Source organism: Lycium barbarum, chromosome 6, assembly GCF_019175385.1.
Source record: "Lycium barbarum isolate Lr01 chromosome 6, ASM1917538v2, whole genome shotgun sequence".
NCBI classification, from domain to species: domain Eukaryota; kingdom Viridiplantae; phylum Streptophyta; class Magnoliopsida; order Solanales; family Solanaceae; genus Lycium; species Lycium barbarum.
The window spans coordinates 114,427,296-114,557,874 of NC_083342.1; the positions used below are offsets into that span (position 1 = coordinate 114,427,296).

Consider the following 130,579-nt stretch of genomic DNA (forward strand, 5'->3'; position numbering starts at 1 on the left):
CTTTTCCATTATTTATAAATTTTTTATAGAAGTAATATATATGAAAATTGAAATTTGGGGGGGGGGGGGGGGGGGTCGTGGAGGGGGTGGGGCGGGGGTAAGAATATTTTTTTCCATTTTTTATAAAATTTTATAAAGGTAAAATATATGAAATTGAATTTTGCGGGGGTGGGGGTAGGGATCGGAGTGGGAGGTAAGAAAAAAATTTCTCCTTTTTTTATAAGTTTTTTATAAAAGAAAAATAAAGTATATGAAATAAAAAAAAATGTGTGGGGATGGGGGGCATGGCGGGGTGGGTGGTGGGGTTAGGGTTGGGGTGGGAGGTAAGAAAGAAATTTCTCATTTTCAAAATGAGTTGTTATTGGGTCTAGTGTGTTCATATATGAATACCCATATTTGCCCATATTTTTATTGGTTAAAGTGAGACTTGAATCTCATATTTACCCACCTGAAATATGAGTGACCAACTCACTAACATGTGGGTAAAATGGGCTAATTTTCTAAATATGGGCTCAAATTGCCACCTTTACGCCCAAGCCATACGACCAAATTTTTTCTCTGTGCATTAATTTAGTTATATGATCTCATTTCTGCCTGTAACAAATTAACAAAAAAATCAATAAGCATTTACGTAGTCTCTGGAACTTAATTTCAAAATTGACTTCTAAAGATTCGATTTTGAATAATAACATGGGTATTGCATGCATTTGGATGTATGTTTTGGTTATAATATATTAGTTGACGAGTTGAATTTTGAAATGAAAATATAGCATTACGTTAATATAAGTGATGACTCTTTTCCCTGTTGACTTTTTTGTTGGCCTATTCGTGCGTGAAAGGTCAAATTTTTATTTTTGCAGTTTGGTTCTTTCACGTACTAAATAAGTGCGTGAAATTTACTTATGTTTTTTTTTCTGTGTTAATTTGGTTCAACTTTTTTTTTTTTGTCCTACAAAAATCGCGAATTCTTTTGAATTATAGCATTTGTTACTTTTCTCCACCTTAACAAACATAGTACTACTAGTTTTTAGTCATTGCCCAAATAAATGACATATGTAATTTAAGAGTCATGTCAGCAAACACAAATTGAGATATTTTTCTAAAAAATCTCTTGTATATGAAGTAGGTCTAATATAATATAGTTTCTTAAATATACTTCAGAGCAATTTTTGTTCTTTTAAGTTTGTCAATACGCTGTTGTCACTTAATCATGGTTAATTTTTGAATTTTTAACCTCATTAAATCGCTTTATAATCATAAGTTAATATAGTTCAATGGAGTTCTTATTGAAATTTAACTTGTTAACTTCTTGAAAGGACTGAAGACATAGTCAAGGGAAGTAATCATTTGTTATTATAAGACCAAAACCTCCTTTTCTGCTAGTTTTGGTAATCCTATTAACTTACCCCAAATAGGAAAATGGGATGTAAAAAGAAATTTAAAGAGTGCAATGATAAAACCCTATTTGGATAGCTAATATTCTATCGTTAAGGATTGCGGTAAGATTGATATGGAGCGCTATGTATTTTAATAGGTCTTGTGCCACGCAATTTCAAATTAATGGGGACTCAAAATTGATATGGGTGAAAACCCCCAAAAAGAAAGGGACAAAAGTCAGTGTCAAGAGGAGTACGTTCCAATGAGATATAGCAAACGCATTGGTTCTCTAATGATCGTTTAGTACTATATGGAGTAGCTGTTTTTGTGATGTGAAGACTCTCTGAGTTTTCTTTTTACGGTATTTATTGTGTCTTGTGGAGGTAAGAAGATCGTACTATGTTCAGTATCCATGGCAGACATTTCTTCACTTTATGAACGTCTGCACATATTGCTTTCTTTGCTCGAATATCCTCTATATGAACTACTATTTTTTTCCTGAAATAGTAACACAAAGGTTTCTGATGGAGATTACTTTTATTTGAGGAAGAAAGAACTTACCCCAAAATAGGGAAATGGGATGTATAAAAGGAAATTAAAGAGTGCAATGATAAAACCCTGTTCGGATAGCTAATATTCTATCGTTAAGGATTGCAATGAGATAAATATGAAGCGTCATGTCTTTTAATAGGTCTTACGTTACGCAATTCCAAATTAATCAGGCTCAAAATTGATACGTGAAAGCCCCAAAAAAGAAAGGGTCAAAAATCAATATCAAGAGGAGTACGTTCCAATGACATATAGCAAACGCATTGGTTCTCTAATGACCATTTAGTACTATATGGAGCAGCTGTTTTTGTGATGTGAAAACTCTCGGAGCTTTCTTTTTATTTATTGTGGCTTGTGGAGGTAAGAAAATTGTACGATGTTCAGTATCCATGGCAGACATTTCTTCACCTAATGAACATCTGCACATATTGCTTTTTCTTCACCTAATGAACATCTGCACATATTGCTTTCTTTTCTTGAATTCTATATGAAATAGTACTATTTTTTTTTCCTGAAATAGTAACACAATGGTTTCTGATGGAGATACTTCTATTTCCGGAAGAAAGACTTTCTTAAATTTAGATCCGAAATAGGTCACTACTTATACTAGTGGTTACTACCTATATAAGAAGTACTCCTATAATTTTCTAGATATATTATAATTTTCAGACAAAGGATATTCAACTGACCACCGTTCAATTTATGCGGATCTGGCATTACTTGTACCCTTTGTTTAATTTTTCCTTCCTTTCTTGTTTGGCACAAGGACAGGATAGATTGCACTCAGTGATGTTATTAAAGTTAAAATAGTTGCAGCCAAGCATTTTTTGAGAATTTTTTCTGCTATTCCGAAACACATCGGATTTTCTAAATAAAAAAGAGAAATGTAGATACAGGGAAAAGATTCAATTCTAGATCGTTCTTGATCTTTAATTTTTGTATGGATGCACATTGACATATATATATAAAATATCATATTTTCAACGAAAAAAACCAAAAAGATTACACTGTTTTAAGTATTAAAAATATATTAGAAAGGAATTACGCATGCTATAGGGATCATTGGATTAATTCAAACATAATCCTATCACGACGTGGGATATGGTAAAAGTAAATATCCTCTTGTAAGTTCCTCAAATATAATACTATACTATTTTTCTTAAAAAAGTTAAACTAATAACTTTGTGAACATGTCAAGACTAAAAGTTGATTGCTCTAGATTCAGGTAAGCGAAATATCCGTCGGTAATTTCGTCACCTGGCCAACCCTAATATTACTGCCCTAGATTCTTGACGTAAAAAAGGAGAAGCAGAGGGGCGAAAGAAAAAAGTTGCAGCTCTCTTTTTCTCAAAAAATGAAAAAAAAAAAAGTTTATCTTTTTATTCTTTTGTCCATACTGTTGAGAAAAGTTATTCATAGTAGTATTCAAATTTTTATTTCAGAAGGTGGACTAGTTTCTCCTCAATTTTTTTTCGAAAGTTAATCAATTAAACCTTGAAAATTGAGGGGAAAAACAAATTAAGAAGAATATGAATGTACTCTTTATGTTTCATTTAATGTATATCATTCTATCTGCTAAAAGATTGACATGTTTATGTATTCGCAAATTCTTTATTTTTAAAATTTTCAATTTATCATATTCACATGCTCTTATAATAGAAGTTGATATGACATGTTGAAAATTATGAGATATTAAGAATACTTTTTATATATGTAATAGGTGTTGAAATAGTTTTTCCTGAAACACTACGTTGTCTCAAATGTGATGATGATGATGTAAATTTAGACGATATAGAGTTGTAGATAACAAAACTTTTTGAAGAAAAGAATGGCTGACTTCAAAATACATTCAAGCAATTTTCTATCTCCTACTCCCTGCTCCGCTATGACTAAATCATAAATTTGCTAAATATATTCAAAACTATATATATAAAAATACTATTTAATTTATATACAGAGGGCTTGCAGTTGAAATAGAATTATGCAAAGTTTGTGTTGTGCGGAAACTAAAACTGAAAAGCTGAAGTCATGCTCAAAAGTGGTCCCAAAATCATACAACCAATAAAACTCCTTACGAATATAAAATAAAAAACATGCCCACAATACGTGGGTTCCCAAACAGGCCGTAACTACATGTTGGGTGCGCTGTGGTGACAGATGTCGGTATTACAACTTTACTTAAAAAATGAGCTCATTTAGTGTAAAATAATAGTGTGATTAGTACTATTAATTACTTTGTACTTCATACACTAATCCTAAAAGGCTATATGTAAATCTCGAGAGGTCCATTTATCTGGCCAATTGCTTCAGGATTCCAATACCTGCTAGCCAGTGCTTTTATTGTGTATTTTAATTAAGTATCATTCTCTCTCCGGGACCAGTTAATCACTTAATTTTGTTGATTGATCAAAATTAGGTGAATATTTAGGTACTATAATTGATTTAGAGAGGGTATGAAAATATTCGTTGATGCGTACTCTTTTTGAAAACTTATCATGTTCAATAGTTTTGATGCACAAATTGACCCCCATATTTTTTTCTATACATGTATAATTGACTAGAGAAAACTTCTGAAACACAATTTCACCCTCAATTTCTTTTACCCCTATATATATATATATATATATATATATATATATATATATATATATGTCCTTCTTTGTCAAATGAAATTTAATTCTTTTAGGAATAAGACTACACGTTAATTATCAATTTTTTTTTTTTACCTCTTGCTTTTTGTTTCAATGGGAATCCTAGAATGAATTAATTCTTATTGCATCCCCTTCTTTCTAGCAAAACTAAATATGAACTATCACTTAGTTTTCCTTGACTAGTAAGAACTTGTGAACAGACAACTAAACAATATATATATATATATTTTCCAAAGTTTACATCTTGTTTTTGGATATAAAGTTCGCAAGTCGTACTCACTAAAACTGATTTTCTCTTATAAGCAGCTATTGTGATGGCAGTCTGATTACAATTTGAGTCTTGAGATCTCATAATATCGAGTCCTTCAAAGGCCCTGCAGTATTAGATTTGCATAAATATCACTTATCCCAACTAATTTTTTTTTATGACATGGAAACCTACAGCCGCTACCCTTTTGGGTGAGCACAGGGTAAACCCAGCTTCTGTGCAATAGCTCGCAAATCACACAGGAGAGGTAACCCGCACTAGGCAAGCCGGTGCGACGAGCTCGACCCAGAAGGCAAATCCCCCGCTGTCATAAGCAGGAGGTTTCGAACTTGAGACCTCCATTATGAAAGCCCCATGCTCAATCAACTGAGCCACCTTGCAGGTTTTATCCCAACTAATTTTAGTAGAGAAATAATGTTCATTCACATTTTAAATGGAAGAGATAACCTGCCTTGACCTTAATGCCAAGACGAATAGATCAGGTTCATGGATTAACGAAAATGTTCAAAAGTTTTATTTGCCACTGGTTGATTTCTTTCTTTTTGCATATGCTATTGACACTCTATTATGCCTCGTATATTTTTTTTGCTAAGTTTCACTTGATTATATGTTCTACGCTGTCCAAATAAACCATATTATATGATGGAAAGTGAGAAATATGTAGTGTAATGTGTTCAAACGATTTGTCATTTGGAGTTTCTAGACAACAAGTTACGACATTTTTATTGAAGGGATGCAAGGTGCGTTAGGCTCGCTATACCAACAATGCAAATATAGGGCTATACCAACAATGCAAATATAGGGTATAAGTAACGAGTTCAATTGAATTCAGTACTTCAAACACAGTATAAATATATAAGAAAAAAGCATTAAATTTTAAGAGACATTCCATTTTGAACCCATAACTTTAAAAGAGTAATAATAGATTAGTAATAAGAAATTTAAATGTTGAATCTGCCTCTAACCACCAGTAATCCATGGCCCACTGTCCTAGTGTCCTTGAAACTCGTCAGCTTTCTCAATTGAAAGCTCTCAGATACCATCGTCTTATACTAAATATTACGAACGTGAATAATATAGTACACAATTTCATTTGCTTTTGCAGTGTAGTTTACAAATTAATACAAGTCATGAACCTAGATTTTTACTTTCACCTCCCTCGAGCAACTGAAGCGAAACTTAAAAATAAAAGAAAAAATAAAGGCACTGCATCCATTGGCCAAAGAACTCTACTATTCAAATGGGATATAAATAACACCCAAGTCATGTTTGTAAGGATAAACACACTATCTAAGCAACAAAAATTTCTTAGACATCTGTGGTAGAGGATTCTCCACCAATTGATGGTGCCTCTGCCCATCAACCTAGTTCACTTCTCCATACTGGTGACCTTGCTATGGGCAACTTTGTTGCAATACACATGGTGAGAAAAGGGCAATCAACAAAGGATATCTTCTTAAGCAGGCGATAAAATCGTCCTTGCTGATCTTCCCATCGCGATCTGCGTCAAATAAGGTGAAGATTCCACGTATCTGCAACAGTCAGATAAAGAAGCTTAAATAAGATGTATAGCAATGAGAAAACGTAAATTAATTTACAATCTTTGCGCCTAAATTCTAGAGAAGTGTTAGCTAGCTATAGTATTTAAGCAGGGTAATTCACTCAGTCATTTGGCCAATTGAATCTCCACTTAAGTTCATTCATTAAACATTTCGTACAGGTTAAACAAACCCCTCGATTTTACATGCAAAAGATAGTACAGTTACATATCCAGTTCAAACAAGGTTTGGGTGACTTTAGAGTTTTCCAAGACCAGCCAAAAACAACACAACTCACCTCATTGTTACTCAAGCCAGGAATCAATAGCATAAGAGAATTCCCAAACTGCAAAAGCATATGGAAATTATAGGGACAAGTCATATATGTAGTAAGCTGATAACAAGAGCTATCAAACAAAACGAATGAAAGTGATACTACCTCTTGCTCCAGAATGTAGTTCTTCCCATCAACATCACATGAAGTAAAGGCTGATTCACAGGCTTGATGAAATAATGGCTGCTTCAAGATATGAGCTGACCCAACCAAAAACTGGAGACGACAGACAGATCAATCAAGATTTCTAGGTCTACAGCTCCATTCATAAGACAAAATCAGCTCCCGACCCCCATCCCACCCCCTTTTTGTACATTTTATGAGAGTGAATAGCTTAATTTCATTCAATATACAATGGGAGCCGAAGCCATAGTGGCACCTGCTTGAATCTAGTTCCTAAAACTAGTATGAAGATAACAGAAGCAATTGGTGGAGGAAGAGCACCTGCTTGAATGTTATTTTACCGTTTTTCTCCACGTCAATGAAGCCAAATATCTGCAATACAAGAAGAATAGCTCAGGGAGATGAAGCGTTATTATACTCTCTTATAAGCAATTTCTTTCAACAAAAATAGACTTCTTTTAAAGCAAATTGTTGTACTTCACCAATAAAATTGACCTCACTGACATATCTTAAGCTTCCTATTATTTGACATTAACTGATATGAATTTCAGAAACAATAATCTCCACTCTTATGTGTCGTTTAGTAGAAAGCTGGATATCCTGAGAATCTTTAGACTATAGGACTGTAATGAAGTGATCATTGGTAGAATCGCAATCAGATTCTCATATTTGATATGTCAAGTTGATCATGATTTAGAAACAGCCTCTCTACCCCACAAAGGTAGGGGTAAGGTCTGCGTACATCCTACTCTCCCCATACCCCACTTGTGGGACTATACTGGGTATGTTGTTGTTGTTGTTAAGTTGATCATGATTGTTGAAGTATGTGAGCCTCATAATCTAAAAGTTTAAGCTACTAGCGAGGAGACACTTTTATTTACTTAATTATGTCGTCAGTCGTCACTACGGCCCCTCATGTGCCCAGTTAATCATGATTGTTGAAGTATGTGAGCCTCATAATCTAAAAGTTTAAGCTACTAGCGAGGAGACACTTTTATTTACTTAATTATGTCGCCAGTCGTCACTACGGCCCCGCATGTGCCCCGCCTAATCTTTTATGTGGACCAAGCATGTGGACATTAATCTAATGAAGGGCGGATGTCAAACTCGCAGCTACTCTACTTTGTCTACCTATTAGTTTTCAATTTCTTTCAATCTAATGCGGACCCCTCTCTAGCTACTTAATCTCAGCTTAATTTTTTACAATGGGCAGTTCACACAACATGGTATCTAGTAGGCAAAGATCCTGGTCCTTGAGCTTGAGTCTCACGCGACCTATTAGCTGGCCACACACTTTGAAGAAAAAGAGTTAGACCTGCACGTGAGAAGGTGTGTTGCATACCTAAGATACAAAAAGAAGTGATCCCTCTCTAACAATTAAGCTTTTTAATGAGGCGGCTCACATAATTGTTATGGTGAAAATTGACCCTTCTCTTCTTATGTTTGAGGATCAAAGTGGTCTATCAGGATATAACCCCGTGAGATTGTAATTAAGGATAACCCCAACCTGCAACTTGATGATATAATCCCACATTGGCTTAACTTGGCATCCAAAGTTTAGTCCAGTCCTTAGCATTCTATTTACCACCTACCACCTGTTTATATAGTTGAGAGACATTGAAAACGAAAAAAGATACCGAGTAGAGTAGTCTTTTCAAAAGCTGATAAGAAATGACAGCAAACACACTGATGCAGTCAGAACAGACATTTACAAGCCCAAGAAAGTAACTCCTAAAGCGTATAGAACTGTGTAACCAATGAAAAACATAGCCATAATTGTCAGGGAAACAGCTGGCATGAGCATGAATGATGAAAGCAGCAATAAGAGAAAAAAATGTCAGAGTCCCAAACTACGAAATCAGAATCAATATATTCCTTACTTTTTCAGAAAGAGTACACGGTTTCAGTCTTAAAACCTTGAGGAAGTCATGAATCTCGACCTGTCCCCTGCAGACACAATGGATATTACAGCAAATACAATTTACAATTATAAAAATTGCATCAAAGCAGAACAAATCCCAATAACCTAGTTACGCGAGGAGAAAAAACATGATATATTGTGATACTATGAAAGCCACAAATTTCATATTTTCTCTTTGAGACCAGATAAACTTGGAAGGAGTAAGGACGATCGCATGGAACACCTGTACAGCATAAGAATGCGAAAAACTCACACAATGTATAGAGATTGTGAGTGAGAGGATTACGTTTAAACATAGTCACCTAACAAGAGAAACCAGTGAAATTGAGCAAAGAGATGCAGACTTAATCTAATTTAAATTAATTTACTAACAAAGAAAACACTTGACCACACAAAGAGCATGAGGAGCACAAATAAATCAGGACATGTTATAACTTATCTTTTACAGAGTCAGGAAAAGTAATAACCAAAATTGATGGTTCTTTTCATTATGTATATGAATAGAAATACAGAAAGAATTAAAGACAGCCATCTAAATTTTACCACGTTTGTACCAGCGAACATCTAAAGTTATTAGTCAACAAAATACATGCATTATACATACAGCCACCCCCTTGCTACCAGGCCAGTACCCAGAAATTTGTCCAGTTCGCAGTCCCTTGTGTGATATGAAGACATGTATGTTGTTCATAGCTAATGAGGTTTGATATCCCGCCAAAATAAAATCCAATATTTTCAATAGCTTTAATTTTATCAGAGCCATCAGCCCCGTCAATCTTTGCATTTGAAATTGCTGAATATTCCGCGTAATAATGTATTAAAGTGTTAAAATGTCAAAAACTAGATCTCAAAAATTGAACAAGTTGTGTTGTTTAGCATCGTCACTTCAAGTGCTCCCCTGGAAAAATGCCTAATAAAGCCTTGTGAAGAATGAACTGGAGTGACCCACCAATAGCACTCTTAATTGAAAGCCACAATGCTTAAGGACAAGTTCAATCCCTCATTAACTTTTATTATTATTGTTTTGCTTCACTTAATTACCAGAAGTCCACAACCCCAACTGGTGTTAACTTCCTTGACAATAATTCACAATACCAGATCAGTATCAGACAGAAAGGGGACACTCTTTGAGACAGAAAATTCCATGCTCTACCCACAAACCAAAACACCAAACCTGGAATCTGGTTCATAGAAAGGAAAACCTCCAGAAAACCTACAGCCACCAAAGAGCTCAAACGAAATGTTTAAAAACAAGAAAAATGACATACCTGGAGTCTGGGTTCATTGAAAGGAAAACATCCAGAAAATCTAAAGCCTCCAAAGTGCTCAAATGAAATTCCTAAAAACAAGATATGAAAAGGATCATATATCCTTCACCATGTTGAGTCCACATTTTGAAAAATAACATCGCCGCAAAGGCACAAAAGTCTAATAAAAATAGGTTGTAATACTGATTCAAATATCTTAATAATCTACTGAAGAATTCTGTTACTCAGCGCAAGTTTGGACTGCTTATTCAGAAAATGGCAGTTCATTCATGGGAGGAATACCTTTTTAATTACAACAGGTAAGATTAGCTTGACAACAATGAATATCTGTGGTGCTATGATGTTCTCTGTTTGTAATTCACTCAAAGGTCAACTCCATTTTGTCCAGGTTCTACGTCACTCAGATTCCTTGTTCTACCCTTTCCCAACATAAATCTCTATCAACATTAAATCACACCACAATGAAAATGCAATTATCCTCAAGAAATAAAGAAAATATCAATGCAAATATATCTCTTAGGTAAAGGAACCAAAGAACTTCAACAGGCAAATGCTAAAATAGCAGGCCTAAATGTCTTCATCAAAAAATAATAATAATAATAATAATACCAGGTCACCAAATGTCCTAAAACTAAATACAGAAACTAGCTCCGCATCAAACCCAAAGCAAAAATATTATGGTAAGTAAATAATTTCATTAGTAGCAAAAAGGGAAAAATCCCAGTATTCAAAACGTACATAACAAAGTGGAGCTACACAATGTATTGTTCTCCATAAAAGTCATCAAATACCTATATTAATCTATCTGTACCAAAAAGTAGATTAAACTAGTAGTGGAGTATTCTCAATCTGAGCTACTGTATGCTCAACCTCCTTGTAGTGTCTGAAGCGACTACATAAAAGTACCAACTCAGTTTACTCTAAACTTATGGCGCAAAGTAAAGGTTGCATTTGACCATTAAACCAAATACAAGGGGCAATGAGGCTAAAGGTTTTGCATTTCTAGAGATGTCATTGTACTTGTCCATGCCCAGTTTTGTCACACATAACTTATAAACACACCAAGTCTCAAAATTATAATACTCGAGAAATAGCTAAAAAAAAAAAAGGTGAACTTGCTTTTTTCAGGAGATAAAGTAATTAAAGTCAACTCACCGCTTCGAGAGCTGCCATCTCAACCATATAGAGCGAGGGATTTTCCTGGAAACCGATAAAAAGACATTACTCCAGAGTGATACATTCAACTGAAATCCCTTGTACAAGCATACTACGAATCAAATATGATTAACAAGTGGAAAGTATTCATCATATCCTCATCAAGCAATTCACTGACTAAAACACAGAAAAAACTCCAACGGATTGCACCTGTGCTGAATGATCCAACATTGAATATCAGCAAGAGAAAGAAGTAGCCTTTTTCATGAGACTGAACTTAAAACTCTTTCTCCACCGTCAAATATGAACTTTCCTTGTTAAAATGGCATTAAAATTAAGGCAGATCACAGGTATTTCCAAATGCAGGGAAAATTTGGCACGCTTCAGGGCCATAAATCCCATACTGCTATCAGTAACCCAGATAATAAAAATGATATTACAATATCAAGAGGGCACTCTTGGAGGCAAGCATACATCACTTGGGACTAGACATGTAGCAGATTGGCAACAGGAGGAGTACTATAAGCAGCGCTGCAGGCATCAACATCTATTTGCTGAAATTCTAACAGCATATGAGGTTCATATTAGTCTCAAATATCTCTTGAGGAAGAAACACTCCCAGAAATATTGCTAAGAAGTCAGATTCCAACATGAGTTTCTCTAAGATACCCACAGAGGAAGAAAAGAAAATCGATACATCAACATAAACAATTTAAATGATATTTAGTTAGCAGGCTCCTGGAAAGAACCATATACCTGATTGGCCTCCAATGCTTTACCAAGAAGCAGTACATCGCCATAAGAATGAGATGTTTGTACAACATTAAGCGCACTTGCAATAGCATTTCCAGTCTGTATTAATCATAGGTTTAAATTTAAGGATCAAGCTTTCGTAAATAGGATCTATAAAGGATGATAGCTGACTGGACAAGCCCATACGTATAGTAACATTTAACCACACATTATCAACAAAAATGACATTTAACTGCATAAGCACACAAAATCTATTCTTTTATTTGTGTGCGAGTGTTGGGTCAATATAAGAGACTTTCAAACATAACCTATTCGTCGGATGTGAACCACAATATACCTATAAAAAAGATGTGAACCACACTACAGAAGCAGCAAGAGAAAATTTAGATGAATAAGGCCTTAAAACTGTAAAAGAAGTCCACAGCTTCAACAATTATTAGTTCTGCCCTCTTGTCCCTTTACAGTGACCTCATGATGCAGCTATACCAACTATATAAAAAACCATTTGAAGAGTACCCCCAAAGGAGAGAGGCCATAAACGAGACAAGTGGACATCAACCTTTTTTTTTTTTTTGATAAGTATAAATGGACATTAACTTTATGGACAGACAAACAAGTTAATTGGGTGAAGAGCTGCAAAAAAAAAAAAACTCTAAAAGTGTCACATTAATGGATAATCACTGATTTCACGTTTCCTACATGGATGTGTTTACAAGCATGTAATATCTGGTACGGGTATGTGAAGTTGCTAAATCTAGTGTATTTAAAGAACGGAAAAGGGTCAAATATACCCCTGAACTTTGAGAAATAGTTTATTCATACCCTTCGTTATACTATTGGGCCAATTATGCCCTTACAGTTATACTTTAAGTTCAAATATACCCTTCTTTTATACTTTGAGTCCAAATATACCCTTCCTCCATTAAAATTGTCCACATTGGACATGAGCTATGATGTGGCACTAACAATTCGGTGAGGTGGACACCACATGGCATGCCACCTCACCACCCCAACCTATTTACCCCTCTCTTCCCCTTCTTCTTCTACCACTACCATTTACTCCCCTCCACAACCTTTGGAGAGATCACAAGTTCTAGCATGCCAAGATTTTTTCTAAAATTTTAGATCGACAAAATATATATATATATATATATATATATATATATATATATATTTCACTTTTCAATTGCATCCAAAATGATGGCTTGATTGGTTGGTTCTTAATCTTATCCTCTCGTTTTCGTGGGAAAACCAAACAGATAATTGAAATGATGGTTCATTATAATGTGGGATCTACAGATTCCTAAATATTGACAAAGCATATGCATACAAAATATATAAATGAGATTTAACAAAGGAGGAACTCAAGAAATTTGCCTCAATTTTACACTTTAAAGCCTTTAACTATTTGAAATCTAGACAAGGAGTAATCGATAAAGTACCATAATACAGTGAAATAATTATGAATAACACCTAAATAAGATTCACTGAATTCTTAATAGGTCGTACTGTATTAGAGTACTTTTTATTTCTTTCATCGTAATATGAATTAACTTCGGATGAAAAGGACGTATTTAAGATTCAAGATTTGATTTTCATCAGTACTTAATGAATATAGGATTAATTTCTTGAAGAATCAAGTGCTAGGGTAAAAATTCGAAACAAAATGGATGTAAAGCATTATAATAAGATTACCAAGGTAAAATGAGTAAATTTTAAGAGTTTTGCTTGAGAACAGTTTCGAGAGTGACGGCAATATAGATTGCTATGGAGGAGATAAGAAAAGAATTAATGGATGAATCTAATGATTATTATGTATTTATTAATGTTCCTCTTTTTTCATACCATCAAATTAAGATGACCTACAACATTATATGTGTAACTATTTATTGTAATAATCTTATTTAAGTAGTAATGGTGGTGTGGTAGTGGTGGAAGAAGAAGGGAGGAGAGGAGTAAATAGGTTGGGGTGGTGAGGTGGCATGCCATGTGGTGTCCACCTCACCAAGTTGTTAGTGCCACGTCATATCTCATGTCCAATGTGGACAATTTTAACGGAGGAAGGATATATTTGGACTCAAAGTATAAAAGAAGGGTATATTTGAACTCAAAGTATAATTGTAAGGGCATAATTAGCCCAATAGTATAACGAAGGGTATGCATGAACTATTTCCCAAAGTTCAGGGGTATATTTGACCCTTTTCCGTTTAAAGAATCCTGCATCAAATACTCATCCATGTCACACCCCAACTCCGCAAGAACAATGCCATTGCGTTTTTTTTCGGTGTGGGAGGAAAGAAACAGAAGACTACTCCAGACTAGTGAGAGAAACATGAACAGCTTGTAAAGAGATCTTTTTTTTTTTTTTTGTGAAGTGGAAATATTTGGTGTAAAGAGAAAATTCTATTTGTATAAATGATTGGGACAATTTGTTGGCTACCTGTGTTAATCCATTCCTTATTCATTGTACATTTTTTCACCACCATCCAAGTGTAGCATTTGTTGGCTAATGGAGGATACACGTAACACAACATAAGCATAAATCTACGTCTGACCATGAAAGCACAAGCACATCCATTAAAACATGAATTCTGCATATTTTTTCATTCAAGAAGTTTTAATACACCAACAGACACAACACATGAAAAATAAAATCTTGTCCAGTTAGCAGAAGAATAAATTCTGTTACCAGAGTCGACTCACCCTTTGAGCAAACCGTACAGCATTTTCTTTCCGATTCTCATGAGGTGATATAACAGGAAGGTACTCAACCTGCACATTACTAAACAAAGTGAGACAATTGTTTCAACAGTGATATCCTTACCAGTAAAAAAGAATGCTAGGTATTTCCAAGGATAAAAATTCACAAGTCACTAAATCCATTCCCCAGCCCAATTTTGATCACTACACAGAGGAAGCAAGGAAGGAGAGGGAAATTGGAAGGTAAATGAGAAAAGCCATGAGCAATTTTTGGGTGCAAATGAATTTTACTACTAGATTATGTAATTATGCTTTAAAGAAGAGAATAAAACATGAATTTACCAGTGGTTGCCAAAATAGACTAAGCATATCAAACCAGAAAAGTAATTGAAGCAAAATTCAAAAAAGTTTTAAGGGAGAAAGTTTTATGGAATCCCAAAGCTCTTTTCTATTTTACCAAACACCCAAATAAGTTAAAAAATGGCTTATAAGCTGGTTTGACCAACTTATAAGCCAATCTAAACAGGCTTATAGTTTCTAATGAACAGCTAATTCTTTCTTTTGTTTTGATAAGGTCATGAACAGCTAAATATTGGCAGTCAGATACACCATCATATTGATAAGTCAATCTGCTAAAATACTGATCCCTAAGAGATGTATATGCATGTACAGAAGTAGACTTTCAGCAGGGAAAGGAGCAGAGTTCTGGACATATGACTAGTGGCAGAAAAGCGTATAATAGATTTGAAACTTGACACACTGGAGGAAATCACCACATCGAGCAGTGCACACACGTCTATGAACACAATCTTTCCTTACTGCGAGTAATACATACCTCCATGAAATTGTGGAACTGTGTGAACATTCTAAACATCAGCATTGCTAGGGAAACATTCCCCCTGCACGACAATGAAACCCCACATGAGAGCATAATAAATAAAACAAACATATCAGCCCCAAAGTACTTGATGAAAAAGGACTACTGTACCATGATTGATCAAAGTGTACGTGGGGATAGCGCACAATAACAGGCTGGATAGGATATCCTGGGATAAATGCACCAAGTTGAAATGAAATAATCGCTCTTCCATTGGTTGTAGTCCCTTCAGGAAATAAAAGCACTCGGGGAAATTGATCGCAAGAAGCCTTTCTCTGTTTTCAGATCCTTGAAAGCATATTTCTGTATCAAATAGCTATATATTGCAAAACACTGTATCTTCATATTTATACATTCAGGAAAGATTCTACTTACAAATTGTGGACCAGGCTGTTCATTAATTCTATTTCTTATGCACTAGTGGAATACATAGTGAAACTTCTGTAGTTATGCATATACATATGCATCAAGTACTCCTCGTGAAGTGAGCTAAATAGATGGTTGTGAAATTACTTCTACAGACCTTTTTATTGAAGTAAATACGAGAGTACATGGACTTCATAAAATTTTGGAGATAATATAAAATTTTCTGACATTTCTTTTGTCTAAGTGGCACCTTCTCATGTGTCAGTTTAATTCTAAATAAAAGTTCACCTCAGATCAAATGAATAATAGTAAGATAAGTAATTACCATGATGGCAGTCAGATATACTAGTTGGAAGTTTAAGGCTTTAGTAATGGAAAAATGCTTGTTGATGAAAAGGATCAAGAGTTTCTTAAGGACGAGAGATTTTAATTTGCTGACTTCTACAATTCTTTGCCCTTGTTCGCAAGCGGTTGAACAAGTAAAATTTGTTCAAAAAGACAAACACTACCCAGACTTCAACTGATCCGCATAGTATAGAGCCCAAACTTAGATCTCCAGACATGGAATTAAAGGAGCAGGCTTTGCCTGGGATGGAACATAACATTTCATGTCTCCGGGGAAAACCTCAACAACGCATTCTGAAAACACTTATACGACAAGGGACGATGGACCATACCACTTGTAAAGTGGATTTAATGTAACCTTAGAGTGAAATGCTCTAACATGATAGCCAAGAAAAAGTTTATCATCTGATAGTATCAATAGAGAAAACAAGAGACTGCCTTATAAAAATGAAAAAACAAGAGACCAAAGACACAGATACTATTTACCTTTATTTCATCAACAGCATGCTTCCTTGAAGTGGGAGAAAATCTATTAACATATATCACCTGCAAAAATGGGAAAAGGGATAAAAAAGTTTAGTGTCTTAATTAAAGATATATATCCCAGGCATGCTGAGGCAGAATAAACTGGATCCAGAATTGAAGCTAGAATTAAATGAAGAAGATCTGCCCAGATAGGAAAAAACATAAGTTATACATAATAGCACCAATAAACTAACAAGTAGGAAAAAAAAAATTGAGATAGTGTTGTTGTGCCCATCCATTACCTGCATAGCTCTAATGATGGTCCCGACGAAAGGCATGGAATCATGGGACTCAGAAGCAACAATGGTAGGAAACAACTCATAGAAAAAGAAGATAGGATCTATGTATGATACATGATTAGATACAACAACGGGAGCTATCTCCCTTGGTGCGGGTTTTCCTTTTCGTCTTATCCAATGGTACCTGGAACAGTAAACAGGAAAGGAGAGAGGAACAAAAAAAACAAAAGAAACTTCATCAGACACAATGCTTGGAAAGAGAATCTAATAAAACAAATCCCTTTAACTTGACAGCAGCTTACGTACTAATAGGACATTACATGACCTCTTTTAACATGCTACTAAATGTTTCGCTTGGACAGCACAAAATGCCTGACTTTTCAATTAACAAGCTACTATTCCACAGGAAATATTCGAACCCACATCACACCTGTCCCCAACCGGTTGTGTCGAGGACTCGAGGCATATGAGAAGGATCGATGTTATAAATGAAGGTTCAATGTAACATAGGTGCTATCAAAATGATACAAATAGAGAGATGAAGTCAACTTAGCACCTCTATTTGAGAAAAAAGCAGATAACTGACTCCCTTTCACCTTTCACAAGTAACCAAAAAATAGATAAATTATTCTTTCACACTTTTTCAAGACTGTTCTGAAAAATGATTTTTTTTTTTAACTTGAGCAGAGGGTATAACAGAAACAGCAAAGGCAGGGGGTAAAGTCTGCGTTCACCCCCACCCTCCCCAGGCCCCACTTTTCGGATCTCACTGGGTATGTTGTTGTTGTTGAAGTATTCTTCCACCCTTTTCACTAGAAAATCAAGGCTCTGTTGCTCAAGAAAGGATCTTTATCAACACAAATCAAGAAATCTTATTCTATCAAGCAAATTAAACAAAGTAGCATTCTTTGACTGACCAATTTTACAAGTAAAAGTTTGAAAGCTAAAGGTGGTTGTTGAATGACACAAACAGAGAGATGAAGTTAACATCTCTATTTGAGAAAAAGGTGGATAAGATACACCAAGAAATAAACAATTATTCTTTCACCCTTTTCACAAGAAAACCACGTCTATCTACTCAAGAAAGGACCTTTATCAACACAAATCAAGCAAAACTAGAACAAAGTAGTATTCTTTGAATAAACAATTTTACAAGCAAATGGCAGTTACCTGAAAGAGAAAAAGGTGGATAAGTTACTGCCCTTTCACCTTTTCACAAGTAACCAATAAATAAATATATCCATTCTTTCACCCTTTTGCACAAGAAAATCACGTCTATCTTGGTCAAGAAAGGATTTTTAACAACACAATTCTAACCAAGGAAATAGTTGTTTACCCGAAAGAGAAGAGGATAGTACGCGTGGCAAATCGAGTAACACACATCAATCTTGATCTCCATTTAGGCATAGGATTATGTCTATCTTTCCAACGATACAAAGCAGCCTTAGTAGCAACATAACCAACACACAAAGACAATCCAAAAAGCAACAACCTGACCAAAGCAATAGGGACACACACGACAATCTTCAACCATTCATATAACCCTTCAACTCTAGGCGTATTATTCCTAAAAGGGTCAACAGTACTACTGGATCCAGGCATATCGAACCAATCCGCTCCAAGAAACACATATGGGTTGTTATTATCATCCACGTCAGAAATATGGGTATCTCCGTTTGATAATTGTTGATCGTCGTCCACGGTGAGGATCACGTGAGGCTCAGGCGCGTGGTGTAACAGAGGAGCGGATACACTGTCGTCCGACATTGCCGGAAAAAAGATTGCCGGTTGCCGGAAAGTTGGGACTATTTTTTTTCTATTTTTTTTAGAGAGAAGAATGGGAGGGAAAAAGACACGATGAAAAGGTCAAGCAAAAAGGCGACAAAATTACGAGATTTATGTGGCTATTAATGTTTCTTTTATTCGATAGATTAAAAAAAAAAAAAGTTACCGACAAGGCCGGACAGATGGGTAATTTTATTTGTTTTGGGTGGATAATATATAGGTGGGCCGTGAATAGTGAGAGATAGGGGTAAATAGTTTTCTGAATTGATTATGTATGTTAAATTAAATAATTTAATTTAATTTTCACTTAATTATAAATAAGTTTAATTTGTGTTATGCACTTTTAAGAAACATCTATAAAATTATTTTCGAAGACAACTTCTTTTTTACCAGAAAAGTTCTCAGAGAAAACAATTTACCTTGTATAAATAATAATATATACTCTGCAATAAGACGGCTTCTATGAAGTTTCGTTTTTAATGGAGTTATACTATGCGAACAGATCGGGTACTTTGTTCTTTCCTAATGGGTAATGTACAGACAAGCTGCATAGATCACCAAAACATATGGTAATGGGGCTGCTCCTCCCTCACAGTAATAATTATGCTAATTCTGTCTAAAAATCTCTTCAGGTGATCAAGGGGCTTCCTTTATCAGTAGATGAGGTTAGAATTCAAGGTATATTATCTCAAACACTTCTTTTCTATGGCTTGTTCTTTCAAATCCAATTTTAGCCGTAATGTAATTGGAATGAAATCTCTTAAATTCTTTTTTCTATGAGAGCAAGAGGTCGAAAGTAAAAGTTCAAGCCTTGGTATGAAACAATCCTCGGTAGGGACCGCTTACCTCTTTGGACTTACGCGGCGCGAGTCTAGATTAGTTGAGTTCCAATTTGAGTACCGGATGGGAAACCAAAAACTGAAAGGAAAAAAAAATGCATAGAACACCACAAATTTGATTATCATTTAAGTTTTCTTTTAACTCTTAAATCTTTTGGACATTTTAATGCGTGAAGATCACGTTTTCCCTCCGGTTTAATTTTAAAAAATCAAACTTTCCTAGCAACTTCAGACATGGTATAAGCTGGGATATCCAACACTAATTTTGTATCATGTTAATAAATTTATACTTTCTACCAAACATAGTATAAAATAAAGCACAATCTTAAGGATGGATATGTCACCTTATCCCATTAACCATGAAATTATTTTATCCCATCTCCTAAATGAGATAAATTAGTCCCAGAATAATTTAGTTCGCATACCAAGCGACCCCTAAAACTTACTATATCTTCTAGATCATCAATTTTCATCTTTCTTTTTTTACTTTTTAAATTATCATGACCTAGAATAAATCAATTCTTATTTTTGACGTAAAAAGAAATGTAAAGGTAATCAAGTATATACGTTAATAACATTAGACAATGAAAAAATAAGCAAAATTAAAAAATTAAAATAATTAATAGCAATTACTGTTAAAAATCATTTTGCTCGATTGAGAATTAAAAAGAGGGACCATGTGACCTAGAAGATCAGGCTATCGACTAATTACTACTTGTGTCCTTTTGACCAAATAAAAAGGCGAAAACACATCTTATAACATGTTAATAAAACATTTTTTTAGATCAGGGCGAATCTATAGTGATGATTATGAGTTTACGTGAATTCGTTAATTTTATATATTTTAAAAATTACTATCTATAGATATTTGCTTTTGAATTTAATTATTGTAATATTCACTTGAGATTGTTGTAACAATTCATGAATTTCAAATTCTAAATTAACCTTTGCTTCGAGTCATTAGTTTTAGAAATATTTATTTTATAAATAAATATGAATTATTAATGATATTGTTCTTTCTCGTTAATCAGGGTAGCTAATTCAGAAAAATGCCTAAACCCTTATACCCCTGGAGAAGTTTAGTACCTGGATAAAGTTCAATTAATTATATGGTTATTAGCAGTGAATAGCCTAGTACTGTAATAGGATAACACGAGGGAATCAAGTTTGGACTTAAAATTGAAAAATAATCAGCACTAATTAGTTTTGCTCTTGTTGATTGTCAAGAATCTGAGCAAGATCTTAAACTTTTTAACAAACTTATATAATCATGCTGGACCAATCAAAACTGACAAAAATAGAAAAATACTTAGCCCACGCTACGGAAGTACACCAAAAGCTGTCCTACTTTAATAAGCCACATGCGCATTGACGGGCTTGTTAGAGAAATTTTGAAGAGAGCATCTGATAGGAAAATATTTATATTTCAGCTCTGTATCAAATTAATAAAAACGATCTTGGCTTTACATAGAGAAAATCACCCAAAAAGATTATTAAATGAAGGGTACTTTTATCCTATTCAAAAGATTATTTAGTATTGCTCAACTTTTAAATTGAGAAAATTAATTAGCATCTTTAGAGGAAAGATTAATCAACTGTTAGTCTTTTTAATCAAACCACCAATTCCAAAATACATTATTTACTATGATTAGCAATATAATATGTTAAATTTATAATAAGAACATGTTAACCATTTTAAACATCAAATTTTGTTATGTCACCATCTAGCAATATCTGATTAAAACGTTGAAATAACACAACAGAGGCCAAAAATAAGGTGGTCGTGTTCATTCAGTATGAATTTGATTAATGTTAAAGCGTTCAACTAAAAATTCATTTAAAAGGGACGTTATAATTGATGATACTGTACAATTTTTGTATGTTGGCATCAGCAAACCTCAAACAGAAATTCAAAGTCGTATCAATATGTCACTGTTAGACTACCAGCTCATATCATTTTTTGACCCTTGGACTTACACATTTGTCACGTTGCTCACACGTAGCAATTGTCTTTTCTCTCTTTTTTTTTTTTAAAAAAAAAAACCTTTTTCCGGTGTCTGATACGTACTTGGGGTTTGATCCATCTGAATTCACCACGCGTAAAAAGCAATAAAGAGGGAAGCACTCCCTGCTAAAATTTGTTCCATTCTAAGTAGGATACACATGGATCGATTTAGTTTAATTTTTTTAAACATCAAACCAAATCAATTGCATCGAGTTTTTTAATTTATACACCAAATCAAACCAAACTAATAAAATTCGAATTTTTTAACCTCGGATTTTCTCGGGTTATTCGATTTTCTCGGATTTTTCGAGTTTTTTTTGGGAATAGTTTTGATACAAAATATATAACTTTTACTTCAAATATTTTATTAGTCCTAGTAAGATACAACTATATAATTAAGGTGTTTCATAAGAAAATAACACAAAAGGCGAAAAGAGTGATGACATTGTAATAAAATATTCAACAAAAGATAATAAAATTAGTTAAAATAAATATTGCTAATTAATAATCCATAAAGAAAATGACCATAATCTAAAAATACTAAGTCATGCTAAAATAAGTACGGCTAATAAGTATTAATTACATGACAAGAAAAAAAAACTTAAGTTATGTATTTTCACTCTCTAAACCAATTAAATTATACAAAACTAAAGAATAGATATCCAACATTATTTTCATTCCTAGTGATAAATTAAATTTCTTTTGTTAGTATTAGTGTTGAGTTGATTTTGGTGGACTTTATATGAGTTACTAACATCCATAAGATATAAAACTTATTGACATTCAAAATTTTAAGTTCAAGTTGAATAATATGATAATAAATAAAAAATTACGAAAAAATTTAAAAATATTTATAAATTACATTACAAATAAATATTTTTATATATAAAATATTTTAAAAATTGAATACATGTAATGTCGGATTGATTTGATTCGGGTTGACTTTTTTAGCTAAAACCAAACCAAACCAAACCAATTATGATCGGATTTTTTTTTCAACACCAAACCACTAATCGAATTTTTTTCTCGATTTGACTCAATTTATCAATTTGATGCGATTTATCGATTTACTTTGTACACCCCTAATTCTAAGAGCTCAAACACGTATTCCTGTTTTAAAAAATAAACCTATCCATCTCACCTCAAATTTTGATAGTACCAATCAATTTTGTCGGCAAAAAGAAACTTAATGAGAAAACCACGCGCTTAAAGCAAATAAGTGTACTCGACTTGTTAAAAGAAATAGACAAATCTACTTGTATTTTAGAAGTTTTAACTTATACATATCAATATTGTAATATTTGATCGTCCAAAAACGACAGGATAGGTAAATTTCTAGAGTCAAAGGATATAAGAACTTCCACATATGTTGTTTGTCAATTAACTTTTCAAATCAAAAATCACCTATTCCACTAACACTTAAAACGTCAATATTTAGTTATACCAAGAACTAAACGTGTTGACTTTCATACTCCAATCCTCTCATTCTTGTTGGATCAGTGAAAAGCTTATCGATGCCTTTTCACATTCGTATTACGTCGACATCTTACTATTATGTTACAAATTGAAGGAAAAATGAGCTCGCTAAGCAAGCACCATAAGCTAGTAGCACGTCCAAAACATCCAACCTAAATACAAGCACAGGAGAGATTCATTCAGAAGTGTAGGACATTAACACAGATTCACAATACTAAGGTGGAGGCAAGCAAATAACCACGATAAATCTTGGTAAATGAATTTTTCGGCAAAAAGAGCAAGACATGTTTTCCCCAAGGAGTTATGGTAAATTCATTACATGTACCCAATATCTACACCAAATCAAATATGCATGACATGTGATTGCAAATAAACTTTTAACACAACCATGGTCGGTTCATTACATTCTCACCTCATTTATTTACTGAAACATGATAAGTTGATATGATTTAGTGTAAACATCATAAGCGAATTAAGTATTATCCAGACGAACGTTCATGGAAGGCACGGGGACATTGGGAAGCGTGCAAAATAAACTAGTGATTCTGGGATCTGGTGCATTGAGATCCACCAACAACATTTGTCAGGCTAGTATAATACTGCTGCAGAAATTCCCAGCTAAGTTAGTAAGAGAGATTGGCACTTAAATAATCAACATAAGTAGCAAGCACGTGTTACATTCTGAATTCCTGGCAAACCATGTGCGAATCAATATAATTACAGCTATGCCAACCCCTGCCTTTTGATGGATGCAGGGGCTGGTAATTTTCCAAGTTTTGGAAGAGCCAATAGTTAAGACATGAGGGTCTCACCCAACAAAAAATACATGCTATCTATATACAGTGAATGACAGCGCAGTGAAATTCTTTTAATCAAATATTTCTTGATTTTTTCCCAAGCTGTGCAAGTGGTCTCTGTAAATAATACTCCCTCCGGATCAAAAAGAGTGTCCACTTAGCCTTTTGCACACCCCTTAAGAAAATACTAACTTCTAGATAAAAATAAGTAATTTGACTAAACTATCCCTAATTAAATAGGTATGGGGATTTGATCACACAACACTTAATAGGGACAAATCTGAAAAAATAAGGCTAATTCTTTCTTGATTTGATAAGTGGACACTTTTTTTACCCAAGAAAAAAAAGCTAAGTGGACACACTATTTGATCCGGAGAGAGTACAAATAAGTATAGTATAGTCAAATACACCTTGAGACAAGAATATGAAGGTAGAATGTACACCCAACCATTACCTCGTATTTGCTCAGTGTATTGTATATTATTAACCCTCGGCTTGACTTGCGGCAACTATAACTGCTTGAAGCCCAACAAGAATTCTAGCTAATTCATTGATAGATGATCTATTCACTGCCGCCAGAATCATAATCACTGTCAACCGTAATTCCTTCTGCGCTTTCGTTTTCATCCTCGTGATTATCCGAATCATTACTGGAATGATCAAATTGTTCTCTTTCTGTAAGGAAGAACCCGTCCTCAGAAGGTTTGTAGTTTTTACCCCTCCATACCACAATCCGCTCTTTATCGAATGTCACGAGTATACAAGGAACCAAATCCTGCCATTGACACAAGTTAACAAGCATAGTATTTTTTTTATTTTTTTTACATTGGTAACATTTAACAAGCACAGTATTTAGCAGCATGACAATCACTATATTGCCTACATGGATATCAGAAAAATCTCTAAACATCAATTAAATCTTAGTCTTTGTAGCATACTAATCACTATATCGTCCAAATGGATTATTCCAGACATTTATTAGCTTTTCTAATTTGAGGTCTTCATTTCAAACAGCAAATGTAAGCTGAAGGAGGTAGGCAACCAAACTAATACTCCCTCCGGATAAAAAAAAAAGAGTCTGCTTAGCAAATCAAGAAAGAATTAACCTTGTTTTTCCATATTTGCCCTTATTAAGTGTTACATAATCAAATCCCAATGCCTATTTAATTAGAGGTAGTTTAGTCAAATTACCTATTTTTGTCTAGGAGTTAGTATTTTCTTAAGGGGTGTGCAACTGGCTAAGTGGTTCAACGGTTCACTTCTCAGGGGAAGTCTTATTTCGAGGCTGCTTGCGAGCTGAGTTGGTCGGATCTGGCAGATCAAGCCAAACTGGTATCGGCAAATTTGTTTTTTTCCTGTTGTCTTGTGGGCACCTTCAACGATCCCTACAACTCGAGCCCAAATCCGGAGGTTATTCAAAAATGGTTTCTGAGCTGGAAGATAACAGCTGGGTTGAGGGTCACTCCTATTTCTCACAACCAATTTCTTTTCGAATTCCCGTCGAGGCAGGAGGCGGAGAGGGTAAAAATGGATGATTGGTTTTGGAATGGAAGAAGCCTTGCTCTAGAATGGTGGTCTCCGGTGGCCGGAACTCAACTTGCAACACCAAAGTCTGCTTCCCGATGGGTGAGAGCTTTCGGAGTTCCATTGCATGTCTGGTTGGAGAAAACCATGAAATTCATCGGTGATTGTTGCGGTGGTTATGTGGATACTGATGAGGACATGAAGAAGAGGAATCATCTCTACTGGGCTCGTATTTGCATCACTGATTCTACCCAGGAGATTCCCAGAAAGATCGATCTGAAATATGAGGATTGGACCTTTGAGATCTCCATTGTTGCCGATGCTGTTGCAAAAATCACAGCCTCAAGGAATGGGCCACAGGGGCAGGTTATTGACCAGCGGTCCAAGACTATAGAGCCAGCATATGTCATGCCTGCAAAGTCAGAGTTTTTAAATTTTGAATCTCCTAGGGTTCTCTATTTCAGCCCAACAGCAGGGTCAGGCCCAAACTTCAGTCCAGCCCAGAGTGGACCACTTATATTATTCCAGAAGGAAGAAAAGGAATAAAGCTCCCCTTATTAAGAAGAGGCCACAATTACATGAATGGAAATCAAAAGGGCCGGCCCAAACCCTTTATCAGGAAACCCCTACTCTTTTTACAAAAGGGAAGGGCCCAGCTGAAATTTTCTATGCGGATTCAGTAGTGACGACTAGTCAATCTCTTGTCAAAACTGATCATGATGGTTCTATGGCAGATAATGACGATACAGATGATGAAGCGGAATACTTGCAATCCTTCTCTCTTCTCACTCTCCCTTCTTTACACCCTGAATCTCACTTGCCCAATCCTCAGGGTTCTGATTTTTCCCCTTCCTCTGGAAGTGATACTTTGCAATTAACATGGGATGGGTATAATCACGATATACATCAGGATATTCATACTCCAACAGTAATTGAGATGTCGCACTGGACTAAAATAACCATGACTAAAGCATGCAAGGCTTTTGGGGTGAATTCTTTAGGTTTCGAGCCTGAAATCTTCGATATGATCCTTAGAGAGCGGTGACTATCTAATGAACTTTCTTATTTTAAATTTGAAAATATGTGGCTCCAGCAGGAAGGTTTTACTGACTTGGTAAAGCAGTGGTGGCAAGGCTACGTGGTTAATGGTTACAAACTCAAGCTGAAAAGAACAAATTATTGCATTTGAAAATGGAGATACAACAGTTAGCTAAGGCTGAAGAAACATCTTGGAGACAGAAATCAAGATGCCTGTGGTTGAAAGAAGGGGACAGAAATACTAAATACTTCCAAAGAGCTGCCAACTCTCATAGAAGTTACAACTGTATTGATAGGTTGAAGGTGGGGGACAACATCATTGATGACAAAGTGCAAGTAAAAGATGCTATTCTTGACTTCTATCAGCAGTTGTATGCTGAGGATGAAGCTATAACCCAGAATCTTTTTTGGATTTTATTAGCTCCTTAGTCTTATGATGGATTCTTGGATTTGTCAGCTCTCTAGACTTATGATAGGTTTTTTGTTATCTTTGTATGAGCTGATATTTCCTCCTCTTTTGTAACTATGCATCCCCTTGATGCCTTTGTGATTATAAAACACTTACATCATCAAAAAAAAAAAACACCCAAAGCCATCTCTAAGTTTAGAACTTCACACAAAGTAGTCTTTAATATAGAAGGTCTACTAAGTCCAGACAAATGTATCTCAAGAGATGTTTGGCTGGGAGTTCCCCTACCACAGCCGCACCCTCTTTAGATGAAATTCGATCACGGAAAGTTTCTCTTCATATCTGATCGGAAAGTTTCTTTCACGAGGTTGAGGAACTTCTCAGGGGACTCACAGCTATCGACCACTACACCAGTGACTGAAGTATATTGAATGGGCCAGGATCCAAGTCATATCTCTCCCTCACAAAATCCTCAAATTTGTTGAGATCGAATTTGGAAGATCTATATGGCCATCCCTGTTCTGGTAGAATCACGCCCCATACACTCGAAAATTCCTTCTGGGTCAGCTTCACATATTGCAGCCAACAACGCCATCGAAGTTACCAAAAGCAAAGGTTTCGCTCAATTCAAGAAGCACGGGGAAGGCCTATTTCCATGAATTTTCAATAAACGGGACCCGCATGATCAGGCAATCTCTGACTGGAGATTTAAAATTCAAATTTCAGCATTCAAACCCCAATGGATACTAACCCAGGTCTTCTCTTACTGCAACCATAAATGAGCCCCATACCCCACCACATAAAAGTATAAAACCTAAATCACATGCCCATCCTCTTCTAAATAATTGGGCCAAAAAGGTTTGGAGCTTTGGCAAAACAGGGTGCCTAGAATTCAACAAACATATTATCACTGCAAGTAATTCATTGTATTTAAAGAGAGACAGAAATTGCATCTCTTCTCGTAAATCATAGTATTCACAAGAAATATACAAGAAAAACTATCGCCATTAGTAGCAAAAAGTTAATCCACATGAACAAGTATAAGTCCAACACAATATAGAAGGAGAAAATTCTTACCCTCAGCTTGCAGCCTATTTTCTTGTAATCACTCTTTGGAAGGCCTTTACAATCTATCCGAACTAGCTCCTCAGTGAGAAAAGCATCTCGTACCATCGGTACAAGACTGCCATAGTAACCATTTTTGGCTGCATAGTAGCATAAACGTCAATATCAAATCTAGATGGCCTCACCAAGCACAGTTGACGAGAAAGAATACCTAGTTTTGTTAATGCAGGAACAGCTAATCCTCTTTTTCTCATTTCCTTGGTTTCCTCGATACTCAAGCCATCAATAGTAGTTTTTATAAGCCTGGGATATACAGGCTCGTGAGGTTTCCATAGCATTAAGGGGATAACAGGCCTCTTCTTGGGATGATAATTCCTTCCTCTGTAGAGCACAAGTAAACCACCATGTCTGTGGATGATTTTACCAAATGTCTTATCCTAGAAGACATACAAGAACCCATATTACTGATCAAAGACACAGTAAAACATAAAAAAGAAATTCAAAATTGAGCAAAGCCTATTTTAGAGGATAAAGCCCCTGAATGAAGTAAATAGATGCCACTTCAAGCAACTTAATTCTGAAGAATGACAATAATAAGATGGGATTAAGAAGCAAATGAAGTGGATGTGATTGAATTTGAAGGATGGAGATACCTCCAACTGAGTGCAAACATTCTTCATATCAACTGTAGGCACACCCATGCATTTTATTCTTACAGCTTCAGCATGTTTCCAGTTGTTATGAATATCATTCAACATGTTATGCGTTAAACCATCTCTCCCTGCAAAACAAAAGATGATGGAAATCAGCAAGCAGACATTCGGATAATGTGCTACTATGATTGCTTATGTCATGTGATATTCAACATATTTCTCAATAAAGTAGGGAAGGAAAAACGTGTTTGATCTCATTACAAGGCTAAAACCCTAATACCAAATGGAGGCATGGAGCACATCACATCACTAAATTTCCCAGTCCAAGACAGTAAAACTTTAATGCAGAAAACAGAAGTCAAGCATGCTTTGCATTATAAAAGAACACAAGATGTTCTGTTGTTCCACATCACTAAGTTTTCTCAGTCCATGACAGTAAATTTCAACGCTAATAACAGAAGTCAAGCATGGTTGCATTCTAAAAGAACACCATGATGTAATGTGTAACAAGCAGTTGTATACGAGAAGTCAAGAACTAAGGACAACTTGGTTACTGATAGGATTATGCGTAGTACCTATATTAATAAATGTTTCACCAAATGCCCTCTCTAAAATATTAGGCAATTCATAGCTTTTCAGAGCTGCTCTATGTTTTCCTTAAAAAAAACATTACTCACAAAAAAAACCTTAGGTGATTACTATTTAAAATGTCCACCCATATAGGATTAAAATTTAATCCTAATAACACATTTGATTCATCCTTTTTTTTTCCTCCCTTTCTTCAAGCTAGATACACGGTGAGCTGATTTCTATGTAATACATTTTTATATGCATCTAGATGTCACAGTACTACAGCCAAAATAATATCAACATTGATTTCTTTGAATAACCTAATTATGTATGCTTGGCAAATGAGTTTCACACAGTCGTTTAGATTGTAAAATACATCTTCACGACAAGAACAAAAGGCAAATAAAAATAAGAAGTTAATAGAATACCCCTGAATTGTCAAACTTCCCAACATCATTGTGAAATAATGTTAATTTTCAAGTCATACATGTACCATCATGGCACTTCAATAAAGAGATCATACCAAATCCAGCTGAGTACCATCTTTAAGTCAGCAAACCAGCCCAATCTTTATGCAGAACTTCACTTTCACTTAACACAATTACAGTATGCAATGATGTAAAGCAATACCACAAAGGTCTTTGACATCTGTACCGTGGCATAAGCCAAGATAGTGGCATAGCGCAAAGGCAAAGTACCAATCTTTACTTTCTCAATTCCACTTAAATACTTTAAAAAATTGCAATACCACACAATATCAGTGAAAGACAAGAAATAAAAGCTCATCTCATCCAACACCACTACCAAACCTTTGGGTCTAATAAAAAAAAAAAGATCAGTTAATCACCTAAACCTCAATCCTAAACTAGCTGAAATCAACAACAACAAAGACACCCAGTGAAATCCCACAAGTGGGGTTTGGGCAGACCTTACCCCTACCTTGAGAGGCAAAGAGGTTGATTCCGCTAGACCCTTAGCTCAAGGAAAAGCATTTCAAAGCAGCTTGGAAAAAGAAATACGGAAGTGAATAAGCCAGGGCAAATAATAAGGAAAGCATGACAAACCGTTCTAAAAAAAACAATAACAGCAACAAATATAATACTCCCTCCGTCCCAATTTAAGTATCTTAGTTTGACTAGGCATAAAGTTTAAGAAATAAAAAGAGACTTTTGAATCTTATAGCCCTCAATTAAAGTGTGTCTAACATACTAAAATGTCCTTTGAAACTTGTGACATTACACTTGGCACGTAGAATGTTTGAATTGTTATATAGAAAAAGGAACTCTTTTTGGGACAGACCAATTAAACTAGGATGGAGGGAGTAAGAAACAACAGACAGTAACAGAAATCGAAGAAATGATGAATCAATCAATCAACATGCCAATAAGAGAAATAAGTTGTCTAATCACAAAAGAAACGATTTTTTTAAATACCCAAATTGACTTGGCGCTTGGTTTTATGCCTCTGGGACCTTTCAACAAGTGCTTTCCTCTCCGCATTCGTCAAACTCTCTCCTTGAATCCTCTCTCTCTCAACCCTTCTCTTCTCTTCCACCATTTTCTCATCTTCAGGGGACCCCACTTTAGGGTCAACAACAGGTGCGCACACACCAGTCCACACTCTATCCAACTTTCCAGGCCCGAAAGGTGAGTACTTGGGCTCTCGAAGCCCAATGGGCCGAACATCCGTACTGCTCTCAGTGTAACTGAAACGGAAGTCGAAGGGGAGTTTGGACTGAACCGGTTTCGAACCGGTCCGGTCTAGTGAGGATGGGGGGCGGTAACGGGGTTTGGGCTGCTTGTTGGGTTGGGTGGGGTTAGGGTTTTGGGGTTTGAGGGAAGGTGGGGGTATGAAGGAGTATTTTGAATACAGGTTTGAGGAAGTGTTGGGGGTGGCGGCAGTGGCTAAGAGGTGGCGCGTGGCGGAGGAGAGGTGGCGCGTGGAGGAGAGTGAGGGGATTTGGTTTTTGTGGCGGGAGAAGAAGCGGAGCATTGTGACGGGGCAATGGAATTCGGGTAAATTTCCCTCCCAATATAGGTGAGGTGTTCAGTTTTCTGCTCAAAGCATCAAATGGAGTTTGGAGCTTTTAAATTTAAGGAAAAATTACCTACTTGGCAAATATTTAGATTGTATTTTAGTATTTACAATACTCAAATTTCTTTATAACAGCATTGTTGAATTCAAAAAAATTTAGCTGTTATAGGGAATGACTATTATACACCTATAACAATATTAACATTTAAAAATTTATTCTCTGTTCTAGGCAAAAAAAAAATACATAAAATCTAATTTTTATTTTTAATTGTTAAATCCTAAGCTTAATCACACTTTGTATAGTGAAAGAAAATTGTTTAATAACGAAAATATACATATTCATATGATGTTTTTTTAATTATAAATAGTGTATTAAATGATCAAATATCTAGTCAAAATCTCTACACTTATTATTGGTAATCATAAATATTTTATTTTTACAAAGATGGTTAATTATTATATTACCAAAAAAATAAATAGCTATTTTTTAGGGGGTAATTTTACAAAGAGTATACTATTATAAAGTTGGTTGTTGCTGTAATCGGTGAAATGTTGTTATAGAAAAATAAAATATAACATAAAAAATTGGTTTAAAAAAAATTGTTGTTATAGAGAGATATTGTTACATGCGGGTGTCATATAAAGAGGTCTGACTGTATATGTAGCTATAGTGTCAAAAGGATTGTGAGAGATAACAATATTTTGGGTTTTGTAGCAAATACACAATTCACACGCGTAATTGTATGCATTGATACATTATGCGTCGATACAGCTTTTTCGCGCGATTTCACCTGATACAGTATGCGCTGATACGATTGACGTCCGCTTGATACAATTAATACCCTCTTGATACCCGCCACCTGTACAACTTTTCGGCATGATACAATGACTATAGCTACATTTCGTAATACGCAAACTGTAGGTTCATTCATATTAATGTTCTAAACTATAGCTATTTATGAAAATATCTCTTTAATTAACAATTAGGACAAACAGAAATCGTTTTTCATAAAGAAGATTGCTAAAAGAGTGGAGAACAAATTTAGCCAAATTAATCTTGGCATAATAATTAACGGGTTAATTTACCCAAATATTAGAATGTGAGTTTTACGAGATATGAGTTAATTTTGAATTCTTGATTTTGACTAATTGCTAGTCTAAATTATAGGTACATATATTCTTTGTTTTTCACCTCTTAAAACAAAGTACTAGTAAAATTTAATTTGTATGCTTGCACTCAAATGGGCAATGGAAAATATTCCTCATATTTAGTTGTCATTTTCTTTCTTCCTGGTAGAGTTCCATAGCTCTGAACATATATAAATATTCCTTGCAAATTCAATTTCATTTATGTATATATTCATTTCAATTTTGTGTCCCATAACTAGAGGTCTAGGTTCTGAGCTTTGAGTATGAAAAAATTCTTGATAGAGAGCACTTTTCACGAATGGGCCTCCAATGCGGGTATAAACACCGGATGACAAACCAAAAAAATTACTATTTTAGTTTCGTGTTAACCTATGGAAATAGAAGCAATGTGATCGCTTTGGGTATACAGTTATGGACATCAAAGCCATTCTACACTCCCATCAAATAAGTGTCGTCCAGAGTATGGAGTCCAAACTTTTGTAAGTACTAACAGTTACAGCTAGCACAACAGTAGAAATTGTCATATTCTTGTAGTAATATTCAAAATGATTCTTTTTGTCCAAAGTTTATCCAACCAAACCTAGAGTACAAATCTATGGTGGAAGTTCGCACTCAAGTATATTTTTCCATTAAGCTTAATCAAGCAAGTCCATATTTACATAGGCAGAGTCAACCTTCTAGTCAGATAGCTTATGATAATTTTTTTCTACTTATAATTGACCACAACTAGCTTGAGATTTAGACATAGAAAATAAATTCGACATATTTATATTTTCAAAAATTACTTGTCATCTAGACAGCCAGAGTTGATTAAGAGTTTAGTGGGTAATATTTGCTTTAAGGAAAAGTTAAAAGGGTGTAAAGAGGAGTAGTCCGTTTCTTGAATGCAAAAGCCAAGTAGCCTTCCTAACTTTCTCTTTACAAACCGTAATTTATAAGGCTATTTTTGAAAATGAAAAACTTTGGAACTGGTACCACTAAGAAAAATAAAATTTCATTAATTGTGGGCTGAGAAAGCAATACAAAATAACAAAAATAAAGAAAGCTCTAAGTTAACGAAAAAGAAAAGAAAGTAAAGAAAAATGTTGGGAGATATCATTCTATGCTGTCTCAATCTTTTTTCCTTATTAGGAGTCAATTTGATCTCAATTTTCCTGTCTGGTCAGATAAGGACTAATCAATCTTCTTGGAAAACAAAATTAGGTGTGATAAATTCATTAGACGTCGATGAATTTGGATTCATTATGAAAACTGCATAAGCTGATCATATAACTAACTTTTAAGTACTCTTGAATGATCTAAATACCTCAACAATTAATGGGAAAAGTCCTAAAGATTAACAATAAAGTGAACAAAAAATTAATCTTAAAATATGTGTATATCAAATTGGCTGCCCTTGGATAATGGGATACTCTCACAACAAAAGATTTAAAAGTCAGATAAAAATCATTTTAAACTTCAAGCTTTTTAACTTTGCCACTAATGGAAACAAAGTAAAAGACTTGCATTTAAGTCCAAGCTACCTAGAGGCTTCCTCATGTAATGGCTTTTGGATATCAGCCGCATCTTTCCATGCAATACAATTACAATTACAATATAATCTATCTCATGGATATTATTCTTTTGTATCATTGTATAGAAATGCTTCAAGATTTCAATTAACTAAATGAATACTAACCTTCTGAAAAGCCAACCTAACCCCCCCCCCCCACCCCACCCCAACAACAACAACAACCCAAAAAGAGAAAAAAAAAGAAAAAAAGAAGAGTAATATGTAAACTTAGTGCTACTGTGCTAGTCTAGCTACTTTCACCAGTTGATTTATTCTATGTGTGTTTTGTTTACTACCATTGCTGTTGCTTCCAGTAATCATTGAGCATATTGTATTATGGAAGCGAATGCAGTTTCTAGAGTCAGTGGGTTCGAAATAAATATTTGAGTCGAAAGTAATGACTCAGTTGAACCCGTAGAACCTGCTCTGGATCTGTCACTGAATTTATCGAGATACTGGTATGGTGGCATGCTAATGTTAGGCATAATGCATCTCTAAGACTCTAACTAGTTCAGCTCTACTCAGTCCTTCTACAAAGTAACTAACAAATAGAATCAACAACTAGAAGGGAAAAAAAAAAAAAACTAGAACAAAATGTTACCTTTCTTTCTCAAAAAAGATGCACATAATAATCAACCTATCTCTATCCATCTTTCTTCTAAGACAACCAATGAAAATCCTCAAAATGAAGTTAAGTTAAAGTATCTTTCAGATCATCTTTCTTCTCATTAATTGCTAATATCATTGTATCTAATACTCTGTATCATCCTGGATTTTTTTTCTACCTTTGCATGACACCTAACCTTCCATATTATTATTGACACAAATATTTTGTGTCTTGTGAAAATGTTGAGGAACAATCACTTCTGTTGGCTTCTACCTTATCATCTACTTCTAATCTTGATCTTGATTGGCATTGAAGCTGCTGAAGTAGATAGAAAAGAAGTACTACTACTCTTTCTCTATCCTACTATGTATTTTCATAATCATGTTTTTTGTTCTGCTGAGTTGCATTGTATTGATCTGACCATTTCCATTGCAGGACTTTTACATTGTTTTCTTGAAAGATCACCCAGTGGTGAACGATGAATCTGCATTTCGTAGACACATTAATGTCCTGTCATCTTTAAAGGGAAGGTCAGTTAAATTAGTCCTTGTCATTCTCTCATGTGATCCAAGAGCAATAATGCAGTTTCAATAAGGAATTTTCTTGACTTGTTATGTTGTAATTTGCACATTCATAGGGATGCAACAGAATCTCATGTTTATAGCTATACGAAAATCTTCAATGCCTTTGCAGCAAAGCTATCTCAACAAGAAGTTCGCAAGTTATCCAGTAAGTAGCTAGGATGCCTCTACTATGACTTTAGTTAAGTCTTTGGTTAATTTTCTTTGATATGCTTATAATTGCGTTCTTCTTCTCTAGGCATGGATGAAGTGGCTTCTGTCATACCAAGTAGATACAGGAGGCTACATACTACAAGATCATGGGAATTTATCGGTTTGCCTGCAACAGCAAAAAGAAGATTGAAAGGGGAGAGCAACATCATCGTGGGCGTCTTTGATACAGGTCTAATATCATTCGGATTTTTCATTTTGCCAAGAATTCAAAGGCAGAAATCATATTTTCTTGAAAACATTTTGACAGGGATAACTCCTCAATCAAAAAGTTTTAAAGATGACGGTCTTGGTCCTCCTCCAGCAAAATGGAAAGGAAGCTGTCACCATTTTGCCAATTTTACTGGATGCAACAAGTAAATATAATTCTAGTCTTGTCATCAGTTTTATCTTATACACCACTGACATCCATCTTGGGATCTACTTTTTATCCAGAAGCATAACAGAATACATGTAATTTTTGTACAATAAGACAACATTTAAGCATAAATAATAGATAGTTGTCAGTCACACTTAACCAACCAGCCGCAGCTCAAATAGAATAATTACTATAGTTTGCACATAAGTGTGCCAGAACTTTAAAGTTAATATCTTCTTGTGCTGTTCACATGATATCCTAGCCTGCATTTGTTCCTCACATGTAGTACATATTACTAGACTGTTATTGTTTGTTTTACTAGGATTGAAAACGTAGCCTCAGCCATTGGCTTATTCTTTTTTCTGATTCAAATAGTTTCTTTACTCTCATAAATGGAACTGCAAGAGATGATTTTTGTGCATGTTTTGTTTTTGTGACCATCAAGCAAGCTTATAGGGGCAAGATACTTCAAGCTGGACAAAGTTCCTGACCCAAATGACATAATGTCACCAATTGATGTGCATGGCCATGGAACTCATACATCGTCTACCCTGGCGGGTAGTCTGGTACCTGGTGCAAGCTTATTTGGTCTAGCCCGAGGGACTGCACGTGGAGCAGTTCCTTCTGCTAGAGTGGCTATGTACAAAGTCTGTTGGGCGTCGTCAGGTTGTTCAGATATTGACATTTTAGCTGCTTTTGAAGCTTCCATTAGTGATGGTGTGGACATAATATCCATTTCAGTTGGTGGCCTTACTGGTAGTTATACAACTGATGTGATATCCGTTGGGGCCTTTCATGCCATGAGAAAAGGAATTCTTACTGTGGCTTCTGCTGGAAATGATGGACCTAACCTCAACACTGTCGCAAATCATGCACCATGGGTGCTTACTGTGGCAGCTAGTGGCATTGATAGGCAGTTCAGGAGTAACGTGAAGTTGGGAAGTGGGAGAATAGTCTCAGTAAGTCCTCTCTAGCCGCTTGTTGATATAAAACAAGCTCAAGCATGAGAAAATGCAAAACCTAGTCAAAGTTTTACAGTCTTAGTGGTGATAGTATTGTATCCCTTACTATTATGCATTCACTGATAGCAGCACTGTGCAGGGGATTGGCATAAGCGCATTTGATCCAAAGCAAAAATTGTATCCTCTTGCGCTGGGAGTTGATATAGCCAAGAGCGCTGATACTCGAGAAAGTTCAAGGTACTAATTAGGTTGCTATTAGGCATTTCTTCCTGGTAAGGCAGGCTTCCATATAATATGACACTGTCACAGGTACTGTACCGAAGGATCAATGGACTCTAAAAAGGTAAAGGGAAAGCTTGTTTATTGCCAGTTGGGTTCTTGGGGTGCTGATTCTGCTATAAAAGAAATTGGAGGGGTTGGAACCATCATCGAGAGTGATCAGTTTCTTGATTCTGCCTCAATTTTCATGGCCCCTGCAACAATAGTTAACAGCAGCATAGGGAAAAGCATTAATAACTATATACATTCAGAAAGGTATAACTGCTATTATAACCTATTTAGTCCATTTCAGAATGGAAATTAATGAGTTTTATACTTATCTGTGTGGTGCTTCTGAAAACTGCAGATTACCTTCAGCAGTAATATACAAATCACGGGAAGTTAAGATCAAAGCTCCATTCATTGCATCATTTTCGTCAAGAGGTCCAAATCCGGGAACAAAACGCCTTCTGAAGGTAAATTTAGATGGAAACCTGAGTTCAATATTGTTAATGTTAATTTCCAAATTTAGCTTTCTAATGCAGCATTTTACAGCCTGATATTGCAGCTCCAGGAATTGACATTCTGGCTTCTTACACTCCCTTGAAATCACTCACCGGTTTGAAAGGCGACACTCAATATTCAGAATTCACCCTCATGTCTGGCACTTCCATGTCTTGCCCTCATGTTGGTGGTGCAGCTGCTTATGTAAAGTCATTCCATTCAGATTGGTCTCCTTCTGCTATTAAGTCTGCCCTCATGACTACTGGTAAATCAAAAAATTCTTGTTCTCCACTGTCATTTGGTCTAAAAACTCAATACCCCTAAAGCAAATAGATAATGTAGCAAAAACAATTAGAGATAATTAAAGTCCAATGCCCTTAGGTGATCTAAGTTGCAAAATCGCCAGCAAATGTATAGGTTTGTATATATTAAGTATAAATAAACATATAATATACACATTGTATATACAAATTTACATATAACATACATAAATATAAATATAATACACACAATCAGTGTATAGGTTCTGTATATTTTGATGCTAGCACCCATAATTAATTTCGGCTGACGGGCCAAAAATGATAAAAGCCCAAAGAGTTAATCAACTCGAGCACTAGATAATCTAAGACTATACATCCATGACAAGTATGCTTCAATCCCAAGCAAGTTGGATTCATACTGTAATTTTTGAACTTCTGATTTTTTTCCTTATGAATTTGAAGCAAGACCTATGAGTTCAAAGGTGGACAGGGAGAGAGAGTTCGCTTATGGTGCTGGACAAGTTAATCCGACGAGAGCCAGAAGCCCTGGATTAATTTATGACATGGATGATATGTCATATATCCAATTCTTATGTCATGAAGGTTACAATTCATCATCAGTGTCCAGTTTACTTCGACAACGGGTAAATTGCTCCACACTGATTCCTGCAAATGGAGAAGATGCTATCAACTATCCCACAATGCAGCTTGGCATAAAGAGTGATCAAGAACCAACCGTAGGCGTTTTCAGGAGGAGAATTACCAATGTTGGCCAAGCTACGTCTGTTTATAATGCCACTATCAGAGCTCCTAAGGGAGTGGATATCACAGTAAAACCGATGACACTTTCATTCACGCGCGTGATGCAGAAGAGAAGCTTCAAGGTTGTTGTTAAGGCTAAACCAATGTCAAATGCTATAGTATTGTCAGGTTCACTCAGTTGGAAAAGCTCCAGGCACATTGTAAGAAGTCCTATCGTCATATATGATCCAAAGGTCTTTGGCTAATTGCTAATATGATAGCCTCCAAGGAATATGATACAGAAGAGGCACAAAAGAACATCAAGAAATAGAGATGATTGATGAAATTAATTTATGTACAGGTGAAGGCAGGGTAGGGGTGCACAAGAATTGAATTTGAAGAACAACAGAATGTTACATCTGTGAATAAATAATCTACATGTATATTCATTTCATATACTTAATTAATTTATCAGCACTTCTACAACATTATACTCCTAGTTACTAATGACTTCAAGAAATAAGTCCGTGTCAAAATTTCATTCAACCAGTTTGTGATTTCCTTAAAGGATATAATAGACAATTTGAAGTTGTACCTGATCCCTTTCCTACAATAAATCTTGTATCTATACAAGACCTGAATAAATGAATATAGAAAGTTCGTATAGCCGACTCCGATTGAGTATATATTAAGAGATACTCCCTCCATCGCAAAATACTTATAAACTACGTGAACTTTGACTAACTTTTTTAGATGTGTTTTTCCATCATATATTGATATGAGAATATTGCAACTTAAAGTACTTTTCGTATAATTTTTCAATATTCTAATTTTAATTATAAAATATTGAATTAATTTAATCTAAGTTAGCTCCGAATATTAGTCCACTTGACTTTCGGAAAGCGAACATGACAAGTAACTAATCAAACCAATTATGGACTTATACTCAACTTTTCCACATCCCCCTCCCAACAATCTCAACAAAAATAAATGGACGGACCCAAAAAAAAAAAAAGGATGAGAGCAATTGCACAGCTGATAGGCCACCACAACCAATACTGAATTTTGAACATTAATCCAATTCTATGCTTTTCTTTGCTCAGCACATCTTTTGAACGCAACAAAGTTTGTGTAGATTCTTTTCAGCATAAAAGAATGGGAATATTTCTAAGTGGCCTGAACAGAATGATTGTGTCCAAATGCGCAACACTAAACAAGCTAGCCCACTATGGTGTCTAGTGCTAGGTATCATCTATACGCTACTCCTTCCGTCCCAATTTATATAATGTAATTTGACTAGACATGAAGTTTAAAAAGTAACTTTTTAATCTTGTAATCTAAAACAAGCTAAAGATATTTATGTGGTTATAGATATCTCGTTAAGCATAAAAAATAAAGTTAAAAGTTAAATTGTTGCCAAATAAAAAAAAATGTCATTCTTTTTGGTGACTAAAAAGGAAAGTGTGTTTTATAGAAAAGGAAAGTGGAGTATTTTATAGTAAAATTTACCTATATACACTGACAGTGTAAAAGAATTTTTACATTCTCACACTATGAAAAGATAACTACGAGTAACTGCCCATAATAAATGAAACTAATAACCTGAGAAATAAGGTAGACTGCCTGTTAGAACTAACAAAAGTACGCTGACAATGTTGTAAAAATTCATTACACTAGTTTATACATGTAATTCATTACACTAGTATATACAGCATATAATTAGTTAGTACTTTCTTTACGGATATTCCCTCGATGAGCTATAATTTTGGTCCCCAGGAAAGTCAGAAAGGGTGACATGCTTTGGCACCGGTGTAGTGCAAGAAAAGTGCCAAAGATAGCATGCAAATGATGAAAACAAAAGCAGGGTTAGGTTTAGGTGCACAAACAAAATTATGGTCCAAAAATCAAGACACTTCTTTTCATTTTGGCAGCACTCAAATTTTCAACTCCAGAGTAACCGAACAAGCATGCGTTAATTTTGTACTTTATCCTACTACCTTTTTCGGTGCCAAAAGGCCAATCTACCAAGCCATGGGAGGTTTGCATTAGGCATATAATAAGAATAATCACCATGGTGATTAGGCAACTTTCTATTTATCTTTTAGCATTAGCTAATAACAGCTAGTGGGTGTTAGAAGGCTAATTTCTCTAATATAAGAAGAAAGGGTAGTCCTAACGTGTTTACAAGATCTCTATGCTAGAATCGGTGGCGGAGCTAAAAATCAAAACAAGGGGATTAAAATAAATTCTTATTTGAAGGTGATAGAATACCGTAGAGTTCACACTTAATTTTGAAGAAATCTTCCTCTGATTGGGCTGAACCATGCGATCATCAAAAGTTAATTAACAGCTTGTTTGGTTGGTTGTTACCGATCATTTCATAATGTATATTATGTGGAGTATATTATTTTGTGAAAAAATTGGCTGTTTAACTGTGACTGGACCCACTAAACGGTTAGCATAGAAAATTAGAAGGAATGCATGTATGGGGCGGATGCAACATTAAGTTACTAGGTTCAATTGAACCCAATACTTTTAATGCGGAGCATAGATATATGTGTAAAAACTTAAATAAATTGTTGCAAATGGTAGATATGAACTCATAACTTTAAATTCTAATCAATATCAAGAATATTAAAAGTTGAACCTCTAAAGCTTAAATTCTGAATTCGTCTATGCATGAATACAGTAAAAAGACCCTATTTTGAACATTAATTCTGCATTTAAAATTTTACTTTGTGACTCCCTTCAAATAGTTTGGTTGACAGCTGTTTCAACCATTTGTAGGAGTAACTCCGACTTCAATTCATATTAAGGTTGCTATTATTCTGCTACTATTGCACAAATTCACTTATTAGTGTGACAAGCGTATCCAAATACTACTCATATGTATATAATTTTTTTGTAAATTTCAAGAATTGTCCACGAGCATAAAAATGATATAGATATATTTGGGCAAAACAATCTACAGTCACAGTTAAATAGCTAGCATATGCATGAATTACAATTAAAGCATCAGAACAAATTTTGACCAACCCAAAGAGGTAACACGGTTTGTTGCTTGCTGTCCATATAATTGAAATCTTGAAAGTACCATTAATTCCACACAAGATATTAAAATACAATTCAAGCAACAGAGGTCAACAAGTATTGTTCACATTTTCAGCCTGATAAATTGGTACAAGTCAGAATGCAAGTTATTGGGAGCTGACCAATACCTAAATTCCGCCAAACTAACATTAAATGTATTTGCCACCGCACATGATTATATCTCACATTTTGGTTGGTCACAACACAAGGAAAAACAAAGAAAAAAGAAGCAACACCAACACAAGGAAAAACAAAGAAACAGAAGCAACACCTCTAAGTCAAACACATACAGTTACGAAACAGCAATTAGATTGCCACATTTATGAGGGCCGTCACTGAATGTTTTCTGGTCATTAAGCAAAAAGATCATACTACTCCTGTTAATTAACCCATGTTCAAGACAGTACTACATGCGACCTTAAATATTAGTCATAATTGACGTTAGAAAAACAAGATTATTTATTACTTATGAAAAACAAGATTATTTATTACTTATACTTTGCTTCCAAATCCAGCCTCATTGATCAAGAAAAGACATATAATTGGGAATGAATAATCGCCATGTCTAAAGAAGAAATTCACAGTTTATTTGACTATGTGACAATTAACAGTTGAAAAATACTACACTTGGAAGCTAATTTGTCGATTGTTCATCAATTTCACGCACCCAAAAAGATAGTGTATCCACTCTCTTTGTCATGTCAGAGTGTCCTGGGGTGAAAGCCACCAAATAGTGAAGTATAGCGGATAATTAACTAGGAGCAAAGATCGATAATTTAATTATATACTGAATAAAAGGTGTCAAGTTCCCAAATATATATATTATGCCTTAAAACTATTAATGTCTTTCTTAAGTAATGTGCAAGAATCTTAAAAGACAATAACATGATCAAGATGAAGTAACATTTTTTTGGTGGAGTCTAATTATTAATTATGTTTGAATCACCATTTTTAAGTGACCCAATGAATAAGAAATACAACTTCTTTGAACAATGATTGCACGAAAGCTATCGTCCAAAACCATTTCCATTGCATCATGTCTATATATATAGCACTCTAGCAGTTCCTAAAAGCTAGCATTACACCATCATATCTCTCTTTGTTCTCAATTGTTTATGCAGCTTTTCTATCTTTCTTTCTATTAAAAATACTCTCCCCTCTTCTTTTATGTATGCTATCTTAGGAGGCGTGCATATTCTTGGGAACAAAAAAGGCAACTAATTATTAGTGGGAATGGGAAGATTGTTTTTCTTTTTTTCTTTGTTGCTATAACTAGTAAATGAAGTGCCATAATTTGTCACACTCTTTCTCTTGGCCAATTTAAATTCTCCATCAACCTTTAGCATTCCTCAGTGTTAATTCTTTCACTCGGGCTGAATCCCAACACAGAGGTATGTCTTCTCCTTATATTCTTTATAATAATTTCTTCCTCTCTGTGTATGTTTACAACACCATGAACATTATAGCAACTCAATATAAGTACACGAGTACTAGTGGCGGATTCAGAATTTAAAATGAGTGGATTCTGTTATTTTGTATGTACCAAATTTTATATATAGCTTTTTCACACACAAATATAAGCTAGCTCGTTGCACACTTACATCTACTCTAGATTCGCCAAGGTACACAACTTTAGATAGACCTTTTAGGTAGAAATACAGGTAGCAGTTTCTTTTACGGTCTAAAATACGTAAAATATAAAATGTTTCACCTTATAGTTAGTACTGTACAACTTGGTTTGCTTTAATGGATTCACATTTCCAGCCTCAGATATGAGCTTCAATTTTAAATAGCTAGCTAGAAGTCTTGATGTAGTGGTTTGTGGTTGGCTGGCTCCCAGGGTACTTGTAGTTATTGCTTCACGAGTATGGCTTCATCATAACGGTACGAGAATTGGGTAACCTTTCCCCCACGTAGTTCCTTGTATTAAAATTTGTCACGGATATTCAGATGGTGTCATTGTCATGTCACTTTTAGAGTGCACAGTTTTAGCCTTTGCTCACAAGAAGTGGCTGCAAATCACAGTAACTCTGTCCATGTAAATCCTTCAAGTATATTAATGCTATGGTACGGAGTATTTAATTTTTCCGTCTGCCATTTCTCCCAACTAGTATCCATAACATGTTATAAATGAAGTGTTGTTCCATGTACGTACTTCAATTATTTTCCTAGAAAGAAAAAAAGAGCAAGATTTTTTTTTTTCCTCATTTGTTTACTTTATTTTTTCCCCTTGTTTTGGCAGTGAAGATGAACTTCAGGAACTGCATGTTTTTGTTAGCATGTATAGCTGCAGTTATTTCATCTACTTTAGCAGAACAAGACATATATGTGGTTCACATGGACAAAACCAAAGTCAGATCATTAGACAGTACTAATCTTGGAATTTCCAAAAGATGGTATGAAGATGTTATTAGTTCTATAACTGTACTCTCTGCTGATGGTGAAGAGGAACAAGAACGAAAATCTCCTCAACTTCTCTATGTATATGAAAAGGCCATTTCCGGTTTTTCAGTAAAACTCTCCAAAAATCAGCTCGAATCACTAAAACAAGTGGATGGGTTCCTCACAGCTGTGCCAGATGAAATGCTAAGCCTACACACAACTCATTCACCTCAGTTTCTTGGGCTGAAAAGTGGAAGAGGACTATGGAGTGCTCAAAATTTGACCTCTGATGTGATTGTTGGCGTGATCGACACTGGAATTTGGCCTGAACATGTAAGTTTCCGCGATTCTGGCATGCCACCAGTGCCTTCTCGTTGGAAAGGAACATGTGAGGCTGGAACGAAATTCGCGCCATCAAATTGTAATAAGAAGATTATTGGTGCAAGGATTTTTTCAAAGGCCTACGAAGCTGCTGCAGGGATAATCAATGAAAAAGAGGATTATAGATCGCCGCGTGACTCACAAGGTCACGGAACACATACTGCCTCAACAGCTGCTGGAAATCTTGTTAATGGTGCTAACCTTTTCGGTTTGGGTAAAGGCATGGCTGGTGGTATGAGCTATGGATCAAGAATTGCAGTTTACAAAGCATGTTTCATGTTAGGCTGCTCAAGCTCTGACATTTTAGCAGCTATTGATCAAGCTGTTATTGATGGAGTGGATGTATTGTCACTTTCTTTAGGAGGATTCCCAAAGCCATTTTATGTAGATAATATAGCTATTGCTGCATTTGGTGCAGTCCAACATGGGGTCTTTGTTACATGCTCAGCAGGAAATTCAGGGCCTTTGAATTCAAGTGTTGGAAATGCAGCACCTTGGATTATGACAGTTGGCGCTAGCTCGTTGGACAGGAGCTTTCCAACTACTGTCCAGCTTGGAAATGGACATGTTTTTAAGGGGGCTTCATTGTACACAGGAAAACCTACAAAGCAATTGCCACTTGTTTATGGCAGAACAGCAGGTGTGAAAGGAGCTGAGTTATGCACCAATGGGACACTCTCTTCAAGACTAGTCAAAGGCAAGATTGTTGTATGTGACAAAGGAATCAATGCCAGAGCTGAAAAGGGAGAGCAAGTGAAAATAGCTGGTGGAGCTGGAATGATTATGGTAAATCGAGAAGAAGAAGGCGACGAACTTTATGCCGATGCTCATGTCTTGCCTGCCACATCCTTGACTGCTTCAGCTGGAATTGCTATCAAAGGTTACATTAACTCAACAAAAATAGCCACAGCTTCAATCAAATTTGAGGGGACAGTTTATGGCAATCGCGCACCAATAGTAGCTGCATTTTCCTCTAGAGGACCTAGTGCAGCTGGACCGGATATTATCAAGCCGGATGTCACTGCTCCAGGAGTGGACATATTAGCTGCCTGGCCTCCAAATATCAGCCCGTCAATGCTAAAGAGCGATAAAAGAAGCGTGCAATTCAACATTCTTTCTGGCACTTCCATGTCTTGCCCTCATGTCAGTGGACTAGCTGCATTGCTTAAATCTGTCCATAGAGATTGGTCACCAGCAGCAATCAAGTCAGCACTAATGACAACTGCTTATACCCTTGACAAAGAAAGAACTCCAATTGCAGATGCTGTTTCAGAGACTTCAATATCGGCTACACCATTTATCTTTGGCTCGGGACATGTTAATCCTGAAAGGGCTTCTGATCCAGGCCTTATCTACGATATCTCAACCAAGGATTACCTGCATTATATCTGTAGCCTAAACTACAACTCTACCCAAATAGCCCTTTTGTTGAGAGAAAATTTTACTTGTCCTACTAGTCATTCATTTCGATCACCTGGTGATCTAAACTACCCTTCTTTTGCTGTACTTTTCGACAGCAAGAGTCGAAATATGATCCAGACATTTAAAAGAACTGTGACAAATGTTGGAATCCCTAGGGGTACTTATATTGTACAAGCGAAGGCACCTTATGGAGTATCAGTCACCGTGAAGCCAAGAATTCTGAAATTTCAGAAACAAGGTCAGAAACTGAGGTATAAAGTGAGGTTTGTTGCAAAGGGAAAAAGGAGTGCTGGTGATTCAATATTTGGATCACTGATTTGGATTTCAGGAACACATATAGTTAGAAGTCCCATTGCTATCACATGGCAGTGAATCAAAGAGGGTAAATTTGGCGACAGCATCCAATTCTTGAAATTGTCTACTAGAATGTATTCTTCTGAATAAACTAGCTAGTTGAATCAAAATATTATTTGCTTTAACTACTTTTGAGTTCACAGGCCTCATTAGTCATTACTCTTGTTTTCCCTTGTTTCAAGAGAAGGGGAGCCTTGGCGTAACTGGTAAAGTTGCTGTCATGTGACCAGGAGGTCACGGGTTCGAGCCGTGGAAACAGCCTCTTGCATATGCAAGGTAAGGTTGCGTACAATAGACCCTTGTGGTCCGGCCCTTCCCCGGACCCCGCGCATAGCGGGAGCTTAGTGCACCGGGCTGCCTTTTTTTCCCTTGTTTCAAGAAGAGCATAAATATTGAATAGATGAGTCTCCTTGGAGAGATGTTTGAGCTGTTAAGCAAATATTGTGTTTCAGTTTCAAAGAAAGAAAAATACTGACCTTACTGGCCAAAGAAGGAATCTAACCCCTTGAAAATACAAGGGATTTTCTTTTTTCTATTTTTAACATCAGAGCTCCTACCATTTCACTGTATGGTCACTCTATTTAATCTAAGTATCGCAGAAATTACTAAACTGGAGTAATTTTTATAAAAAAGATATAATTTTGCCAAGTATCATAGAGAGTTACTAGGAAAAAACAAATGAGACATTTTCCATCATATTTAGGCTAAGTTGGGCGATATTTTCTTAGCAAAAGATAATTTAGTAATTTTGGTGCAGTAAAGTAAAAGTTGAATGATCATTCGCAAACTATTCCCTGAATTCATTTAACAATTGGCTAATTCTTTTGGTGAAATTCCTGCCTCTACTACATGACCACAACCACCACCATTATCGGTTACCAAGTCAGTCATATTCATCATTACTTGTCATCATTTATAATTATCACCATCAAGCCACCGCCGCCAATCACCATAATCGACATTACTCACCACCACTAGCCACCATTTACAATTATCACCACTAATCACCATCGACAATCACCATCAGGCCACCACTCCTATCAATCTCCATTGCCCATCATCCACTATAATTGTTAGTCGTCACCACCAATTACCACCATTAGCCACCGTGACCACTATTACCCACAACCACCATCATCAGCCACAATGTCTACTAGCTACCATTGCTAGTCAGCACTGACAACTACCATTGTTAGCCATTACCACCACCAACTGCCATATAAATTAATTTTTTCCATTTTTTTTTGTTTTGTTGTTGTTGATATAGGATTAGATTAATTAGTATTTTATTTAAATTTTTTGTTTGTTAATTTTAAATAACTTTTTTTATATATTTAGATATTGAGAAAATAAACGATCTTATTTCTTTAGTTTAAATCTTAAACATCTCAATATTAGATATGTATTTAGACTCCTACATCTTTAATCTTTAAAAAGAAAAGAAAAAAAAACAGAGCCTAATTCACGTTAGTTTAGCTTTTACAACTATTTTTCTTTATCATATTGACCGATGATTAGACTAAAATAAATACAATTCATAGAGTAACGTTTCTATTACACCACTTAAGTTAAACTCTTAACAATTTTATAACCAAAAGTACGAGCTAAAAGTCTAAAACATGTTTGAATCAACAAAATGACTATATAATCTAACTTTTTTTATTGAGTTCAAGATGAATTAAACGGATTATATTATTGTTAGCTATATTTGGCACGCTAACGTTAGAGTGGTTTACCAGATTCTTGAGCAAGTGACGCCATCACAAGACAAACCAAAGATTTTACATACCGTGCCAAAATCTCAAACTCATAGAAAAATCTAAAATATCTTTGGTTTTTAATTTTTTAATCGTCTGTAATTTCTTATTGTATTAAACTGCCAGCAATAAAAGTTTGGAAATAGACGCCGTTAAGTAAATGAAATCTGCAAAGTTGCATTCTCCTCTTTGTACCAATCTATATATAATATAAAACTAGGCATTGACAAAGTGATGTGGCACCTCTCTGTGGCCACCATTCCTATTTTTCTTTTTTCTCCTTTTAGGACATTTTCCCCTCCATTTCTCTATATAAAATAACACAATAATTTCCTAACTAATTGAATTACCAAAAGCCTCTCCCACGTAGTATTAACCTATTTATTACATTTCAATGATCATTATAATTGCATATCAGTTAGATACCTTTTCACCTCCCCATTTTTCTCTATTCTCATAAATTCACATTTAGTGTTCTATTATAAATACCGACTAATTAAGATGGTGCTCATAGGTGTTTCATATCATGTTTTCAATTCAATTTATTGAGAATCCGATCATATCCTATTGCTTCATGTTTTTCTTTTGCTTTATGTTTGAAGCCTTCCCCGATGTGCTATTTTGATGAAACAAATGCAAGTCATCCGGTAACAATAAGCATAATCAGGAGAAATAGTGTTTCAATTTAAGTATTTTACTGTTTTAATTTACATGTACGTACGTGTATTGTATTATCTGAATTCTTACATAATAGTAAATACGAATTATTTCTTTCATGTTTCATTTTTGTCGTATGATATTTTCATGAAATGGTTACTTTAACACTACTGACAATATGGAGATAGCAATATTCATTTTTACTCCACCAGAAGCAATGTATGGTCTAATTCTTTTTATACTACTATTTTTCCAGTTTACGTTCTAATTGATCTTCATTCCTTTTTTGGATGTATCTTTAATTTTTTGTAAATGGAAAAAAATTAGAGGGAAAGTGTAAGATCCATTTCTTGAACAAATTTATTAATGAAAAAGAGTATTTAAAGTGATGTTGTAAAATGAAGTTTGGTGCATATTCAAAAGCAGAGACGAATTCAGAATTTCAAGAGGATTAATGCACTATTATATATGAAACACCAATCCAAAAGTTTACATTTGACGTGTTTAACATTAACTTTATTATACTTTTGAAATTATTGGTTCAAAATTAAATTCTTTTTACAATTTTAGTGATTTTCACACACCCCCGCACATGTATATGTATGTATGTATGTATGTATGTATGTATATGTGTGTGTATATATATATATATATATATATATACATACACGGAACCCGAAAATTTTGAAATCAGTTGAGCAAGTCTTTTTCTATATGCTAAATCTTTTCATTGTTACTAGCTTTAATAGAGACATTTGGTTTAGTTATACAAGTTTTACGGTGATAATAGTTTTTGAAAGAATAAACCAAACAAAGAAAGAAGGAAAAGGAAAAAAGTACCTCGGTCTAAATTCTAGAAAAAGAAAGGAAAATATAACAAGATGACGTGAAATTTGAACCGCCAATTTCAATTGTAAAGGTGCACCCAATAATTTTTGCGTTATAGGACCACTTATAACATTATATTGCTATACATGAGTATGAACTCTGCTAAATAAAAACAATATAAAAAATAATTTAGTAATTTTATTTGTTGAAAAAAATAGCACAAAATATATGAATTACTACAAAATTATAACAATCACGCAGATATTCCTATATTTCTTTACAATTGCTCAATTAAAGAGTTATTATCAATAACTTATCGTTTCCTTTATTCTCTCCATTACTCTCCTCTTTCTACTTCTTTCTTCCTCCATTTCTTGAAATCAATGTATAATCAATGCTGTATTAATTTGGAACGGAATTATTTTTCTTCAATCGTGGTTTTTATATTGAGTTAAACATTTATGTCATTTTAGTTCTGTAACTCCTTTTAATCAGCTATCTCTCATCTTATATCATTTCTCAATTAACTATTCTTCTTTTGTTTTTCTTTCATTTTTTTCATATTCTTTTATTTTCTTGCTATCTTTTTATTCTCGGCTATGTTATTTTTTTTTACTGACTCTAATGTTAAAATTAATTCAGGTGAATAAACGTTAAGATACTTCTAGAGCATGAAGCTGGAGATTTCTATCTAAACATTAACTCCTACGCATTCTCTTTACTTTGTGTTTTTGATGTGCGCATTAAATTTTTAGGGGGAACTTTCAAGAGAAATACGTACATTTTTAAAATTCACAGTATTTTTAATATATTTAATAAAATTATTCTCAAGCAAAAGGTGGTTGTTTATTAAATGAGACAAGAAGATAAGGGAAGACGAGGAGAATGAATTTAAAATAGCCATTTTTTAATTGAGAAATGAACTCCTATATAAGGACATAAGAAAGGAAGGAAGATGGAAAAAGAATGAAAGGGGTAACTTTCATTCGTCTTTGTCTCTAATTTTTTCTTTAAATTTTAAATGAAGATAAAATTCCGATATCTCTAAAATTTATTCTCTAATGATACGGTGTTTTTTTTTTTTTTAGTACTTACATGCACATATCAAATGGACACACTAAAAAAACATTGTATTTAACCATATATACATAAAAATATCATATTTTCTTGATTCTTTTGTCCTTTTAAATGCTTTTTTAAATAAAAGAAATAGAGAATAGTTTCACCTATATTAATCTATTTAGTATTTGAAGATAAAAAGAACATTAAGACTTTTTGTTTTTACATGATATTTTAACGTTTTACTATTTTAAAGTTCAATGACGTGTTCAATTATTGCGGGAAGCGCGGTCAAGTTAACTAATTTATATAATACACTTTCATTTTTAGGCTGTCTCCAGAATAATAATACATTTTTATATTTAAAAATAAATTAACTCGAAACTCCCCAAATTTCTTTTATTTCCTAAATTATATCACAATAAATTGGTAGTGGGACGGAGGGAGTTATAGTCCGTCACCGTCAAAACAGCTTTCTATTTCGGTCAAGATAATGGCTCTGTCATTTTTCAACCTTAAATGCGTTACATTCACGCACAATTTTGCCATTTTTGTAACACAAATCCTTCTTGTCACTTATTCTCTGTGATCTTTTTCTTTTTTAAGTATTTAGTCATCACCCTCTATAAGGTACTTTCTTTTCTTGATCTTTTTGCATTTCCTAGCCTACTATTTTTCTTTCAGATTATGAATATATTTCAACATTCAATGACCCTATTTGTTATCGTCTTCTTAACATGATCAATTTTGTATGTTTCCTCTAGAACATCTATCCTTTTGCATTGTTAAAGGTTGTTTCTTTTAGAGGTGTGTTGAATTTAGGTAAAATTCAGGATCTTGGACAGACCCTCTTGATTTGTTTGTTAGGTTTGATCAGTTTGCATGTTAATGTTCACCAAAGAATAAGAATAGTTGCAATTCTGGTATTGTATACTAATGGACAATTATAACAATTCTTCATATCCATATCCATATAACACTGGTTATGGTTACCCTCCACCACCTAATTCAAATCAACCATACCCCCCTCCACCAGGTTCTGGTGCATATCCTCCACCAGGTCCTGGTGATGCATACCCTCAATATCCTCCTCATCAATCCCCTCAATATCCTCCCCCTTACAACACTCAACATTCTGGTCATTATAACTATCAACCCTATCCACCAGTTCCATCAGCTCCATCGGCACCACCAGCACCGACTCTCCACCATTCCAGCTCTTTAGACTATGGGTACCCTCCACCATCACACGGTCCCTATCCATCCCATGCATATCCGCCTCCCCCGACATCTTCTAGTACTGTCCCTACTCCTGAACATCAAGGCAGTTTTGGATATGCTGCTGCACCTCCTCAGCATTATCAACATTCCTGGCCAGTAAGGCCTTTGGAGAGCCAATCATCCAACTCTCTCCATCGCCAAGATAGTGCTTCGTCGTTTAGTAGTGACTCTTCCGCTCGCCCTTCAGCTTATCCACCAATCCATGATCTCGTAGCGAACATGAATTTGTCTGATAATAACCCTTCTGCACCGGCTTCTCCTCCTGCCCCTGCAACTTATCACCCGGGGCCAAATCCTGTTCCCTATGGGCACCCTAATTCCTTTTCAAGGTGGGAATCGGAGTCTCCAAAACCAACCTATCCAACTCCTTGTGCTGAACCACAGAGTAATAATCAGGCTATGCAGGTTGTGCCATTCTCGCCTTCTAAAAGCTCCTTAAAGGTTTTGCTCTTACACGGAAATCTGGATATTTGGGTATACGAAGCAAAAGATCTGCCAAACATGGACATGTTCCACAAGACCATTGGGGATATGTTTGGGCAAATGAGTAATAAGATCACAAGTGATCCTTACGTCTCAATTACTGTAGCTGATGCAGTGATTGGCCGGACTTATGTCATAGGCAATAATGAAAATCCCGTGTGGATGCAACATTTTAATGTCCCCGTAGCACACTATGCTGCGGAAGTACAGTTTCTTGTCAAGGACGATGATATAGTAGGTTCTCAGCTTATGGGGACAGTGGCTGTCCCGCTAGAACAGATATATGGAGGGGGTAAAGTAGAGGGGTTCTTTCCGATTTTGAACAGTAGTGGAAGACCTTGCAAGGCTGGAGCAGTTTTGAGGATATCAGTCCAATATTATCCAATGGATAAATTAAGTATTTACCATCATGGAGTTGGTGCTGGTCCTGAGTATTATGGGGTTCCTGGAACTTATTTTCCACTGAGGATGGGTGGAACAGTTACTCTGTATCAAGATGCTCATGTGCCTGATGGATGCCTTCCAAATTTGATGCTTGACTACGGAATGCCATATGTACATGGAAAGTGCTGGCGTGACATCTTTGATGCCATACGCCAAGCCCGACGCTTGATCTACATTACAGGTTGGTCAGTGTGGCACAAAGTCAAACTTGTTCGAGATGATGCTTCTGTTGATGGTTCCACTCTAGGGGATCTTTTAAAGTCAAAGTCACAAGAAGGTGTTAGAGTGCTGCTTCTAATATGGGATGACCCTACATCAAGAAGCATCCTTGGCTATAAAACGGTAAATGATATATAATTTCAATGAACTTTTGACTTCTTTATGTGCATAAAATGAATACTCGAGCATCATTTAAGATTTAGATTAAATTTCAGTGTCTTAGGTGTTGTTAAAAACATGCCTCAAATATAGGTTTGTGTTTTTTCCTTTTTCCAAATGATCATCTAAAATATCTGGAGAAAATTTTATGTGAAATCGTACATATATCATTATATCTCTCATACACACATCATCTGCAGATATGTTGTTGGTTACTCATTTATTGAACACTTCTACTCAGACTTCCAATCATTTATCAGTTAAAGTACCAATATATACATTAATAGACAATTTATTAATAAAGTAAATCAGAAGCCTGCTTTAAGTTAATTTTCTATGACTGCCAACTCAAATTACAGTCAAGGGCAAGTTTATCTTTTTAGCCTGTAAAACTAGTGCGTCAACTAAGACAACTAGAAAGAATCCATGTCCTGTACATGCAAGATTTCTTGTGATTCTGTTATACTTACGGCTTATGCATATTTTGATATCCATTTATTTCAATAAGATTAACTCATACAGACTTCTATTTTAGCATTCTTCTGCAGTGCTAATAGATGGTGGCACTCTAGCCAAATTCTGTTTTTATCTTCTTGTTATTTGTTCTAGATAGCCCAAAGGCATCATGTAAATGTAGTTTTTTATGTTTAACTTTGAGCTTCAGGATGGTGTTATGGCAACCCATGATGAAGAGACTCGTAGGTTTTTCAAACATTCTTCCGTGAAAGTGCTGCTTTGTCCTCGAGTGGCAGGGAAACGTCACAGTTGGGTCAAGCAGAGGGTATGTTAGATTTTGACATTTCTTGCTATAGTTCTTTATGTGATAATTTGAGACCGGTTATCAAAAAGAGTTACTTGAGATCAGTAACCCTGCGAGAATTCTAGATTAGAATTCTTTCCATTGAGCATCATTCACTGTTTTAATACATTTATAAATTCTTATACTTGCATATTATTTTTGAATTAGCTTTCCTTGTACAGTGGATGGATAACTTCCTTTTGCAATACAGTTTTACTGAGCTTATAGTTTGTCCTAGTATCAATCCCATATTTGCCTTCTCTATGCGAGGACCATTTAAGTAATGATCCCCACAAAGTAAAGTTTGTTCAGACATTAAATCTCGTTGTCTGCATTTCATTTCTGCCTTCCCACTATGTTTCTTTGCTGTCATGTCTACCAATCATTGAATGCCCCGAGCCCCTTATCATGTGGGTAGAACAGTTTTGTTGATTCTTTTTTGTATGACTATGACATGCCTCTTCTAAGTATGTCCAAAGAGTTGAAAACTTTTGCTCCTTACCACTAAGGTACATTTGATGACGTGTTTAGTGCAAAACTTTTACATTATACTGTTATTGCTAGACTACTAAAATTAAGTTTATTTTTTTAAAATACTCCATAAGCCTAACGTCTTGTGAGTTCTGGTATGCAGGAAGTTGGAGTAATTTATACACATCATCAGAAAACTGTGATAGTGGATGCCGATGCTGGCAACAATCGAAGAAAAATCATGGCATTTGTTGGAGGACTTGACTTGTGTGACGGGCGATATGATACTCCGGAGCATCCTCTATTTCGATCACTGAAGACAGTGCACTCTGAGGACTATCATAACCCTACTTATGCTGTAACTTATCCTCCTTAATATCTCTTAGCTTGTTTTCAGAGACATTGCCTGCAGTTGTTAATTTTCTGATTTTCCACCACATATAGTAGTTATATAAACTAGTATGACAATCTTCGCAATGATTTTTTCTTGATTACTTGCAATTTCTAAGTATATGTGACTTATCAGAAACATGTACAGTATAAAACTTGGTTACTTTTGAGTTCTTTAGGATTCTCTTACCCCGAGGTATCAATAGTACCTTTTCTTCAATATCTTTGAGCTTGCCGACCTTAGCTAGTGTAGAATAATGGCTATACGCATCTACAATAGTTGGAACTTCCCTCATTTTTTATTTTTTTTTGTGTGTGTGTGCTTTGTGTGAAACTGAAGCAGTTTAGGTTATCAACTAGTGAGTCTCGTCTTCTTTAAAAGCTTATTAAAAGATATGAATTGATATAAATTCTGATAATGATCAGAGAGCAGGTTATTGTCATTTGTGGTTCCTGTACTGTTCCCATCTAGTGGAGAATCTCTTTCCTGATTTCAAAATGAAAATCAATGTTCCCCTATTTTGATGCCCCTGTTCAACAAGTTAAATGAGAACCCATTTTCACTGGAATGATTCAAGATCTGACTCTTCATCTTTATTTCTGAATAATATTAGAAACACATTTTCGACTATCATCTTAATAACCATATCTGGTCAAAGTACGGTGTAGAGGTTTGAAACTGGAAGACTGTGATTTAGACCAATACTGTTGACCAGCTTATACCATTTTCAACCTTTGGAACAGACTAAAACATTTGGCCAAAAGAAGAGAATGAGACTTGTTTCCTCCGTTGACATTCAGTTTCTAGCCTTAGTACTTATCCTTAGCTTACATAATTGAATTTTGCACCAGGAGAGAAGATTTTACATACTGATCATTAGGTAACTGTATCAACTTAATTTATTTTAGGCTTACAATCACATTCTTAAAATTGAAAAATGCATCTTCAGATGAAATTTTTGAATTGTTACTTACCTTTCATTGTATTTTTTTTTCCCCCCGGATATTCTTGGGTGAAGAATTTCTTCTCATCAATGAACTTTTTCCTTCCTACAAGTAAAATGTAGCTTAGATAGTAATCCTTATCTTTACTTAACAGGGGAGTACAGCTGGTTGTCCAAGAGAGCCGTGGCATGACTTGCACTCTAAAATTGATGGTCCAGCAGCATATGATGTTCTCACAAACTTTGAGGAGCGCTGGTTGAAGGCTTCAAAGCCTCAAGGCATTAAGAAGTTGAAGACGTCATATGATGATGATTTGCTCCGAATTGAAAGAATGCCTGAAATTCTTGGTATTTCTGAGGCTCCATCTGTGAGCGGTGATGACCCTAACGGTTGGCATGTACAGGTTGAATGATTAACTTAATATCAACAGTTTAGAAATTTAATTCGTGTGTTATCCTTGATCTTAGAGTAATACATTCTTTTCCAATCACTAAACAGATATTTCGTTCGATCGACTCAAACTCGGTCAAAGGCTTTCCAAAGGATCCTAAAGAAGCTACAATGAAGGTGAGAAAGATAGATGGAGGGGGAGTGTTTTGTCTGCTCCAAAACATATGCTCCCTCTGTACCAATTTATGTGATGCACTTTCCTTTTTAGTGTGTCCCAAAAAGAAATGTTAGCTGAAATGTAAAAGAAAGAACACAAGATTTAACGTGGTTCGGATCAAAATGATCCTACGTCCACCAGAGAACAGTTGCCTTTATATTATTAACAAAGAAAGGGGAGAGATCCCAATTACACCTTAGAGAATTGCTCTCTCAACTCTCTACTCACTACAAAGGATTTATGAATTTTTGGGATGATGAACAAAGAAGAATTGCCTCTTCTTTTATAGGCAAGCAGTGACTTGGGCTCCAAGTGTGCTACATGGGCATTTCAATTCTCCTCCACATCTTAGCATCCTTTGGCTCCAAGTAATTGAGCATTCTTTGGCTCCAAGTAGTAGAAAATCATCCAACTAAAATTGGCACATGAGTTTTTCTATCACATAACAAAAAACCAACTCTTTCAAGAACGATGTCGTTATATATTAGAAACAAGTTAACTTAAAATTTTACGTTTTACCGTTAATGAGATGATTTATAGCCACACAAGTATCTATGGCTTGTTTTAGACCACAAATTCCAAAAGTCTTTCTTTCTTAAACTCCCATGCGCAGTCAAAGTGTATCACATAAAATGGGACGGAGGCATTACTTGTTTACTTATTTAAAGTATACTCATTTTTTTTTTTTTTTTGCAGAACCTAATGTGTGGGAAAAATGTACTTATTGATATGAGCATACACACAGCATATGTGAAGGCGATTCGTGCTGCACAACACTTCATTTACATTGAAAATCAATATTTCATTGGCTCCTCGTACAATTGGAGTCAACATAAAGATGTTGGTGAGAAGCTATTTTCATGCAATGTATAAACATTTGTCATTGTCTGAATACATAGAATAAGCAGATCCATAATTGTCATTTGCTACTTGCTATAGAAAAGCTTGTCGGAGTAGATTTAAAAATTTACCATACATGCCCAACAGAGGCAACAATACAAGGTAAATTCTTCCCATCTGCCCAAGCCTTGGTGGGCAGAGTTACTCGGTACTTGTGCTGGTGGAGGTAGCAGGCACTCAATAGAATAGTCGAGGTGCATGCAAGCTGGCCCGGACACTACCGTAATCAAAAAAGAAAAAGAGTACCACTCATGGCCTATTTGCATCTCTGGCCGGACCTTCTTTGCCACAATAGCTTTTATGGTACCTTTACATCCTTGTTACCCGCTAATGGATTCAATGTCAAGCTCATTTCTGAGTTTTGAGTCCAACCAACTGCATATAAGGGATTCTTTGGGAAGGAAGCTCTCTATGTGGGAGATACAGGCCCTTTGGACACTGCAAGGAGGGTTTTTGCATAGGTTCCACAACTTTTTTCTCTGATGTTGCAGAAAGACGGTTAGGCGCAGTAAATTCTTATGCGTCTAACTGTCCATATACACTAGTTCTCTCTTTTTGGTAGTTCATTTAGATCCACTAAGATTACTTATGGACACACCTGCACGAATCACATAAATAACTTATGTCCTTGGGTTTGATATAACCAGGTCTATGCTATGGTTAGTATATCATCTTCTTCCTAATCCTTTTGTGTACTTTGTCTTCTTTATTTTGACGGGCTGGGAAGGGTTGGGCTGAGGGAGTTCTGGAAGTGACAAAAATGATACCTGTGAGAATCTGATCAGATAGATTAACATGTTAAATAGAATTTCAGGCTTCCCCGTATCTAAGGGAAAGACACATATAAGGATATAACTTAACATTTGGGAATTATACGAAAGCATTTGCGGGGTGCATTGGGTGAAGGCACAAAGTATAAGAGGTGTGATGGAATGTTGGCATGAACATAAGATTGGAAAAAAAAAAAGATGGAAACAGATCTGGAAGACCATTCCTCTTTGCAACATTTGGACAATTTGGTTAGAGAGGAATAAGAGATGCTTTGAAGATCAAAAACATCATCTTTTTTATTTTTTTATTTATTTTATTTTTTATAAAGCAGATGCGTATGGAATCCATACTTTTGGTGTAGTGGTAGTATGATACATAGTCTGACTCATTATTTTGATTTTCTTGACTTTTTGGGAGTGTAGTTGTAACAAGCAATGCTATAACTCCTTGTTGGAGTACCTCCTTGGTACTCTATTTATGAAATTTGTGGTTCATATATATATAACTTAGCAATTTGAGCATAATCCTAAAGACAGGGAAGTAATATTTTCTGGAAAGACAACTGAGAAGGCATTCCAGTATAGATGAATGAAACATGATAAGAGGCATATGCCTTTTTGGGTGGGTGGGGAGTTGGAGGAGGGTTTAGTTAGCCCTAGGTTAGGTTCTTGAAGTCTTTTAAATACAACATAGTGGCATTCCTTATCCCGTTAATTATCTTACATTTTTGACCATTCATTTATTATGAAAAACTGTACAGAGAGTATTGTGGTATTCCGCTAATCCACCAGGGCTTAGTTCAAGTGGCAAAGGTTGAGGGACTTGTGACTTGGGTCACTGGTTCGAGCCCTGCGCCATGTGAACTAAGCCTGGTATTTAAATGGAGAAGGGTACAGGGGTGGGCCCATTACCCTGAGTTTCGAAGGCTGCGGTTGGTCCTAAGAGTTGTCCCCGGACAGATTTCTCGTCATAAAAAAGGTGGTAATCCGCTATTCCAACACTAATGGTGCATCTTTATTTGGAAAATTGATTCTACCTTTTTAACAGTTTTACATATCTTGGATAGTTATATAGCTATCTTCTGGTAGTCAAAGCAATTCCAATACCTAAATTATCTGTCTGCTGCAGGTGCAAATAATCTAATTCCCATGGAACTTGCACTTAAAATAGCTGAAAAGATAAGAGCGCATGAGAGGTTTGCAGCATACATTGTCGTCCCTATGTGGCCAGAGGGTAATCCAACTGGGGCTGCTACACAGAGAATTCTTTATTGGCAGGTAAAGCTAGTTAAACTGCTTGAATTGATGGCAAAGAATCGTGCCATACTAAGTATGCCAACATATCTTCATAAGCGATTGAAGTGTTTTTGGACAAACAAACCGTGGATATATATTCTTTCCAGCTTATCGAATAATCAACTATTTTCAAATTGTTACAAGTTGTATAAGTGAAACCTCACGTCTCTACGTTGGTTTGCAGAACAAGACAATGCAAATGATGTATGAAACTATTTACAAGGCTTTAGAGGAGGTTGGGCTTGAGAATTCATACTCTCCAGAAGATTATTTAAACTTCTTCTGTCTTGGTAACCGTGAGGCTGGTAAGGTTGAAAATGAGAGTCCAGGCACTGCAAACACTCCTCAGGTACTTGCAATTACCTCCATTCTCCTAAAAAAGAATCTGAAGAATTCCGAAATTCTATTTATGTCTACCAGTTATTCCACTTACCTATTCTTTGAAGTTTCTCTTTATTTTCGTAATTGTTAAAATTTTCTTTTCTTTTTCCTAGTTGTGCCCTTGCAAAATGGTTCTGTTTTTTTTTTTTTTTTTGACTGGTTTTGTTTAAAAAACAAATTAGTAGGTAACCAGTTTTGTCTGTTAAGTTTCCTCCTATGTTGTAAAACTGTGCCCTCGCTTTGTCATGCACTGCAAATTATTGATCACTTACAGAGTTAATGGTTTGAATATCTTGTTGCAGGCGTTCAGTCGAAAACACCGTAGATTCATGATTTATGTTCATTCTAAAGGCATGATTGTGGATGATGAGTATGTGATATTGGGATCTGCAAACATCAACCAGCGCTCTCTGGAGGGTACTAGAGACACCGAGATCGCAATGGGAGCATATCAACCTCATCATACATGTGCAAGAAAACAGTCAAGCCCATATGGACAGGTGATTAGCAAATTCGATATATGTGCTGAATAATTTGGTTACATTATTAATCCAGGAAAAACATTGACCTAAACATCACATGATACTTTGTTGATTTGTGTGCTAGCTAATAATGAGCCAACATGAGAAAGAAAGAGGAATTGCAACAGTGCTTGCTTATGTGCCTTAGTACCAATCAGTCAACTACTAGTTTCAATCAATCAATCAATTAACTATATCAACCTCATCATACATGTGCAAGAAAACAGTCAAGCTCATATGGACTGGTGATTAGCAAATTCGATATATGTGCTGAATAATTTGGTTACATTATTAATCCAGGAAAAACATTGACCTAAACATCACATGATACTTTGTTGATTTGTGTGCTAGCTAATATTGTAGATAGAAATGAGCCAGCATATGCACTCTGAGAAAGAAAGAGGAATTGCAACAGTGCTTGCTTATGTGCCTTAGTACCAATCAGTCAACTACTAGTTTCAATCAATCAATCAATCAACTATACTTGACCTAAAATAGTTGGGGTCGGCTTCTGCTCCATTTTGGTCCTTTCAATATAATGACCCAAAATTTATCTTTCTCGACGAATTAAGTGTTCTGGTTATCTTATTTATTTATAGTAGTTACGGCTCATTTCTTTCCGGACTGTTTTACCATGACTTTCTCGCTTTTGTTATTCCTTGTTTTCATATTGTTTTCGATATGCTTGGCCCTATCTGACCTTTTGTCTTGTTTTCTTCTCTTGAGCCGAGGGTCTTTCGGAAACAGCCGCCCTACCTTTCAAGGTGGGGGTTAGGTCTGCGTACACTCTACCCTCCCCAGACCCCACATGGTGGGATTATACTGGGCTTGTTGTTGTTGTTGTTGACGAATTAAGTGTTCCATGAAACTAGAGGTTTTCTTATATCTCACAATATTCCTACATTGACATACAAATATCTGTCACTCTAAAAAGACTTCTGGCAAACACGAGACTTAATGTAAGTGTAACGACAAGAATTTATCCTAATTCCGATTAATATGTATCATATATACATATTAATCTCGTGACCAGGAGGTCACGGGTTCGAGCCGTGGAAACAGCCTCTTGCAGAAATGCAAGGTAAGGCTGCGTACAATAGACCCTTGTGGTCCGGCCCTTCCCCGGACCCCGCGCATAGCGGGAGCTTAGTGCACCGGGCTGCCCTTTTTTTATGTATCATATATACAGCCAACTTTTGCTTCCAGTGTATTTAGAAAAAAGAAAAACTTCCCCCATCGCATCATCAACCAGTGTCGGGTTCACGATCAGGTCCAGGATTCATGTCAAATCGACTTTCCCTCTCATCTCAGGGCGAGGAAAGGAATTGCTTCAAATGTTCGTTGTTCAATATCTCAGCTGCTCAAGAAGTTTGACTTTTTGTCCTTAACTAAATCCAGATAGATTCCTAGAGATTAGACGTCTTTTGAAACAATTTCCTTTCATGTGAATCTTCCCTTTTTAGAATCATCATAATAATGGTTGTTATGCTATTCTTTTTAAGACATGACAGTAATGAAATTTAGTAGCAGCGCATAAAACAAAATCATCATGGCATTGCACTTATGAACTGGTGCATTGGAGGTACACTTAGGGCATAACGAAACTTATCCTGGACAGTCGACCAACCACTGGGAGTGGGAGAAATGGGGAGGGGGTTTGTTCTTCTATATCTTCTTTCTACCCTTGCTCTTGAGCAGGTAAGCTTGATAGGGCACTCGCCTTGCTAGCAGCTGGTATATTCCATATATAGCTGGGCTTTCCTTCACTCATAAACTATACACCGACTATTAGAAATATCTTGAAACTAGACTTGCTCGTTCTTGGGTGACTTTCTCCATGTTATCCTCTATGCGTGTTACTTGCATTCTCTATCGGGTGTGATCATCTAATTTTGTCGAAATCTTTCGTGACTGCTCATTGCCTCATTCATATTAATGTTTCATTCAACGACACTCATCTTGTGAATGTTTTGAGTCGTAGAGGTCCAACATTGATTACAATGTAACATTTGCCATAACCGTTTTTCAAAATTTGCCTTTCTCTTTAGTAGTATCTTCCTAGCGATAGCACTCTCATAGCATTTGACTTTTTCATCTGCTCTATTTTAATTTTGTGTTACGTGTTAGTCTAATATGCCATTCTCCTGGAAAAAATAACTGAGTATGGATATGCTGTCTGCATTAACCCCCCACGATCTCATCTCTCTTGCATAGTGCAAATTTAATTGCTAGATAAATGATCCAGTTTTCTGTAAAGTGCCCATTTCTTCTGCCATGCCAATATCAAACTGAGACAAAAAAGATGTATCTGCTAGCGTTTCTTTACTCGGCCAAGCCTTTGGATTTCTGCTTTGCTTTTTAACATGTGGAAAAAAGCTTAAGCTGCTCCATCTCTCCTACATTTTCTTATTCTGCGCATTACCTTGAGTAATTTTTTGTTGCAATATTTGTGCTCTAGAAAACGTAATTACATGCTACTAGGAGTATTTACTACTTCGACAAAATCACCTCGAGCCGGATTCAACATATAAGCAGTGATTGCATATGCATTCGCACTCTCTATGACAGCTTATATGTATATGTATACTAGGAAGCTTAAATTTTTTATTTTTTTTTGGTTGTGTGTGCGCGCGGGCATCTGATCCATTTGCCTTCGTCTGTGCAAATTTATCTTCTGCAGATTCATGGATATAGAATGTCTCTGTGGGCTGAGCATCTTGGAGTTGTTGAGGATTGCTTCAGACAGCCGGAGTCGTTAGAATGTGTAAGACGAGTTAGGTCCATGGGAGAATATAACTGGAAGCAATTCGCAGCTGATGAAGTAACAGAAATGAGAGGGCACCTCTTAAAATACCCAGTTAAAGTCGATCGCAAAGGCAAGGTGAAGAATCTTCCGGGATGTACAAATTTCCCAGATGTTGGTGGAAACATAATAGGATCATTCTTAGCAATTCAAGAAAATCTTACCATTTGATTTCCCATTTTTTTTCTTCATATCATCCGTACGTAGAGATTATTTGAACCCTGAGGAAATTATACATCCTTGATTGGTATCTTAAGCAGTTTTCGATCCATTCATACAGTTAACAGTTAGGCAGAGGAAGACGGTTACAACATTGAGTATAGTAGAAATTTGTACAGTTGCTACTTCTTTTTGATGATTTTGAGTCTGTATAAGCTCACAACAGTTTGTGAATTTTGGCCATAGATTGGACTATTCAATATGAGGAAATAAGTGCATCTTTCATGAAAAAGTGGCTCCAACTTCTTTTATTCTGTACATAAGAATTGGAGGACTTTCTAATTTCAGATTTAACGACCACCTTCTCACTTTTTCACCGAGTCTCCTGTTTGTCAGCGGTTTATACAATAATTTTCTTAGCCTATCCTAATCGCAAGTGTATATGATTTCTATGTATAGATATGACTTTCTTTAAATGTAGAGTGGAATATATTTGTAACAAGCTGGATGTTACAGCAGCCTGTTGATTATTTGAACTAACAAATGCAGTCACAATATCCGGGATTGCAACTTTTCTCGAATAAAGTGACAATCAATTTCTATGAAAAATTAGATTTTATGCAATGTGTGCCTGAACAGTTGCATGTTATTACAGATTATAACAATGTAAACAACATTCGCACGGTTAAGCTGCTTCTTAATTAACCACTCGGGCTATTCCAAGGTACCCACCCATGGTGAAACAATACCAAACTCAAACTTGGACGTACTTAGGGTCCACCTTGATATAAGATAAGAAATTCTTGCTTTATTTTAATTTTTTTTCAAAATCTGTTTGGTTATATATTATGTTGATATAAGAAATGATTTTCACCCCTTCGTTAATTGAGTGTAATGCATAGCGTAAAAAGTTATTTTACACTATCAAATCACTAAAAAAATAATTACAGATGACCCGTCTATAATAAATGGAATTTAACAGAAAAATAAGCTAAGTTACTACTGATCTTATAGATATATTTCAGACTTCAGGTCTATATAGTTTATATCCTTATTAAATAGATAGCCAGCACTGGGCTTTGATTACTGCTACATCTGATGCATTGAACCTCAATGCACTTTCGGATAAAAACAAAAATTATACACCTTTCTTAATTCTATTTCGAAATGCTAACCTTTTCTTGATTATGATATCAAAATGCTACAACTGAAAAAGGAGAAAAAGATTGATCTCCATTGTCAAATAACAAAGAATGCATCACACATTCAGTTGCTTCCCCTCAAGAACCAGACATGTAGGTATATCTAGTCTGGGCTCCAATAAGGAGTTCAATAAGTTTTTCTGCACATCAAAGGAATTTTTTGTTGTAAGGAAGGAAAATGTCAAAATTCACATCAACAATGTCAAATGAAGCAACTCTTGAAACTAGGTACAAAAATGCGTTAAAAAATACCTGCGAAAAATCCAACTACAGGAACAGGTTCTACAATCTTTTGAGTGCTTTCAAGTCTGCGCCTGAAGCAATTTTAAGGCATTAGCATTGCTATGATCTCTGTTAATTCTCTTTCCTGCGTTTCTTATATGAAGCACTTAACAGAAAAAGGGTATCTTTACCGGGTGTATTTGGAGAAAAATGGATCTCGCATGAGGTAAAGCACCCACAACAGCTTCCTCCTTTTTAACTGCAGTGTTTGGAGTAAAACATATCATTTAATGATTCAAAATTTTATTGCTGCATAGATAAATTCAAAAGCTATTGGACAAATCAGATGAATCATGAAGGGGGGGGGGGGGGGGGGGGGGACTAGTCTGAAAGCAAGAAATGGAATGAGAATCCATATTTCCACAAGACAAAATATAAATGCAGATTGACGAGTGATGGATTCCTAGTGGAAAGGGCCTTCCACCCCAGTTGGATGTGCGAGTCACCAAGGGGGATTGGAAAAAAGCCACTTTTAGGCCCCAGTGAGGTGGGGTATTTGCCATATCAAAAACATAAGATATGCAAATTGGTTCACGAACTGTGATTTCCAAGAGGCTCAAGACAAAGAGTAAGAGACACCAAATAACAAACTGGTCCATGTAGCATTGAAAGAAAAGTGTATCAAGCCACAATGCAAAATGCTTAATATGAGATTTGGTAACGCGATAGTACACCTCTTATTTTCCTTTTTAAGGGGGTAGAGGCTTTTTTTATGTGTGTGTGTGTGGGGGGGGGGGGGGGGGGGTCGCTGTTACGATAATAGAAGTGAACCTCAAAACTACTTATAGATTTTGTGCAATGATCTATAATATTCTAACCTCATCCTTCTCGGATTTAGAAAATTGAAAATGCTGATCTTTCCCGCTATCTTGGGACGTTGTTATGACTGAGAGAATGCTGTTTCCTATGAGATCCACAGACAAGGAGATGAACCAAGGAAACCACGATCGTGTTCCATACTTCCTTACCAACAAGACGTAAATAAGAGGTCTTAGAACAAACATAGCCTCCCCAGTCACAAATAACCCTCCACGAATACCCTTCTCAGATAAGAAGGTTGAAAGACTGGGATTTCTGATCACCTTAGCTGTAATAACATAAGGAAGCTAACATAATTAGAAAATGACTGTCATCATCAGAAGTAAAAGGTTTTAATTTAGCTGAAACCAACAATTACCTGGAGGTTCCAAAATTGCTTGCTGCTGTTGAACCCTGCGCAACCAAGTTGGCTCAGAAACCGTCCTAGCATTCTGACCAAAGCTACTTAAGGCAGACATCGCCCTACCTTGAAGGTGATTGGGACCCAGTCCTTGATTTTGGATAGGCTTCCTTAACTGCCCCATGCTTTCTTGGGGACTCAAATCATCTGAATCTTCCAAGTTCTCAGTCTCCCCACCTTGCAAAAGCATTTTATATCCTTTACCTCTGAAAACAGCCAGCCTAACGCACACCCTGGCATCCATTGACAAACAAATTGTTGTACAAATATTTAGTCATGAATTACCGAATGTTTAGGTAAATAAGTTGCGTTGTAGTTAAATATATCACTTACTTGGCAGCCTCTGTAAGAGCAATCAAATTCCATTTTTTGTCTTCGCCATAAAGCTGCTCAGCTACTACTTCAATTAATGTTTCCAGGTCTCTCAACAAAGTAAGGCACAATGACAAAGGGAGAAAAGAAGTCTCCGCAGAACTTGTATGCGCCGAAGTTGGAGCTGTATCTATAATATGCTCATTTACAGTGGTAACCATTCCAAGGATCGAGGAGACTGCCAAAAATAGGGCGCAATGAATAAACATAACCATGCTGGGTTGGAAAACCAACATAGCTAAACAAATACTTCAATATATTATGCGAGTCAGAAAACCCAATATTCAATTTGATTGGTTAAAATTGCAAAACTTTCACAAAACAGGAGCAGAGAGATTAACTACTGCCAATAGTTACTTTGTGCATTACTTTCGTGCATTACTTTCTAAGAAGATAAGAATGGTAGACGTAGTTAAAAAAGAAAAAAAGGTATTATTCTGAGTTTTATAAGCAGCAAGAAGAAGCTCAATGTTACCAAAATTTCAAATAAACCTGCTTCTGGCCCGATTTCTGATGCAGCAAACCGCTCTGGAAGAAGCCATGTCATTCCCTGGTCAACATTACAAACCAGATTATCATTTATCAACACCTACTAGATTTCATCAAATTGATGATCAAACTTGCTAATGAAGGTAATGACAAACCTTTTTTCATCAGTAAAAGTGAATGACAATAATGAAAAAAACTACATGTATCATTGCAGGAACCAAAAGTAAAAAACAAACAAATGTTTTTAAAAAGGGAGGCTAGGCAAATTTTGGTCATCTCTTCATTCTGTTCTGATCAGGAAACTGTAATACACAAAATTGGAGCATAGTAAGCCTTCCATCCAATCTAATGGAACAAGTAAAGTGCGAGAATACATATCATTTGTTAATGATTGTCTTAATGCTAAAGTATATGTTTTGGCAAAAGATTAAGAAAGAAAACATTTGCTTCCTTTGTGTACAAGGAAAATCTATAAAAAGAATGGAGCAGAGATAGGGGTCCCATGTTTGCCACCTCTCTGGCCCTTTCTTCATACCACCTGTTAATGGTGAAGGTTTAGCGCAAAAAGTAGTTATCAGTGAAAGGCATATAACAGAAGTGTCATAACTGTCACGACTGGCAGGATGCATGCTCAATTTCCTTTCTCATCATAGCAGAGTAGTGCAGAAAAATGATAATATTGCCTTAGCAAAAAAAATTGACATGTTGTGATATATTTCTTCAGTATGATAGACCGATAGTGGTTGTTGTTGATAGACCAATAGTCTAATTTACCAAAGATGATCCAACACTACTTCAGTTTAGGGGGGTAAGACAATAAGACCAAAGTTATGTTGGTTCAGGCTAAAAGCCCATTAAGCAGATGAGCATCAACAAGAATGGATAAAAGCATGACACTTGTGCTGCATGATAAGCGTTAAAATCCTTAGGAGCATGCTAGCTGTGAGCTTTGGATTGTTTCATTGCCATTTGAAAAATCAGAGCCTAAGTAATTCTCCCCATATTTTGTCTTAGGAAAAGACAAATGTAATAAGACCAGGGCATCAGAACCCCTCTTTCATTAAAGATAAGATTCTCAATCTTATACCTATGATAATATCTTTAAAAAAAAAAACATTATGGACAGCTCCTTTTGGCTGCTTTTTTCTTTTTGAATAACATAACATAGTTCAAACTATTGCTCCTAATAATTTCCACAAACGTACGTCTTTCCTATTTCAAATTCTACTTTAACTATTCAAGATCTGGGCTGCAGAAACCCAAAAACTTTTGAGCAAATGATAGTCTTTACAATCTTGAGTTTCTCAATCCCAAACATAGGGGCAGCACAAATATATGCTATTCATTTAATTTTTGATGATTGGATCAGCCCCAGAATAGAGGGGGTAAAGCAAAAGAAGAATGTTCAAAAGAAACATCTAACCCCCAAAGAAAAGTTAAAGAAGCCTGCAACTTTTAATGCTAAATTAAGAATATTCAACTCTGCTCAATCCCTAACTAGTTGGGGTCAGCTATATCCATTCCTTCTATTCAAGCCATGTCATTCCAATAATTAAAAAAAAAAAACAAATGGTTCATCAATAATCATCATAAAATATAAGTTAGGTATGTAACTAGTCATATACCACAATCAGTTCCAATCTTGAAAGTATCTCACACACACAATTGCCACTAACAAAACTATTATCAAGATTGCAATTTGACAAAATCCAAATATTAAAAACCAAACTTGTTCTAAAAAGTAGTTAAATGTCAAAGACTTTAATAAGAAGGGGCATACATACACTGGCTAGAGAACTCAATTGACGAACATAATCACGATTCCTTCTAACCCATCTCTTGTAAGCCTCCATATAACCACAAAGTTTGAATCTTTACTCCAACAAACTTTTTTGTAGCAGCACTCAATTGGCAGAAAAAAGAAAAAGAAAAAAAGAGTCTTTCAAGGATTCGGGTCAAACACAGATGGATAAAAAAAAACTGACGGAATTGTCCCTTTGTGCTGAAATTTACTGCAAATGACAGTATGGTTATAAGAGCCTGCACAGAAAACAGCGTCTCGAACGGATGAACAAGAACTTGGCAAGAAAATAGTAAGAGATTTGTGATGAGAAATGTCGTTTTGTTATGACCTTTTTTTTATTTCCTCTTTGATTTCTTTTATTTTTTAAAACAATATTGAATTGAATACTCCCTCTCGTGCCTAATAAGTGGTCACTTACACTGTTCATTTTGATTCATTTTCAGATTTATTCTTATTAAATAAGTACTCCTTTTGTTTATTTTTACTTTTTTTGTATATTAAAATTTAAAAAATATTTACTTGTACTTGTCCAATTTAGAAAATCAAAAGACAATTATCATTTCATACTTATTTTACCCTTATTATTAATTATTGAATGGGAAACTTTAACTAAATGTTAGTGCTGCACAACTTTTAAAGCATGTTTGATTGATTTCGATTATTGAATAACTTAGTAATAATTAGGGGTTATATAGGAAAATTGTCATTTTATCTATGGCCAAGTCAATACATGATAAGTAAAAATGGACACAGAGAGTACTAAGCAGGTAGGTCCTAATAGTTATATGTAAATTTTAATTAAAGATAAATTAGTCAAAAGCCAATTTATTTATGGGAGTTAATATTTTCTTAGTGAACACTTATTTAGAATTAGAAGAAATACTATTAAATACTTGTCGTATAGTAATATTTTTGTGTGTTGTGTGTTACATTTATTTAAATAAATTGTGGTTTAAAATTCCTTTTGTTTTGACAAATTTATTGTGAAATTTTAAAATATTTATTCAAACAGTTATTTTTTATAAAAATAATAATAACGATTATGTCTCAATTTAAAACAAGTTGAGCTTGTTATGTGAATAGATTAATTTTACTTTAATCACTTATAATTGTTGATTAGAAAATGCCAGTCAATTTTAATGGAATGTCAACGCCCATCTAAAAACATGAAAATTCTTTCTACATTCAAAAATATTATTTCTGGAAACTAAACAAACAAAGTAAAATATAATGGAGAGAGCAAAAATAAATACGAACCAACTGAATTCACATTATTTTTTTAAGGAATTTAATGCCCTTTTAGTACTGAGGTTTAGAATCTGAGAAATGGCCAAAAAATTCAATCAAATCATTTGATCAAAGCCAACTGAGCGACCACAGCGCAAATCACCACTTCTTCTCAACTCTCTAGCTTCTCTATACAAGCAAAAGGGTTTTCTTTCCATTTTTCGATAAGGGATAAAACTCATTTATAAAAGACTTCATTTCTCTCTATTTTTGAATTTGTCATTTCCTTCCATTTCTCATTCATACCACTTCCAAACCTAACAAGGAGGTCATTTCATACAGATTATATGTTTATCAGGTGATGTTTTCTTTTTTGAAATCACCATCAGGTTTATTACTACTATATAATTTGATAGGAAAAAATTACTACTCTATAATTTATCAGAATTTTATTGTTATGTTTTGTAACAAAAGTGACATTTAATACAATTTGTTATCGAACGTTTAATTCTAAAACCAACATCAAAATGATGACATCTCTTTCTTTTAATCTGAAAGCGGGCTATAGAGGAATCACGTGATTGCCTGAATCTTCCTTCCAAATATACATATACAATTACTCCCGTTTTAAATAATTTGTCGTGATTATTAAAAATAATTGATTTAAATTATTTGTCGTTTTAAAAATTCAAGGCAAAATTAATTAATTTTTCCCATAATAGAATTTTGTCATAATGGAGAGATCACACACATAAATAAAGTAAACATTTAATAAAGAGAGATTGTGACAAAGGCATAAATAAAAGTAAAGTAGTCAAAATTCTCTCCTAATTAATACTCCATCCGTCCCATAATAAGTGTCATCTTAGCCAAATTTTTTTGTCAAGTGTCACTTTAGAAAACCAAGACATAAATTGATTAATTTTTTCCAATTCTACCCTTAGACAATAAAGTAACATCTAAATGATGATTGGAAAAATCACATAGTAACTTGGTATTGTTGGATTCAAGGTTTACTACTTGTGCATGCTCCAATAAAGAAGAAAAAGTAATTTATTTTTATTATATATGGATAATTTAATAAATTTCACATTACATTATTTATTTTTTAATATACGTATTTTTTTTTTAAAAAGACAATAATTTGAGAGGAGGGAGTATAAATAAGAGCGTTGGGAAGCGAGGACAGCAAATCTTTCGAGACGTTATCTGCATGACAAGTCACGATCTTTTATTCATTTATTTGAGTCAAAAATAAACATTAGACGGAACATTCACCTCTTCATTTCATTAAACAATTGTTTCGAGTCTTTTTCTCCAAGAAGTAATAACAGAATATTCAACCCCTCAACATTATCATTCCTTTTGGGGCTTTTTCTAATTTGATGTTTGGCTTACAGATAGATTGTTTAGGAAAGATTTATTCTCCAATTTCATTACAAGGAGAATCAGATCTCCTCATATTTTATGAAGTAGAGTGCATGATGTCTTTGTTTTTTCTTGCCTAATAAAACCTTCAATTTCTTTGTATTCGAAAATTATAGAAGTCTTATACATATTTTTATAATCTTCACAACATAAAGGAAAATTCACGCGAAATGAAACTTTTAAAAAGTTCAAACTTTCTTGTCAGATCTTCATTTTGCTTGAATTTTCCTTCAAAGTTCAACATCTGCTTGGAGATGTTTAACACTATCAAGAAGAGAAGTGTTTTCCATTATATCGTAAAGACTATAAGAAATACTACGTAAACTTTTATGATTTTGAATACAAAGAAATTGAAGACTTTTATAGACAAGAAATGACACATTTTTTTAAAAAAATCCCGAACTCTATGGCATGAAATATGAGGAAATTTCTTTCCTAAATTAAGCTATATAAGGAAAATTTAAAACTAAGGTTTTTTAGATTGACTTAAAAGAGACTCCAATTTGGCCGAGGTGGATATTTTGAAATCCGAGTTCAAATCTTTAGCAAAATGGAATAAGCCTAAGTGATATAAAAGGTTAAATATGCTAATCTCTTAAAACAATTCAAAGAAACACCAAGCGCAATCATTCAAAACCACACACAACAAAGATGGTAGTAATAAATGATGCAGTGAGCTGAATGCTTCGTCTTAGTAGCCTTCAAAGGACTATACTTCATCAATTTGAAGACTGTTTTCCTTGGTAGAGTGTAAGTTATAGGAATAGAGTTGAAAGAGTCTTTCACTAGGATTCAAATATTTGCTCCAAATGTGTACATGCAAAAAGAAAACAAAAGGAGATACAAATTAGCAGGACAGTCTCTCAATTGATAATACATGGAATATATACATGTCACTAACATTTAATCAACCAAAATTCTTAAACATAGTATTTTTACACTAAGCAAAGCAAACCCCTTATCAGTTAACATTTTAGCAGCTACATTCAATATACCTTTTCCTAGATCGATATGAAGTACTCACAAAGATGCCACAATACATTGTATTGGAACAAAATAACTTCCTTTATTCATGCTCTCTATTATTAAATGCAAGCAGATAACGACGAGCAGTAAATGAACGTTAGACGGTATTTTAGCTTAAACAGATTTATTAAGATAGGATTTTAACAAAGCATGGTATGACAGCTAAAATCATGATATTCACTAAGCATCTTTCAAGCACAAAAAAGCATAAACAGAACCATGATATATGAATAAAACGAGGTTGATGAGAGGGATGACAGTAAAAACGATGGTGATCACCATCATGGCTGAAAAAAGGTGAAATTTTGTACAATTTTTTGCGCGGAGTGCCCTTCTTTTGGGCTGGTTTTTATATTTTGCCCCTCATTTATGTCTTCTTTAAATTTTGCCCTTGCCGTCTGTTTAATGAAAGTTTTTTGATAAAATTACCCTTACCCATTAAAATCCTTTTTATTTCGTCATTTGCCTTTTTCTTTTTTTGCTTCTTCTTTCCTCCTCCGTTTTGTATTTGTCTCATCTGTTCTAAAACTTAGGTACGAATTTGGATCTTTTGCTCGTTTCAATATTTGTTTTTATGTTAAATTGTTATTTGTTGAATTGATATCCTTGTCTTCATCGTTTTTTATATTTAATTGATCCTTTTTTATTTAAAATTATAGTGTTTTGTTATAGTGTCTGTATGATTTTTTGAACTTTAGTTTCATTCCCCATGTATATATTTTGGTTTTTTGAATGTCGTATTATGAATGTCGTAATATGTTTTAGTTGATTTTGATATGCGTTTTGGTTTTCTCTTTGTTGAATCGTTGAAGTTTTGCCTGTGAACAGTTGTTTTATGTTGTTGCTGTTGTTTTTATTTAATAATCTGGTTTTTGTGAAGAATATGTTTGTCTGAGGCAACATATGTCGGGTCCGGCAGAGTTCTTGGCTTTTGAAACTGAAGTTATGTCGGTTCCGGCATAAAGTTATGCTTGTTCCGACATAACTTCATGAATTAAGTTAATTTATGTGTGCTTGGTTTTTTGATGTTGTCTTATTAATAATTTTGGTTTTTATGCAATCTTTTGTGTTTTTGGTGTTTTGTTAATAATGTTTTGTTTTGGTTATGAAAAATGAAAGTTTGCCTCTCACGGCATACTTTGTAATTTGTAAACTGAAGTTATGCCGGTTCCGGCATAAAGTTATGCGTGTTCCGGCATAACTTCATGAATTAAGTTAATTTATGTGTGCTTGGTTTTTTGGTGTTGTCTTGTTAATAATTTTGGTTTTTATGCAATCTTATGTGTTTTTGGTGTTGTTTTGTTAATAATGTTTTTATTTTGCTTATGAAAATGAAAGTTGCTTCTAACAACATACTTTATTCTTTTGTAAAGTGAACTTCTGCCTCCTCCGGCATACTTTTCTAGTTCTTAACACTTGCGTAAATTTTTGTTTTGCTCATGAAAATAAAAGTTTGCCACTAACAGCATACTTTGTTCTTTTGTAACATGAACTTCTGTCCCCTCTGGCAGACTTGTCTAATTCTTAACACTTGTGTACTTTTTTATTTTGCTTATGAAAATGAAAGTTGCCTCTAACAGCATACTTTGTTCTTTTGTAAAGTAAACTTCTGCCTCATCCGGCATGCTTTTCTAGTTCTTAACACTTGTATACTTGATGTTTTGCTTATGAAAATGAAAGTTTGCCTCTAACAGCATAATTTGTTCTTTTGTAAAGTGAACTTCTGCCTCCTCCGGCAGACTTGTCTAATTCTTAACACTTGTGTACTTTTTTATTTTGCTTATGAAAATGAAAGTTGTCTCTAACAGCATACTTTGTTCTTTTGTAAAGTAAATTTCTGCCTCTTCCGGCATACTTTTCTAGTTCTTAACACTTGCGTAAATTTTTGTTTTGCTTATGAAAATAAAAGTTGTCTCTAACAGCATACTTTGTTCTTTTGTAAAGTAAACTTCTGCCTCATCCGGCATACTTTTCTAGTTCTTAACACTTGTATACTTGATGTTTTGCTTATGAAAATGAAAGTTTGCCTCTAACAGCATAATTTGTTCTTTTGTAAAGTGAACTTCTGCCTCCTCCGGCAGACTTGTCTAATTCTTAACACTTGTGTACTTTTTTATTTTTCTTATGAAAATGAAAGTTGCCTCTAACAGCATACTTTGTTCTTTTGTAAAGTAAACTTTTGCCTCTTCCGTCATACTTTTCTAGTTCTTAACACTTGCGTAAAATTTTGTTTTGCTCATGAAAATAAAAGTTGCCTCTAACAGCATACTTTGTTCTTTTGTAAAGTAAACTTCTGCCTCCTCCGGCATACTTCTCTAGTTCTTAACACTCGTATACTTGATGTTTTGCTTATGAAAATGAAAGTTTGACTCTAGCAGCATACTTTGTTCTTTTGCAAGGTGAACTTCTGCCTCCTCCGGCATACTTGTTCAGAACTTTTCCTGATTATTTTGTGTCAACTGAAGTTACTATAATTTCAAGTCTAAGTCATTGAGCATTGTATACTAATCAAATGGAACGTATAAACTAATCAAAATTAGAACAAAGCAATAAATTTGATCAATTCTATGTTGTTGAGTAAAATTATGATTCGCAATGTTGAATCTCAACTGAATATCAGTTGTTTAATTCATAGAAGATGATTTGTTGTTATTTTCAAATATTAACAAATCTAAACTTAATAAAGCATCAAATTGAGTTGAATTACGTTCAATTGAAACGCTATATATTATGTATTTATCTTTTCCGATGTTGTAGCAGCAAAATCAATGGAGATTTCTCTGGTGAAATGTTGGAACGATGGAACGATTGAAAGGTTTGTTGTTGGAATGATGGATAGGTTTAATTGGATGTTTGGGGTTCGTTATAGACTTTCAGGTTTTTATATGTGATGGGTAGGGGTAGTAACGTCTTTTCTTATTATTTTTTAGCTTAGAAGGGCAAATATTAAAGACCACGCATTACGGGGGCAAAAATTAAAGACCAACGCATTTGAAGGGCATTCGCGCGAATTGCCCAATTTTGTATGAAAGAGGAAAGGGCCGAAATGGGGCTGTTTTTACGGTTAGGTTTGGGTTTGGGCTTGTGTTTGTGGGTTTTAGTGGACCCAAATTATTGGGCTGGTAGTAGTTTTGTTTGGGCTTGTAGCTGGCCGTAATTCGTGGCCTATTACTACTTCAAATTGATTTCTTTTGATCTTCTAACTTAGAACATTATTAGCATATAAATTAAGTGATGACAATTAGTAATCAAAATATAAAAAATAAAATGTTTATATCGTAAACTTACGGTCAATGATTTAGCATATATATTGATATAAAGTACCTAATTTAATAAGTAGAAACTTGCAATAAAGTGAGGACAATCGATTATAAAAATGTATTTTTTTAGTAATTCTAAAAATGGGACAATGATAATAACAATAATGAAAATAATAATATTAATAATAATAAGGTAATTTGATCTATTATTAATTTAGATGTTCGAAAAAATGGATGAGAGATAGAGGTAAACCGAATAAGAATCGGGGGAGGTGATTAGACATGACATGACACAACTTCAGTTGACCGATGACATGACCTTAGATAAGAAGTGTATGAAGATTGAGGATTAAGGTAGAAGGGTAGCACGTAGCTGCGGGGATACTTATTCTTCTCTTTTCCTTTTTAATAGTAGTACTCAGTATCGCGTACTCACTTATTTTTCCATGTGTATTAATATTAGATGCTACATTTACGTCGTGTCTTGTTATTTTACTGTCCATTTTATTACAATCTTGTGCTAGATAACTTTCTTTTGAACCCAGAGTGTACTAGAAACAACTTCTCTATTCCTACAAAGGAAGAGGTAAGATGCGCATAAATCCTACATTTTTGGACCCCACTTGATTACACTGGGTATCTTTCAATTTCCAATAACTTTTTGTATTAAAACTTTAGTACTCCTACTACCTATTAACATTAATTATATTTGAACCACTTTTTATTTATTTTTTTAATTTTGAAATTGCCTATTAACAATAATTATATTTGAACCATTTTGCATTTAATTTAAAATTTGCAAATATCTTTTAACTGTTCCTTTATTATTTAACGATGATTAGGTTAATTATTACTACTAATTTTAAAAGGGATTGATATAATATAAAAAATTAAAATTTGGAATCTAATTCCTCAACTGAGTTTGATCAAAATTAAACATTTTAAATAATGAGAATATTTGAAAAAGTGAAGAAAAAGAAAAGATTATTAGGGGAATAAACAGCTCTAAAAAAATTCAACTTTCAAACCTCTAAATAAACCCTACAAAATCAAGTTATCTATCCATTCCTCTAGGGTTTTGTGATTTTCATAAACTTCAACTTCAGTTTGATTAGAGATGCAATTGACACTTGAATTCGGGTAATTTTTAAAATTCTTTCCTTTTATAAGTTACAGCCAAATTCAACTAATTATTACTATTTGATCCAATTCTGGGATGTAATCTTTGTTTTAGCTGAAACCCTTTTCAGATTAGTTTGTATAAAAGCAATTTGGATGAGTGGTTTGTGAATTTTAGAAGCTTAAGTTAGAAGACTTGCATTTGGAACTAAACAAATTGTTGAAAGATTTAATCTTGCTTGCAATATATGTTTCTTTTTTTCTGTTTCCTTGTAATTCCTGTTACTATCAGTCTCTTTCCTCTGGATGATATTTACTGCTCTCTCCGTTTCAATTTGTTTGTCCTAGTTTGACTGGGCATAGAGTTTAATAAATTAAAGAAAGACTTTTGAATCTTGTGATTTTAAACTAAAGTTATGTATAATGTACGGAAATACCCTTTAATATTGTGATCTTTAAATATGCCATGTAGGATGTTGAAATTAAAGAGTTGCCGAACTAGGAAAGGGTCATTCTTTTTTAAACAGGCTAAAAAAGGAAAGTAAGACAAACAGAGTACTTTGTTTTCGCCATGCTACTGAGGAAGTGGCACTTGGCCTTTTAGGTTTATGTTGAGGCCATATCAGATTTTGAGTGCTAACCAAAATCTCCAAGCAAGAGCACTTTGATATTCCTCTTCACTTCTCCAGGGGCTGCTCCAATAGGATTTTTCGTTTTTCATGTTGAGTGATGTTGGCAGTCTATTGATTGAAAAAACATTGGAGATACTCATAGAGTCGATCTTTGCTCCCGCTGTAATATCACTGTGTGCTTGTTTGTGCTATACTAAAGAGGACCGTGTTCGAGTATCAGCATAATGTCTGCAAAGATCATTTGTTTAAAGATAGTAGTGTCAGCTTTTCATGCATAAGATGTGATATTTGAGTCATATTACGCATTCAAGTTTTCTCGTAGGAGTTTTGATTTTGATTTTTAAAATTCACAAAGAGTTGCTCTTTTTTGTTATGAAGCTTTAAGTTAAAAGGATTTTCTAAATGGTATGCTATATGCAACATTTAGCTCGTCTTTTTACTTATAAATATAACAAACTAGAGCACTCGCATTATCTGACTCCAAAAGTTGCTATTTGCCTGCGACTTTATAAGAAGCTCGTATTGCTTCCTGTTAAAATTGCTGTTACCTTTTTATAGTGTTCTAAAGGTAACTTATTCCTTGCCCCGAGGGCAAATTAGGATCTTACGAGCGAAGTCATTACTTTGTCAAAATCATGAAGAATGTTAGTAATGGCAATTCGATAAATAATGAGCATGTTAGTGATGGACAATGAAAATCAGGACTAAATCACGAAATTCTTGAGAGATGGAATTTGTACAATGTTCAATCTTTGTTCTAACATGTGACAGGTGAAAGAAGTTGTTCTAATAAAGAATCCTTAAGGTCTTAGACTCTTCACATTTAAGATATAGTTAGCAGCTGAACACCTAGGGATGTTTGAATTTTGACTCCAAAATTTAAAAGACATCACTGTAACCAGAGTGGGGTCATTTACCATCTTCTGCAAATGCTTGTTATATATGACAGGATGGTGCAATCAGCAATAACTATTGCCTAAGATTCTACCTGATTTCTTCTATTTGTAGTTGTTCAGCGACGTGGCATCAAGGATAACATCTATGTTCTCCAAATATGGATAGAATTGTGAAACTCATATATCTGGTGACATTGGTTGTTGATAAAACAGCGTGTCATTCAAACATCTAACCAGATTGACTTCGGAGTTTCATACTGCAGTGTCCTCCTTATTACCCCATCAGTTTGACGGTAGCACAGAATTTCATGACCTAATATGAAGTACTTGAAACTATAGTCAGAAATTGATATTTCTTGTCAGTATGACTCTCATTGATTAGCTTTCTGACATTCCTGTGTGTTAGTCTTTTCTGCTTCCTTTTAAAATGCTTTACCTTATGCATCTGATCTCTATTGACATCTCTCAATTATGCTTTTACTTTCAAAACTCAGGGGAGGACTGGAGCTTCTTTGTGATTCTGTGAAGATCCATAACATTAATGTTGACCCTCAAGATGGAGAGAAGCAGGTGCAGTTTCATCTCCAATAATTGTTGTTCATAATGTAATTTCCCTTTCTAAGGGGAGTAATGGTGTGATTCCTTTTCATTCTTTTCTTTAACCAGTTAACGATGAAAAACTTGCTCTCTTGGGTACGCACCAATGTGATCAAGGAGAGGCCTGAAATGTTTATGAAAGGAGACTCAGTGTAAGTTGGAATAACTTTTTACCCACCTCGTTAACACTTCAAAACTCAAGTTTCTTATGCTGTTGTCATGACATCCCCTGTTAAAAGTCCCTCTCATCCCCTCCTCCTCCAGTTATGCATACCTTACCTTATGCCATAGCAGAACATGTTAAGTAAAATGGTGCCACCATCAAATATATTTCCAATTATGTTGAGACCTTTATCTTGTTTGAACACGTACATACTTGCACGCTTGAACATGCCAAGACGTAACTGAAGAGAGAGCTTGTTATAACTTGTATTTGTTGCAGGAGGCCTGGAGTTCTAGTCCTTGTAAACGACACTGATTGGGAACTAAGTGGCCAGCTCGAAACAGTGCTGGAAGAGAAGGATAACGTAGTTTTCATCTCAACATTGCATGGCGGTTGACGTTGATATTATACTTCGCGAGCTTCTGAAAACTCGAGACTATAATAGAACTTTGGTCATTAATTATGTAATGTAATAATCAAGAATGAAGTGTATTGAATGTATGATGCTAACATAAGTGCATTTTGATTACTGATTCCTTTCTGGCCTAAATCGACAAACCGCACCAAACCGATAAGAAGAAAAATCCGACCACTCTTGGTTTGGTTTGGTTTTAACTAAAAAAAAGTTAAACCGAATCAAATCAATTCGACATTACATGTATAAAATTTTAAAAATATTTTATACATAAAAATATCAATTTATAAATATTTCGTAAACTTTTTCATAGTTTTTTGTCTTTTAACATAATTATTTCAGGCTTGGAAATAGAATTTTGAATGGTCCAATAAGTTTTATAGCCTATATATATTAGTAACTCAAATAAAACCTAACAAAAATCATATCAATACTAATGCTAATAAAAGAAATTTAATTCTAACACCAGGAATGACAATAATGTTGGATATATTCTTTAGTTTTATATTGGTTTAGACAGTGAAAATAAACAATTTAGTTTTATTTTTTTCTTTAATATTTAGTCAGGTAATTAATACTTATTAGCCGTACTTGTTTTAGCATGAGTTTGTACTTTTAGACTATGATCATTTTCTATATGCCTTATAAATTAGCCTTATTTATCTATTATAGCATGACTTAGTACTTTTAGATTATGATCATTTATTTTTTGCGATTTCATTACTTTTTTTGTTGAATATTTTAGTACAATGTCATCTCTCATCTCACATTTTGTGTTATTTTTTTAAAATAATCTTAATTAGATAATCGTATCTTACTAGGACTAAAGAAATATTTGAAGTACAAGTTATATATGTTGTATGAAGACTTTACCGGAGAAAAACCCAAAAAACCCGAGCAACCGAAAAAAACCGAGAAAACCCGAGGTTGAAAAACCCGACTTTTGTTGGTTTGGTTTATAGATTTAAAAACCCGATGCAATTGGTTTGGTTTGGTATTTGAAAAACCCGAACCAACCCGGTCCATGTACACCCCTAATTCTTACACTATACAAGTGTTTCGTTAGTCGGTTTTATCTCTGGTAGATACTTAAACAACGATTTCAAATGGATTTATCCATTATAACCTCTAGTTTATCCAGGAAATTGTTTTTAAGTACTCCAGATATAGACCATAGTGCAATGAACCGATAGGAGTAGATGTAGCCATGTAGAGAAGCTTAGAGGAACATGGTAGCATGGATTATTGGTTACTGTTTTGGTTACTCATTACTTTAATACATATTACCACTTTGGTGGTGTACTGGTATCTACAAGTCTTATAGCCACCCATCATGGGTGCGTCTCCAGACACACTTGGCCACTTTAATACATAATACAAGTTAGAGCTTAGGTTTTAAGGTTATTTCTCTTAGGTTTATCAAGTTTGGCAATTTATGTCTTGTTCTAACTTTTAATTAGTAACTGGTAAGCCCCAAAAGGATGATTTCCAAGGTGACGAAGTTTAAATTCTATACTCTCTCCGTCCACTTTTACTTATCACCTATTGACTTGACACGCCTATTAAGGAGTCAAAAATAGAATGAAAAGTTTATAATATCACCCTTTGGATATAATAAATTTTATGTCTTGGGAAATGCATTGGGAGATGACTTATAGTTAATAATAAGGGTGAAAATAGGATAAAAAGTGATAAATTATGTTTTGGTTTTCTAAAGTGGACAAGTAAAAGTGAACATCTATTTTTAGTATAGTGGACAAATAAAAATGGACTGAGGGAGTATTATTCTAAAGAAGTAGGGGGAATTTTTTCATAAAAAAAGAAAGAAAAGAAAAAACTGGTGGAATGTTGAGAGTGGTGATATGATAAACTTTTCATTATATTTTTGATTCCTTAATAGGCGTGTCAAGTCAATAGGTGATAAGTAAAAGTGGACGGAGGGAGTATAGAATTTAAATTATGTCTTGGTTTTCTAAAGTGGAGAAGTAAAAGTGAACATCTATTTTTAGTATAGTGGACAAATAAAAATGGAATGAGGGAGTATTATTCTAAAGAAGTAGGGGGAATTTTTTCGTAAAAAAAGAAAGAAAAGAAAACACTGGTGGAATGTTGAGAGTGGGATTTGAACCCACGCCCTTTCGGACCAGAACCTTAATCTGGCGCCTTAGACCAACTCGGCCATCTCAACACTTGCGGATTAATTGAAGCTAAAATGTAAATAACCTTTCGAGATGACAACCTGCACATGTAGGAGCAATTCTTCCTATGTCCACTACTAGGAGTATCCTCCCAAAAGAAAAATATGTATATGTCAGATTTGGGCTCTGCCCTTTATAATAAAAATTACAAAGAGAGAATCTACTACACAAAAGAGAAAGCACTGGCAGCAACAAAAAAAGGATGGAGTTCCATGTAGGTATTGTCCGCCAGCTTCATAGTCAATGGGGCACAACATATTCAGAATATAATATACAAAAAAGAGAATCCACTTGAGATAACCACATCTCTGCTATTAGTCGATTTAGGCTCTGCCTTTTATAATAAAAATTATGGCTCGGTCGGAGAAAGTGTTGGCAACAACAAAAAGGAAGGAAGGGTTCACGTAGTTGTTATGTCCTCCCCCTTCTTAGTCAATGGAACAAAACAAATTCAAAATCTATTATACAAAAGAAAATCCACTTCAAATAACCACGTCTCAGCTAGGCAGCATGTGAAATGACCGAGATTCTAATTTAAGAATAATTATCAGCTTATTTGGTTACAGAAAATTACGAGTTATCTTGTTGCGGGATTATAAAACAACAATCGTTTGTCTTAACGTTTAAGGATTTAGTAATTGATTGCAGACACCATAAAAACACCTTAATCCTCAAAAGCAGCATAACAAGGTAACATAAACCTCCAAATTGTAATTCATGATTGGAATAGAAATTGCTCATCATCTTGAGAACGCTCCGCTTTTATGCTTTAGATTCACTAAATAAATGCTGGCCTTATCATTCAGTTAACATCTAAAGAGACCATTGGCCACCTTCCTCTACTAGTACATTGTAAGACTAAATAACCTGACTTATTCTGTCAAAGGTACAAAAGAACTTCCCAACAATAAATAAAACAAACAGTACATAAAATTCCTCTAGAAAATACACAATTATTTGTTCGATGACACTTCCCTAAAAAAATACAAAAGCAAAGAAGGCAAAACAGCAGGCTTTCATCACCCAAGTAGTCTGAGATCGATTATATCTTCTGTTTGCCTTTTCTAACTTTCTCTAATTCTGCTTCAGCATCTTTCAACTGTTGTTTCAATGCAGCTACTCTATTCTCCAACTCCTCCACCGAGCCTCGAGCAAGAGAAGACTGGTATGGTGTTGTAAAATGATGTGAAAATCCTTTCAGGGCTTCGACACCACAAACCTATCAAAAAATAACTCATCAATCAGTAGACTGGCAAAAGGTTCAGTACCTTTTTTCAGTACAACGAAAATATAAATCAGCAAGAAAAGGAAGAAGCAGATATCCAGCTATGTGTCATACCTCTTGTGGCAGCAAAGGCAACTTCGTAATGTTAAAATCGTCATATAATATGTAGAACTGATCCAAGTATTTCTGTTGCATCCGCATTCTAGCCTCCAGCAATTTGGATTCAACAACTGAAAAGGATTACAATTCCTACGAATTAGTTTATCACTTCAAGAGGAAGATTTTAGAATTCATTATGTCCTATTTTATATGAGACCGTTGGAAACTAACAATGTTAATTTACCACTATGTATATTTCAACAGTAGTAGTGGAAGAACATATTACCATACTAAGTAAATAGTTTTTAAAGTTTAAATTAATTAGGTACAGCAATTCGAGTTCTCAAAACATGTGAAAGTGGCATAAATAAAATTACTGATAGAAGGGGGTCACACTTTTGGAACTTATGTCATATAGATTGATTACAGGGTACAGAGAACATTAATACGTGATATGTACAGGCCAAAGAGAATTAACGGAAAAAAGGAAAGAAGAACTGCAGTAGTTAAGACGGGAAACGTACCTTCTTCGTCAAAAATCACTTGGTTAATTATAATGTTGTGTGTATCCATCTCAAATTTAGCAAGTTCCTGAACTAGTCTTTCAGTCTCATATAGAGAGAGGAATTCCGGAATGCAAACACAAACAAATGTTGTCAAGTCCTATTAAAAAAGAAAAAGAAAAGTCGTGTTATTGCATCAGTTAAAATAGAAAATATAGAAGCGTAAGTGAACAAAGAACAGAAGGTTATTAAGCATTCCGCATGTAATGAGACATATCTGTAATCCTTTTTTTTCCCCTTTTTTGAAGAGTAAGGTGGTAGGCTCCAGCAATCAGAATAACACACAAAGCCACAACATTTGAATCAATAGGCAACAGAGCAGATTCTTCCAGAATCAAAGTAAAAGAAGCAGAAATGTATTGACTATATCTAACATGCTTTGCTCCGGACTTCAAAAATACTCATCTTTTCAAATTTAGAGAACACAAGGAACCAATTTGGTATTATCAAAGTTTAAAAATGAAATGAAGACTTCCGACACATAAGCTAAATATTCAGGAAGTACCAAGGGAGCATGTCAAAACAAATGTCTTTATAAGACTGACAATTTTGCTCCACGGGCTTTAATCCAATGGTAAGGATGCGCAACACGGGATATGTGGATTTGGACACACGTCACGAGTTTGACCCTACCACTGAAATGAAACCTGGAATTTATGTGGGAGCTGGGTAGAGGGGCGGATACTCCCAGAGTTTCAAACTTGTGGACCAACTGGGCCGGGCTAAGCTATCTCACAACAGATTTCTCCGCTACCAACTCCCCAAAAAAAACGGAATGTCGATTTTGAGGTAAAAATCTTACTGGATCCTTAAATTGTCTGTTCACTTCTTCAATAATCTCTTTCATGCCTTCGAGCTTGCCAAGGATAGCAGCCTCCCCAAATTCTTCATCAACACCCATTAGTCGAGTCATCTGAGACAGATAGAAATCAACTTCAGTAAATTTCATTGTTTTTCTTTCTCGGAAATAACGTCAACCTTGAACATCAAATTAGCAGAGCTTAGAGGGAGGCATTTATAGAAAAAAAGGAAAATGGATTTTTGTGTGTGTCTTGGGTTAGGTGGGTGATTTTATTTGGAGAGATGACCTGACTCAGCACGCCCCCAAATCTATTCTTCAAACTCATCACTTTGGCGAGCCCTTTCTCCAGTGTTGATGGGAATTGTAATAGCCGAAGAGTATGTCCTGTTGGGGCGGTATCAAACACTATTACTGAATAGTCCATTGTTTGCACCAATCTGGAAAAATATAAATGGAAAACGTTTATAGCCTGATTTGATCAACAAACCAGCAATATTAAGCTACTGATAAACAAATATCTCCACCGATAGACAAATTAAGAAAGTAGCTCATTTAAGAACTACGGATGTACCATAAGTAAATACAGTTTGAACCAAAAATATTAAGAAGGATCTTAACTAATTAATGATTCAGATGTTCAGGAAAAAGAATAGTCATGATGATAAGTTTCAGTAGAAATAATATCCCCTGTCCAATTACATTTATAACTAGTGGTGTGTGAATACAGGGGTCGTAACATCATCTAGTGGAACAACTAGTGTCCTCCTTTCAAATTCAAGATGGGTTCTTTACATATACACTCTCGGGTTGGCTTTTTGGTCACACCGAGGTTACCCTTAAGTTGTGGTGTGTTTTGAGATAGCTGTCTCCTAGCCCTCTTCTAGTGGGTCTAGTATGGTAAAGGATATGGGCTCCTTTAATACAGGTAGGGTCTTTTTAATTGCACGAATCACGCCAACTAGGTCTATATACTTTTTATTTTTTGGTAATAAAACTTTTTAATATCTAGGCCTAGTTACTTTCTTGATAAGTACTAGGCCTAAATACTAAAAGGGACATTTCTTTAGTTTCATCCAGATAGGAAGATTTTTATAGGATGTCCTAAAATAGATCAGTATTGAGTCTATCGAGCACATAACAAAAGCAGATTCTGATCCATTGATGTATAGACAATCAGTATTGAGTCTATCGACCACATAACAAAAGCAGATTTTGATCCATTGATGTATAGACAACCATTCTTGTTCTCCTGATAAGCAAGTGAAGGACATGATTGTGAGGAACAAGAATAAATCTTTATCACTGTCAAATATAGGGGAGCCTTGGTGTAAAAGTTGTTTCCATGTGACCAGGAGGTCACGGGTTCGAGCCGTGGAAACAGTAAACAACAGCAACAACATACCCAGTGTAGTCCCACATAGTGGGGTCTGGGGAGGGTAAGATGTACGCAGACCTTAGGTCTAGGGAGGGTAAGATGTACACAGACCTTACCTCTACCTTTATAGGGTAGAGAGGATGTACCCTATAAAGGTAAGGCTGGTAAGGCTGCGTACAATAGACCCTTGTGGTCCGGCTCTTCCCTAGACCCCGTGCATAGCGGAAACTTAGTGCACCAGGCTGTCCTTTTACTTTCAAATATATTGGGGGTTAGTAAAACATTTCTTCCCAAGAAAGTTAACATCATGGAATTAATTACAAAGGAATAATAATTACTTTAGCATCTCTGCAAAACTCATAGCTTCATCGATCCCAGGAATTGCGTTTGACAAATCAGACAAAAAGTCGTCCATCCCATCTGAACTGACTGCGTCTTCTTTCTCCACAGTCGGATCAATTTCCTAAAGAACACAACCTCAATCAAAAAATCATGACCAGCAACAACATATCAAGGAAAAAAGAAATTGAATATACATTCAAACTGCCAAAGAGTGTCAAATTATTCAGTAAAGGCCACTCTTCGGATTCAGCAATGCACCCCAATATAAACACAACACTTCAAAAGGCACCATTACAACTAACTTAGTACAGCTGAGTATTACTTAATCCAAAAGGACCGACGTTCAATTTGCAGACAAATAACTCCTCAACACCCACACCCACCAAAATCCCCTCTCGGAAAAAAAAGGGAAAAAAATAACACACCTTCCTTTTAAAAAAAGGATGAAGGAGTTCAGAGTAATAACGTCTAACTATTTTTTTAATCTCAATAGATACATGAATTCCTTACATTTCTCAATTCATACATGAAGAAAAGACACAATTTAAAATTGTACTACCTGTTTCATTCCCTAAACAGAAAAGGTGTCATTCTTCACTATAACAACTATTAATTCACAATACCAAGACCAAATTCACAAGTGATACAAAAATCTAGATGTGTGATTCTTCTGCATAACAACTATTAATTCACAAATTCAAAAGTGATAGAATTAATTCCCAGAATTCAGCAAGATCCAAGTAAAAATTCATAATGAATTCCTTACATTCTCAACTCATACATGAATTCCTTAAATTTCCCAATTCATACATGAAGAAAAGACACAATTTTTTTGTTATTAAACATAACATACATAACAAAATTGTACTACCTGTTTCATTCCCTAAACAGAAAAGGTGTCATTCTTCTGCACAACAACTATTAATTCACAAGTGATAGAATAAATGTCAAGAATTAGACAAGATCCAAGTAAAAATTTGAGCTTTTAAAGAAAAGTACCATAGCATACAAATTGGAGAAGCCATTAACAAGTGTAGGAGACTTGGTAAAGCGTTGTTGAAAAGCATCACTAAGATTGTGAGCAGGGTCAGTTGATATGATTAGAACTGAAGATCTGACCTCAGAAAGAAGTATACCAAGAATTGAACTACATGTTGTTTTTCCAACCCCACCTTTACCACCTACAAATACCCATTTAAGGCTATCTTGTTCTAGCACGTTTTTTACAGTAGCTTCCGGTAGTTCTTGATTATTGGAAGCCATGGATATAGGGATTTTTTTCTTTTTTCTTTTTGTACAAAACAAGAAGACTAGGGAGAGAAAATAGAGAGACCAAAGTTTGTTATTTGATTAGTTTGAGAAAGAGGTAAGGGATCTGGTCGACTTGTGTTACATGAGGTGCCGCCTCGTGCCTTATTTGTAAAGATTTTCACAATCAAATGTAGTTCAACTAATTGTAACAAATAATATTAATGTATTTTATTTTTCGAGTTATTAGTTCTCGTGATTTCAAAGTGATAGAATATTATTAATATATTTAATTGAGAGAAAAAAGATATGCCACTATTGTTCGACTACTAATACAAGAACGTTTAATTGAGGATTTTTTTATTTTTTTATCTATGTTGTTCGACTGCTCATTCAAGAACATTTAATTGAGGAAATAAAGATTTATCTCCCTTATTAAGAAAGTTTAATTGAGGGGGAAAATGTCGCCCTGTTCGACTACTCATTCAAGAATTGAAGGAATTTTTTTTTGTCTCTCGTGTTCGACTACTCATTCAAGAATGTTTAATTGAGGAAAAAAATTTATCTCCCCTGTTTTCAAGAACATTTAATTAAGGGGAAAAAATGTTGCCCTGTTCGACTACTCATTCAAAAACGTTTAATTGAGGGAATTTTTTTTGTCTCTTAGACTTGACTACTCATTCAAGAATATTTAATTGAGGGAAAAAATAAAGATTTATCTCCCCTATTTTCAATAACGTTTAATTGAGGGGGGGGGGGGGGGGGGGAATTGTGGTCCTGCTCAATTACTCATTGAAGAACGTTTAATTGGGGAAAAAAAGATTTATCTCCGCTGTTCAACTACTCATTAAAGAACGTTTAATTGAGGAGGGGAAAATCTCCCCTATTATCAAGAACGTTTAATTGAGGGAAATAAAAATTGTCTCCTATATTCAACTACTCATAAGAACGTTTAATTGAGGAAAAGAAGATTTATCTCCCTTATTCAACTATTCATTCAAGAATGTTTAATTGAGGCAAAAGAGTTTATTTTTCCCTATTCAACTACTCATTCAAGAACGTTTAATTGGGGAAAAAAAGATATATGTTTCTCTGTTCAACTACTCATTCAAGAACGTCTAATTGCGGGAAAAACAATTCACCTCTCTTATTCAACTAGTCACTCAAGAATGTCTAATTGAGGAGAAAAAATGTACTTCCCTTGTTCAACTACACATTCAAGAACGTTTGATCGAGGAAATAAAGATTGATCTCCCCTATTTAACTACTCATTCAAAAACATTTAATTGAGAAAAAAAAAGATTTGTTCTCTTGTTTAACTATTCATTCGAGAACTTTTAATTGAGGGGAAAAAGATTTAACTCCCCTATTCAATTACTCATTCAAAAACGTTTAATTGAGGAAAAAAAGATTTATCTCCCCATTCAACTACTCATTCAAGAACATTTAATTGAGTAAAACAAAAGATTTGTCTTCCTTGTTCAACTACGTACACATCCAAGAACGTTTAATTGAGGAGAAAGGGATTTATCTCCATTATTCAACAACGCATTCAAGAAAGTTTAATGAGGGAAATAAGATTTATATCCCCCCGTTCAAATACTCATTCAATAACGATCAATTGAAGGTTTTTTTTTTTTTTTTTTTTTATCTCCGAACCCCTATTCAAGAACTCATTCGAGAATGTTTAATTGAGGATTTTTTTTTTGTCTCCCATTCAACTACTCAATAAAAAATGTTTAATTGAGAAAAGAAATGATTGATCTCCCCTATTCAACTACTCATTCAAAAACGTCTAATCGAGGAACCAAAAGATTTATCTCCTCTATTCAACTACTCATACAAAAACGTTTAATTGAGGAAAAAAGATTGATCTCCCTTATTCAACCACTCATTCAAGAACGTTTGGCCTTAGAATACTTTTTACCTTTTATTTTTTATGAATGAGTATAAGTCTTATCAATTAGTTTAAAAGATAATATTGTTTGACTGTTCAATTTTCGTAGTAATAATTATGTCAATTCTTCTTATAAATCTCTTAGCTCAAAAGGACACTGACCATAGACAATCTTAAGACATCGATAGCCCCCTTAAATTTGTCAGTACATTTCATTTACACACTCGAATTACGACTCATTCCAATAGAGCATTTGAATAATGTGTTTCTATTAGACGCTTTTGGTTCAAATTTTGAAAAAAAAAAATTTGTGTGTGTTCTCAAGTACCCATCATGTAAATAAATTAACCATTTAAAATATGTCACCTCCTACATTATCCTCAGTAAATTGTAAAACATGACTATATCTAGAATAATCGTCAATAAAAATGATAAAATATCTTTTTTCTCCTCTGGTTAGTATTCCGTTTAATACATATATTAGTTTGATTAAAATATATAAGTTTAAACAATTATATATATATATATATATATATATATATATATATATATATATATATATATATATATATATATATATAATTTCAGAAGCCTCCCCTCAAATTTGACGATATTACACTTACTGCTCTTATTCAGCTTTATTTGTAATAGTTTTTTAATCTATTTTTATTAATGTAAAAAGTTTATATAGTCAAACTAATTTGCCCTTACTAATGTATACTTCGTTTAATTTATTTTTGTAGACATCTTTCCGTGTAACGAATAATTGAACACGTATGCCAATGAGGGGGTCGCTAATTTGCTAGACTTACCAAAATCACAAAAATTCTTCTAACTTTGTTCTCTTCTATATACTATTTTATGGTTGTTTAAATCCAACCTTCCAATTTTAATTAATTTCCCCCTTGAAAGAATCTTTGCGTAAATGATTTAGTATTTTATGTTTAGCACCGGCATAGTTCACTTTACTGACTAAACTATTTTTTCAATACCCCAACACATGGATGTAAATGCTAGAAAGAGCACACAAGATCCTATTTATATCACCTCAAATTGATTGATCAAGGGAAACTAAGAGTCACTAACAGCCTCAAAAGAGAGTCATACTATAACTTTATATTGGTCGTTTTCAAGTTACATGTAGTTACTATGTACAAGAGCTACAGAAAAGGTTGCATATAATGATCAATAGAGAGAATTGTAAGTGAAGCATGTGGCTATGATGGAGAAGATGCAGACGAATAATGAAGGTAGCAGTGTGACATTCAAAAGCCTACTCATTCCCCAATATCCTGCCAGGGTTATTGTACTATCTGCAAATACTCGAGCTAAGGTTCCGGCTTCTGTTGAAAGTAGTCCGCCATTATAGGTTCCTTTAGAAAGCCTTGAAGACATGACTCGAGATAGAAGGTTAAGGTTAACGCCTGCATGTTTGAAGAAACAAAGGCGCTTTTATCGTTAACCATGATTGGCTATGTTGTTGCATTTGAAGTCATTAGTGCTATATATCACGAATTACCTTCGAGTACTTCAGCAGCTACAAATGTGATTAGAGCTGAACAGACATATTGTGGTACAGAATACGGGATTACAACATGGAAACTCAGAACTATTCCCAAGCATACCAATATTTCTGATGCAAGCAAAACTTGTCTGCAGGAAATCATTGAAACTTATTAAGGACAAGAGATAATAGACAACCTTAATGTGGTTCACAAAGTATGCCACTTACAATACAGTGGCTCCTCTGGACAAAGCAAAATTGATTTTGATATTAGTTTGTTGGGCTATTATGGCAAGCTAGCGGCAACTGTGATCTGAATCTAAATGTGCACTTAGTGATAACCTGCTATCCCACAGTACTATAGACTAGCTCAACTTGGACAAAGTAAAAGGGGGGAGGCAAACAATTATGTCTACCTGGATGAATGGCAGTTAATTCAACCAATAATACAATGGAAAAGAATATCATGATCATTAAGTCTTGTTCTGTGATTTACTCTCTTTTTACATCGTCTCTTCAGTTCCTGTGAATGCATGCGTCATTGACGAAAATGTCAGGAAATTACAGATAAGATAGCTTCTGTGTTTACCTCTCCTCAAACATGTTGCTGAGGTAGCTTCCAACAAGAATGTTTACTGGAAGGACGGTCAAGCCAAGGCATGCAAGAAAAATGGCCACATTGCTTGTCGACCATATGAAGTAGTATGTGGTGACAACACTTGATTCAGCAAGTAAAATCTCCATTGCATACTTCAGCATAAAGTATACGAGCAGTTGAACCTGTTCAGAGAGTCATGAATACATAAACAGTTCTCTGGTCCTGTTAAAAAGACAGAGAAAGAGACACATATGCAATTTCAGTCTGCACAACCCTCAGAAAGACGGACAGACACCATTGTGTTCCTAAGGCCACCAATTTGTATACAAGGTTGAGTTTAAAGAATCTGATGGATACAACCTGTATAGATTGACTATTTATTCACTTAAACAATTCCTCGTACAATATTCTTGAATTTCAATTACCCTGAACCTAGCGATTTTATATAACATGAAATCCATGGTTAAAATCTGAGAGAAAATGGTTGAATATCACACCGGAAACTGTCATCATTTTGACATGTAGAAGATCTTCATTAGATGTCAACACACCATCTATCGCTTATTAAAATATATTCTGGAGATTTGATTTACCCTTTACTCTTTAGCATAAGCTATCATACTTGATGAAATCAACTGAAATTCAAACCTTCACTGATGGGGTAAGCAGCTTATACGCAGAGATGATTGAAGTAACAGGTTTTTGGATCTCCTCTGCAGATTCTTCACTATTATCACAATCTTGGTCTTCATCTTGGTCTTGTTTCTTCTCCTCCACGCTTAAAAGAAGTGGCTGGGTAATACCGTTCTGCACTAAACCATTTTCAATCTGCCCTGGAACAAACAAAAAAAAAAAAAAAAAAAAATTATCTTCCAGATGGAATTCTGATTACAGCAGATGTTGAATTTCTGAAGCGAAATTCATAAAAGACGAGCAAGGAGTTGTTATGTATATTATGCCTTTCTCTGTTAGGGGTATTGGGTAACAGTAGAACTTTTGAATGTAGTAACTAACTTTAGCAAGGATATCTTGAAAATAAAAATAAGCACATGCCAAAGACAAGGTTAGATAACATAAGTTATTGATGTCTTAGTGTAGATGACATACCACTATTGGCTTTTGGTAGCAGAACGTCCTCCATTGGAGGCTCTCTAAAGGTGGACCACAAGCATAACAGGTAAAGAAACCATGCAAGAGCCATTATCCATCCTGGTAAAGTCTCTTGGTTAAAAGTGATCTTCAGGAACTTAAAGTCAGTTTGAAGCAAGCAGGCAACAGCTGGACCACATGCCATTCCAAGTGCACTTGCGCTTACAAAACCAGCTGAAGCCTTCATTCGCAAGTGCTGAGGAACACAATCACTGATATAGCGCCTGTTAATTGCCCTTGCTGAACCAAGCCTGAAATAGTAGAAAGCCATCTAATGATATAGATTTCCCAGTCCTGAATATGTGATTGAACTAATTAATTGAAAAAATATTCTGGATGAAGTGGAAACAAGCACATAGCACATCAATATCTTGATGATTCCAATCGAAGGAACAGTATTAACACCAATTGGTATTCTGACTAACTTTTTAAGACCATGAAAAAAAATGGAATAGATGCTTAGAGCTACTTTTTTCTTTTCTGATATAGACAAATAAGGGATATGGAATTACAGATTACTTGAGCAGAACTGTAGTAGTGTAACTACTTACCCGCAAAATAGACGTCCAATTAGAAGTAGGTATATGGAATTGAAATCATAAGCCAGTGCATATAAGGTATTCCCAATAAGAAGGACAATGCTGCTGAATAAAAGAGGCTTCATGTAGGATTTATTTGACCATGCACTAAAATACACTGAAGAGAACACCTGAGCAACAGCCATAGACCCAATCACAGCCCCACAAAGAGTTGCCGCGGCTCCAAGACTCAAAGAATAGTCATCTGCTGTTGGGACTATTATGTATGTGTTAACCATATACAAGAATGCATTGGCCAAGTTCAGCAGAAATGACATCAAGTGATATCTCTCATTGGCAGCATTATCCTCAGAAGGAGTTGGTAATTCTTCTGGTAAAATAAGTGCATGTTTACCCAAATAGTGAAGGAAATCAGTTGAATTTGTTAGTCTATCCACTGCTTGATTAATAGAACTAATGATCGGGTCCTGCATGGTAGAAATAAGATTTTTCACCAACAAAATCAGGATGAATGGAACTACAGGCAAGTGATATTTATATTAGCTCATGTCTCCTTTGAAAATTTTACTTCTCATGGAGTCAATTTACAAGAAGGATATTTTCTTTCTAATACCATAAACCTTGACGGATTTCTCTACACCCTGAACAAGCGTCTGACATTAGACTGGTTTTAACACAAGACGTCCAGAATTTACACATAAATCACTAGAACTTCTAGAAAATATCCTAAAAATAATCAGAGAATACAAACTATTGGGTGGCATAAATATAATTGAGTAGAGTTATTTCATGTACTTTTTTAAAGAAGTGTGTCCCCCGGGGAAAAGAAACAATGAGAAGTATCTCCCCCGGGGAAAAGAAACAATGAGAAGTATCTTTTGTGACTTTTTTCCATGGGATTTACTTTCTAGAACCAAATATAGTTTTAAGCATAGACAAACTAAAGATTTAACTACTGATAGAGTCATTGTGCGATTGTATCAAACATGAATTTGTGTGTGAAAAGAAGAGGATTCAATCTCAACTTTTTGAATGTATTAGATAGAATGAATTTTCTATCCCAATTAGTTCTTCATAACTCATAAGTTCCAGAGAAGAATAGCTGATAAATTATGTTAATCAAAATGAAATAGTGAAAGAAATTTACAATCTAATGTTCCAACCAATATACAATAATTAAGAAGTTATAAATTAACCTGAATTGGTTAAATGGACAAGAGAGAACCTGAAGAGGCAGACCCGGGTGATCATATATTGAAGTATAGTTCCCTTTGTTGTCTTGGAGCTCTGCAAGATTGCGAGATATGGTTCCAACTACAGCTGAAACGCCCTGCATGTGACTTGCATGACTGTAAGTTAGTTATGTTTTTGACTCATGCTAAAGAGTGAAGAAATAATGTCTCAGCAAATTCTGTTGAAAATTGCTATTATCCTAAAAGTTGCATCTTAAAGTAATTTTGAGAAAAACAGAATAAGTTACTAAAGAGCTCAATAAAACGATTACTCATGAGAGTGGAAAATTAGAAAAGTTGAGTTCAGTTGTCATACCACATGCTTAAATATTTGTCTCAGCTGAGAATAAGGATGATTAGCTCGAGTCTTGACATAGTAATTAGTGAGTTTATAACCACATCTCTTGTCAAACTTTTTCAGTATCTTGCGCACCCCAATGGCATTCATTTCAACAAAAAAGAGAAGCTGTAGCAGTTCTCTTCCTACATCTCTATATGACTGTTGAAGTTCAGATAATTTTGAACCATCTTGTTGCTGTACTAGGACATCATGCTCTTGGCCAAGAACAAATAACCTACTTGCCATTTCCCCTTGTTGTTCCAACAAGAATAAGACAATCTTTTCAATCTGAAATCATAAAGATACTGATCTAAGCCAAGAAAATAATTTAGTCAAAAATATAATGATAATAAGTTAAAGGGGGTGAGAATACATTGTAGGTCTATAGTGACTACTCAAGTGGTGTCGTGTAAACAGAGTGAGGTAACCACTGACTTGTGATTTATGCACGGAAAGTATATGTTTACTTAAGTCTCAACAGGTAATGAAGTGGTTTGAATTACAGCCACAAGTTGCCCTCAATAACAAAGTTCCTGATTATTGTGAGTTCTGAAAATAGGAGAAGATTGGAGATCTCACATGTTACTTGACATCTTGACTGGCTATGTGTTATAGACTTCATCTGAAAGAGTTTAAGATTGCATATTCAAGAACTTCACTTGTTCGCTACACTGATATCACCCCACAAAAAAAGTGGATACTGCCATTATTGAAACTTAATCTTCTGACGGAGTATGATGGAAATGCATAATGGGGAGGTGGAAATGGGCTTTTGTATGTGTTGTATTGCAGGGTGAGCTGAGAATTAACTGTAGCTCTAGGGAAGAAATCTTGATAAGATAAGCACAAGCAAAACATACAAAAGAACCACATGGAATTGTCTTAGATTTGAGACTAAGAAAAAAAAAAAGGTTTAGAATATACGCTTTGCAACTGAAATCCAAAAACAAGGTCACTGAGGAAACAAAACCATCACAGAATTTGGTTCATAAGATTATGGATATGGGATGCAAAAGTATGTAACCAAGTGCTAGTCCTTCAGATTAAGCTGAGAACTGCAAAAAGCTGTTTTTTTTTTGCACACAGTGGCTTGAAAACATGAATCCATAGTAGATTTCCCTCACCTAAAGCTTGAATTCTGTCTAAAACATTTAAACTCCAGAAGGATGTTGAATGACAAGATTGCTTAACCACTGTGAAAGAAATTGTCTGCAATAGCTTAGTAATAATTTGCATGGTACCTCTAGTTTTAACTAATTAACAGCAGCCTTAATTGTACTACACAGTTCATTTTCACTTCTCTTACTCGTACATTACAACCCAAATTATTGGCACAAAAATAGATACTTTCTTTTTATGTTTGTACCTGCTTATCTAGAATCCTCGAGAAATCCTTGAGAACATTCTCGCGACTTTGTTCAGAAACTTCAATCTGCTGCATGTAATTCTTCACTTTTTTCTTCATCAACTTATAGTTAATGTAATATCTGAAATGAGTAAGTGGAACCATCATTAGTAAGCCACTATGCGGTCTACTAGTGTTTGACACGAAAACTTAGAGATGGATAACATTTCCTGAATATGATTCCAAATGAAACATCAACTAGTTTACAGTTACTTAAGCTATAAGAGCTTGGCTGAGGGGATACTTGCTACAAGTGTACATGATTTTTCAACATAGAAATTTATGCAATTAAAGAACAAGCAATGAATAAATCCTAATTTTCATTTGGTAATAGGCTATTCCAGACATATAAGCAATGAATAGAAGAAACATGATATTAGAGCCTCTATTGAAGTTTCAGCAAATGAGATGATATTTATTTCTACTAAATCAATCTTCCATAGTTCCATGGAGAACTTAATCCAAAAGTTAACCCCAAAAAAGAACACAAATTCACAGTTGAAACATCACAATATGAAAGATGAAAAATATGAGTAGCCAAATGATCGATAAACATACCCTTGCCATTCTTGAATTTGAGTTTCTTTCAACTTTTTCCCGAAGGCAACCATCTTTCAGAAGCAAGGGATATTAACCTGAGAATATGAAAATAAAATAAAATTAAAGATTAAAGATCTGATACTTCAAACAACTAAATACAATAAAGTGAAATCAATTCTGAAATCATGTACTAATACAAATACCATAAACTCAAACAAAGTTTTCCAAGTAAATTAAACTTATCATTGCTTCTAACTTTGATCCCATATTCATAACAAACAAAAATCCTGATTCAGAGTCAAGAAGTCGTAAAAGATAGGAACTCTTAAACTTTTTCTGATGGTATATATATTGGAGTATATAAAATCCAAAAACAGATACTCCAAAATGCAATTGCATGTACAAGTGGCAAACATGCATGATTACAAATTTGACACACGCCAAATTATCCAGAAAGTTTCCATCTTTTCTGCAAGTCAAACCTTGTATTTTTATTCTCTCTAACTCTCTTTTCACACAGAAAAAATGTAAACAAATCTATTTATGGAACCACAATAAAAGTAAAACGCAAAATGATGCAGGAAATTGGGAAACCAATTTCAAAATCTGAAAAAAGAAAATAAAAAACCTGTGAAACGATTCTGTACTCTGCATGTAGAGTACAGAAACATACATTCTCCGGGACGGGAACTGGGGTTTAGGTCATTGTGAGCGGGGGGCAAGATGTTATGTACTTGTACATATATTAACTTTTGAATACCCCGAATTAATACAAAAGGTTAGCTCAAGCGGTTTGAGTGTTAAAAATTATCTCTAGTGTCATAGGTTCGAATTCCATCGACAACATTATCTTTTATATTTAACTTTTGTTGTTTTTTTTTTCTTTTTAACTCATGAAAATCTGAATTCGCCATTGATTTCGCACCCTGTGGCAATTACAATGTGGGGATTCGAACTCTCACCAACAAGGTAAAAGTTCAGGTAGTCTCTTGATTCTCGCACTGTCGCAAGTATTTTTCTTTTAATTTTTTTTCTTAATTTGTTGAGAAGATCACCTTTGCACACGTAATCTTTATTTTCCTCCTCCTTCTATCTCTTCTTAGGGTATATTTGGTACTACAGAAAATGTTTTCCTATTTTCTCTTGTTTGATTGCACTTATTTTGAAAATATTTTCTTCAAAATAGGAGAAAATGTTTTCCATAAAAATTTTAAAAAATATATATTTTCTGAATTAATAAAAATACACCAACGCATGTCCGTATGCTATACCACCACCCTTGCCCCCAGACCCACAAAACCCAACCACACCTTCCCCACCACGCCACCTTGTCCCCCACCCCCACTCCACCCACCACCCCAAACCACACCCCAAGCCACACCACCTTACACCACCCACGTCATCCCATCCCATCCCCACCCCACCCATGCTACCTTCCACCCCTCCGAATTTTCCTTTTAATATATTTTATTTATTTTTATTAAAAAAAATGGAATAAAATTTCTGAGCCCCACCACAACCTCCCACCCCACCCAAAACCCCCAACGGCCCCCACCAACCCCAACCCCTCAAAAAAAAATTAAAAGAAAAAGTTTTTTTTTTTTTTGTGGTGTTTTACACCACCCAGCACCCTCACCATCCAAAAAAATTTAATGTTTTCTTAGAAAAGAGTTTTTAAAAGTTTCTTTTTTGTTGGGTGTTTCACACCACCTGGCAGCCTAACCCACCCCCCAGCCTACCGCACCCCCAGTCAGTATTTTCCACCAGCAAAAGTTGCGCTCCGAATTCAAAAACTTCATATTGGTTGTACTTTAATTATATGGAAATGCTCCTGAAATGACATTTTTCAACTTGCATATCAAACACAAGAAAATGAATACGAAAACCACTTATTTTCCGAGAAAGCATTTTTTTGAAAAACATTTTCCGTCGTACCAAACACACCCTTAGTCATCAGTGTAATTTTATATTCTTTTTTTTCTTAACAAAAATGATTTTATATTCGGAGCTAGAATCCAGTACACCTAATCATGAAGAAAAGAGTACTTAATTATCATTTTACGATAACTCATGTCACTGCAGTTTAATTATATTTACTCTAACAAGTTAGTAACCAAATCATGCTTGCAGTAGAACGTTACATCTAGAAATGACCAAAGAAGACGGATATTGGGATATTCAGGTAAGATGAGACCTTCCTCAAACATCATCAGAGAATAATATATGGAGCATCAAACAAGAGTTATAATTAACAAAAACAAGGGGATACGAAGGTTTAGAAGCAGAAACGGACTATCTGCTTGCTGTCAAACTTATTTAACAAGACGAAATGCGTTTTCATCCTCTAAGGACAATTATTGAAGATTGCAGATACCTGTTGGAAGTCAACAAAGCAACTATTACCCATATTTGAATAGAGGCAATATTTCAGTGCGCAGATTTTTTGGCAACTGAAGGTCACAAACATGCAGAGATTTGCTTGTATGGGAAGATACAATCAAAAGATATAAGAGTTTTTGCTCCTAACAGACTTAAATAGTGAAGCTTTTGAACGATATTAGAATTTTTTAGTATTTTTCATTATACCAAAAGAGAAATAGAACGTCGTTGACATCTAAACCAATAGATTTTTAAATGATGAGTTAATAATGTGCAAATTCTTTACCCATAGAAGTTATACACTTGTTCTTTATCTAGTATTACAGGCAAACAAATTATTCTTTCAGGTTGTTTAAATAAGCAATAGAATTGGATCGAAAGTTTGAATGTTTGCCCTTTTAGAAGGAAGATTTACCTGTACCTTCCACTAAATCGACTTATGATAGGTACTTCCAGCATAATTTTCAGATATCATGTACACATGCCGTCTTTTGAACTTTGCATTATATAATTATGTTGTATTCTGCAAAGCTATAATTATGCATGCATTAATTTTACTTTACCTCATAATTGGAATATTAAACTATTGTTTTTTAATCATTTGATATATGCGTTTGGTCCTCTCGTGTCATGATATCCTAACTCTTACTATAAAATATCTTTACGAGCAATTACGAAAGATTAAAAAATATATCAAAAGTTATAAAGTAGATAAGAATAACTTTTATACTTTCTTTCAAACTTCTCTTTTACGGAGTATTGTTTATTTTATAATTTGTTTAGATTGAGTTAGCTTTTCATTTATTTTGTAAGTGTGAAATTTATTATTTAGAAAAAAGTTGAATGCTTCACCCATTATCTCACTATACTTTGTTTGTCTTCTCATGACGGACAAATGATTTCGTTCAACAAACATAGTTTTAAAATTTTATGTCTAAGACTCCGATTGGACATGTTTTTTTTTTTTCCTTTTTCTCAAAAGTATTTTCATTACAATGTTTGGTATACATATTAAAATGTCTTTTGTGTTAGTTTTTAGAAGATGAGTGTTTCAGATTTAAAAAACTGATTTTGACCAGTTAGTTTTTAGAAGAGTTTTTCAGATTTAAAAAATGATTTTGACCAGCTTTTAAGTGAAAAATTTGCACTCACAAAATTCTAACTTTTTTTCAAGTGAAATGTATATATGTTCAAACACAACTTTAACATTTAAATATTATTTTTCAACCTCAACTTCAAGTACTATTTCTTTTTCAAAATATCACTCCATTCATATCCAATCGCCTGCTAATAACTAATATTCCCTCGTCTCAAATTATCTATTGTGGTTATTAAAAATAGTTATCTCAAATTATTTATCGTTTTAGAAGTACAAGACACAATTAATTATTTTTATTCATTAATTGATATTTCTTAAGAGACGGGTAAAACACAAAAAACGACAGATAATTTGAAACGGAGAGAGTAAGTGAGTGATAAATTATTCACTTCTCTTTTTGTGCTTAGTCTTTTATTATTAGAGTGATATAAGTAATGGGTTTCTTCATTTAGTTTGATGTCTTAATGCATTGCTTTCCAACAACTGTGGCAGCAAAGATCCCTTCCCATGCATAGGAAAGGGAATAATTTGAAATAATTTCCTCTGGAGTCATAGAGTATTTTTTAATATATCATTCTCAGACTTTAATTATTTGAAAGAGACAGCCACAGGTGCGATATTGCACCTTTGGAGTTTTTGGATAATACTGTATATTCTGTATGACTTACACATGGCACTCGCAAGTTGCAAGTGGGAAATCCTCTTTTTTGTCTCCCTCCAGGACTCTTGATGTTGATTTTATCAACAATAGTTAATATCGTAATTTCACTAAAAATATTCAAGACTATAGGAGTATGTTATAGTGAGTGATTTTTTTTTATATTATATATAATTTTCGACGAAAGTATTCAGTTGACCACTTTTAGTTTCTATTTATGTGGCTCCGCCTCTAACCCCCATCTCCTTTTTTTTTTTTTTTTCCCTGTATAAAATTTGTTTCTCTTTTTGGTGTTAATTGCTCTATGAAAAGTAGGAGGAACATTGCGCCAAAAGTTCTTTGAGGTGCCAAAAAGAAAAATTCACTAAAAGAAACTTATACTGCCAATTAATATTGGCCAACCGCTATGTAAGTTTCACTTAACGATATAACTCATCATAGTCATATTCGAAACATGAGGTTATAGTACTAGAGCTTTCGTCCAAATACGTATTATTTTTTAATAATACTATATATAGAGAAAGCTTTTTTATGAACCACGTACTCTCATGCCAACTGCGTGAAGAACTGGATTTTGTTGCCACAATTTTTTTTAAATTTTTTGAAAAAGATTTTGTTGCCACTTAAATCATAATGGTTGCAATTAATTAGTAAGAACTGGATTTTGCTTGCATACAAATTAAAGTTGTCCGGCAGAAAAATGTACAGATTAAGACATAAATATAATAAAGCTACTATCAATATGCAGACTCCGTCCGTTTCAATTCGTCTGAAATTATTTTCTTATTAGTCCATTTAAAGAAAAATAATACATTCTAATATATTCTTAATAAGAAGTTTTTATAGTCACATAAATATTAGGTCATGTTTAAGATCACAAGTTTCAAAAGTTTTATAATCAAATAAATGTTAAGACATATTTAGATTACAAGTTTAAACTCTGTAGCAAGTCAAACTATGACAAATAAAATAGAACGGAGGGAGGTAGTACTTTTCCACATTCAAATTAAACAGAAGAAAATATGTAAATGCAGCTATATCATGAACAATATTAATGTTAGTATTAGATTTTATGATGGTTACGGTAAAATAAACGCAGCTCTTGGTAAACAAGGGCATATATGGAATTAGCTGAGCTTTTCTGAGTATATATAGAAAACTAGAAGCACATCATCAGGTGAAAGAAGAAATGCATGCAGATGATGAAGAGACAGAATATAGAAAATAGAGTTACTTAGATGATGAAGAGACAGAATATAGAAAATAGAGTTACTTAGATGATGAAGAGACAGAATATAGAAAATAGAGTTACTTACAAGTCTAAAGCTCAGAGAGTAAATTAAGATCAACTGATATATTCTTGATTCTCTCTTTCAGTAGCGTCTAATGAGAGTACATACTTATGGGGGAAATGCTAAGTGTAGGGTAAAGAGAGTGTGCAGAACAAGAAGTTTAAGAATCTCTGTGGGGTTTCTGTAAGAAAAATTAAAGAAAATAAAGGGGTAGGCAGGTGGGGTGGGATGGGAGTGGTGGGGAGGTTGATAAGGCCTTTTGGGATGTCAAGGGTCAGGTAAAGAAGGAACAGCTCCCAACCAAGTAACTCATTAGTCTCTAAGAATTTGACACGTTTTACAATATGGACAAGTTAAAATACTCACACTACTCGTAAAAACAAATGAAAGTAGCCATCCCTTTCAATTTGTTTGCTAGTATAGTTTAACCCAAACTGAAGCTTAAATAAAACTTACGGTCCTAAATAAAACATGATTTGATATTTATGTGGTTATAAAAATTTCTTTAAGAATAAAATAAAAAGTTTTAAATTAATTGTTTTCAAATAGATAAATGTACTAACCCTTTTGGAATAGATCATGTTTACCTGTAAAACGATTTAGTTGAATTTATAGATTTGGTCAAGGACACGTGGATCAGAGTTACCAATAAGACTTAGATATTTGTATTGAAATAATGTAAGTATGCAAAAACAAAGTAAGAAGTAAGGAAAAGCCTGGGCAGCAGGTGACAATTCCGGACTTGGATTTCTCTGCTCCGGTCAGGCTGTGGCACCAGAGCTTAGTAAGTATGACAATAAGATTAAAGTTTATGCAAAGAATAAGTGTAAGAACTGAGTATATTAGCCTGTGTCTCGTCCTCTTTACAATGAAATGGCAATCTTTATTTATATTAAGAGCTAGGAGCACATATTTCTTGTATTGCGCCTCTGCTAATAATGAGCTTTAAATGTCGGGCAATAATGAGTAATGAAGAGGGTTATTATAACGCACAAACACCGTATCTTTAACGTTTAACCTGACTCATACGGAAGGCCATTGCGTTCCAGGTCCGGAGCGGCTACAACGTTACACTGGACCTGGCGCTTTCTCCGGTACCGCGGTTTCGCTACCGGTGGTAGCAGCGCTGACTCACCTTGTGTCTTATCCTTCGTGCCACGTGTCTTAACCATACTGGTACAACTGTATCTTTCGCATTTTGCCCAATATAGATAGACCCCCACTTCTTGGGATTCGAACAGGTTTTGTCACGACCCGACTAGGGGCCGTGACGAGTACCCGATACTTGTACCGAGCACCCCTTATTTATCTTGTTACCTTTACCTCTTAGCAAGCCGTATAAACAGTGCCATTTTTTTTTTTTTTTTGAACATTAATGAACATTAACATTAGCAGCGTCATTATGAACATAGACTAGTAAACTTCGTTATCACTTTATACAACAACCATGCCAAAACACCATATATCTAACCGTACCTGACTGACTGTACATATCTGTCTACGAGCCTCTAGACATAGTATACTTATACATAAAGAGGGCCGAGTACTGTCGGGCCCGAATATACATACACAAAATAGTACCACTGGAGTGAGGCTCCGAAACAACTGGAGCGCTGTCAAGTGCGGCTGGTAGAGCTTCTAAGGATCACGTCCACCTGTCTGCTGACCTGCGCGGCATGAAACGCAGCGTCCACAAGAAGGGACGTCTGTACGAATAGTGTACCGAGTATGTAAGGCATGGAAGATAATACAAGTAGTAACATAGAGTACGATTAATAGTATCATGGAGTCGTAGGACGTATAATGAGGTAAGAAAGTAACCTGCACTTAGGGAGGCCCCTTGTCTTTTCTTTTCTTTTTCTTTGAAACATTTCTTTTTCATAGACATGGAAAATAGGGTTTAAATCATGTTATGTTTTTATCATATTACATTCTGCACTATCATAGCGTGTCGTATCATATCATATCGTAGCATATCATGTCATGGAAGTATTATATCCTAGCGTATCATGTCACAGCATAGCTTGTCACATCATAGCATAGCTTATCATATCATAGCATGGCCTGTCATATCATAGCATAGCTTATCGTATCATAGCATGGCTTATCATATCATAGCATAGCCTGTCATATCATAGCATAGCTTACCGTATCATAGCATGTCATGTCATGGCATATCATAGCATATCATGTCATAGCATAGCTTGTCATAGCATTTCTTATCATAGCATAGTGTATCATAGCGTATCGTGTCATATCATAGCATAGCATGTCTGGTCATGACATGGTAGGTCATATCATAGCGCCGAACAATGTCGGCTCACCCACATAGCGCCGATGTAGATACGCACCGGCTCACCCATATATCCCGCGTCCGGGCACCCCGCGTCCGGGATGATAACCCAGCTGATCAGGTGGCAGTGAAACATATTTCCCTTCCCGTTCCCCCATATAACCCTTCCCCCCAGCCCAGGTTCATATACTTAGCTTGCATATATGTACTTTGTATGCATATACACATCTTATATACGTACACATATTTTTGTATTCATATACAATTCTTGTATACATATACATATCTTATATACATTTACATATCTTATATACATATACATATTTTATATACTTACACATATCTTATATACATATAAATGTTTTATATATATATATATATATATATATATATATCATATAAGCACACAAGGGAGCCCAAGGAAAAATCATGTAGCCATCGGAGTGACGTAAGGTCGGTGACCTCCGATTACATTATGGAATACTCGTGATCGCTTTTGTCTCACCTCGAAGGGACGAATATTTTAAGGTGAGACGGTCAACGGAGAATAGTATTAAAGTAAACGTAGAATGAAATCGTGGGCGTCACAGATGACAGTTCATAGGCTTGGGAGTCTTTAGAAAGTAAAGTCATAGCTAGAGGATACAAATAAGATTCACAAATTAGTTTATCAACTTCATATTCACATTCACTCCTTAGCTTAGGAATCTTAGTCGTAGAATCGTTCCGGTCGTACTTATCATAGGCACATTCTCTTGTCTAACATTGTCGTTATCATTATCACCATAGAAACATTCTCGTTAAAGTAGTCACAGCACTTATCATTTGGTAGCGGGATCGGGATCAAAGGTCCCCTTTGGATTCACTTCAAGTAAGTCAAACAAGACTATAGGGAAATTCCGAGAGTAATGGGCCCACCTTGGGCCGGATGAGGTAGCGTGTACGATTTACATATGTTACATGTCTTGGCATTACTTGTGAGGGTTCTAGGGTAATCGGGTCCCATTTATGCAACTTCTAGGGGTTTAGGAGGTCTTTCTACCATTTGCACACTTTCTAGTTCAATTCTATTGAACAAAAAGTGGAAAACTTTAGGTGCGGATTCTGGGGAACAGAGTTGTCCCCGAGGCTCGTACCCGACTTATTACATCTAAGACATGCCATAGAAAGAAGGGTGAAGCCTTACATACCTCTTTTCGCTCCTTATGCTATTCCGAATCCAAGTTGCAAATCCGCCAAAATCTACAAATTGGTCACATTTACCAAACTTTGATTAGAGCATTTTTGAATTGGAATCTCAAAGTAACATTTGTCTACCAAAATTTCGGCAGCACTTCCCCTATAAATACACCATCCCACCAAGTTCAACTTGGCCAATTTCAATCAACAACAATCCCCGGAATTCAACCCGGCCAAACTATCAACATAATTTCAACAACCACACTAACAATTTCCATATTCAATCCAAGATACATTATAACAACTTAATCAATTTACTACTTCTTTCAAAACCTTCCAACTCCAATAAAAACAATAACAACTTTATAATGTATATTCCAACAACACCATACAAATATCATTACCTTCCATACATGTAAGGACATAATATTCAATTTACATAATCTTCCAAGGCAAGCCTCCAACTACTAATACTTCACTAAGCTCATTAGGCTTTTATTTGCAATATAAAATCCACAACACAACAACCAACATACCAAATAAAACTTGTTCACATTCCTTCATGATTCACCAAATATACATGGCTATACATCATGCATATACAACTACAACCTCTCCAAAATCATTCAACTTCCATTATCAACATAACATTCACAACAATAACAACCAATTACTAGATAAAATAATTAAAACATGATTTCTACACCCACACATGCTACCTCACGGCCACACCACCATATTCTTTTTCCTTATGAATTTCATCCATTTTTGTACACTACCACATGCATAAACATCCATAAACATTCATAACATATAAGGAAGGATGAATTCTTACCTTGTTCCTTTAATCCTCCACTTAGCTAGAATTCACAACTTGTATGAATATGTATTTTTCTTGCTTCAATGACCACTCCACTTTGTTTAGGACCCTTCAATTGGTAGAAAATGATTTTTGAAGTTTTTTTTTTTTTTTTTTTGGTCTTGAACTTGGCCGAAAATGGCCTTGGAGATTTTTTTTTCTCCTTCTTCTCTAGTGTTCTTAGGCTCTTGAAATTTCTAGAAGTTGAAGTGGAAGTTGAAGTATTTTTGACCCCTTAAGCTTTAGTTGGGCCTAGCCCATCCATGTGGATGGCCCAAGTGACCCCTTTTTAATTCCAAGCCCATATTTAACTCTCTTGGTCTTGTAACTCATGAATTCTTATTTTTTTTTTTTAAATTCCAAATTTACCCCTCGCCTTCCTCCATATTTCCACGAGTCATATTGCGAATTTTTCTTTATGCCATTGACCTTTCTTAATATTCCCACTTCAAAATTTTCATAAACAACTTTTATGCCAATCAAAATCAAAATTATAGTCTTGTTCTTGACCTTCCACCATTACCTTAAATTATCCAAATACGCAAAAATGCGGGATATAACAGGTTTTCCTGGGAAGTGGAAGAGATTTGAACTTGACCCGATTACGCAGAAAACTGGAATGCCACATCGTTTCAACCGAAGTGTCAGATACCCGAAACGTCACCAAACAGTGAAGGCGGCGATGATTGGCGTTCTACCACCCCCAATGACACCTCGTTTCTTGGGATTTCAATCCTTATATATACCCAAAACCTTTTCCAAATTTACATCATTCAAGCAAATTATTTCTTTCCTTGAACGAAGTTCAAACTTCCTTTATTAAAGCCTCCACATCTTTCTTTTTAGAACTAACACCATATCCAACTATGGCCTTGTCTGTTCAAAGCCCTGCGAACTCAGTCCCTTCTTCCTCTCGTTCTTCTGATAATTCCTCGAACGAGAATATACCCGACACCTCCATTACCACAGAAATAGACCTAGGATCCGTTGCCACAGAAATTCTGCCTATTGACTGTGTGTATAGTGAAGTCTTTCGCATCGATACTCGCCATGAATCTGTGGGAGAGATTAAATCCTTAATCACTGTTGACGATTTACCCCAGATTTATACTGATTACAACTTGGGTCCGGAGGCCGTAGCCCTCGTCGTTGGCCCTGAAGACAGATTAACTCAACATGTCGAGGGATATTCCATGGTCCACACTTATCCTTTTACCATCAGGTTCGAATTGCCGGTACCTCTTTTGATCGAGACTTTCTGTCGACGGTACCAAGTTTGCTTAGGGCAACTTGCTCCCTAATTGTGTAGAACCGTCTACTGCATTCAGAACCTTGCCGACCGTGTCGGGCTTGCCTTTTCTATCGACCATCTGATGCAGCTTTACTCCCCTCACCTGTCCCGGGGCTAAATGATCCACTTATTCCCCTAGGGCTCTCGCGGTTTGATTACCAGTGCCGAAGATGACTTTGACCGGGGCTGGTGTGACCGGTTCGTTATGATATGAACAGATCTTCTCTACCATCCTTCTCCGGAGCCCTTTCCAGAGACGTGGAACTATACTCGTAAGTTCGTAAATCTTCTTTCTCTTTATCCGAAATTTTATCCATCACCGCATAATCTTTTCAAACTCTGCAGCAATCCCTGTGGCCCCAGACTTTGTGTCGGGGATGTTTGACTGGGTGCTGGACTTGCTGAGGTCCACCGCGGGAATAACCAGAACTTGGAAAAGCTTGATTGCGGAACGGTGGAGAGGGAAAAACCACAGTAAGATTTTGAATCAAGATTTAAAAATACTTCTTCACATTTCTTCACTTTCCCTAACGGAAACCTTTTGGCTACAAGCAGGGATTCCCACCCGAAGATCATCAACCCAGAAGCTCCCCTCAAGCGTCACTGCTCTTTCTAACATTATGTCTGCCACCACTCGCCAGTCTGGGAGCCGAAAGCGCAGAGTTCAGAGTCCCCTGAAAATTGCCGGAACCCGACTGAAGGAATAGGCTCCCTTGCGCGATCCCGTCGCTGCTTTATTGAGGCTTGCAATGAGGTGCAAGATAATCAGGAGGTGATCGATATTGAGGGCGAAGAAAAGAATCCTCCATCCCGTGGATGGCGGGGTCGGAAGTTCCCTCGGAAGGAGGAGGGTCCGAGAACCCTTCGGAGCATGCAGACCCCGACCCCTTACTATTGCACTTCAGCACCAACAAAGACGGTGAGGATTTCGTTCAAACAGGGCCAGATGGTTCGAACCTGAAATTCTTATTGTATCAGCTTACCAACCAGATCCTCGTACGCCATACCTCCACTATCTCGGCCATAGCCGAGGCGGGGAAACTGCAAATGCCGGACTCCGTAACTGCTGAGAATTGCCAACTGCGCTGAGAAGTTGAAACTCTCCGGATAAGATACCGTGAATCTGAATCACTGAAGCATTCCCTCCGGCTGAATTACGACGAAACCAAGCACCAACTGGATGAAAAGAAAAAATCCCTGCAGGCCAAAGATTCTGACCTCCAAAACCTTCAAGCGCGAGTCCGCCATCTGTCGAGCAACCTGGAGGCTTCCCGGGGTCAGCTCAGAGGTTCTGAAACTTCCCAAGCTCGACTCCGAGCTAAATGGGACAATCTACAGTGGATCCAAGTTGTCCAGGATCGTAAGGCCTATCTGATGCGCGACCTTGCTATTCTTAAGTCCCGTTGGGATGCCTTCCAGGAGGCTTTGGACAAGAAACTAGATCTGGAAGAGGCCTTGCTTTATGCTGAAGTGGATTTTACGATTGACGAATGTACCATGGCGAGCCTGAGATCGTCTGAGGACATTGGCTCTGATAGTGGAGACCAGGGAGCCCCCGCTCCTACTGAGGCAAGACCGTCTTCCCCTTGACTTTAGATTCCCCGTAACTTTGACGGGCCTACGTACCCATGCTTTATTTATTCTAGGACTTGCATTCCTTTGCTTTAAGTTTTCTTTTTTGAACAATTATGTTTATCGTTTCCTGCCTCCGGGCCTTTGGGTGAAGCTTTATAATTACAACTCCAGTGTTCAAGATTTACACCTGTGCTTTTACTTTGCGCATCCTCTTCTAACCAGGAAGTATCTAGTTGTTATAGACTCGAAGGCCAGGTTCATCAGTTTAATTTTTGCCCCTGAGTCTTTGGGTGCAACTAGCCACTTCTTGTCATGCCTCAAAACCCACCCTAGGTATAACAGTCATCTGATGCAATGGATAACATCGGAATCACCTTATGAATCAATAAACATCTAATCGTTCCTGTTTAACAACCTATCTTAATAAATATGAAACAAGTCATTAATAAATTGGACAAAAGCATAACTATACTTAGAGATAATGCAGCAGAAGTCAAATCAAATGCTTAGTTAATAAATGTGGCAAAATGCCCCCAACAAGTCATACGAGACTCCAACACACTACCGACAATCTGACATATCTATGGAGCTTCTAAGATAATGAGTAAATGTCTAAATCATCGGGATGCAGCTCGTAAACTAAAACACGAAAAGTAAAGATAGAATGGTGTCCCACGTGTTATACCCCATTTTAACCGGGTTGAAGCGGAGTACAACATATTGGTGATTCCTATTTTTGCTTATTTTAAGGAGTCGTCACCTAATTGATTTTAAGGTGAATTAGGGCACCTAATTATTAACTAAGGTAAAGCTAACTAAACCTCCGTTAATAGTCTGCTTAATCAGTGTGATTCTAGGTAAAAGTTCTATATTATCCTAAAGGGAAGGGGTTAGGCATCCTTTAGAATCCGTTAAATACGGTTATCCGGCCAATCTTAGGTTAATTAATTAAGTTTTAAAATTTAAGAAAATAGCTTTGAGAAAAAAGATAACTTATAACTAACAAAGTTTAAAATATTATTATATGAATGATGCACTCTATATGGTGAAAATAAGTACTTAACGTTCAGAGCGGTAATCCTAAATGATAGAATCTACCCCTTTCTAATCCTACATGAACTATAGGTTCTCCACCTAACTTTAAGCCACGCACAATCCAAAACACAGACAAATTAGCAATCATAAAGATGGACAAAAGAAAATGAATGATAAGAAAAAGAGAATAAAATGTTACAGGCGGCCTCTAACGAGTTTCGCCTGCACGATGTGATCTAAGAATTGCGGAACGAGATGACTCTATGGACGGGTGTGCCGAGTCTCATCTTGAGACTTTGTTTTGATAAAGTCCCGAATTAAGACTCCGTTTGCTCCGATGTGTACATGTAAAAGAAAGGGGAAAAAAGATAAAGATTAGCATCCAATTGTGACAAAAGCTATCATTGTTCTAAGAAAAAATGTAACAGATTAATTAGATACAAATGAACAGACTCTTTGGTACACAATATACCATCAACTCCTATCTAAAGGGAAATAACAAGCAGCACAGCAACTATGACATAATCAACTTTAAGAAGTCATGGTATTATGCCAGACATCCTGAACATCTAATACAACATATTGAAATCCTTACTAGCTCGCTTGATCAAACAACATCTAAATCTGCCTACTTAATCAATTCTAACAAAACAACCTATAAATCATGATTAACTAGAACACAACCAACATATAATGCATACTTAGCATAAACAGCCTAGACCAAATGGCTTCTAAAGCATGTTTATATGAGCAGACTAAACATAGTACACTTTCTAATGAATGCAACAGCAAACTAATCACCACTATTAAATTAGTTCACATAATCATTAATTAAATTACTTGTTAAATTGATTCATATAATCTTTATTCCTTTTCAATCTAAAATCAAGATTGAACACGAATATGACTCAAGACGGACCAACTATTCTAACACATATACATATGTTTAGAATACGTACACAAATCACACAGAAACAGTAAAATGAACTAACACCGAAAAAACATTATTTAGCTAATTAACTCATCACATGAACATTCTTAGTCACAAAAAAAAAATGACAAATTTAAGCTAACACATAGCAACTAAAGAAATGAAAAAATGCAGAAATGAATGGAAAAGGGGAATTACCTGCTTCGGGTGCAGCGAAGTGGGTACGGGGTTTCCAATCTACACTAAAAAACTATTAAATCTGAGCTTGCGATGCTCGGATTCGAACCAATACCCAAGGACGAAAGAGGGAAAAAATATGATCTGCTATTTAAAGCACAACCGACGCAAACGAAAACAAAAATGACGGGATTTTGACTCGATAATAAAGTTGATGCACTAATATTGCTTAGGATTTTTGGCCATTGGAAAACTTTGATTATTCGGGGGGTTTCTGTGATTCCCAAGCCTTTTTCCAAAAACTTCAACCCGCCACCCTTTTATAGGGTTTTGTTTTGTGCTGAAGAAAAAGAGAAGGAGGAGCGGGAGAGAGAGAGAAGAGCGGGGGACAAAGGGAAGTGGGGGACAGCGGGGAACAAGGCGAAGTGGGGGGCGATGAGGGAGAGAAGAGAGATGAAGAGGGGGAGGGGGCGGCGACTGAAGAGGAAAAAAAAGCAAGGAACCCAGGGTTCCTTGTTAAACGAAAAGGGCGGGTCGGGTCAAAATTGGACTGGGTTGGCTGAAAACATTGGGCTGGTTAATTAAAATGTGGGCTGGGAACAAAATATGAGCTAATGAAAAATGTGGGCTGCTTGAAAAAAATAAATTTGCTTTTGAATTTGAGTAGAAGACCTATTTTAATTAATCATATACTAAGTGCGCTAAAATATCCCCTAATATAAAAGTGTGTATTTATGAGTGCTCAGATGAAAAAATAAAATGACGTCGTAATAGCCGTGCGATAATATATTTGAAAGTCAACGGTAAATAAACGTTGAAATGCAAAGATAAATGCGATGCGTGTGCATAAACTGGTAAAAAAAAAATGCTGAAATGATAAAAAATGCGAGTTATAATAATACTGGTAGCAAAATAACAATAACAATAACAATAATAATAATAATAATAATAATAATAATAATAATAATAATAATAATAATAATAACGCCAGTATTGATAAGAAGCTAATAATTATGGTAAAAAATAATTTATTTATTTTTTGTTATTTTTTTTTCTTTGAAGTCGCCAAAATATTAGAGGCGTAAATAGATATTTCGGAGAAAAAGTGGGACAAAATTGGGTGTCAACACCACGAGCAATCATGTGGGATCACCGAATAATCTCGAAAGCAGCAAGTTCTCCTGAGTCGTAGGCGTATCACGAACCTGCTCTTCTACATTACTTGGCACACCATCAAAAACAATAATGGTATGCCTGAGTATTGGGTACTCAGTGAGTGTCTCCGGGACAATAAATAATGTAAAATAAAATAATTTAATATAAGGTAGTGCAATAATGTAAGTAAAGCAGTTCGAAATCCAGAGATAAAACCATTTACCAAACTTAGAGAAACCATTATTAGAAACCATTAAGAGAGAGTTAAACCACTTTTTAATTCATTATGCCATTTATCAAGATTAATTCCTCCATTTATGAATCGAAGATCAACATCAAGTCACTCACGGACAATAACAATAATGCCAATACCGGCAAAGTCAATGAAACGAAGAGATGACCATTAAGGTTCCCTAAAACCGCATAGAAGCACCATATCGGGGTTGTCACCCTCGATGGCTATCCTTCCTCCCGAATAGCTAGGTAAAACCACATCGGAGTTATGATCCCTCGATGGCCACTCTTCCTCCCGAATGGCTAGGCAAATCACACTAGGATCCATAGTGACTACCCTTCTTCCCGAGTAGCTAGGCCAAACACAAACAATAGAACTAAGGCAAAATAGCTGAATCACAATCATAGCATGGAAGCCGAATCACTCATTATAGATTATGTTCACCATCCCATTAGTAGGGCTTCATCAAATCACTATGGTTTTAGAAACCATGTTCAAGTCTATTAAGTATTAATTTCAACACAATTCGTTCATAGGGCAAAAGACATGAAACATTCAAGCTTTCCGAAATTGAGTTTAAGTATCCCTCATGGGGTAATTCATGTTCAAACATCAAGCTTTGTAAATCAGTTTCAATAACCCTTTGATAAGGAAATTATGTATACATATATATAATTGATACGCTCAAATTACACCTAAATTATGGCGTAAGGCGGTCGGTGACAAATATAATAACCCAACTAAGTTGGGGTCGAATCCCACAGGGAATACAGTGTGAAATAAGTACTAATTATATATGTTACTAATCTCTAAAGTCTTTAGACTAAGGTAGAAAAAGGGTTTTGGTTTGTATTCGCTATTTTGAAGTATTTGGAAATTGTTTGGATTAGAAGAACCAAAGTTGTGTTCCCGCTGTGATTAGATGTTATGCTATGGGTATCAATATGATATATTTCTAATGGGTGGTGGTTATGTATGCACTTAATCTCTAATGCACTTCCTAATATTTTTCAATAGTTAGAAAGTATTTCTTTTCATGATTTTCCCAAATATAGAAAAGTTTCAAGTACAACCGATTAAATATGCCAAGTAGAACTCATCTTATCCCTAAGTGAGTTCATTAAACGACGGTTAGCGCCCCGAGTCCTTGTTGTATTATTTCAACTCAAACCCTAGTTCATCTTTCCAAAAAAAAACTAGGGTTTGTGCATAAGTAAGTGTTTGCAACCACTAACTAACAATGAATATGAGAAATAATAAAACACATCACAACCCATTATATATGTACACAATGTTCGACGCCCATTAATTAACACCCGTTATTTGGGTCCACAACTTTGATTAAAGAAACTAGTCACACATATTGATCATAAAAGTAGTAAGCAATAATAGAGACATAAAGCATACAAAGTGTAATAAAAATGGTGGGAATGGAATCTTTTTATCTTCACTAAGCTCCAAAAGTGGTGTATTCAATGCTCAACCACCAATGGAAAAGTGTTAAATGTTGGAGAAAAATCTGGTTTGTACAAAAACCTAAAATGTTCTTTAAAAGGCTCCAAAAAATGCACATTATTAATTGGCAAAACTACCCATGGTGGCAGAATTGACGGACCGTCGATTCCTTCGTCTTTTAGTTATTCAGTTTGACGGTCCATTTGACGGTACCATCGACCAGTTCGACGCTCCGTCGATTCTTCTGTCTTTCTCTCTTCTGATGGACAAGTCTGTTTGACGAGACAAATGAGGAGACGTTGATCCATTCGACGCTTCGTCGATGACTCCGTCCTTTGTCCTCTTCAACTTAGGCCATCACTGGAAAATTCAACTTATCGACGCTACAAAGGACGGTCCGTCGATCAATCGACGGACCGTCAAATCTTCATTTCTGGGCAATTTTTCCTTTTTTCTTTGTTTTTGCTTTTGGGCGATCGCTTTCCTAAAACATAACAAAAACACATTAAAATGAACCAGACTTACTTGAGAACACCCAAAATTCATAGTAAAAAGGCGTCGAATGTGCCACAAATCCACGGCACATCAATAATATTATACACATAAGGTTCCATGAGGGCTTGTCCCTCACGCACATGAAACCTTGAAAATAAAGCATTTCCTTTAAAGGTTGAAAAGTATGTTTAAAAAAAAAAAGACATACCTCAATCCCGCAAAAAAGGTTCCAACAGAACTTCCACGGTTCAACAATCATTCTACAATAGGTTATTAATAACAAAGTTTATAACTTTAACCAATTGTAGGGATTTCTACCCTTATTCAAAAAACTAGGGCTTTTCTAACCTTAAAACTTGTTCTTGAATCCTTATGTAAATCATTAGTGAATTCTAATCTTTTAGTATGCTCTACACTAGTCCAAAACTCATTAATAATCCCAAAAAATCAGAAATCTTACTTTTTAGATAAAATTCCACACGCCCCCTTTTTCTCCTTTCTTGAGTTTTCAAGAATCTAGGGTTTGGAATGATGAACTAGTGCCAATTTAATGTTAGAATGATGAAGTAATGATGGCAATTGATCAAGAACTTACCTTAGATGTTTTGGGGAAGTTTTAGGGTTGTTTCCTCTCAAAAAGTCGGCCAAAACGAAGTGGGAATGAATATAACGAAGTGGGAAACTTATAAAATTCGGATCCAGAAAATAATGGGCAATGGCACCCTTGCGTCGTAGACCCATCGTGGTTCAGACCACCTGCGGTACCCCTGTCATACAGTGGTGCCGCACAAGGCAATATTTTGGTCAGAAGCACATTTTGATCGCGACGCGACTGCTGACTGTTGCTCAGTAATATGGTTATAAATTTTTGTACGTTGCTCCTCTGGAGCTAGAATACCTACCAATGGAAAGGTATTTCGAAGACCTACAACTTTAACGTTTTGAGTTTTCTCAGATTTGCAACGCAACTATCCGGAAAATGGGAAATAGTAAGAAGTCCGAGTGTTTAGAAGCCCTTAAGAACTTCACTTTTTGGGTTTAACTTCGAAACGACTGTTGAATTCATGCTGAAGGGATCCATATAGCTAAAATATTATCTTAATACTAGTTTTACACATTCACACCTAACCCAAATTTACCGAGTGTTACACTTCTCATGAAAATTCCAAACTTTGACAATTGAAATTGCCTGATCGGGATAATATTAATCTGAATCGTATTTGGTACTGATTTGCAGACAAGTCCTTCAGTTTTTTTTCTTTTGTACTTTCTTTTCTTTGTTAGAAGTTTTAAACATTATAAGAGAGGGCCCTTATGTCTCGGTTCATAGAAAAGGACATCTCCTATTCGTTTTGGCACAAAGCTTTTTGGTATAACGTTTAATTGCTTCTGTCTACTGTACTTTGCTTAACATAGCAAAGAGATTCGCTTAACATGGCTAAATACTTGCTTGACATGACAAAGAAAATACTTGCTTAACATGGCAAAAAATATTTCAAAATAGGAACAATTTATTTCCTCAGCTTTATCTTGAGCTTAATGAGACCTCGGCAGCCATCTAGTGTGGTTAGTCCGAATACATAGGAACATTTCATTCGGGTAGTCCCCGGTGGTGACATTCGAATTATCCTAAGCCGTAACCACAATCACTTCAAGTTTCAATATATATGTATGTATAGCCCCCCAATGTTTGGAAACAAAGAATGAGGTTCCAAACATTGTATACTGCCTCTGGAGAAACCTGATACTGACCTAGCAGCACTGCCTCGTTAAAAACCTCGTCGGAAAAATCAAATTGGGACAAAAAACGGATGAAGGGAAAAAGAGTGCAGCACCACCGATCAGAGTTTCCCGGCTAAACATAATATCTTTTTTAGGAAACTAACATTCCAATTACTAGGGACTTGTTTACCGTCTTTGTCCAGCTTATACGAGCCCTTACCAACAATATCGATCACCTTGTACGGGCCTTCCCAGTTCGGGCCTAACTTTCCAAGATTTGCGTCTCGAGTATTATTAGTTACCTTCCGTAGCACCAATTCCCCGAGTTTGAAATGACGGAGGTTGGTGCTACAATTGTAATATCATTCCATCCGTTATTTCTAAGCAACCATTCGGACATACGTGAGGTCTTTGTGTTCCTCCAATAAATCCAGCTGAACCAACATTACTTCGGAATTTGCATGTTTTTGTGCCCAGTCGTACCGTGGGCTAGGAGCCCTGACCTCCATCAGGATCAATGCCTCTGCTCCATACACAAGGGAGAAATGTGTTTCACCGGTGCTGGATTTCGCCGTGGTCCTGTAAGCCCATAATACCTCCGGTAACTTTGATGGCCACGTCTCTTTAGCATCTTTCAACTTCTTCTTCAAATTTTGAATGACCGTCTTGTTCGTTGACTTCACCTGGCCGTTTTCACAAGTGATTTCCTTTGGGATCCCAAGCTGAAAAATTATATGATTCCAAATGAAATCAATTACTTCCTTCTCTCGGACTTTTTTGTAAGATGCTGCCTTGAACCGTTCAGAGAAGTAATTCATCACCATCAACACGAACCGTACCTAACCAGGTCCCGCCGGCAATGTCCCTACTATATCCATACCCCCACTGCATTATTTTTACGTACCGTTGGCACTTGTCACACTTTTAGACGAATGCCTTGGCATCCTCCTCCATCAGAGGTCCGTAGTACCCAGCCCGGAGAAGCTTCTTTGCAAGCGGCTCCGCACCAGAATGATTACCACAAATGCCTTGCTAAACCTTCCGCATGACATAATCCGTTTCCTCAAGACCTATGCATCTTCCATCGGTCCAAAAAAATATCTGCGGAGGAGTAGACCACCAACGACACTGTACCGGGCCGCTTTCGTTCGCAAAGTCCTAGAAGCCTTTGAGTCACCAGGTAGCTTTCCGTGATTGAGGTAATCTAGGAATTCATTCCGCCAATCCCGAACGAGGTTTGTGGAATTGACCTCATCATATCCTGATTGGTCCAAGGCTAAGTGCAGTAGCTGGACCACGAATTCTGATTTCGGGTCTGCTGACTCCGTGGACGAGCCTAAGTTGGCTAATGCATCAGCTTTCGCATTCTCCTCTCTGGGAATGTGTACCACTGTCCACTCTTGAAACTGAGCTATCAACCTCAAGACCTTCTCCAGGTACTTTAACATACGCTTTTCCTTAGCTTCGAACATTTCATGCACTTGATTTACCACTAGAAGAGAGTCACACTTTTCCTCAATGACTTCTACTTCGAGTCTTTAGGCTAGCTCAAGACTTGTAATCAAAGCTTCATACTCCGCTTCATTGTTAGTTAGAGGCATGTTATTAATTGCTTGCCTCAGAACATCTCCCGTGGGTGTAGGGATCACAACTCCTAGCCTCGTGCCCTTTACGCTAGACGCCCAATCTGTGTAGAGCGTCCAAACTCCGAACGTAGCCCCCTGAACTAGAGAAGCTTCCTTCTGAGCCTGGGGGCCATACCCGGACTGAAATCCGCCATAAAGTCTACTAGGAGTTGGGACTTGATCGATGTGCGGAGCTTGTACTCAATATCGAATTCACTTAACTCAACCACCCATTTCTCCAATCGTCCTGAAAGTTTGGGCTTGTGGAGCACGTTCCTTAAAGGGAAGATGGTCACCACGGCAACCAGGTGGTATTGTAAATAAGGCCGAAGCTTATGCGAGGCCATTACCAAGGCGAAAGCCAACCTTTATATGAGAGGGTACCAAGTTTTGGCCCCTGACATGACTCGACTTACGAAATAAACAGGGAATCGTGTACCTTGGTCCTCCCATACGAGTATATAACACTTACCGCTACTTCTGAGACTGCCAGATAGACTAGCAATAGTTCTCCCTCCTTTGGTTTGGACATAAGCGAGGGTGAGGACAAATACGCTTTGTGGTTACGAAGCGCCTGTTGACACTCCGGTGTCCATTTGAAGTCGTTCTTCTTTTTTAGCAGGGAAAAAAAATTGTGGCACATCTCCGAAGACCTTGATATGAACCTGCTGAGGGCGGCTATTCGACTAGTTAGCTGTTGTATCGCCTTTACATCTTCCAAAGTGTCTGGAATATCTTCAATGGCCTTTATCTTCTCTGAGTTTATCTCAATTCCCCTTTGAGAGATAAGGAAATCCAGGAATTTACCGGACCTGCCTCCGAATGCACACTTCTCAGGGTTCAGCTTCATATTGTATTATCTCAAGATGGCAAATGTTTCCTGCAAATGGCTAATATGGTCCCTTATATGGAGACTTTTAACTAACATATCGTCTATATACACTTCCATGGTTTTACCTATTTGTTGTTCAAACATTTTATTCACAAGCCTCAGGTAAGTGGCTCCAGCATTCTTCAACCTAAAAGGTACGTTATAATAGTATGTACCGAAGTTGGTTATGAAGAAAGTTTTCTCCTGATCCTCTGGGTACATCCTTATCTGGTCATACCCGAAATAAGCATCGAGAAAACTCATTACCTCATGTCCGACTGTAGCATCGATCATCTAATCGATACTCGGCAAGGGAAATGAATCCTTCAGGTGTGCTTTATTTAAATCTTTAAAATCTATACACATCCTAAACTTATTGCCTTTTTTCGGTACTACAACCAAATTTGCGAGCCAGTCCGGGTACTTGACTTCCTGTATGGACCTAATATTTAACAAGCGAGTTGCTTCTTCCTTAACAAACCTGTTGCGGACTTCCGATATGGAACGCTTCTTTTGACGCACCGGCGGAAGGTTCAGATCTAGTTCAAGCTTGTGAGTTGCTACGTCCGATGGGATACCTGTCATATCCTTATGGGACCAAGCAAAGCAGTCACTGTTAACTTTTATGTAAGCAAGTATTGCTTTCTTGAGCTTCGGGGTTAACCCTGTGTCAAGGTATACCTTTCGTTCCGAATGTTTTGGGTGTAATACGATCTGCTCCAGCTCCTCAGCGGTGCTGCGGTGGATTGGGTAGCATCCGAATCGTCCGGCGGCTAGAAATACCTTGGGACCCATAATCATCTTCAACCTTCTCAGGCTTCTCATCATTTCGATTTTTGTTTTTGCTTGTAGATCTGCATCTGATGCGGGTCCCGAACTCTGTAATTGGTATAAGGCAGGTTTGCTTGGGCTTTCCACTGCTGCGGGCTCTTCTATGACGAACATATTCTTTGTCGATTGTTCCTCTTGAATCTGTCTAATCCCGTCCAGAGTAGGAAATTTGAGCAGCAGATAAAGTGTCGAGAGGACAGCTTTCATGTCGTGGAGCTAGGGTCTCCCAAAAATAGCGTTGTACTGCATATCGCCGCCAATCACATAAAACTTCGTCAACTTTGTGACCCCACCAGCTCCCACGAGCAAGTCAATTTCGCCCTTGGTGGTCTCGCTGGCTATATTGAACTCGAAAAGCGTCCTTGCAGCAAGTATCATCTTTTCAAGAAGTCCCATTTCTTCCACCACCTTCAAGCGAAGGATATTAGCAGAACTCCGTGTATCTACCATGACCCGTTTGACTTGTCTGCGACCAATGAGTACGGTAATGACAAGAGCGTCGTTATAGGGTAAAGTGACGCCTGCTGCATCTTCATCGGAGAAAGTAATTGCATCATCTTCCGGAAGCTCCCGAGTTCTCTTTTCACGAGTTACCGAGATTTTCATTTTCCTAGATGCTGTGAAGCTAGTTCCAGCGATCGTAGCTCCTCTGAAAATCATATTGATAACGTGCTCGGGAGCTTTTAGCCCGTTTTTCTCCTCGATGAGGTTGACCCTACCATAATTATACCTTCATCTCTCACTCAGGTATTCTCGGAGATGTCCCCTGCCAAGCATGTTGGCCATCTCCTCCCGGAGGTGTCTACAATCGGTGGTTTTATGCCCATGAATCCCGTGAAACTCGCACCAAACTGTCTGATCTATGGAGTTGGGTCGGATCGCAACGGCCTAGGAGGGCGTGACGACGGATAAGTTTTCAGAACATCCACCATCTCAGACTCGCTAATGGAGAAACTGTAATCTGAAAGTTTGGGATACTTCGTCCCCTTCGAAGGAAACCCGAACTTGTTATTTTTGGGTTGTAGCCCCCGTCCGTTCTTCTCGGAGTTATCTTTTTTGTTTCCCCCAGTCTTCTCCACTGACCTATAACCGGACCCGCTACTAGCAGCTTCTGGTGGAGGGTACGGCTGAAAATGATTCTTTGACGGAGCCCCCAGCAAGTCGACTTCCACCCGGATCTTGGATTCATACCGGTTGTGCAATTCCTCCTATATTGTAGCTTGAAATTCCAAGAGACTTTCCCTGAGCCTGTGGGAAGCGTCCGAAATTAAAGGGTTCAAACCCTTAGTAAAAACCTCTGCTGCCTACTCGTCTGGTACGACAAGTAGCAACATGTGCTCTTTCTGGAACCGGGAAACAAAATCCTAAGACGCTCCGACTCTCCCTGAGCGATGCGGAAGATATCCTTTTTCTGGTTTTCACCTTCCTTGCTCTGGCATGAGCTTTAATAAAAATATCAGCGAACATGGCAAATGACGTGATTGAATGTTCTGGAAGCTGGGAGTACCACGTCAAGGACCCTGGCGCGAGGGTCTCGCCAATTTTTTTGATCAACACTGACTCGATCTCTTTCTCTTGCAAGTGACTGCCTTTAACCACCATAGAGTAGGCAGTGATGTGATCCTTCGGATCCGTGGTGCCATCGTAATTGGGAATATCAGGCATCTTGAACCGTTTTGGGCTCTAGCGCAGCCTCGGGTGTATACGCCCTTTGACTGTATTTCTTTGAATCGGGCCCTTCGATGACTGGGGGTGCCCAGGAATTTGACTAAGGCGCTTCTGAAATTCCTTCGCATTCTTCTTGGCCTCTTTGGTAGTTTGGTCCATCTTCCTGGTGATTTTCCTCATGAACCTCTTGACTTCAACTTGGAAGGGATCATCAGGAGCAAATTCACTTCCGGAAGCATCTCCATTCCTTCCCATAGTTTGCCTGCTTCCATCGGTGGCGTTCAAATTGGCAGCAGGCGTAGGTGTGCCGGTGGGAGGAGCGGCCCTGCCTACCGCTACTCCCATGAAGGCTTCAACGATTTGCTTCAGCCGTTCCACTTCTGCCATCGTTCCGGAGTGTTGCCCCCTCAGAATTTGGATGGTCTCCGCCATAGTTTCATTGGCAGGGATACCGTCCGCTTCGTTGTTGAGGCCATGTTCTCCTCTTGTTATTGGATGTTCCACGTGCGGTGGCTATAGGCCGGTTGGAAGAGGTTGTCCATCCTGTCTTAGTGGGAGGTTGGCCCGTTGGTCTGCACTGTTCGTTGTTTTCATTAACTCTTGTCATACCTGGAATAGATACTTAGGAAAAAACAGGAAACTTAAGTAAAGTTAGTAAAACAAGTAATGGTCACAATGACAACCACAACTGTCCCGGCCCCACAATGGGCGCCAAACTGTTTACCCGTAAAACGGTTCAATTGAATTTATAGACGTGGTCAGGGACACGTGGATCAGAGTTACCAATAAGACTTAGATATTCGTATTGAAATAGTGTAAGTATGCGAAAACAAAGTAAGGAAAAGCCTGGGCAGCAAGTGACAATTCCGGACTTGGATTTCTCTGTTCTGGTCAGGCCGTGGCACCGGAGCTTAGAAAGTATGACAATAAGATTAAAGTTTATGCAAAGAACAAGTGTAAGAACTGAGTATATTAACTTGTCTCTTGCCGCAGAAATATTCATTTCATTATTTTTTACTTATCTAAAGTACTAAAAATAGATTTTTTTAGGAGGTAATTAAAGGTCATTTCTTACTGTAATTTACACCTTGGGAAGTCACGTGAAGGGTACCACCTTAAGGATATGTACTACTTATTTCGTCATTATGTTGCCAAAATGAAGCACATTCATGGCACATTTTACATGAGATTATTCAAGGCTCGTTAGTACGAAGTACTGCATGCAGCTTGCAACCTAGTGCTTCATCCAGTGACAGGAGTCAGGAATTTGACTAAGGGTGTTCAGACTATAAAGTAAATGATTAATATATTTATTTTTGTCAGTCCCTTCGTAATCTGTCTTGAGAGCATTATTCGATCGCTTAAGTTTGAAATGTGTGTTTGAGCTTTAATTTCACTAAAAGTTTTAGTCGAGCAAAGAAAATTACTCAAGGAAGTCCAGTAAAGAAAATAATCAGGCACCAGCAAAAATAAAAAGTTAAAAGGTAATAAAAGAATCAGAGAAGAGAGAATCAAACAATCATCTTTTGACGCCGTTCGATAAGTTTTAGACGATGAGGTTTTAAACAAACTTTCTTGAGTAATTAAAAATTAAGTCAAATGTACTTTATTTTTAAATAAAATTAATAAACTTATTTTGGATCACGTGGTATGAAAAAAATTAATAAATTTAAATACAATATTTTTGCAAAATATAATCAAGCAATTTTAGGTATATGTATTAGTACTATATTAATGAATCACAAATATAATTATTTTTATTCGATTTAAAGTTTATATTGAGCTGTAACTTTGATTATCAAATTTTGTCATAAGAAAAAATAAATAAAAAGTATGGGTGAAATGTTTCTGATTTGTTATTTTAATTAAGACAAACATTTAGAAAGAAAAATTAAAACAATTGGCAACATAAGTTTGCCTTTGAGTTGACAACTTACTATTCCAAATAAAATGTTGGATCCTTGCTTGGACATTATCTGACACTGTTGAAAAGAGCCCAGTGCTTGTGAGAGTTTTTAATTTAAAAAAGCTAAATCTCCAGCAAGGGATTGAACTCACGACGGGATACTAACTTTGAACACCCTTAACTACTGAGCTGCACCACATAGTTGTTTAAGGGTGTTCATTGTGAAATATATAACCCAAATTTATAAAATTTTACCTATGTATCAAATACAATTTTCCGGCAAAGGATATTCGGATGACCACCCTTGGTATAGGGTGGGTCCGCCCCTGGCTTCATCCTGTCCATTACTCATCAGTCATTATGATGATATTCAAAGCTCAATCGACACTACAATCTAAATGTTCTTTTTATTAATTTATTTATTCATGTGTACGTTCTAACTGCAACAATGAAAACATTTACAATTTACAGGGAAATAAAAGGCAAAAAAGCACCTCCAGTAGAATGACTATTTTCCCCTTCTTTTTGGTAAATAATGACCATTTTGTAAATCTATCTACTGTACTGTGAATATCTTTTTAGTGGAAATCAGAATCGTAACTGTCATATAAAATACTAATAACTGGACGACTCCTAGGCATTGGTCATGAACAACAATATCCATTGGTTCTCAAATTTCTGATATTAGAATGATAGGAGTATTATTTATGGGGTAATTCACCTTGGTCCTTGGACATATAATGTAAACACCAGTGGCTTAAACTTCAGATATTAGAATGATACTATGACTATGATATGCATCCATTAAAGGTTAAGGAATATACCCTTTTTTTATCCTGCCCAGCCTGTGGCATGACGGTCAATGAAGCGTGAGAAAATACTGGAGAGACTTGGGTTTAGATTCCAATTAAAATAACAAACGCTTAATGAGATCCTTCCTACCTATTTAAATTTTAGTGGCAAAGTTCTTCGGTATATGTATTGGTGTAAAACAATAAGTATTAGATGAAACAGTTGAGGACTTGAGGTGCATGCAAAATACTCAGTGTTATTGAAAAAGGAATATTCTTCTTCTTCTTTATATCCTAACTTTACGTACAATTGTCCAAATCAAACCATTTTCCTAACAAAAATTAACATGGATACTTTCATCATTTAATTTAATAAAGCTCTATTGTCTCCAATTGTTAGGGACATAAGACAGCCAACCTAAAACCACAGCTTTTCAGATTGGATTTTAGGTTTAACTGTTGTCAAGACAGGATTTGTCACAGGTAATTTATAATTATTACAACCTGCTAGGACCACTTTTATCATGTGCGATTACACCTCATAGCTCGATGAAGATTTTGGTTTTTTTAAGCTTCTTGTCCAGGTCATGGGTAAATTAAACTTAAACAATGACTAAGTGCGTGAGGTTTAATTCAATGTATTTAAAAATTGGTGTTTATAGCTTGCCTTTTAGGTGCAAGAGATCACATAGAAATTCCAACTTTCTTAGTTAGGTATGAACGTACGATATTGATTTTAATCACAAGATATTTATCTACAATTAGCTTAACTTCTTGTATTTTTTATTCTTTTGTTATGGTCGAACTTGCTTTGTTTGTTGTCCAAAATAAATGGAGCATGCTTCTTTCATTAATAAATAAATGGAGCATACACTCTATGATCAGGGGCGGACCTACAATGTAGGCTCCGAGTGCTCGAGCGAGTCCAAAATCATAGGCTTCTTTTCATTAATTTGTAAGGACCTGCATCAATGATTCTCTCCCACTCTCGATCGATCTTATCCATGCCATCTCCCATATTTCATAGTCGATACTATTTCACTACAGTTAAGCATCAAAATCATGCTTTGTACTGTTAATGAAGATAGTCCCATTGCATCACTTGCCATAAAGTATAACTTTAGTGATAGTGATGTTGTTTAATTTCCTTTCATTGTCAAGTTTTTATCAAAATGGAAAGTCGATCGGAAAGGTCAATAAGCACTCACCAACGAGTTAGACACTAAAATATTGAAGCATTTTCTACTTAACTTCTCAAACCCTTATAACAAAGAAAAGAAAAGAAAAAGGCTGAGTGCTCTTTTCTTTTAGAATTCAATTAAACATAGAAAATAAACTGATAAACAAAGTAAAAAAAGTATCGATTTCAAATGATTTTGTAACTGAATTACTTGTTTTCCAAATACATAAAATATAAACACGTAATCACAAAGAAAGGGAAAAAACCAGCAAAAGATGGAGAGAGGGGTGAGAACTGAGATTATTGAAACATATATAGTAAACTAGTACTTGCACACGAGCGTTGCACGTGTATCCCATGCTATTCAGTACAAATATTTTAAAATAAATATGCAATGTATTACGCAAAATTTGGAGGGAAAAGTGCAAGCTCATATTGATGAATGCTAAACCCATTTCGATCGTTATTAATTATTGTCACTGTGTAAATAAGCATAACAATGAACATGAAATTCTTTCTAGTTATAAATGTGAAAGAATATCCTTCACTGTCAAGCGGTGTACATTTACCAATTGTATCGGTTACTAAAGTAGAAGAAAACACTACAAAACAAACATGAATTCAATATAACAAAGTATTATTGTCAACGGCTTCAACGATGCAGGTCTGCTAATATATAAGTATACAACTTGTTAATTTCCTTGTGTGTTTCGATATACCAGCAACATTCATAAGTTTGAATATGTGCGTCGGTTATGGTTACAAATACTTCCACGTCTAAAAGTTTGTCTTATCTTTAAGAAACTGTAGTCTCCCTTTTTTTACTGTTACATACATATCAAGAAGTTGTTGTTGAATAAAACTAATATATTGTAGGAATTGTGCAAAAATTTCATCAACACATGTCTTCCTTATGATGGTAGAAGACCACCGTCAATTTCATGGTACATCTGCAAAGGAGTAGTAGTTTTTTGGAGATAATACTCGGTAATTATTGAAATAAAAAATATAATTGATGTACATAAATTGTAGTTGCACGTACATGTACCGTTTGTCTGATTCAAAATAATGAGCTAGTCTCTTCATATGTGCATTTGGGAGAAGAATATTAGTTGTGATATAATTAATTTGACAGTAGAAGTAAAAAATAAATCAACTAAATAGGATAATTAGTAAAAAAAAAAGTCACAATAAAATAAGACACAATAAGGAGTATAGTGATTTTTAGAATTTCAAAGTCATTATTATCATTTTATATCCATCTAAGAACGGTAAAGAAACTGCTTAACATTAACATTACTGTTGTAGAAGTTCATAAGATTACTAATAAGGAAACAAAACAAAAAAGGCATTATTTCATACAAAAAAATGTCAGGGAGTATTTCTTAATCAAAGCTTGCACAAATTCAAGATACAGTTTGATGAATGCTCACAGAAAATAACAATGAAGAAAATAAAATTACCTCTTTAAACTGCAACTTCAGTACTATCTTCTACTGTTTTCAGGAAAGTTCCTATATATAATTTACCAATATTTTCTTTGCTGACTCCAAATATCTCAAATGTGAGAAAAAGGAAAAATGGAAGAAAGTAAGCGTTTGTAATGGTAATTCTTATAGATCTTGTTGATCATTGATCAGAATTTAATTAGCTATTTAATGAGTTTTTGCAGCAGATCGTGGAATAAACGCTTGCTGCTATTTATTACATTGTCATTCTTTGGAATGCAAATAGACATGTTCATGCAGTCATAATGCAGTTTCATATTCTATCATTACATTTATTTAATATTATAGTACGTGTGACTCTTTAAATTTAGTACTCCTGTTATTTTACTCTTGAACTTTAACACACGTTTGCAAGAAAACCAAAGGCCTGAACAGATAGGTCCCACGTTTTCTATCTTTTGATTTACTTTTTCTTTTTGGTTGTTTTTATTAACTCTTTCTTTTGTTATCTTAATTGAAGAAGTGATTGATACATGGATCTTTCCATTTAATTGATTCATTTATTGGTAGGTAAATTTACTATTTGGTGTAAAAATAGTATAGAAATAGTGTTTAAATGAGGGGTAAAAATATCATTTAGCTTTTAATGGACATTTTGGTAATTTAACTTTTCAACTTAGGGTCTTCTCACTTTTAGAATAGTATGATTCTCGCTTGAAATAGATTAAAGTTTGAAAAATCATATTCTGAAGAAGGTTTGCTGTTGGATTTATATTTGCAATATCTTTAAAATTTGGAAAAGAGTTAAACATGAATTCACAAAATAGACAGCCGGTGAAGTTTTTCCAAATAATTAATATACTTCGCCAAATTGTTATATTTAATTGTCATAAGAGTGTGCAAGTTTTCTGGAGATTTAAACTATATACCGATAATTAAGGATTTTTAAATTATTACTGTATTTTAACTTGTGTGTGATCGCATCATTCCCTTTTTCTTACATAAATTAATTCCATAAGTTTTAATCGTAACAATTAGTAAAAGTTATCACTAACTCATAAGATATTAAGTAGTATAAATCATACTCAAATAGACAGCAGAACAGTATTCCGGCATCATATTGGAGGGTCTTAAAGTAAGATCCGAAAATTACAAGGGCTGCGTTACTAATTTGGAAATTTTTCGGGGTACACAAATTAACCCATTTATCAAGGGCCCTTTGGATAACACTTTAGTCTCCTTTAAATAGTGATACGAAAGTTTGAAACAATGAGCCCGTTTGGATTGGCTTATAAGTTGCTTATAATTTGCTTATAAGCTGTTTTAAGCTTTTTTGAGTGTTTGGCTGACCAACTTAAAGTCATTTTGTGCTTAAAATAAGCTCAAAAAAATAATTGGGCCCATTTGACTTAGCTTATCTAAAGCAGCTTATAAGCTGAAAACAGCTTATAAGCAAAAAAAAATAAGTTAGACTACCCCAACTTATTTTTTTTAGCTTATAAGTTGTTTGCAGCTTATAGATATAAGTCCATCCAAACACTCTAAATGTCCTTGTAATGGCGATTGCTAAGCTCCAAATAGCTTCTTCAATGGCTGGAATGTAAGTGCCAAAATTACTGATATTGATATAAATTACTGTAATTTTACTGGATAGTGTAATTATTTTGATTTATTGAATACATACTATAGTACAACATGATCCTCTGTTATTGGCTAAAAATAATGATCTTTTGTTTGGATATCAATTATCGGGCATAGACTATGCCGCATAGTGTATAATCCTATTTGGGCTGTCGTTGTACGTTCTACGGAACACTCCTCAATTTTCCGCTCAGCATTTAACACACCCCTTGAGAAAATATCAACTCCTTAGAAAAAAATAAGCATTTTGACCAAACTATCCTTAATTATTACTACCTAATTAATATAGTTTCTTGAATACATAAAAATCCACTTATCTAAATAAGGGTAAAATTGAAAGAAAATAATTAATTCCTTGTTGATTATGCGAGTGAACAATTATTTTGATCCAAAATTAAAAAAAAAAGACTAAGTTGACCCTTATTTGAACCGGATAGATTACCAAAAGGTGGGGGGTGGGTGGGAAGGAAAGAAGTTACTAATATCTTTTAAGTAGGAAGAATTAAGAAACTCATGCTGTATTTTGCATCCTTGCCTACAAAATGATGAGTGGAAACAGTAAGGGCTATGCCAAGTCAGCCTAATTAGGTTATAGGTACTTAATAAAAACATCCTAATTAGGTTATAGCTACTTAATAAAACATTTCTCATTTAATTTTCGAATGAGAAGGCAAAGAAAAACAAACAAAAATTAAAACACATTTTGCATAATGATTGTAGTTAGGAGCAAGGGAAGGCCTGGAGGGTTGGAATGAGGGAAAGAGTGAGTGAAAAGAGTTGTTGGAGTTATTTGTTTTATCTTTTTCTTGTTTATATATATTTGTTGTTTTGAAGATGTATTTCACGTTAAATGTGCAACATTGCTTATCAGAAATAGTCAAATAACGAAAGGAAAATCTTAGTGGAATGTTGTATTTTGGGGCTTTTCCCGTTTGTTATTATAGAGTTGTTTGTCATGTCCTTAGTCTTCTACTAAGCGCATGCGCGACACTTGACAATTCGCTCACATTCTTGCACAACTTGCTCACGATCTTGCTATGCCAAGTCAGCCTAGATTACTACCCTCAAGATTGCTAAGAGAATGGTAGTTAAGAAAGACGAGAAATTGGCTAAAGGAAGCTTTTGTATTGTAGAGAACTTAATTGTTTTGCTTGATGGCTTTTACAAATGAATGCCCTCTATTTATACTACTCCCTAGGAACTACTATGTAAATAATAATTATTACATAAGTTCCTATATATTTACAAAGAAGCTCCTATTCTGGAAATCTCTACACAACTAGAGTGTTCTAAGGACTTTCCATGCAAATCCATGGAATTCTAGAGTCTTTTGAGGGAATTCTCCAAATGTGTCTAGAATCTTCCCATACTATCAAGTCTTCCTTTTACGTAACCATTCCACATGGCAAATATATATGCCAAGTGGCACCTAGGTGGCATGATGACATGGTGGGTCATCACACTCTCCCCCACCTGGTGTTGCGATGACCGCAGCGCATTGCTGCTGCATAAACTCTCAGATCTTGTCTTTAAATTGCCACAAGTCTTCATATCGCTCCCATGTGGCCTCCTCCAGTGACTGCCCTTTCCAGTGGACGAGAAGCATGGCGGTGGCTTTCTGCCGTTGTCTTCGCCTGGCCTGGTAATCAATGATAGCCTCGATCTCCCGATCATGAGAGACGGTGATGGTCGACGCTTGACTCGACTGACCTCGGATAGGATCACCCTTGTCTTCATGGTATGGCGTGAGCAAGCTGGCATGGAAGATGGGATGAATCTTTAGATGAGGCGGCAACTCTAACTTATATGAGATCTTGCTCACCTTGGTAACGATCCTAATCGGCCCCTCATAGTTTCGGAACAAGTTCTGGTGCACATCCCGTAGTGCCTTAAATTTCCTCGGATTAAACTTCACCAAAACCATGTCCCCAATCTTATAATCTGTGGGACGACGCTTGTGGTCGGCAAACTTCTTCATCTTCTTTGCTGCCTTGTGCAAATAGGACTTAGCAGTGTCAAGCTGCTCCTCGAACCCATTGGCCCAAACTCTTCCCCTCGAACGCTGCCGGTAGTGAATATGGAGTTTGTGGTTGTTGACCTGTGGCTAGCTCAAATGGTGTCCGCCCCCATAGACTCACTGGGTTGCAGGTTACAGGAGAATTGGGCTATGTCTAAGATCCTTGCCCAATCCTTCTGATGTGCACTCACATAATGCCTCAAATAGCACTCCAATAAGGGATTGACCCGTTCTATTTATCCATCAGTCTGTGGGGGGAAACTAGTGGAAAAGTGCAGCTCCGCGCCAAGTATGTCGAACAACTCCCTCCAAAAGTTCCCAGTGAAGCGGGGGTCTCGATCACCGATGATATGCCTTAGTAAGCCCAAATATTTCACCACGTTCTTAAAGAATAGCTTGGCGGCCTCTTTAGCTGTGCATCCTGCTGTAGTGAGCATGAAGCTAGCATACTTTGAAAATCTGTCCACGACCACCATGATAGTGCCATAACCGTCAAACTTCGGTAAACAAGTGATAAAGTCCATATTCACGCTCTCCCATGGACGCTTCGTAACTGGTAGTAGCTCCAAAAGTCCTCCGGGTTGCCTCTGCTCAACCTTGTCTTGTTGGCACACAAGACAAGTCTGCACATAACACTCAATGTCCTCTCGCATGCACGGT

At 35.6% G+C, this 130,579-nt stretch overlaps 10 protein-coding genes and 1 non-coding gene across 23 annotated transcripts; 4 read left to right on the forward strand and 7 right to left on the reverse strand.

Moving 5' to 3' along the window:
* Positions 1-5,917: 5,917 nt before the first annotated feature.
* Positions 5,918-18,878, reverse strand: LOC132645641 (lysophospholipid acyltransferase LPEAT2). Of its 2 annotated transcripts, none has more exons than XM_060362738.1 (14): positions 18,326-18,878; positions 16,993-17,173; positions 16,712-16,771; positions 15,626-15,789; positions 15,473-15,536; positions 14,641-14,709; positions 11,941-12,036; positions 11,185-11,229; positions 10,030-10,100; positions 8,721-8,787; positions 7,162-7,212; positions 6,823-6,933; positions 6,682-6,729; positions 5,918-6,377 (listed from the first exon to the last, which is right to left on the reverse strand). In XM_060362738.1, exons 1-14 carry the CDS (start codon positions 18,754-18,756, stop codon positions 6,240-6,242), a joined length of 1,596 nt encoding a protein of 531 aa, XP_060218721.1. In that variant the 5' UTR covers positions 18,757-18,878; the 3' UTR covers positions 5,918-6,239. The 2 variants fall into 2 exon arrangements, with proteins under 2 accessions (XP_060218721.1, XP_060218722.1); XM_060362739.1 differs by lacking the exon at positions 18,326-18,878 and adding an exon at positions 18,160-18,177.
* Positions 18,879-23,088: 4,210 nt separating this feature from the next.
* Positions 23,089-31,226, reverse strand: LOC132645642 (CRS2-associated factor 1, mitochondrial). 6 transcript variants are annotated; one of them, XR_009584148.1, is made up of 6 exons: positions 30,584-31,225; positions 28,581-28,708; positions 28,139-28,364; positions 27,940-28,067; positions 24,346-24,666; positions 23,089-23,246 (listed from the first exon to the last, which is right to left on the reverse strand). XR_009584148.1 is itself a non-coding variant. In XM_060362742.1 (5 exons), exons 1-5 carry the CDS (start codon positions 31,140-31,142, stop codon positions 23,631-23,633), a joined length of 1,104 nt encoding a protein of 367 aa, XP_060218725.1. In that variant the 5' UTR covers positions 31,143-31,226; the 3' UTR covers positions 23,315-23,630. The 6 variants fall into 6 exon arrangements, 3 of the variants coding, with proteins under 3 accessions (XP_060218725.1, XP_060218724.1, XP_060218723.1); XR_009584147.1 differs by lacking the exon at positions 23,089-23,246 and adding an exon at positions 23,315-23,693; XR_009584146.1 differs by lacking the exon at positions 23,089-23,246 and adding an exon at positions 23,315-23,696.
* Positions 31,227-34,096: 2,870 nt separating this feature from the next.
* Positions 34,097-38,989, forward strand: LOC132645643 (subtilisin-like protease SBT4.14). Its single transcript, XM_060362743.1, has 11 exons — positions 34,097-34,830; positions 34,928-35,022; positions 35,130-35,221; positions 35,312-35,455; positions 35,534-35,639; positions 36,087-36,600; positions 36,743-36,840; positions 36,913-37,137; positions 37,229-37,337; positions 37,417-37,630; positions 38,088-38,989. Exons 1-11 carry the CDS (start codon positions 34,732-34,734, stop codon positions 38,630-38,632), a joined length of 2,241 nt encoding a protein of 746 aa, XP_060218726.1. The 5' UTR covers positions 34,097-34,731; the 3' UTR covers positions 38,633-38,989.
* A 3,549-nt stretch (positions 38,990-42,538) lies between these two features.
* LOC132645644 (subtilisin-like protease SBT1.1) lies at positions 42,539-46,120 on the forward strand. Its single transcript, XM_060362744.1, has 2 exons — positions 42,539-42,847; positions 43,699-46,120. Exon 2 carries the CDS (start codon positions 43,704-43,706, stop codon positions 46,011-46,013), a length of 2,310 nt encoding a protein of 769 aa, XP_060218727.1. The 5' UTR covers positions 42,539-42,847; positions 43,699-43,703; the 3' UTR covers positions 46,014-46,120.
* A 4,641-nt stretch (positions 46,121-50,761) lies between these two features.
* LOC132645645 (phospholipase D gamma 1-like) lies at positions 50,762-63,271 on the forward strand. Of its 2 annotated transcripts, XM_060362745.1 has the most exons (11): positions 50,762-52,846; positions 53,547-53,663; positions 54,316-54,510; positions 55,642-55,890; positions 55,986-56,054; positions 56,791-56,938; positions 58,564-58,743; positions 58,894-59,042; positions 59,245-59,409; positions 59,744-59,941; positions 62,643-63,271. In XM_060362745.1, exons 1-11 carry the CDS (start codon positions 51,233-51,235, stop codon positions 62,934-62,936), a joined length of 3,378 nt encoding a protein of 1,125 aa, XP_060218728.1. In that variant the 5' UTR covers positions 50,762-51,232; the 3' UTR covers positions 62,937-63,271. The 2 variants fall into 2 exon arrangements, with proteins under 2 accessions (XP_060218728.1, XP_060218729.1); XM_060362746.1 differs by lacking the exon at positions 58,564-58,743 and having other exon boundaries at positions 50,764-52,846.
* A 627-nt stretch (positions 63,272-63,898) lies between these two features.
* On the reverse strand, positions 63,899-68,640 carry LOC132645646 (peroxisome biogenesis protein 16). 3 transcript variants are annotated; one of them, XM_060362747.1, is made up of 8 exons: positions 68,273-68,640; positions 66,492-66,549; positions 65,961-66,177; positions 65,586-65,860; positions 65,227-65,495; positions 64,540-64,607; positions 64,379-64,440; positions 63,899-64,266 (listed from the first exon to the last, which is right to left on the reverse strand). In XM_060362747.1, exons 1-8 carry the CDS (start codon positions 68,339-68,341, stop codon positions 64,205-64,207), a joined length of 1,080 nt encoding a protein of 359 aa, XP_060218730.1. In that variant the 5' UTR covers positions 68,342-68,640; the 3' UTR covers positions 63,899-64,204. The 3 variants fall into 3 exon arrangements, with proteins under 3 accessions (XP_060218730.1, XP_060218731.1, XP_060218732.1); XM_060362748.1 differs by having other exon boundaries at positions 68,269-68,640; XM_060362749.1 differs by having other exon boundaries at positions 66,475-66,549; positions 68,273-68,639.
* A 7,568-nt stretch (positions 68,641-76,208) lies between these two features.
* LOC132645647 (ubiquitin-related modifier 1 homolog 1-like) lies at positions 76,209-79,176 on the forward strand. The gene is made up of 4 exons (XM_060362750.1): positions 76,209-76,373; positions 78,375-78,450; positions 78,547-78,629; positions 78,920-79,176. The coding sequence occupies exons 1-4, from the start codon at positions 76,351-76,353 to the stop codon at positions 79,035-79,037; spliced, it is 300 nt and encodes a 99-aa protein (XP_060218733.1). The 5' UTR covers positions 76,209-76,350; the 3' UTR covers positions 79,038-79,176.
* A 1,986-nt stretch (positions 79,177-81,162) lies between these two features.
* On the reverse strand, positions 81,163-81,243 carry TRNAL-AAG (transfer RNA leucine (anticodon AAG)). Its single transcript has one exon. It is a non-coding gene; the product is annotated as a tRNA-Leu (tRNA).
* Positions 81,244-81,998: 755 nt separating this feature from the next.
* On the reverse strand, positions 81,999-87,055 carry LOC132645648 (ATPase GET3A). Its single transcript, XM_060362751.1, has 7 exons — positions 86,659-87,055; positions 85,656-85,780; positions 84,229-84,379; positions 83,943-84,053; positions 83,102-83,240; positions 82,593-82,708; positions 81,999-82,472 (listed from the first exon to the last, which is right to left on the reverse strand). The coding sequence occupies exons 1-7, from the start codon at positions 86,920-86,922 to the stop codon at positions 82,296-82,298; spliced, it is 1,083 nt and encodes a 360-aa protein (XP_060218734.1). The 5' UTR covers positions 86,923-87,055; the 3' UTR covers positions 81,999-82,295.
* Positions 87,056-89,890: 2,835 nt separating this feature from the next.
* Positions 89,891-101,706, reverse strand: LOC132645649 (SPX domain-containing membrane protein At4g22990-like). Of its 4 annotated transcripts, none has more exons than XM_060362753.1 (11): positions 101,564-101,706; positions 96,130-96,206; positions 95,533-95,653; positions 94,143-94,454; positions 93,820-93,924; positions 92,607-93,061; positions 92,014-92,306; positions 91,555-91,739; positions 90,898-91,088; positions 90,324-90,457; positions 89,891-90,228 (listed from the first exon to the last, which is right to left on the reverse strand). In XM_060362753.1, exons 2-11 carry the CDS (start codon positions 96,180-96,182, stop codon positions 89,990-89,992), a joined length of 2,088 nt encoding a protein of 695 aa, XP_060218736.1. In that variant the 5' UTR covers positions 96,183-96,206; positions 101,564-101,706; the 3' UTR covers positions 89,891-89,989. The 4 variants fall into 4 exon arrangements, 3 of the variants coding, with proteins under 3 accessions (XP_060218736.1, XP_060218737.1, XP_060218735.1); XM_060362754.1 differs by lacking the exon at positions 101,564-101,706 and adding an exon at positions 96,740-96,813; XM_060362752.1 differs by lacking the exon at positions 101,564-101,706 and adding an exon at positions 96,315-96,464.
* Positions 101,707-119,484: 17,778 nt separating this feature from the next.
* LOC132644428 (uncharacterized) lies at positions 119,485-119,928 on the reverse strand. Its single transcript, XM_060361024.1, has one exon. The coding sequence runs from the start codon at positions 119,926-119,928 to the stop codon at positions 119,485-119,487; it is 444 nt and encodes a 147-aa protein (XP_060217007.1).
* Positions 119,929-130,579: the final 10,651 nt, after the last annotated feature.

Bases quoted from the DNA above. Each gene is read 5' to 3' on its own strand.
- LOC132645644 (XM_060362744.1), top strand. From the start codon at position 43,704: ATGAACTTCAGGAACTGCATGTTTTTGTTAGCATGTATAGCTGCAGTT.
- LOC132645642 (XM_060362740.1), bottom strand. From the start codon at position 31,142: ATGCTCCGCTTCTTCTCCCGCCACAAAAACCAAATCCCCTCACTCTCC. The intron at 28,068-28,138 runs GTATTCTTTCTC...GCTACTATGCAG, and splicing joins TCCTGCATTAACAAAACTAG to CCAAAAATGGTTACTATGGC. The intron at 24,667-27,939 runs GTAAGAATTTTC...TGTCAATGGCAG, and splicing joins AAATAGGCTGCAAGCTGAGG to GATTTGGTTCCTTGTATACT.
- LOC132644428 (XM_060361024.1), bottom strand. From the start codon at position 119,928: ATGATTTTCAGAGGAGCTACGATCGCTGGAACTAGCTTCACAGCATCT.
- LOC132645647 (XM_060362750.1), top strand. From the start codon at position 76,351: ATGCAATTGACACTTGAATTCGG. The intron at 76,374-78,374 runs GTAATTTTTAAA...TTCAAAACTCAG, and splicing joins CAATTGACACTTGAATTCGG to GGGAGGACTGGAGCTTCTTT. The intron at 78,451-78,546 runs GTGCAGTTTCAT...TTCTTTAACCAG, and splicing joins CTCAAGATGGAGAGAAGCAG to TTAACGATGAAAAACTTGCT.
- LOC132645645 (XM_060362745.1), top strand. From the start codon at position 51,233: ATGGACAATTATAACAATTCTTCATATCCATATCCATATAACACTGGT. The intron at 52,847-53,546 runs GTAAATGATATA...TTTGAGCTTCAG, and splicing joins GCATCCTTGGCTATAAAACG to GATGGTGTTATGGCAACCCA. The intron at 54,511-55,641 runs GTAACTTATCCT...TTTACTTAACAG, and splicing joins ATCATAACCCTACTTATGCT to GGGAGTACAGCTGGTTGTCC.
- LOC132645648 (XM_060362751.1), bottom strand. From the start codon at position 86,922: ATGGCTTCCAATAATCAAGAACTACCGGAAGCTACTGTAAAAAACGTG. The intron at 85,781-86,658 runs GTACTTTTCTTT...TGTGTTCTTTAG, and splicing joins TCTCCAATTTGTATGCTATG to GAAATTGATCCGACTGTGGA. The intron at 82,473-82,592 runs GTATGACACATA...ATTTTTTGATAG, and splicing joins TGCCTTTGCTGCCACAAGAG to GTTTGTGGTGTCGAAGCCCT.
- LOC132645643 (XM_060362743.1), top strand. From the start codon at position 34,732: ATGTTGAGGAACAATCACTTCTGTTGGCTTCTACCTTATCATCTACTT. The intron at 35,023-35,129 runs GTCAGTTAAATT...GCACATTCATAG, and splicing joins CTGTCATCTTTAAAGGGAAG to GGATGCAACAGAATCTCATG. The intron at 37,338-37,416 runs GTAAATTTAGAT...AGCATTTTACAG, and splicing joins GAACAAAACGCCTTCTGAAG to CCTGATATTGCAGCTCCAGG.
- LOC132645641 (XM_060362738.1), bottom strand. From the start codon at position 18,756: ATGTCGGACGACAGTGTATCCGCTCCTCTGTTACACCACGCGCCTGAG. The intron at 7,213-8,720 runs GTAAGGAATATA...CTTGTATTGCAG, and splicing joins CGTGTACTCTTTCTGAAAAA to ATATTTGGCTTCATTGACGT. The intron at 6,934-7,161 runs GTGCTCTTCCTC...TGTCGTCTCCAG, and splicing joins GTAAAATAACATTCAAGCAG to TTTTTGGTTGGGTCAGCTCA.
- LOC132645649 (XM_060362753.1), bottom strand. From the start codon at position 96,182: ATGGTTGCCTTCGGGAAAAAGTTGAAAGAAACTCAAATTCAAGAATGG. The intron at 93,062-93,819 runs GTTCTCTCTTGT...TCTACCATGCAG, and splicing joins ACCCGGGTCTGCCTCTTCAG to GACCCGATCATTAGTTCTAT. The intron at 90,458-90,897 runs GTAAACACAGAA...GATTTCCTGCAG, and splicing joins AGCAACATGTTTGAGGAGAG to ACAAGTTTTGCTTGCATCAG.
- LOC132645646 (XM_060362747.1), bottom strand. From the start codon at position 68,341: ATGGAGGCTTACAAGAGATGGGTTAGAAGGAATCGTGATTATGTTCGT. The intron at 66,550-68,272 runs GTATGTATGCCC...AATGTTGACCAG, and splicing joins AATTGAGTTCTCTAGCCAGT to GGAATGACATGGCTTCTTCC. The intron at 64,267-64,378 runs GTATTTTTTAAC...TTTGATGTGCAG, and splicing joins TGTAGTTGGATTTTTCGCAG to AAAAACTTATTGAACTCCTT.